This window comes from Biomphalaria glabrata, chromosome 14, assembly GCF_947242115.1.
Source record: "Biomphalaria glabrata chromosome 14, xgBioGlab47.1, whole genome shotgun sequence".
Classification (NCBI taxonomy): Eukaryota; Metazoa; Mollusca; class Gastropoda; family Planorbidae; genus Biomphalaria; species Biomphalaria glabrata.
In genome coordinates, this window is record NC_074724.1 from 10,781,548 (window position 1) to 10,919,537 (window position 137,990).

General features: G+C 35.8%; 5 protein-coding genes and 1 long non-coding RNA gene across 19 annotated transcripts; 3 read left to right on the forward strand and 3 right to left on the reverse strand.

The window, feature by feature from the left end:
* Positions 1 to 4,148: 4,148 nt before the first annotated feature.
* On the forward strand, positions 4,149 to 13,998 carry LOC106051334 (uncharacterized). Of its 5 annotated transcripts, XR_008774703.1 has the most exons (5): positions 4,149 to 4,209; positions 7,115 to 7,221; positions 7,378 to 7,444; positions 9,188 to 9,358; positions 9,872 to 13,998. XR_008774703.1 is itself a non-coding variant. In XM_013206508.2 (4 exons), the coding sequence occupies exons 1-4, from the start codon at positions 4,191 to 4,193 to the stop codon at positions 9,307 to 9,309; spliced, it is 315 nt and encodes a 104-aa protein (XP_013061962.2). In that variant the 5' UTR covers positions 4,155 to 4,190; the 3' UTR covers positions 9,310 to 9,654. The 5 variants fall into 5 exon arrangements, 1 of the variants encoding a protein (XP_013061962.2); XM_013206508.2 differs by lacking the exon at positions 9,872 to 13,998 and having other exon boundaries at positions 4,155 to 4,209; positions 9,188 to 9,654; XR_008774704.1 differs by lacking the exon at positions 9,872 to 13,998 and having other exon boundaries at positions 4,186 to 4,222; positions 9,188 to 9,654.
* Positions 13,999 to 14,240: 242 nt separating this feature from the next.
* Positions 14,241 to 19,136, reverse strand: LOC106051331 (uncharacterized). The gene is made up of 3 exons (XM_013206502.2): positions 18,998 to 19,136; positions 16,527 to 17,355; positions 14,241 to 16,016 (listed from the first exon to the last, which is right to left on the reverse strand). The coding sequence occupies exons 2-3, from the start codon at positions 17,310 to 17,312 to the stop codon at positions 15,852 to 15,854; spliced, it is 951 nt and encodes a 316-aa protein (XP_013061956.2). The 5' UTR covers positions 17,313 to 17,355; positions 18,998 to 19,136; the 3' UTR covers positions 14,241 to 15,851.
* A 1,606-nt stretch (positions 19,137 to 20,742) lies between these two features.
* Positions 20,743 to 44,946, forward strand: LOC106051332 (uncharacterized). 5 transcript variants are annotated; one of them, XM_056011294.1, is made up of 7 exons: positions 20,743 to 20,854; positions 26,268 to 26,397; positions 31,525 to 31,606; positions 34,550 to 34,687; positions 36,059 to 36,137; positions 40,376 to 40,481; positions 44,352 to 44,946. In XM_056011294.1, the coding sequence occupies exons 2-6, from the start codon at positions 26,290 to 26,292 to the stop codon at positions 40,476 to 40,478; spliced, it is 510 nt and encodes a 169-aa protein (XP_055867269.1). In that variant the 5' UTR covers positions 20,743 to 20,854; positions 26,268 to 26,289; the 3' UTR covers positions 40,479 to 40,481; positions 44,352 to 44,946. The 5 variants fall into 5 exon arrangements, 4 of the variants coding, with proteins under 4 accessions (XP_055867269.1, XP_055867268.1, XP_013061958.2 ...); XM_056011293.1 differs by lacking the exon at positions 20,743 to 20,854 and adding an exon at positions 23,744 to 23,858; XM_013206504.2 differs by lacking the exon at positions 20,743 to 20,854 and adding an exon at positions 23,753 to 23,966.
* A 936-nt stretch (positions 44,947 to 45,882) lies between these two features.
* Positions 45,883 to 63,688, reverse strand: LOC106051333 (uncharacterized). 3 transcript variants are annotated; one of them, XR_008774725.1, is made up of 6 exons: positions 63,007 to 63,688; positions 59,825 to 59,857; positions 59,531 to 59,631; positions 56,173 to 56,363; positions 54,009 to 54,185; positions 45,883 to 52,820 (listed from the first exon to the last, which is right to left on the reverse strand). It is a non-coding gene; the product is annotated as an uncharacterized LOC106051333 (long non-coding RNA). The 3 variants fall into 3 exon arrangements; XR_008774723.1 differs by having other exon boundaries at positions 45,883 to 54,185; positions 63,007 to 63,685; XR_008774724.1 differs by lacking the exon at positions 63,007 to 63,688 and adding an exon at positions 60,182 to 61,089 and having other exon boundaries at positions 45,883 to 54,185.
* Positions 63,689 to 78,959: 15,271 nt separating this feature from the next.
* Positions 78,960 to 99,540, reverse strand: LOC106051329 (uncharacterized). Of its 4 annotated transcripts, none has more exons than XM_056011437.1 (8): positions 99,370 to 99,540; positions 98,022 to 98,102; positions 91,855 to 92,007; positions 90,691 to 90,769; positions 87,880 to 88,017; positions 85,470 to 85,548; positions 81,883 to 81,988; positions 78,960 to 79,282 (listed from the first exon to the last, which is right to left on the reverse strand). In XM_056011437.1, exons 2-7 carry the CDS (start codon positions 98,037 to 98,039, stop codon positions 81,886 to 81,888), a joined length of 570 nt encoding a protein of 189 aa, XP_055867412.1. In that variant the 5' UTR covers positions 98,040 to 98,102; positions 99,370 to 99,540; the 3' UTR covers positions 78,960 to 79,282; positions 81,883 to 81,885. The 4 variants fall into 4 exon arrangements, with proteins under 4 accessions (XP_055867412.1, XP_055867411.1, XP_055867413.1 ...); XM_056011436.1 differs by having other exon boundaries at positions 81,879 to 81,988; XM_056011438.1 differs by lacking the exon at positions 78,960 to 79,282 and adding an exon at positions 95,292 to 95,381 and having other exon boundaries at positions 79,420 to 81,988.
* Positions 99,541 to 111,757: 12,217 nt separating this feature from the next.
* On the forward strand, positions 111,758 to 120,959 carry LOC106051328 (toll-like receptor 4). Its single transcript, XM_056009347.1, has 2 exons — positions 111,758 to 112,234; positions 114,687 to 120,959. Exons 1-2 carry the CDS (start codon positions 112,087 to 112,089, stop codon positions 117,266 to 117,268), a joined length of 2,730 nt encoding a protein of 909 aa, XP_055865322.1. The 5' UTR covers positions 111,758 to 112,086; the 3' UTR covers positions 117,269 to 120,959.
* Positions 120,960 to 137,990: the final 17,031 nt, after the last annotated feature.

Below are 137,990 nucleotides of genomic sequence, written 5' to 3' on the forward strand. Positions count from 1 at the left end.
TTGAGGAATTACAAGAGTTAGCCATTTCCGAAACCAATTTTACGATTGAAAAAATGTTCCGGAACTGTGTAACTAGCTTACTATAGTTCTTCTTGTGGCTGCTGTCAAATTACAGTAAGTCACTATTGACCTGTGATTACACTTGTTTAGTTTACACACACACACACACAAAATGCTTGTTCACAGATGTACATGTATGTGTATCCAAATTATGTGAAAGTTTAGCAGCAATTTTTTTTTATAAGTGTGTAAATACATCTTCTGGCACCCATATAAAACTCCAGCGTAAGTACTGATCGAACTTCTCTATCAGGTCATAATTTGCTTGGAGTTACGTCCTTTAGAGCTGAATCAGCTTATGCTCTAAATGGTGAGTTGATAGTATTGAAAACTGCTTCTTGACATCTTTAAATTTGTTTTTATAAATTCCACAATTAATAATAATAATAATAAGGCTAGTCTTCGAGTCTGAAGATTAGTGAGGAATGCACTATTTCCCGTGGCTGCGCAGTCCCAGATGTGACCTACATATTTTGCCATACCTAGGGCAAGCATAACCATATTGTCCGCAGGTGGTCGCTTTAGATTTTCTTTTCGTCACTTGCGTTTTTCCTAGGCAGCCTTCGTGAGTGAACTCCAGCTGTCTCGTTCTGAGGCCGCATGAAACCAGGTGCTGTCTTCTATGTCAGTCAAGAAAAGTTAACGCCTAAGCTGGTCTTTGAAGCGTTTTCGTGGGGCACCTCTGTTACGTCGACCACCTTTTAGCTCACCAAAAAAAGACTTCCTTTGGCATACGTTCGTCTCCCATACGAGATACGTGCCCTACCCAGCGCAACTGTCGGACCAAAAGAAGTCCCTCTATACTGCCAATATCGGCGTTCGCAAGAACATCGCTGTTTGTAGTGCGGTCTTGACACCGTATGATGGAGCGCAAGCATCTTTGGTGGAAGCGCTCAAGAAGTCTTAAATTAGATGTTTCCTATATAGTGTCCATGTCTCGGAGCCATACAGAAGGGTTGAGAGAACCACCGCCTGTTAGACACTGATTTTTGTAGGCAGGCGGAGCGATCTGTTCCACCAAACTCTCGCCTGAAGGCGTCTAAATGTGCTACTGGCCCTGGCCAGACGGTTATTAACTTCCTTTGAAAGTGAGGCGTCATTTGACACTATACTACCTAGATATGTAAAGTGGTTTACCACATTAAGGGGCTATCTGTTTACGGTGATCCTTGGGGCTGAGTATGTTTTATTAGGCGACTTCTGGAACATGACTTCTGTTTTCCCAAGGTTTATAGATAGACCGAAAGAGGCGGCAGCGTGTGCAAATTCGTTTACCGCGTTCTGGAGGTCATGTTCATTGTGAGTTAGCAGGGCGCAATCATCGGCATAGAGAAGCTCCGTTATGATCATCTCCTTTGTTTTTGTATGGGATAGTAGACGTCGAAGATTGAACACATTGTCGTCAGAACGAAACCGGATATAGATAGCTTCGTACAATCGCTGCCTCATTTGACCCAGCATTACGCCAAAGAAGATAGGGAATAGAGCAGGAGCAAGTACACAGCCCTGCTTCATGCCATTTTCTATTGGGAAGTGATCAGAAAGGGCACCATTGTGTCTGATCTGGTCTCTTTGCCCCACGCGAAACTGCTTGAGAATAGATAGGAACGTAGATGGGCATCCCAGCCTGGCCAAAATCCTCCACAAACCATCGCGACTGGCCGTGTCGAAAGCCTTGGTGAGGTCCACAAAGGCAGCGTATAGGTTTAAGTTCTGCTCTTTGCATTTTGACAAGTCTAACTGCTCCAACTATAGAGGCATTACACTTCTGTCAGTAGCAGGAAAGATCTTTGCTCGAGTGTTGCTTTACCGACTAACCCACTATTTAGTGAATGTGGTTTCAGAGCCGTTAAGGTACATCTGAAATTCCACATTTAAGGAATCTAAATAAGTCTTGTACTTTTAATCTATTTCTACAAATAGTTTTACCTTTTAGCAAAGGAAAGTTACAAAACATGTTACTCTTGCTGGCCTGGAGAAATTGGAAAGCCTTGTTTGAAAAGATTTAACATGCACTTACATTTCTTGTGCAAACAACCCATTGCAATAGTTGCCATGAAAAACATGAAATCTGTCTTCCACTCTTCATTAGAAATATTAACAAAGTCACAGTCCAATGTCTTTCTAGGAGCATTTAATAACCACTTCTTGCTTGAGATTTTACATTCTTCTCATTACCTTGCTCATGCTAAGCTAGCGATACATCGGAATATTTTGTTTCTAGATCTTCAAGTACTTTTCGGAACTTTCTGTGGTTAAGGCCACTAGATCAGATAACTTTTATTGCAATGAAATTTAGGTTGATAGGCCATAATAGATAGATATTTTAAGCAGCTTTGTTCCGTAATTTGCCCACCCCTGATCTAGAGTGTAGGCCATATATATGACTCCAGAACAATGATACACAAAATGGTAAGCATCAGCCTACATCAAAGCCAATGAGCCAGATCTGGTTTACGGTGCGTTGCTATATCCGGCACGTCGAGACGTCCACACAAAGCGTATAAAAAATCCCATCAAAGTGGAGAAAAATCTTACATTTCCTTTTGTTGAAACTCTCAATCTTTCTTAGATGATATTTCAATATTCTGATATTTATATTATTAAAAGAAATAGGCCTAACGTTTGTGTTTTAGGCAACATATATTGACAGTTATTTTTACATTTTGGAAATTTCTACTGCTGTCTTGAGCTGGCTTAATTTTGTCTTTGAAATCAATGTGTATGTGACACATGGCATCATTTCTGCATTTCTGGTCATGTTCTTTTGATATCAACGCGAATGATAATAACCATAACATTTGTACATTAAATGAAATTGAAGAGCCAAAGAAAATAAAAATAGAAGCTTACTTTGCGAATAGTCTAAAGATTTGAGGCTTGACGGGGATATTTACTAAGAAGAAAAAAGAAAATTAGTTAGCGGTAAAGGCAAACTACAGAGTTTTGCAAATTTTAAGCAAAGAAATGACAAAAATTTCCAACGACAAATGCATATATAGGGCCTAATCCTGTTTGATATTATAGCAAATCATGAAAAGATAAATGCAGTTGAAGCCATCATCCTTTCTTGCTTGTCAATTGCAAGACTTGCAAGAATGTGTAAAAAAAAAATCTCATCTAAAAATTAAGAGCAGACAATAAGCAGCAGATCTCAAAATATTTTCCAATTGCTGTTGACTAGTCTCCACTGACATACCTTTTACTCTTCAACTATAATAATGATGTTTAAAAAAACTAAAATGGGAATGGGCCAGCCAGGAAAACCATTGACGTGCAGTGCCTTAGCAGAGTTTAAGCCTTTGGTCAACATGCATGACGTAATCATCGTAAAAAAAAACAAACTTCTGTAGGCCTATTATATTATAGGCTATAAGATAAGATAGTTTTTTCTTTTTTTTGTTACTCTTAATAACTGGCATTTTTCTAGGTGGAAAGACATGCTTCAATTTGATTCCCCATTTCTGTAATTTATCTAATTCTCTTTATAGTAGGCTACTTTGTAGTGTAAATTTCTGTATCTTGTGTTGTTTTTATTGTTTTATATATTATGCAATCGTCTGCAAATAATCGGACTTTCGTTCCTGAACTAAAGCAATTTGGTAAATCATTTATGTAAATTAAAAATAGCAGTGGACCTATAATTAGACATTTCCTTGAGGTACACCTGATTCGAGTTTACTGTTACTGGTGTTGATTTAGAGCCATTTATCATTAAAGTTTGTTCCCTCCACATCAGAAAATCCTTAATCCACTGATGCAACGGACCATCAATGCAAAAATATTTTAATTTTTTAAGAAAACTATAGTGGTGAAGTTTGCAAAAGCCTTGGAAAAATCTAGGGTGCGGGAGAGCCGGAGAGGAGTCCATAAGTGCAAATCCATTGAAGGTGTCCCCAAATGAATGCCCGAAATTTGTTTTTACATTGAATATTACGACATTATCTCCCTCCCTTTGGCTACGCCCATGATTGCTGGAAGTCAAACTTGGCGGTAAAAGAATATCTCCGTTAATTTCATTATTTTTTTAATAGTGCGAAACGAAAATGCTGAATGTAAAATAAAATATCTATAGGTCTGTGTTTATTGTTTACACGTCTCCAGTGAGTTACGATCTAGATCACATAGAAATGTCTCGTCGAGTGGCAGGTTGTGTGTTTGTGTTAGTTTACACTTGTTTTGAAATTTGACAATTTCAGTTTTGTAAACTAAGACTCATTCTAGAATCTAGATCTTATAGGAGGATAGATCTAAAGTAGAATCTAGATGAGATTATCATGAGATCACTCATTCACTGAGTGACTATCACAATCTCTCAATCTGAGAATCTCAGATGAATCTGAATCTCACAATCACAATTGAATGTGAACACTAACAACAGTCACCGTCAGTGGAACAGTCAGTCAGTAGCTGGTTTTCAACAGGGGTGCTACTACTCTACTCTCTATTAATATTATCTAGCACCTCCGGGGTGCGATTTCTTTAAATGAAATTTTTCTTCAAATCGGGGGGAGCTGGGAGCCAAAAGGGTGTATCGCCATATCGGCGTATGGCCGTATGTGGGCTCTGGGCATAAAAGTTGGTTGTAGAGATAAAAGAAGAAACTAGAGTCTAGTAGAGTCTAGATTAGATCTAGATAATAGAGATGCACTGAAACAAAACAAATATTAACACATTTCTTCAAAATTAACCCTGGCAAATTGGTTATATTTATAGACAAGTCATAGTTAGTTTGCTTCTAATTTAAGAACAGAAACATTGTTAGAAATTCATTCAAATTGAGTTCAGGAATCCCTTTTTCTATGCATAAATTCTTACTCATTTGCTGTTATCGGAGGGCATATATTGTTAGTATCAATCTCTTCTAAAGTTTTATTGAATTACCATATCAGATAAAACTTTAAAAAGTATTCCAATAATATTCCAATAATCTACTTTGAATGAGAACATTTTCAAATGTGGTTATGAAACCAAGTCTGCTTCTCAAACACATATCCTTAAAGTATATTAATAATATTTATGAATAATTTAAAAACTTTCTACAATTCAAACAAGATTAAAAGCAAATTTTATGTCAACGCTGTTTTAGTGACCTCTTAGAAAATTGCATAGCTTTTTTTTTCTGTAAAAAAAACAAAACAAAAAACTTATGTCTTATATTATAATGTTTAAGAAGTGATTAAAACTAAAATTAAAAATTGTTTAAAACTTATCTGTGACACAAAAGACTTTGCTTAGTGATAAAATATTATTTCAAAATTGTGTAGTTTTGTAGCTTATTGCGACATATGGGATATCAGTGGTTGGAAGCTACAAAGGCTTCATAAGTAATATAGAATAAAGAAAATCCAGGTCTATCCACTGTTTACCTTGTGAATTGTGATACACAGGCAACATTTTGTTAAAATTTTTGCCTACAACTCCATTTGAATCTAGTTAAGTTAGCTTAACTTTCAACAGTTTTGTGAAACAAATGATGAGCAACAAGTTAAACTCTTATTAGATAATGTAAACTGAAGTTTGCTGTATTTTGAATAGTAATTGTATTGCTCATTTTGTTAATCTCTTAAATACAATTTTGGAATTTTTTTGAGAAACAAAGATTCATTGGTTGGCATATGAATGAAACCAATCTCCGACTGCAAGGAAAAAAATTGACTTTAATTGAATAAAACATTTTCTCTTTTATCGAGATATTAAATCTATCTTAAAGAGTTTTACAATCTTTTTTGTTGACAAATGAGTTACTGCCTAAGGACATCAATGTCTGTGCAGTACAATTAACAATGCTCTATGAAGAAATGATGATTAGCTTCTACGATGTAATAAATAAAAAAAATTAAATATAAATGACATCTGTTACTGATGTTCAAATAGAGTTGTAGGAAAAAATAGATTTTTACAAAATTATGTCTTCAGTAAAAAGAATATTAACATAGTAAGCACAAAAGATATGTGGCTGCACTTCAATGTTTCTGTAAGATTCCAAAACTGTGGTTGAAAATGGAACATTTTTAGCTTTTTCCATCAACATACATGGTTAAACTAGAGTTAGATTTAGTGCGTAACAAACTTAATGAATAAGCAAAGAAATAGACTGGATGTAGCCACTAGAGGAGACCTTCCCCTTGCATTGGCTAATTTAAAGCTTCACATTTATTATATTGTCAGACTGCAAGAGGCAAAAGGTTCCTATCAGCTTAATTTCATTTTTTAGTGAACTCAGCAATAATAATATTTATATTAAAAATAAAAATAAATTTACAATTAAACTTAAAAATAGTAGGCCTAATATTTACAATAACTTAAATTAAAAAGGGACTATTTGAAAGAAAGCATGACAATGAGATTAATTTGTATGTGTAATCACTGCAAATTATTTGACATAATTTTTTTTATAATAGAAGTTATAAAATTAATGATTAAAAATTAACAAACTAAATAACATTTTATTCAAATTTGCCTTCACACAATTCTTAGAGGCTGGTACATTTTTTAAAAGAAAAATATGAAAAAGGAGCAGTAGAAGACCACTGGCTATATGAAAAGTTCAAAGTGGATCTGCTATACCTGAGTCACTTAATTATTTACCTGTGATAGTTAATACACAGCAGCAAAAAAAATAAAATAATTAAAAATGAAGGAGTTAAGGACAGAGAGCCATCTCCATAATCTCTACTAAAAGTTCTTCTGGTGACCATTTGCATGATATTCAAAGTAATTTCTAATAATTGCAAAGAATATTCATAATTTAAAAAGTATGGCTCTATAACATTTTCACTACCATTTTGTTTTGTTAAAGGAATTAATTAAAATAGTGAAAATAGAAATTCTATCAAAGAAATGGGAAAATCATAACAAAGAATTACCAAAAAATAAGCAACAATAATAATAAACCTTTTTCTGAACTACCTTTGATCATTGTACAATTGTATTTTTCTGTACATGACATTTATGCACAATTTTTCATTTTCTATCACAATTTTGATGATAACCAATTAATAACATTTTAACTCAGTGATATACTATTTTTTTATTTTTTTTTGCTTCACAGAAACTGATCGCAATGGAATACATATTTTATTGAGATATAATGGAGAGGATTATGAATATCTTCTTCAAGAGTCACACTTCAGTTCTTCTACTTTTAAAGTTAAAGATGTAAGTTGTTGGACATAACATGTTACCTATGTTTTAAACTTGAAATAACTTTCTATTTAATATTAATTATCACTCCACAATGTATTTAGAATGTATTTATTTATATATATTTATATAAATCTATTTATATATCTCTACTTTAATTTTTTTTTATAGCTCATATCAAAGATTCTTAATGAATTAGAGGAATCACAGTTGAACCATATTTTGGTTATTAAAAAAGGTATATTATTCTGTGCATGTCTTACAGTACAATAACAATATAGATGCAAATAAGAACAACATTCACACACGAAAACACATACACACTCATAACCAGCGCTTTACAAATTAAAGTTACATGTTAATGAAAGAATATTGTACAAAAAAATGTGTTAAACTGTGTATAGTTTGGAGACTGGAGACACGAGAGGGTATGTGTCAATGTCTGATGAGAGAAAGATGTTTGTTCTGTTCATACGATACAGGTGGGTGACTGTTAGTCCCGAGGGAATACAATTGTCTACTTGGTGCTTTTGTACAGGTACATCTATGAAAAGTAAGGGTGGAGAGAAAAAGGTATATAAGGCCTGATTTTTGTAATGTTAATTAGATAGAACTTGAGCTAGTAAATTAAGAACTTATGCTAGTTAAGTCAGAACTTGGAGTTATTGAGAGAAATTTTAGTTAAAACTTGTAGTGAAAAGTGAGAGCTTGTAGTACAGATAGTAGTTGTATAAAGTTTTGTATAATAAATATATTGAAACTGACACACATTTACTTGTCCTTGCATGGAAATAATCAACAGTAAGTAAAGATACCAAATTTATCAGATATTATTTTGAGCTCAAAGTTTTCTGTGACTAGCCAAATGACCAACTACCTTTATTTTTATGAAGATAGGTGAACTTACACATGCCCCTAAATACTAAATGAAAAATTCCTGCTGTCATGGAAAATATAAAATATTAGGCTCAAAAGTCACTCAGCCTAGATTATTTTAAATAGACTTTTTAAAAAAATTATCCTAATATTTCTTTAAGTTGCCTTGGAGCTTGGCAGAGATCCCAATGTTCTTTGCTTTCTAAAATAAATTACAGTTTCTCAAACTAGTCTGCACCGCCTCCTTCAGTAGTGATTCAACAATGGTTCATCTTATATTAATAAGATAAAAAGCATGGGCATTAGCTAAACTTGAAACAATGTTGCTGACACAACAGTTACCCCCTTATTATGGAGCATGTGTGTGTTTTATGGTGACGTTGAGAAGACATTAGCAATTGGTTGTAAATGATGCAACATAGATGGCATTGTCATCATTTGGTCTCAGTTAGGAGAGATGACTCCATAATGTGAGAAAGGTTGAGTTGTTGTACTGAGATTTTGTTAAAAAAAATATTACTTAAGTCTAGTAGGTACATTTATTTTATCTCATATTAACTTGATTTTGTCTATATTATATTAAAATTTATATTTAGTATTATTCATTGAAGGGAAGTGATAATATGCCTGCAAAGTGTTCATTGTTTTCTTCAACTGTTTCCTCTTTTCTGGTGGCTGCTTCTTGTCTTGGATATCTTTATTCTTTTTCACAAAGAAGTTAATTCATTTCAAGTTTATTAGTTAAGATATAGTATGTCTACCATGGTTTAGCTGTCTACCAGCAGTTTGGTTATAAGTCAATGACCGTCAACACCACCTCTTTCCATGCAGCTTAAGTGTATTCCTTTTTTTTTTCATTGCTCTATGTTTAACAAAATTATCTATGTTAAACCAAGTTACCTTATTATTTAAAAAATCATTATAATATGATAACCTGTATTGAAAATATAATAACCTAATTAATGCTGAAATGCATGAAATGTAATCTCAAGTAACAGCCTAGTTACTTAGTTAATGTGATTAAATAAATATCATTTTATTTAACATCTTAACCCAAAACATGATTCTGTATTAACTTTCTCTTTTTTTTTTTTTTAAACTCTAGAGGATAACACTGAGCTAGTAATGAATGGTGAAAGCCTCTTGTCACTTTATCATGAAACTTTACAAGAGTCTGTTTATGTGGAGATCAGATCGCAAACTATTAACAGTGGTACATCTAGTTGATTATCTCAAGGTTTCATGAGAGGACAGATGTTGTTGTTTTTATTACCAGGTGTGTGTATACTTAAGATGTATTCTTTTTTCCTTGATATATCTTTTTTTCAAGATTTTAAATACAACCTAAATACAACTCTCTTACTATAAGAATGATCATTTTTTATTATTATAAATGATTAAGTTAATCCAATTTTATTATTGCTTTAGAAAAAACAACTCTTTTCATAAATTGATTTTCATTTATAATTAATGCACACAGATGGAAGATTAAAAGCTGTAAAGGGCATCCAGGCAAAACTTTATAAAATAAATTAATTTGTAGGTAATTGTTGGTATTCTAGTTTTGCCCCCCCCCCCCCCCCCCCCCAAAAAAAAAAAAAAAAAAACAGCAAGTTTTTTTTATGTGTCTGTGTGGTTAAAGCTAACATAATTATGTTCTCATTTCATTAAAAAGAATTTTAAAAATATATATATAAAAATAAGGACTTTGTTATTAAACAATGCATAGTTTTCCAACAAAACAGTAAAAAGATGCTTTTATTGGTTCTTATTGTTGATCATTATCTAGCATCTAGCTTCCCATTGGTTCTCAACCTTTTAAGAATAAGCAAATGATATTGGTCCTCTTACAGCCAAAAGGAACACTTACAGATAAAAGCATTCTGCATTCATTGGAGGGACATGTAGACTTTTCATATTGCCTTTTTTATTTACCCTGCTTGGCGATCTTTTACATTAATACTTTGTTTTTTTTGTCTGATAAATGGTATTATTGATTTCCTAACACAATGTTTATGTATATCATATAAAACAATGCTTATACTAAAGATCACTCTCTTACGTCTCAAGAAATGAGTTTAATCAAGCCTGTAGCTTTTAGGTTTGCTGCATGAAAGTAAGTTCTTTGACCATTTTCTAAGCAGCACTAAAGTCTGCGTTTTGAGAACCTAAGTTTATGCCAAAAAAGCTTCATTGGTGCTGATGCATCTTTCTGTCTGATTGATTCTCCTTTCATAATGGGTCCATTTAAGCTTTTAAACTTGGTTTAGTCACTTTCTCATATAGACATATTGAAATATATGATTGATTTATAAAATATTCTGCATTGGTGTTAGCACAAAACATTTTATTTAGAAGTGAGTTATATGGGACAATCCATCTGTTGTCTTCATTTCTTGCCAAGTATTTTTGTTGGATTGTGTAATATTTGCTGTGTATTCACTATCTCTCAATTTTCTCTCTTTTTTATTTTACAATAGAAATCCATGTTTACTTATTTGTGTTTTTTTATCTGTCTTTTGGATTTTTTGGGAACATCTTCCTTAAATCATATATGGTGAGTTATTGTTGAGATCTTCACATGGGCCATAGATTGAAACCAATCATTATAGATGGACTGAACACTGACCTGCCATGTAATAAAAAGTCCTTTTAAATCACTTTGTTGTTCATGAGTGCATGACAAATTTGAAGCATTCCTTATCCCATCAAGCCAACTTTGTTGAGTTCAGATGTTTTTATCTAGCCTTATACACTGCCTTATTTAAAGTCATCCATTTTGCAAGATGCATTTTGCTTTTCCGATTCTTGGAAGTGTTAATCAAACATTCTCTTTTAGCTTGAAGTCTAGAAGCTCTTTTCTTTCTTACTAACACAAGGTATTTTTGTCCATTTATCATCAGTAGTAGCATGCCACATTTACAGAGTAGTAAAATATGAGAATAATACAAATTATCAAAATAGTAAAAAATTTCCTGTATTTATATCAAAAATTGTGTTAAATGTACATCAGTGCTTTTAAGCAAAGCATTTTTAATCATTTTTCTTTTCTTAAGTGAAAGTAGCACTTTTATTTGTAGACATTAGAAACCTTTTCTAGAATTCCAATTCTTTTAAGACTGTTTTAGTATTTTTGTGTTAGTGTTCAAATGAAGCTGGCAGCAAAGAAATAAATGACTTTCAAATAGGGAAGCTAACTTAATTCATGTATATTTCAGATCTCTTTTATATGTTAATGATAATAATAATATGTAAACAATATGTTGTGATGATTACTGGTTTGTCTGGTATTCCTGATATTCAGATTAGCTGGTTTAAATCTGTATCATATCCTTTTGTTTTTTTAATTATAAATACACTTTCAAATTTATATGAATACTTTTTATTTCCATGTTTTTGTATGAAAAAATAAATTATATTGCAAATGAATGTTGTTTGCAATAGTATTATAATTTTTAAATTATACTTTTAATAGACATAGTTTTTGAAGTGTCTTTCAGGGAATTACACTTTTCAATTTATGCTCAATTTTACTTCATGTTGTTAATTTTATGTTAATTACTTTTGTATGGCGTATCTATCATGCTATGTCATGCTCAGTGCACTCTGGTCCAATCTCTTTTCTGGAGTTTAATTTGCTGCCTTAAGACGCTCAGCAAACACAACTCAGCCCAAGCCAGGATTTAAACTTAAGCCCCTTAGCTAGCTGTGTGTATGTTTATATGGTGATGGTAGGAAGATGTTAGCCATTGGAATAGTTGTCGTTTGGTCTTAGGACACACGACTCCAGAATGAAAGGTTGTGTTATTGTAGTGAGTTAGATTTTGTTAATATTATTCCCAAAGTCTACTACATGTATTTCATTTATCACAAGTTGATTTTGTCTATATTATAAATAATGTGTTATTTAGTTTGTTCACAAAAGAAGTTATTCAAGTTATTTGAAGTTTTATTTGTTAAGATACATTACGCCTACAACGGTTTAGTTGTCTACCAGCAGTTTGATGCTACAAGTCAACAACCAGTAAAAATACTAGCCAATCAGTTTATGCCTCCCAATATTAACTTGACTCAATGTTTAAGGAATCATTATATATCATCTGGGACTGCATAGCCACAGGAAATACTGCATTCCTCATTAATCTTTGGACTTGAAGACAAGCCTTATTATTATAATGTTCATTTTTCTAGAACTCTAAGAATTCAGAAATGTTGTTCTTATTGTATTTATTATCCATTGGATTTCTTTGAGTACATGTAAGTTGTATTTCTATCCCTATTTATCAAAATATTGTTAAAATTTCAAGACATATCAAACTCATGACATTTAGCAATATACTCCCCCTAATTTGACAACCATTTTTTCATCTCTTTTTGTATTATTTTTTTTATCAATATTTAAAGCTCAATACCAGTATTGTTGTGTTTAAAAAATGAGAATTATGAGTTTTTGTGTATGAATATATCTTGCACAATGATTGTTTTATGAAAACAATGTAGCCTACATATCATTTTAAGTTAACATGTAAAATAAAAAGCAATTTAGAAATCGGTTTGAATTATCTGTAAACCTTATCTAGACTCTTGTAATAAATTCAGTGGAATCCATAAAATTTGAAACTCTTCTTAATTCAAATTCATTTTTTTCAAACTCTTTGTTCTTTTTGAATAAAAAGTGGTTTAGCTGTGAAGTCAATTATGCCCATTTCTGATAAAACAAAACATTTAAATTGTGTGATTTGCTACCACCCATTACAAGACAGCATTCGATCTTTCAGTCTATTTCCTAGCATTCCATTAGTGTGTGTGCATGGTGTAAGGTACATCATGTTCAGGCCCAGTGTTGGGATCACTATTACATGCTGTATAGCTGTTTTCTAAGTTCTAAACAGAATGACATCATCAATGTAAGTCCAAATTCCTTAAAGAGAAAATACTTATCTTTGACTATTGAAACAAAAATAAAAGTCATTACTTAAGGATGTCAAAAAATCAAGTGTACAAATCGACTAAATAATTTCTTATTGCAAACCGCAAGTACCTGTACAAGTTGTAGTCATTTTCATTTTTAAAATATATTTTAAAAATAGTATTACATTATTTTTTTCTTATTATGTAATTGCTTTATGTTGATTTTGGGCTTGAAATGTAGCAGACTAAATTCTAGTAGAGAAATGTATTTGTAATAATTATTACTATGCTATGCATTTATGTTGCCCTACTCAAAATTAAATATCAATATCACACTACAGTAGATCCCTGGACACATTGGCATCATGGGAAATGAAAAGGCAGATAAGCTATCAAAGGCAAGTTCATCTATGGAACAACCAGACAGACCTGTAAGCCACTTCACCCTAAGGTCAATGTTAATCAACAATCACAAAGAGGAGTGGCTCAACCAATGGGCACCAGGAAACACAGGCAGAGCCAAAATAAACTCCACACAACTTCCCCCTTTGCAGACACTGCGCCCACCCTTATGAAACCTTAAACTATATCCTCTTTGAATGCCCCTCCCTAACCCACCTTAGGCAGACCCTACGTCCACTCCAGCCCAACATAACCAACACCCTGTACGGCAGTGCTGAACAACTGAAGAAAATGGCAAACTATTTTTCCTTGGCACAGTCTGCAAAAGAGCTGACAGCTCAGCAGCAATAAAGCTGGCTAGAAGAAGAAGAAGTGGCCGGTGCCCTACACTTGATTTTTTGACATCCATAAGTAATGACTTTTATTTTGTTTCAATAGTCAAAGATACTGTTTACATTTGGGGGGGTATTTTGTGACTTATGTATAAATCTTTTATTTGCATAATGTTATTTGCTAATATTTAATTTGTACCATTAGCTTCAATTTTATATTCTTCTGATTTTGCAAAGTTTATTTTATAAATTTATTATTATTATTACAATGCATGACTTTTGTTATTGTTGTTTTTTTTTATTTTATTAGTATGACTAGGCCCATTTATTTCTAAAACATATAAATAGATATATAGAATAATAAGAAAAAGAAATGTAATTTTAAACAAAATAATTATGCCTTAATTGCTTTCTTAAAAAATAAATAGATAAATATAATAAAGTTGCCATGAAGTAATTTTAGTTATTTATTAAAACAATGACACAAAACAGTAAAAAATTCAAACTTAAATATTATATTCAGAATACTTTTATTCATTTTTCCGTTTTTTTCTAAGATATATTTTTTAATACCATACAAAAATATTAACCATCAGAAGTTAACATTTCCTTAAATCAAAGCGTAAGAACACATCATGAATAATAATTTATAATAACAATAATAATAATAGTTGATTTAAACATAATTATTAGCACGTAGAACTTTGTGCTGCAAGCTGTCTTATGGTCACCAGCTCCTGATCTATCCTCAGGGTTGACTTTCAAAGCATTTCCTAAGTTTATGAACCAGTTACTTTCCTTTACACCTTTTCTTGTCACTGAGTGCTTGAGCCAGGATTGAACTGAATGACTCAAGATGTTATACCTTTGGGAACATGTTAAAGGTAGTAGAGAGCTAAATTCGTACTATTCCAATATATTAGTTACAGATGATGTAATCTAATTTTCAGGCAGGAGGAGCTAGTTGGCCTTGACACCCATCTAGGAGAAGAGAAACTCTGAATCCAAACCTCTGGCTATACCCAAAGATGGAAAAGGCTTCAGAAGTCAACCCCTGAGGAAAATTCAGGAGCTGGTGACCCTTAAGCAGCTTGCAGCACACACCCAGGGAGAGCCTGCAATGCTGCAGATCCCAAACTGTAATTGCTGTGAGGTCAAAAGTGTTCCAACCATAGCTAATACCTAGGCTTTCATTCTATTAGATGATCTGTAGTCACTTTGCAACAAAAAGAAACCATAGACTCATAAAATATTTAAACAAGACCAGTTATCATAATGTTATTTCAAGTTACCTAATAATGGTTAAGTTAGTTGGTTTAACATTTATTTATCTGCAAACTGTTTCAATGATAAATGCATACAGTATCACAGCTTTGAAATAGAAAACTTACATTGGGAAAAGAAACATTAAATACAATACACACTATTACATTCAATTAAAAAAAAAAACAGCAAAATTTAAAAGTATTCAGACCATATTTATTATTTTACTACATGGGTTTGAGGGCATTGGTGGCATACTTAGCTTCCAAACTGGGGGGAGTCTCAGGCTCAAATTTCTGTGAAAATTGGAATTTTGAATTTCAAACAGACTCGTATATAAAGTATATAATGAGGACTTTAATCTTGATACAACAAGTAATAATATGTCAAATAGATCTTTGTTTACATTACTCCATTTCTAAAATCCTCTCTCTCATTCTTTCAACACGCATTCGTACCATTCCACATTCACACTATGGTGCGAATGCTTGTTGAAAGAATGAGAGAGAGGATTTTAGAAATGGAGTAATGTAAACAAAGATCTATTTGACATATTATTACTTGTTGTATCAAGATTAAAGTCATTATATACTTTATATATGATTCTGTTTGGCACATAATTAACTTACATTTATGTATCTTTTAGCCTCATGTACAATACAAAAGTAAAGAGCAACATTACCTTTCCCCTATAGCCCAGTCACCTTCCTAAAGATGCAAAATTTATACTTTTTTTTTTAGTAATGTAGGAGAAATAAGTGTGATTGTCAATGTACATGGTTTAAAAGTAGGAAGACAAAATGCTATATCAAAGTATTTCTTATGGGTTTTAATTAGATAATAAAAGTAATCTAATTTCAATTATTTAATAATGATGTAATCACACTGGATAAGGTCTGACAGATAATGTCGAATCACCACATTATCCTCCATCATTTTTAATTGTCCAGCACCGTACTTTAGATACAGTTGCCAATTCTTAACACCTTCATGAAAGCCTCCTTCGTGAAGTAGCCATGCTTTAGTCTGGATAAAAATATAAAATGAATTGAAAAAGGTAGTGTAGGCTAATAATGCTTAGAAATAGAAGCTGTTTTTATTTTGTTATAATAGTTTCGAAATTCTATATATATATAGATCTGCTATATTAACGAGCAATATGTCATTAAAAGAAGATAACAATTACAAACTTAATAATTTCAGATATTTATGTCTGGTTTAGGATTTTTAATAGATAATCCATGAGAAAATTAGTTAAATTAACAAAGATATGTAAAAAGTGAGGCAATAGATAGATAATAGCTAGATAGAAAACCACACTCATTAAGAATGTCTGTGCTAAAACTAAGAATCTTTCCTGTAGCAATCATAGAAATTTATTTAATACAAATAAAAAGTTTTAAAATTTAGTGATGATTTCCTTATTAAATTAGGAACTATAATATAAACTTTTGAATGTAATAATTTATTTGGATGAGCAAACCCATATTATGTAAAAAAAAAATGTGATTAATATGACTTTGTTTCAAATCATACCTCTTTTACAACATCATCCAATTGCCAGATAAATTTTTTAGAGATTTCTCCATCAGGATACTGCACTTCCACCTCAACATTGATTAGCTGAGACTCTTTCTCAACATTTGTATGTTTCAACCATTGTTGACTCTCTAATTGCTTTGATGATACTCTTGATCCTAAACTGATTTGTTTCGGTCCCCCATGAGGGTGAGAAACAATAATTACTAAATCTTCTTTATTTTTAATTTCATTATATTGTTCAGTTAATTTTTCTTGTAATGTTTGAAGATTTGAAATAGCATTCTCAAAATGTTTAACAAGGTCTTCATCATGGGAACAAAACTCTAATAAACATGCATCTCTCTCAGGCCATCGATCCCTGACACTAAGTCCGTGTAAATGATAAACATTATCTTTTAAAAATATATCATCATAATTTACAACAGCCTGTGTCATCTTGATGTGCTTTTCATCACTAAACAAATGATCTGCTGTGCTGATGATAACTTTCCAATACACTTTCACAGGCGTTAAAGAATCTTTGCAAATCTGGCAAGGGCATGTTTTCAGAACAGGGTGGATATCTACAAACTTAATAAATCCACTTCCTACTACAGTTGTTTTTAATTGCTTGATAAATATCTTCACTGTCAATGATGCCAGTCCCATAGTTAAGTCATAAGTTGCTTGATTTCTAAATGGTGGAGGAAGATCTGTGATTTTAAATTTCGTGACTTGAAAATAGTCTCCATGGTCAGGATATTTTTTGCACTTTCCAAATCCATAATCTTCTTTCAGCATTATGATAGTTTTAGAAAAGTAGAACTAGACTAGATAATAGAACCTGTAGATTTGAAAAAAAAAATTAATAAAAATACTAAACAATCTAAATTCGAAAAGGTTAAATTAATAAAAATAAATAATCTTAAACTGAAAAGGTTAAATATTTTCTTTAAAAAAAAATAAAATAAAAAATAATCAAGCCTTGGGGATAGATCTAGATCTAGTTACTATACTATTACCATTATATTTTATATGCTGTGCTGGAAAGAGAATATCAATAAAACCAGTGAGAACTAATTATAAGTAAAGTAGAAATTAAATTAGATCTATAGGCTACATAAAATGTTGAACCATATTATAATCTTCAAATACAAAAAACAAAACCTATTCAAATACTCAGAAAGACACAAATATAGAGGCGTTCCTTGTTCCATATTATATGCTAGGCTAGGACTGATTTACATAAATCATCCTTTCTTCCCTATTGCTATAAGAGCATATATATGGAATGGGTTGTCTGATTGAGTCAGCCAGGAAAACCTAATGACTTGGAAAAATTTAAGTTATTGATTAACATGCAGCATGACTAGATTGAGCTACGAAAAAGCGTTGGACGTAATAAATATAATCTTTTTTTTTTTTTCGAAGTAACTATAAACGTCTGCATTTTATAAGATAAAATAATTATTTAATCTAGATCTATCTAGATCAGGGGTTCTCAACCTGTGGGTCGATTGACGATTTGCCAGGGGTCGCCTGAAACCATCGAAAATTGTCTACTCTTCTAATTCTATTGCTGTATGTGTGTGTGTGTGGGGGGGTCGCGGCAGAGTGGGGTATTGTAAAAAGGGGTCGCTGAGCATAAAAGATTGAGATTCGCTGTTCTAGATCATGTATGACTATAGTCTATATATATATATATAATATATTGATCTCTCTATATATAATATATGACTAATTTAGTAATTATAAATAATTTAAGAAATAGCTGCACTATACACCACTATATGTATCATCTAGACTTTTTTTTTCCGTTTATACTATACTCCAGATCTATGAATAAAGATTGTATTTAATTATCGGTATAATCATCAATCTATAATTATAATAATAGGTCAATACAATAGTCTCAATAGTGACAATAGATCTATCTAGTCACAATCTAGTGAAATCTAGTGGGCCTAAGCGCGCTATGGCCTATAGACTTGACTTATAGACATAGTTATGATAGTATAGATTATAGAGTGAGTATAGTATAATCATAGATATTCTTTAGTGGCTTTAGTTGAAGAAACTAGAAAGGATTAAAATATAGCATACAATTATTCTGTTATTATAAATTCATATAGACTATCATTTGTGGGCACAGAGTCAGAGGGTGGGAGTGCGAGTGCGCATTTAGGGGCCAGGCCAGATGATTAAATAAGACTATTAGTAAGTGTCACTCTGTGCAAATTAGTATATCTAGAAAACGCTACATTATTTATAGACAAAACATGAAAATAGATATCGGAATTTTCCGATTTTTGAACTATATATAGAGAGTCCAAAGTGATCTAAATATCGAAATATAGAGAATAAAATTTTTCAGTCGTAATTTCATCTTATAGATCTAGATATAGATTCTAAAATCTATAGATCTATCTAGGTCTATGTTACATTATTTTAAATAACTTCTGCACACAGAATGTAGAGCTACTTACACGCTTGAAAATAAATATTTGTTTTCTTTAAAAAAAACATTTATAAGGAGGACTTCAGATAGCGATTTTCAGCTGACATACTGGCTCTATACAGTATCAATTCTAGGAAATAGGACTAAATGAGTGGACTTTTCGCCACTTATAAATACCAACTAATCGTATTTCGAGTTTCGATTTTAACTATGCTGCTTGGTATTTTTCACTAGATCTAGGTCTAAATCTTTTTAGCGGCCCCCGAAAGGGGAAAAGACGCTATTAGTTTTGTGAGGAATATCTGTCCGTCCGTTCGTCCCGTTTAGATCTCGTAATCTAGAAAAGATAGTAAAAAATTGGACATCATGATATTTTAGATCATTCAAAGTTCTGATGCAACGGCTACTTTTTTTTCTTTTCTGAAAGCGAAAAATCTTTTTTTTTTCATACAAATACATCACTTTTACAACTATTCACTATAAATAGTAACAAACACGGGAGGCGCTTTATTAGGGGAGACGACTATCTACCAAATTTTTAACACATTTATGGAAACGGTTGTAGACTTTTTGTCAATTTTTTATATTTTGTTTTAACATTTGTATTGTTAAGTTATGCAAGATGTTACAATAAGTACTATAATTACAAAAAAAAATATGTTTACTAGTTTTTTTAAAGAAAAAATATTTTTAGTATGCATATAAGATGGGCATAATTTAAAACAGCAATTAATAAGTAATCTTCATATTATCGCGTGAACCTGCAGTCCACCACGTCCTCACCCAACAAACACGGAGGTCACGCCCGAACACAGTGTGTCGAACACCTAACCACAGGGGGAAAATTTTTTTTTTATTTTTTTTTACAAAAATGTTGTTTTTTTTTCTTGAGGAATAAGAGGTTGATCCTTTACAAAACAATTAGATCAATTCAATTATATATTCATTATAAGACATCAGTTAGGCCAGGTTCACATCTAACTTCACATTCTCTTTCACCTTTGGTCTAATTTGTAAACGTTTTTTCTCCTTTCTTCTCTGTCATTTGTCTTTGATATAATTTCATTCTGATAATATTGAAACCTGCCTTTTTACCTGCCTGGGTGGACCACTTAGGGGACCGATTTTCAGTTTGTGTGGAAACACAAACTGTCTTTGTAACCTTGTTTTTTTTTTTTTTTTTTTTTTTTACTCAACACTGAATTTGGGAACTTGTATTCTAATGCATATAATAAAAATGTATAACACATACTTACATGAAAATCTGCCCTTATCGGAAATAAAATTTAAAAAGGTAATTTTATAAGAATAAGTGCAAAAGTGTATTTTTTAACGTACCAATACAATTAGACCATAATAATATTCGTTCATCTTAATTTTGTTTAGCGATAAACCTATACACTTTAAAGTAAAACTTTTTTTTTTTAAAAGGGAGCAAGGGTTATAGGGTCTCCCCCATCCTTTTTTTTCTTGCAACATTACGCTAAAAGTTACCGCCCCCAATTCCCCTCCCCACTTTTCGATTTATTCACGTAGATTTGATTAATCAGTAATCTATACATTTTTGTTTAAATCTCCACTATAAGCTCATTTGTTCTTCATCGTCAAAAAAAAAAATGTATTAAAAATTAACTAATTTTGTGTGTGTGTCATGCACAAATCGTAAGACATTATTACAATTATTATGTTAGAAACGAATGAGTATTCATTCTATGACACTGCTAGGGTCGAGTTTTGTTTAAGGGAAACTAAATTAATTTAAGTCCTTTTAACAGTTTCAACTGAAGAATTTTCTGGTGATGTGGCAGGTCTGCAGCAGTACCGCCCTCTGACAGGCAACTAGAATGTTCCTATGAATGCCAACGGCCTTGAAGGTATCTGTGAGGTCAGTTTTTTTTTATCCCCTATGTTGATATTACAATAGGGTATATTGTTATTTTAGATAACTTCCAAAAACGCTTTATCTCCAAGCCTCTCGCATATTTTTGTCGTTTTTCCAACTCAGTTTTTCTTAAATTATGAGATAGTGGTACGGCGATGTAAATAATGTTAGCGGCTTTTTCTTTTTTATCAATGAGCAGCAGATTAGGGCGATTAAAATCTACCATTTTGTCGGTCAAAATAGGTCTATCCAGGTACAGCAGATGATCAGTAGACTCGAGAACCTCTTGTAGTGAGTGTTTGCAATAAGGAGGAGTATCCTTACCGATCAAATTACGTGTCAATGCTGGTGTATTATACTTTGCAACTTGGTTATGGCGACCTAGTTAGACAGATTCCGATAGGGCTGAACATCCTGCCATTATGCGTTCAATAGACTCACCCACATTTCCACATTTTCGGCATTTGTCAACACTATTGACTTTTAGGATATGCTTCTCGTAATTTTTTGTCCTAATTACTCTGTCCTGTATTGCTGTAACAAAGAATTCTGTTTTATGGTAGAGATGACCTGCTTTGAGCCATGTCAATGTTGTCATCATCTTTTAAAGCCGGTAATTTTCCTTGAAGTGTTTTTTCTTCCCATTTTTCATCCCCTGCGTAGTCCAAACCAACATTAACACCAGAATTGTTTAAGTTCTGAGAAGATGCTTTGGAGTCGTATTTGCTTAGGAAGGAAACTAGTTCATTGCTGGACGCGTGCAGTTTTGATCGTATTTTTTAAAACTTGCCTTTGTCTTTGTCTTTCAATATATCACCAATTTAAAGGTATTAAAAAGCTGATTTATCTTTTTAATAAAGTAATAAATGAACTTTAAGCAAAAATCTTAAAATCTATAATAGATTGTTCAGTTCATGCTGTTTATTTCAATTAAAACAATGCTAGAAGATTATCTAATATCGCTTTTCTGACACAGTACAATTAGTTTTCTTGCTAAAAGATCTAGAAGCAACGAAAAAATACTTTGAAATTTTATAACTTTAGACATTCAAATCAAAATCATGGCTTGAATACTCCATGCCCATTGGGAGACCCAGTTGGATACCACCTCTGAGTTTTGTGTTATAACACAAACTCTATTTGTATTCTTGTTTTTTTTTTTTTTTTGTTTTGTTTTTTTCGATTTTTCAGTTAGAGAGAAGATTATTACGTCCTAATCGAAACCTAATGCAGGATGGACGGGAATGGTAGCGGGCGGTGTTTGAAGTGGATAGACACAGGCCTACCACACGACCAATGTTAGGAAGCAATAACAATTTACGACAAATTGTATTCATACATTGTTTTCTTTTTGTTCTACGCTCCATTTCATAGTGTTTAACATTCTTATAGCATAGATAAATAAATTATTACCGACTTGGAATTTATAGTAAATATGCAAATTTATAAGGACATTCCCTCTCATGTATCTCTTAATCTGTTGGACTTTTGATGCACCACAGGTCATCTGTCAATCGATGTCTTTCTCCATTTCTTTATTTCTTTTGCGTTGGCTAGAGACTCTTTCCATGATAAGGTAAGCTCAACTATTATTGGATCTTGTCTTTCCATTGCTTTCCCTGTCTGCCTCTTCTTCTTTTTCTGGTACTATTTCCTGCAGGAAGATATTTGTAAGCTCCGAGGAGCCGTGATATGTCCAAACAGTATAAGTTTGCGGCAGCAGCCCTTCGTGGGGCTCAGATACCATTGTGAATCTGTTTCGATTCCATGACGAGGAACCTCCTTTCATTCTGGAGTTCTATGGACATAGTCTACTCAAGTGGATTCATTAAACTGTGTTAAAGGTTAGGTAATAAATCGATGGATATGTTGGGAGATGTGTATTACGGCCTCCTTCAGAGTCGAACTATGTCGCCCACACATCAGTTCCCCCCCTCTCCACGCAGCTTATGTATTCAAAGGAACGCAGTACCGATAGAGTTTGGGGTCAGCGGCGTCGCAGGTTCTGCCAGGGTGTAGCACTGGGTGCTGCAAACTGCCTTAAGGTCGCCGGCTCCTGATTTTTCCTCAGGCTTGACTCCCGAAGCCTTTCCCATGATTGGGTATAGCTGCAAGGCAACAGAGGTTTAAATTCAGAGTTTTCCTTCTCCTAAGTGGGTAGCCAGCCAAGGCCATGGCTAATGAGCCCTCCTGCCTGAAGTTTACTGGATAAGGCGCCTGTTGCTCGCCTTTGCCCCTTCTCCTGTTAGTGAGAACGGTTCCACTAGACTCAATATCTGAACCACATGTGAAGGCCAGGAGTTGGACTGGTTGTCAAAGGCTATTTGAGACGCTTGCTATTAGGAAGCATTTTATGGGTAGTGGAGTGCTTACGTCCATTACCACTTGCGACGACAATGTCAACCTTGTTGGGAGATGTGCATTCATATTTGTACAAATGTTGCTCGAGCATTGGTAGGAAAGTAGAAAGGCGTTTCTATTTATAAAGTAGCTTCAAGAGCTACCAGCAATCCTTGTATTCAGAAAGTAGCGATTTTTTTTATTCCGAAAGTAGCTTCAAGAGCTGCCAATGGACCTCATTCACCAATCGTAAACAAACAACATTTAGCCACGTGATAATATTGATAAAACAATGAAAAACACATATCATGTAACAGCGTATATGGATAATGTAATTTGTATAGAAGAGATAGAGAATAACATGGCTAAATATTGTTTGTTTACGATTGGTGAATAAGGTCCATTCACCTCTCTCTCTCTCTCTCTCTCTCTCTCTCTCTCTCTCACTCTTTCTCTCTATTCCTTCATAGGGTTAGGGTTTACAAAAGTACTGGATATCCTTGCGATTCCATGGTGTGCATTTTTTGACGCGTGCAAACTTCACGTCTCTTTTCGTGCGCTTTTTTCACCATCGAAACGGATGCTATAGAGAAAGAACCATAGTGAAATCTTATCGTCCTGTCTCTATCGTCACGCTGCATCTAGATCTATTGTCTTTCATCTTGCGGTAGCAGTAAACTATTTCCATGAAAATACATTCAAAAATATGGCTATCGGCATTGCATAGCTGTGACTAAGTTTTATCGCAACCTGTTCAAAAGTAACACTGGTACTGGTAGGGTTGTACACAATGCAGTCCTGAGTCTGTCTAGACCTACTATATCTAGCAGTATAAAATTAGTATGAACAATACAACTGAAAAAGAAAGAAAAATCTTACTAAATTTACTAAAAAAAAATAATAATTAATGACAAGCCAAATACAAACAACGCTTAGGCCCTATATTATATGTATTAATTAGTTTGGATCTTTCATGTAATTACATTTGTAATACATATAGATTAACAATAATCAATCTGTGCGATTAGAATTTTTTTTTTTTTTACCAATTGTTTTTGTTTAGCGCAATTTCATGCTTTTTGTGTTTTAGCGTTCTAAATACGCTAATGGCTCGTCTGGACGACTTGGAAAGAGATAGGCCTACAGGGAGAAAAAAAAAGGGGGGGGGGGATAACTGGCTGATCGCTTTTACAATGTATTTTTTTTTTCTTTTTGAGGAAATGACCTGAATTCGAACTTGTGGGCTAAAGCCTTCTCAGACTTCTCAAGCCAATGCGGTAACCACTCTGCTAGCAAAGAGTCTATGAACATGGAAGATTGTAGAGTTATCTAATTTCTATTGTTTATATTTCATGTTTTTGTTCACTAAGTTTCAGACGAATTCCTGATATAAAGTGGGCTTATTCAGCTTATACCGCCACTTTCAGTTAAAGACTATTTCTTTCCCTTGTTTGAGATACCAAACAAAATAATTTATTACCAATAGTTTATCAACTAATTAGTTATTTATTTATTTTTGTGTTGTCAGGTAAAAAAAATATATGTTTAAATTTCAGTTTGATCCGAAATAGGGTGTTGGCCATACATTGACTAATAGGTTTCGAAATAAGTTTTGTAAAAATATAGACATATATATAGGACAATATGTTATAACTTAACATTAGGCTATGTGTAGGGCCGGCTATACAGCTATATCTTATTTTATCTTATATATTACTGACGTTAGTTAAAAAAAGAAGATAATTACGCCCTACTCATTTCATGTGTCAATATAATCATGCATGTTAATCAATGACTTAAACTATGTTAAGTCGTTGGTTTTCCTGGCTGATTCAGGAAACCCATTCCATTCTCTAATGGCACTAGTGAAGAAGGAGCATTTGTAAGAATTTGTTATAGCATATGGAATAAGAAATGTGCCTCTATCTGTCTGCCTTTCTGAATATTTCATAAAGTTTTGTTTTTCTATTTGTAAATAATGGTTTAATGTTTTATGTATTATAGCTACTTTACTTTTTAATTCTTCTGTCTAGCTCAACATAATAAGCTATTTAGAAAATCGGATAAGATAGGCTCAAGGCAGAATAAGGATTACATCAGTGCGGAGCCACAAACTTAAACGGAGTTCCACCTTTCAATAATATTTAATTTTTGAGAAAATATGAAAAACTAAATTTAAGAAACAAGGGAAATGAGATTAAAATCATACGAAGCCAACTCTATTTATTTGGATATTGAATAGACTTGCATCAGTGCGATATCGTATGTCATCCAATGCTTTCTACGCGTAGGGCATCTTTCAGCATGGCGGGAGACATTAAGCTAAATAAGTTTGGATTCAGCACACAGCCATGCTGCCCTCCATTTGAGACAGTACATAAATTAGAGGGATTGGCGCACTATTCTCATGAATTCATCAGGGCAATCAAATTTGGACCTGATTTGACAAAGGCCCTCACGGCTGACGTATATATATATATATACATACAGACGTCACTTCAAAAAAGAAGATGATTACGTCATACGCGTTATGCATCTTAGTCATGCATGCTCAGGCGACCCATTCCATGCTCTAATAGCGCTAGGGAAGAAGGAGCATTTGTACAAATTTGTCCTAGCATATGGAACGAGGAATGTGACTTTACACTCGATTCCTTTTGATATATAACGATGCACAATCTACTGTAAAACATTTTAAGTCATACTTATGAAAGTATCTAAATAAGAAAGGTCTTTACCATTAGGAATGAATGATTTTTAAATTGCATTAAATGTTTGGGTTTATCTACCTATCTTTCTATGGGGGAAATTGATGTAAAGCTGCTCTGTGTCTTTTGATGACGGTGGACAGCACAACGATATATCGCCTTCCATAATGTATGTCAAGTATCCTTTAGAGTTTAGTGGACCTCTCTGGTTCAAAACCTAACTCGAACGTAAGATACCAGGGATGGAAAGCTTTACCACTTGGTCACAATGACCCCAGTTATACTTTTTATAAGCCTTTTTAAATACGTGTTTTAGGTTAAATGTAGAAAGTTATTGGTGTTTAGTTGTATTATTATTTCCTCTACAGACTTTAGCCCTGCGCCACAAAGATGAGTGAAAACTTGGTTATCAAAACCATTAACATCATCTTGGTTGTTTCCATGTTTCTTTTACATCTTATGGCCTCGTTTTCGGGAAATTGGACTGTGACTACTAAGGTCAGTCAACAGACATTCCTATAATAAGTTCAATATAAAATTAATACGCTACATTGTCCCCCCCCTCCCTCCAAAAAAAAAAAAGGGGGATTCGCCTAGCTTAAAATCACGTGATAAAACTGTTACATACGTGAAGATGTGCACAACTTACTAGATGGGAGAATAAAAACATAGACTAACACATATTTTGAAAAGACAATAACTCCATGATACAACTTATAGAGCTATTGTTTGGTTCGACATAACGGATGAATGTAAAAAAAAAAGGACAACTTGTATACCTCCCTATCTCCCCCCCCCCCACGGGAGCGAATATCCTGGTTTAGCGAATGTATAAATCTTATTATTTTTATTTTTTTCCTTTATACTCTGAAAAATTATAACGGTCAAAATAGAGTGTTTTTTTCCAGTGTGACCAGCGAGCTAGTAATTCTTTTCCCAACGAAATACATCAACTGGCAAATTTCTACGATACAGCCTTTTCGACTTCCATGTCTGCCCAGGTCTTTGAGCCAACCCACCCAGGTGTTTGAGCCAACTCACCCAGGTGTTTGAGCCAAACCACCCATGTCTTTGAGCCAAACCACCCATGTCTTTGAGCCAAACCACCTATGTCTTTGAGCCAAACCACACAGGTCTTTGAGCCAAACCACCCATGTCTTTGAGCCAAACCACCCATGTCTTTGAGCCAAACCACACAGGTCTTTGAGCCAAACCACCCATGTCTTTGAGCCAAACCACCCATGTCTTTGAGCCAAACCACCCATGTCTTTGAGCCAATCCACCCATGTCTTTGAGCCAAACCACACAGGTCTTTGAGCCAAACCACCCATGTCTTTGAGCCAAACCACCCATGTCTTTGAGCCAAACCACACAGGTCTTTGAGTCAAACCACACAGGTCTTTGAGCCAAACCACACAGGTCTATGAGCCAAACCACCCATGTCTTTGGGCCAAACCCCACATGTCTTTGAGCCAAACCGCACAGGTCTTTGAGCCAAACCACACAGGTCTTTGAGCCAAACCACACAGGTCTTTGAGCCAAACCACACAAGTCTTTGAGCCAAACCACACAGGTCTTTGAGCAAAAACCACACAGGTCTTTGAGCCAAACCACACAGGTCTTTGAGCCAAACCACCCATGTCTTTGGGCCAAACCACACAGGTCTTCGAGCCAAACCCCACATGTCTTTGAGCCAAACCACCCATGTCTTTGAGCCAAACCACACAGGTCTTTGAGCCAAACCACACAGGTCTTTAAGCCAAACCACACAAGTCTTTGAGCCAAACCACACAGGTCTTTGAGCAAAAACCACACAAGTCTTTGAGCCAAACCACACAGGTCTTTGAGCCAAACCACCCATGTCTTTGAGCCAAACCACACAGGTCTTTGAGCCAAACCACACAGGTCTTTGAGCCAAACCACCCATGTCTTTGAGACAAACCACCCATGTCTTTGAGCCAAACCACACAGGTCTTTGAGCCAAACCACCGATGTCTTTGAGCCAAACCACCTATGTCTTTGAGCCAAACCACCCATGTCTTTCAGCCAAACCACACAGGTCTTTGAGCCAAACCACACAGGTCTTTGAGCCAAACCACACAGTTCTTTGAGCCAAACCACACAGGTCTTTGAGCAAAAACCACACAGGTCTTTAAGCCAAACCACACAGGTCTTTGAGCCAAACCACCCATGTCTTTAAGCCAAACCACCCATGTCTTTGAGCCAAACCACACAGGTCTTTGTGCCAAACCACCCATGTCTTTGAGCCAAACCACCCATGTCTTTGAGCCAAACCACCCAGGTCTTTGAGCCAAACCACACAGGTCTTTGAGCCAACTCACCCAGGTGTTTGAGCCAAACCACCCATGTCTTTGAGCCAAACCACCCATGTCTTTGAGCCAAACCACCTATGTCTTTGAGCCAAACCACACAGGTCTTTGAGCCAAACCACCCATGTCTTTGAGCCAAACCACCCATGTCTTTGAGCCAAACCACCCATGTCTTTGAGCCAAACCACACAGGTCTTTGAGCCAAACCACCCATGTCTTTGAGCCAAACCACCCATGTCTTTGAGCCAAACCACCCATGTCTTTGAGCCAATCCACCCATGTCTTTGAGCCAAACCACACAGGTCTTTGAGCCAAACCACCCATGTCTTTGAGCCAAACCACCCATGTCTTTGAGCCAAACCACACAGGTCTTTGAGTCAAACCACACAGGTCTTTGAGCCAAACCACACAGGTCTATGAGCCAAACCACCCATGTCTTTGGGCCAAACCCCACATGTCTTTGAGCCAAACCGCACAGGTCTTTGAGCCAAACCACACAGGTCTTTGAGCCAAACCACACAGGTCTTTGAGCCAAACCACACAAGTCTTTGAGCCAAACCACACAGGTCTTTGAGCAAAAACCACACAGGTCTTTGAGCCAAACCACACAGGTCTTTGAGCCAAACCACCCATGTCTTTGGGCCAAACCACACAGGTCTTCGAGCCAAACCCCACATGTCTTTGAGCCAAACCACCCATGTCTTTGAGCCAAACCACACAGGTCTTTGAGCCAAACCACACAGGTCTTTAAGCCAAACCACACAAGTCTTTGAGCCAAACCACACAGGTCTTTGAGCAAAAACCACACAAGTCTTTGAGCCAAACCACACAGGTCTTTGAGCCAAACCACCCATGTCTTTGAGCCAAACCACACAGGTCTTTGAGCCAAACCACACAGGTCTTTGAGCCAAACCACCCATGTCTTTGAGACAAACCACCCATGTCTTTGAGCCAAACCACACAGGTCTTTGAGCCAAACCACCGATGTCTTTGAGCCAAACCACCTATGTCTTTGAGCCAAACCACCCATGTCTTTCAGCCAAACCACACAGGTCTTTGAGCCAAACCACACAGGTCTTTGAGCCAAACCACACAGTTCTTTGAGCCAAACCACACAGGTCTTTGAGCAAAAACCACACAGGTCTTTAAGCCAAACCACACAGGTCTTTGAGCCAAACCACCCATGTCTTTAAGCCAAACCACCCATGTCTTTGAGCCAAACCACACAGGTCTTTGTGCCAAACCACCCATGTCTTTGAGCCAAACCACCCATGTCTTTGAGCCAAACCACCCAGGTCTTTGAGCCAAACCACACAGGTCTTTGAGCCAAACCACACAGTTCTTTGAGCCAAACCACACAGGTCTTTGAGCAAAAACCACACAGGTCTTTGAGCCAAACCACACAGGTCTTTGAGCCGAACCACACAGGTCTTTGAGCCAAACCACCCATGTCTTTGAGCCAAACCACACAGGTCTTTGAGTCAAACCACACAGGTCTTTGAGCCAAACTACACAGGTCTTTGAGCCAAACCACACAGGTCTTTGAGCCAAACCACACAGGTCTTTGAGTCAAACCACACAGGTCTTTGAGCCAAACCACCCATGTCTTTGAGCCAAACCACACAGGTCTTTGAGCCAAACCACCCATGTCTTTGAGCCAAACCACACAGGTCTTTGAGCCAAACCACCCATGTCTTTGAGCCAAACCACACAGGTCTTTGAGCCAAACCACACAGGTCTTTGAGTCAAACCACCCAGGTCTTTGAGCCAAACCACACAGGTCTTTGAGCCAAACTACACAGGTCTTTGAGTCAAACCACCCATGTCTTTGAGCCAAACCACACAGGTCTTTGAGCCAAACCACCTAAGTGTTTGAGCCCAACCACCCATGTCTTTGAACGAGCCCACCCAGATCTTTGAGCCAAACCACTCAGGTGTCTGAGCCACCCACCCAGGTCTTCGAGTCACCCACCCATGTCTTTGAGCCAATCCAGCCAGAAGGTTTTTATTCCCACGTAGTACGAATTGAATAAAGGTATTGTACAAACAATACCTATATAAAAAAATATATATTGTTACGATTCTCTCCTACTCCAGCCTTCTGTAAACACTGCTAAACACAACACAACACATCAACATATCAAGAACTTGACAACAAGGCTCCAAATAATCTGGTACTTTAATAATGGTCAAGTAGATAACAGCCAATACTAGACAACTGGCAACAAACACATCAACAACTAAAATTTTTCATTGTACATCACCGTACAAAACTCTACTGTCTCTATCTCTTGCTGGACTCGTACGTTTCACTGGAGGACTGCACCAGGACCGACTTCATGGCTGACAACAGTCCCGGTCTAGATAAATGCAGGGCCTATGAATGTACTAGACTTTATAATATTCTAATAACAATTCAGATCTAGACTTTGATGGTGTGCCAAATGTTCCTGAACATTAATTTAATAAAGTCTTGAATGAATAGGGTGTGTCCTGCTAGTTTGTAATAGATATAGAGATTATAGACCAACAACAATAAATCTAAATGAAAAACTATAATGAAATCCCCATATCGATGAAACTATCAATAAATCAAACAAAGTATTAGGGTTTATTAAAAGAAATTTCTATAAATCAAATAATAACATAAAACTAAAATGTTTTTTAACCTTGGTTAGGCCAATAATAGAATATGCATCCCCTGTTTAGGACCCCTCAACTCAAGAAAATATTAAGAAACTGGAACAGACACAAAATATAGCAGTAAGATTCATAACAAACGAATATTCACATTTGACTAGAGTAACACCTTTAGTGAAATCACTAAATTTAGAAAGCCTTTAGGAGAGAAGACTTAAAAGTAAAGTAGCAATGATACATAAAACATTGAACCATAATCTTCAAATACAAAAACAAAATCTGATAAAATACTCAGAAAGACACAAAGATAAAGGAACATTCCTCGTTCCATATGCTAGGACAAATTGGTACAAATGCTCCTTCTTCCCTAGTGCTATAAGAACATGGAATGGGTTGCCTGAGCTAGCCAGGAAAACCAGTGACTTGGCGGACTTTAGGTCATTGGTTGATATGCATGTCTAAATGCATGACGCGTAGGACGTAATCATTTTTTTTTTGGTAACGTCTTATTATATAAGATAAGATAAGAAGATCTATACAATTAATAATATTTTTACCAATTGTTTTTGTTTAGCGCTATTTCATGCTTTTAGCTTTCTCAATATGTTTAATACTTATGCTCTCCCTTTTTAATGTAAGCCTTATCAACCTACAGGGCGGTGTCATCTATAAGTCCAGAGGTATCTATGTTGACTGTACCTTCAATAGATGCACTTACAATTCAAAAACAGTTTCAGGTCGGTCAATCTTTTTATTTTTACAATACCTCTATTCAAATCACTCCTTCGTGGAGGAACCTTCATAGCGAGACAGATGATCTCAAAAACGGCTCTAACGATTTTCATAGGCATTTAACAGTTGAAGTATATCACTGACAAAAGAATGACTAGCTCGTTGGCAACACCTCTAGTTTGACCGTTATAATTTTTCGAAGCAAAAATAATTAAATGTAAATTTGGCTAGAGATTAAATTTAAGTCTAGATTCTACATTGATTTTGAAAGGACTTTCGCGTTCGAGAATATCTGAATGTAAGGTTTATTGATTAAAGAATTTAATAAATTAATGTTCAGGAAAATTGTGCAGTTGGTCGTTGTGCTGGCCATATGACATCTTTGTTAACCGTGGGCCATAGAACCTTTACATCATCTGCCCTATAGAAGCAAAGTCTCAATGGGGAACTTTTGTTTACCATCGGAACGCGAATAATAGGTTCCCTTTTAAAAGAAATGTTAGTTTAATAAAATATCAGTGTCCTTGGAGAACGCTCTCGGTACTTAATGTAACGAACAGGGCGAGGATTGTATTAATAAGTTGATAAACTCATATGAAAGAAACATCTCTATATTTTCTCCAAAAACTTCTTTAATAATATTTCTTCAACTTTCTTATACAAATAACTTCTCAATTCAAATCTTAAAGAAACAAAAAAAACTTCACTTATAAAACTTCAACTCTTGTAACTTCAACAAATATCACTTCAACTAATAAAACTCTAATTAATGGACCTGCTAATATTACAAAACTTATAACTCTATCAAACCATTACTAAACGATGACTAAGTGAGGACCCCGTCTAAGTGACTTTCCCCTAATTTATACCTTTCTTAATCGTACATTCCAGAATCATGGAAACTTCTCCCCTAATTATTTTAGTAGCTTTGACCTTCTAGAAGCTGACGTACGCTATTTTTTTCCCTTAAACTCTTTCTTTGATTGGATACCTAAAATTAACTTGTTTACGCTGGACACTAGCACTGGTTTGACCTCGATTCTAGAACTTGGTCAAAATATGTCACAAACTCGACTCGTGACACTTAATTCAAGAATTGCACATTAATTTGCTCTGTGTTTGTTAGGCATACTATAGTAGATCGAATCAGCATCGTGAGCAAAACGTTACAGCTGACAAAAAAAATAATTATTTTATCAGCAATGAAAAGGTAAATTTAAGTAATGTTCCCATTTCAGACCTTGCAATCCATAGGGCATCTGTTTCTATGACCCATGGTTAACGAGGTTGTCATGTGGCCAGCACAACGACCAGCCGCTTTTACTTTTCCCAAACTAATGTCAGGTACCCTTTAGAGCTGGGTGGAATCAGAGGCGCCCAAAGATCTGGAAATTAAAAATTCAATTCTTCACCAGGACTCGAGCCCGGGGAACCAGTTCTGGCGCTAAGCACTTTAGCTCTTAACCCTCGCACCTCCAGCAATTAAAAAGATAAACATTATTTTATTAACCTAACATAAGATCGAAATTTCGATAATATTTTCGTTGGAGCAAGAGAACTTGTGCTAGGTATAGTAATGATGAATTGACACGTTCGAAAATATCTCAGTAGCGGATTCAGATGTTTTGAGAGGGTGGATATTTTCCCCAAACCCTAACGCCCAGTAAACCCTAACCTTACGTTTAAATACACATTCACTATATATATTTATATATATTTATATATATATATACCGAATCGGCCAACGACGACAAGCGTTTTCTAGCATTCTTACCTGCTGAAACGTATTCTCATGACGTCTACAGTTTATTAATCATCCTATTCAAAAAGGCAGGTAAATTATTTTAACGTGGGTGCATGGGCCAATACTGAATTGTGACTGACAATAAAGGCATATGTAGTTTATGTATGTCTTAATTGGGCGTATTTTTCATAATAGTATCTTCATTATTAGTGAGACCTCTTGCGGTCAGCATAAGACGTCAACAGAACGATGGTTGAACGCTCTTTGGATGTTTAACCATTTTTTTTTTTTTTATGAACCTTTTGAATAATGTTTTTACCTGAAAGAATGAAAAATATCAAAGAAAAATAATACTTGAAAAAGACTTTCATTAATAAGTGATTAGTTTATATTTAATACGTCTGTTTGTAGCTTCGTTTTGTTACAGAATTATAATGCAAACCTCTGAACAAAAGCATTTCAGTAGAGGGAGACGAAATTTAGTAGACAACTAGATTCTACTCTAAATTCTATGTATTTATGTATGTATGTATACATTTTGAGTTACAGTCCGAATAGAAAAATCTCAGATTAAGTAAAGGTTGGTAAAAGGCGACTAGAAAAAAAATAAATATTTGAATTCAAAACTCATCTCTACTGTCACTATATTACTTCAAAGTTTCTCATGGATTCTACATTATCCAAAAACAATCTTTCTTTAAATAGTTATAACCAATTCATGCCGGGGAATAAAGCGTTTCAGACATGCGCAATGGCAAAGACTTTGTCGCCATATTTGACTTTTCTATTCTAACAGTCATGTTTTCGTTGAAAAGGGGGGAGGGGGCGCTAGAGTGAAAACGATGAATCGTGTAAGATTAATCTCTCCATTTTATAATTATTGCTAATGATTGTATTTGAGCCTCCCACGGCCCCACTTGGTACCGACCACCCTCTTTCATTTTATATTTACAAATGATTTAATTTGAGACTAAAGTGTGTTACGACATAATATACAAATGAGTTCAAATATCAATAGGTAGCTTATATTAGAGAGATATTCATTTGTTTTTATTTCTGCTTAACAAATTGGGTCGCCTTAAACCTCATTCAAAGCGTTAGGGCGGGGAGGGCTGTCAATGTCATCACACCACCCCAGTCTACTTTGATTGTTCGCTGTCCTCTATGTTGAAACAATGTCTTGAAAACCTTTCTTTTAACCCAGCATGGCAGGACACAGCGCGTTTCTTATTTTATGTGATGTGGACCATTATATTGGTGACGGTAATTATCAACGGCCTATCTCTATGGATCCTGGCCGCTCGGTTACCTAGAATCTTCGCTTTACTCTATTTTTCGGCAGGTAACGGAAGCTTATATGAAATTATTCTTAATATTATTTGTTAACATAATAGTAGGTGGTCAATACGTTCAGACGTTATTTATGATGACCCAATGCTGCAGTGGAGGTGTTAGGGTGGAGAAAGGGTGGTCCAAATTCGATAACCCTTCCCGGGTTGTCGGAGCCCCCGGAATGAATGAGAGCACTTGTGCCATATCTCGACAAAAAAAAAAGGTATTTTTCAATAAAAGAGTCTTGGTGATAATTTTTGTTTACTTAGGTACTGTAACAATTGGAATTTAGACTTAAGTACATTTTCTCATGTCATGATGTCATATGTCGAAATTCAGGGCCCCCTAAAAAGGTTAAGCCCCTACCGCCGAGAACAAAATATTCCTAGCTACGCCACTGCAGTGCTGGACATCCTCCGCTTATGCGAAGAAATAACCGCATTCCTCTCCGTAGTTGTACAGTGTCGTATCATTTTAAGTAGAAATCATTAAAATAATGAACAAACACTTTATATTAATAGATAATACACAATAATAAATTCCCAAACGTAGACTTAAAGTGAAGATTGAAACTTAAAAACTTATTAAATAGATTTGTGGTCCTGAAATTACATTATCTCCACTGCATATTGATTTTCAAACCGAAAATTCAAGAATATTCTTCTACCGGAAATGTATTATCTCCCCATATTTAATTTACTCTTCTTCGTAAAAATTCGATGATAATATAGTGTAAGCAACTTCCTTTTTACACGTCTATTCCAAATTGACGCGTACCTCACGGGATATTATGTTCATGATTGTTTTAGTGTAGTACGCCATTCATGCTTCTATAGCATGCTTATTCCACTCTGGTCTAAGCTCTACTATAGTGCGCTGGAATTTCGACTAAAATGAAGAGGATTTACTCTCTCTCTCTCTCTCTCTCTCTTTCTTTCTCTCATCCTTTTGCGGTAGCAAGATTCTGTCAAGAGTCCGGGGACGATTTTGGGTGCAAAATACTTTTGTTTAAAGTTCTTTATTGACCTATGTTTTCTTAATCAGTGCCTTGACAGAAGTGCCAATTGAAAGCATGAGCAACCTTGCACTCTTACTGTAACATTTGGTTAGCATCTAGAGTTAGTTCTTGGCTTGTCAACCATGATCGTCACTCCTTCGGCCCTTACATGTAGAATGAAGTTTAAATTTAGTGACAATATTACTTGTCATATTTCTACGCTATGAATATTGGATATGCAGTATGTTAACCCTAAAGTGATTTTAAAAGAGCTGAAATTTCGAGCTATATCTATTTGAGTAAATGTTCTTATATTACGTTATGGCAATTATATAAAAATTAATACGAAAGATAAATATTTTCACAAATTTATTTTCAATTTAGCTGTGATTGGAATTCTTATAACCATTATATTTCCAATCACTGTGAGCCCAATCGGTAAAGACGGTCTTTCTGAAACCTGGTAAGTTTACCTGTATGCCTAATGCCCATTGTTAATGTTTCCTTTTGGGGCCAATAAGGCCATGAAAGCAGCTCAACGTAAGTTTTTTTTGCTAATCCATTTAGATTTTGAAGTTCCTAGGATGCGTAACATTTAAACTTCCTAAAAATTTCCTAGAATGTGAAACATCTAAACATCCTAAAATTTTCCTATGATGTATAACATCTAAACATTCTAAAAATTTCAAAGTTTGTGTAGCATGTAAACATCCTAAAATTTCATAGGGTGTGTAACATCTAAACATCCTAAAAATTTCATAGGGTGTGTAACATCTAAACATCCTAAAATCAGGGGCGTAACTAGGGATTTGGGGGCCCGGGGGGATTGACCTCTTTGGGGGCCCCTTGCAATTTGACATTCGACATATGACATGGGATAATGTACGCAAAAATATATAAGCCCCAAATCAAATTGATTCAGTATATCAGTAAACTTAACAAAAAGTAATCAAGATTCTTTTAATGAATAATACCTTTGTTTATTAGTTAAATAATGCACAAGTGACAAATCTAAATTGATATCGCTTCACGTCGTGCATTCTGTGCAGCAAAGACATCTATAACATCAACTACATCGATACTTTCTAGTATTTGTGACTTCACTGACATTAAAGCCATGATAAGACTTTCTTGTGTCGTTATGCTCCTGAGATAGCTTTTGATGAACTTGAGCTTTGAGAATGATCTCTCACATGACGTAATGGAACTGGCCTGAGTTAGCAATATTCGGAGCACACGTAATTCCCATACGAAGCCTGTTTCCTCAATATGTCTATTTGTGATTGTATTACTGGTTTGTTGATGAAAAGTGCTCGTGCATCAATGACATCATTGAAAAAGCGATTTTCCATTTATTTCATCATACAAACAGGAAAAGTAGCACAGTTTGTCACAAGCGTGTCTTCATCTAACAGGTGTCTTGGTTCAAGAAGAAACCCAAAGGTATCCATTTTCTTTCCAGCCTTTGGAATCTGCCCTTCATCTCCATATGAAATCTGTCCAGCACTTCTGTCGTAACACGTTTGAATTGCAGTTCTATTGACAGTTCTACATTAGAACTCAACTTCCCATTAAGTCTTTTCTTTCTTCTGGCTATTTTGATTACAGGGAATCCATAGTATTCACTACCTTCTTTTGCTTTTTCGATGGATTGGGTTTTTGTCAGTTTCTCATCATTTTGCAGAAAGCATGAAAGGGTACTAATTTCTTTAGCAGCTTCCCGTATATGCAGTCCAGACTTGTGTAGTTTCTTCTGAACTATATTAATTGTGCGCAAGAGCTTTGACCACAATTCAAGATAGGCAAAAAATTCTTAATTTTCCACTGCATTAAGAAGATTCTGTGCTAATATTATATGGTATTACGTCATAAGTCGTCATTGTTGGTTGTTTATGTTTTGTGCGCAAGCAAAAGGATTCAGAGCATACAAAAGTGGGAAAGATCCATATCTCGTTATGCTCGAGTATAGAAATACTCCGATAAGTGGACTGCCGTATTCACCATCACAACTGATGACGAGAAGAAGACTCAGTGAATCATTCCAACTGATCCCAAACTATTGAAACCATCGGTAGCTGAAAATGCAGAGACATTACTCAACGAACGACAGATGAAAAGCAAAGTGAAATACAATGCAAAAGCAAGACTACCTAAAGATTATTCTGTCGGAGAGTTCGTCTAGGTCAAACATGGCAGAAAGCAGTTGTCATAAAAAAAACATTCAGCACCCAGATCTTACATCATAAATACAAACGGAAAAACATACAGAAGAAATCAACGCTTTTTGAATAAGAGTTTCGATGAAGACATCTCTGGGTACTATGATACCTATGGAGACAATGAACTGCAAACTGTTGGAACAAACGAAACAGACAGTCATAGACCAACGTCTAGAGAACTTGTGCCAGTCAAGACAACCAGAAGTGGACGAATTCTTAAAGTTCCTAGTAGACAGGGCCGGCCTTAGGCAACTGCAGCCTATGCGGTCACAGTGGGCCCCGCGCTTTCATAGGACCCGCGCTAATTCTAAGTGTACATTATTAAATTAAACCATTATAACGTATATAAAATAACAGGGTTTTCGCGACCTCCTGATTTTCCAGGGCCTCCAGGAAATCTCATGAAAAGGCAAAATATACGATAAAGTCCTGATTTTTTTTTTAATTTATTCAATTCTCCTGAAGAATAGACGAAATTGACATTTTGGGGTGCCTATAAATAAAAAGTGGCATTGCGAGCTTTCATTTGATAAAAATTTATTGCAAAGACGAAAGTAGGCCTATTTTCTAATTCAAAAAAAAAAATAATTTTGACATTATGCTCATCCCTACCCAGACTAGGCCCCACGCGATCCGTTTCGCATAGGGCCCCGCAAATGCTAGGGCCGGCCCTGCTAGTAGATATCACTAACTTTAAAAGGAAGGGTGTGATAATAACTTCAAAAGGAAGGATGTGCTAATATTATATGATATTACGTCATTGTTTGTTGTTTATGTTTTGTGCGAAAGCAAAAGGATTAGATGGAAATAAAATTTCCATTAAATTGAGGAAAGATGAATAGAGGGGTAATAACTCGAGTGTGAAGTTTAATTCTGAAATTATAGACGCCAAACCCGAATAATGGACTATTTTAGCTTTATTAAGAATAACTTTTGAATCTGTTTTACTCGGTTCTGTAAATTTTGATTCAAGGTTAATTAGTGTAGCCATAAAATACTCGCCATTTAGATCTATTATTAGTAAAGGTAACAAGATACCTGGAATTCGCTGTATATCATGCAGTTTTATTCGTGGCAACAAAGTTTAAAATGTAAGACTGACTTTAAAAAAACTTTTAAAAAACTTTGATCTCTGTGGGAAAAAATATTTTTAAAATGTCAACAGTCAACGTACTGATAGACATAGATTTAGGTTTAGTCTTTGTGATAAATTTAATCCATAAATGTTGAAAAAAAAAGACACCCGTTGACACTATTTGTCAATCAAATATATTAATTTATGTATTTACAAATAAATTTCGGACACCCATTTGGGGGCCCCCCCTAGGTGGGGGCCCGGGGGGATTTCAAAATTCTCCCCCCCCCTCCCCCCCCCTTAGTTACGCCACTGCCTAAAATTTCATAGGGTGTGTAACATCTAAACATCCTAAAAATAAGAATACTAAGTTAAGCCTTCACCTAGGCCATATAGAATGAAAAAGTCCACTGACTCTGGTGGGCAAGATTTCAGAAGCCTTTGACAAAAATAGCATGCTCTGGCTACAATTAAAAAAACAGAAATGGAAAAGTGGTTTGAGTGCTGGGACAATTCCCAAAAAGCCCGTGGAGTCTGGGAGCGCATGAGGCGCCCTGACCGCACTTCCCCGTGGTGGAGGCTGTCCAGGCCTGAGCAAGCTATTAGAGCACAGTGCAGGACAGGCCATAGTCCTGTTGGCTCATATTTCTCACGGCTATGGCCAAATTTCGATTCACGGTGCCCCCGCTGCGGGGAGGAAGAGGAAACCGTGCCTCATATCCTGTTTGACTGCCCCAGACTTGCTGACCTCCGTCTCGACAGGTCTGGGAAACCCAAAATTATCGACCTGTATGGGGACATTTATGCACTACACAAAACAGCAGGGTTTCTGTCCAGGGCTTTTGCAAGAGAGGATTTGAGCCTTTCAAGGCCTCACTCAAATGGAGTTTGATGATGATGATGACAAACATATTTTCATGTCACTTTCGCCCTATAATTTTAAAGAAATTAAAACTATGGAAGAAATCAGACATTTTTTTTTACATCAAAAGAGTGGTGTTTAGAGAACATAACAATTTCGACTAGTACAGACAACAGATATTATCGACCCACCGAGAGTTTTGTGTGGTCTGTCCGTCCGTCCATCCGACCCGTCTAGATAGTTAAGACTTGAACAGAAATGTTAGTCTTGTAGAAGGATGCGAGATAAGCGGCGCTGTCGTAAGCTGTGCTATGCTAGGATGCCAGAGAGTAAAGACGTATTTTTATAGTAAGTTAGATTTGTTTGAATATCAGTTTATATAATTTCATCTCAAATTACAACTAAACAGCTGTAGGGGTATTAGTCAACGACCTTCAACAAAACTGAGTCACTTACCATCACTCAGGCTCATCTGTTAGTATTGACTATTAATGCAATAAGCTTGTTTTTAGCTCATTCACTAATTCACATTATACATCACTCAGGTTCAGCTCAGGTTTTTACATATTTGTGGCTGGAGTTTTCATGAACTTTACGTTGTCATTACAGTGTTACCAGCTAACTCCAGAATATTACCCTGGAGCTTGAAAGGTCAGTCATACATTAAGCTCTTTGATCTTTAGGAGATCGGGAAGGTAAGCTTCCTTACCATTTGCTAAACCCTGAATGGTAAGGCGCTTGGCTTCCAAACCAGGGGGTCCCGGGTTCGAATCTCTTGTGAAGACTGGGATTTTTAATTTCGGGTTAATATTTAGGTTGCCTCGAAGCCCATCAAGCTCTAATGGGTACCTGACATTAATTGGGATTAAGTAAAAGTGGGTAGTCGTTATGCTGGCCACATGATGCCCTCGTTAACCGTGAGCCACAGAAACAGATGAACTTTACATCAACTGCCCTATAGATTGTCCTTAAGCGGAACTCAACTATTATTTTTTTTTTTACTGCTTAACCCTGGATGATTATGATGTAACTCCTTCATTTCTTGCCACACACAGTTATAGTATAGGGCCTACGCATGGATGTCTCAGCTTCTGAACTACAATTTTAGTGCCGCGTTCTTAAAGATGAATTTTCGTTTATATTTCTAGTATTCCTATTATTTTCTGCTAAAACGAATATCAAAAATTTTGTGTAGATCTGCATAGACTAAAATATACACAAATGCTGGAAAGTTAATGTACAATTTGCAGACAGTCCTACAGTAGGCCTAATGTTCTATCCCATTCCTCCTGCAGTGCGGCACGGGATGGCAGCGTGCTGGTTTTGAGCTGGGTGCCAGAGAACTGGAAGTCCTTCTCCTAGGCGAAGTAAATTGGGTGGACCAGATGAAATAGAAAGACCAAGAAGACAATACCTCAATTCATGGAGCGACTGTTTTTCTCTTTAAAATTAATAAGATTTTTTTTTACCCCGCCCCCTTTCACCTCTCCGAGAAAAAATATCCTGGTTAAGTGAATGTACACCTTTCAATATTCCAATGATAAGCATTTAGGTCTATAGATCTAGACTCAGAAGACAATGCGCAAAATTAATTTATTAAACTCTTGAATCAATAAAGTTTTACATTCGGGAATTCCATTCTAGAATCCTAGATATAGAGCTATAGTCAAATTTAAATTAATTATTTTTTTCCTTGAAAAATGATAACGACCAAACTAGAGTTTTCCCAGTGTGGCCAACACCAACTGTTTTTTTTTTTAGGAAAATCATTAGAGTCGTTTTTGAGATCACATGTCTAGGTTCGCTATTTCTTTTCTTAACAAAAAGTGCGATGCCCCCACCAAGGCGACTGCGTAGTATGCCTATTCGTGACGACAATAAAAAGAGACTATAGAGGCAATGAGATAGATAAGGAAAGCTAGATCTAATGCAAACCCAGGCTACTTCAGACAACACCTACTTATACCCATACGAATGTAACCGACTTACCAATGAGAAAGGGAAAAGTCCTTTTTTGTGTGTGTGAACATAGTCAATGGAAAAATGTTTTAGGAATGGTGCAATGTGTTAGACACCTTATTTATATAGGTTAGTTATTTTAGTTATTTAGCGACGCACCATAGTAGACGCATATTGAACGGGACTAGTGACGTTTGGGATATGTTGGGTTAGAGACCGGAAAATCAGTTAGCGATAGAACATTCCAGGGTAACGACGTGTTTAGTGACAGAGACTTCTACTGTGGCCTTTTATCATAATAAATATATATTAACTTGTTCATCATCGTTGACTACATCTCTTCACCTGTTACAATCGATGTGCCAGTTCTTGTTTGTGTTGTTGGTCAACTACACGTAATACACCCGAACAATTACACCCAAACGATTGCAGAGTAATTGGTTGACTTCAAGACAGCCTGAACTAGCAACATCACAGTGGCGACCCCGAACCTCGAAGCCGGACCCCTGTTGAAGCCGAACATCGAACCGGACCTCGAAGCAGAACGTTTACTCAGGTGAGGGTCGTGCACTCGAAGATATAAGATTTCATCGGAGTACGGCTGAACACAGCAGTATCACAGAGTGACTTTGTTCTAGATCTACAAGCAGTCGTCGCCTGTTTGATCGCACGTTCAACGAGCCGTTAACTCAGGGTGACCTTCGTCAGGACCGTAATCATCGCAACGCCTGATCTTCATATGCTGAACCGACCTACAACCAGAGAAACCGTTCATTCATAACGGGTGAGAGATCGTTAGTGAACCTGTTGGACATATTTTTTTCTTCGTCATAGGAGCCACATTGAGTATCAAGTTTTACCTCGTCAGTTTCGAGAAGGACAGTTTGCCCGCTGTCAGAAGTATTGTGAGTACTACAAGTTTGGTAGCTAACTAAATCGAAATCGCTCTGTCGTCTTACCCTTGGAGAGATTCTTGTGGAGCAGTTTGCTCATTGAACCGGTTGCTTGCCACGTTTATAACGGTCACTGTGTTTAACCTTTGGAAGGTTAGTGAAGTAATCTTTATCAGTACTGAACATTGATCTATCTAGTATTCGTCGGTCTAGACCATACCTAGACTTGTTAGCAGTGAAGTTGTGGAAACAGCTACATCCACTTAATTTCGTTGAAAACCGTTAGTCGTATAACGGAACGTCGTCGGAGGTGACCTTGGTCTCACCTAGTCTACATTGGACAGTTTGGTCTAGTGAAGCAGAGTACAACAGCAAACTTCGTCGTACTACCAGAGTAGCAGCAGAAGCAGTGAACTATTTTAGAGAACCGTTATTCGTCAGCCCAGATCAAGTCATCGTCGAGAAAGTCGTTATTCGTCAGCCCAGATCAAGTCATCGTCAATGACAAAGTCAACGAGAAAGGGATCTATGAATAATGCATTATCTGACAATGGACTTTAAAGAAACAAGCCCAATTATAAATTGCATACATCTAAATCATGATTGTAATCGACTTTTCAAGGAGGAAGTGAAACCCTTGAGTGTCTGGACACAGACATAGTGTAGATCTATGAATGCGATAAGGAAACTAGTGCCAAGTAAACTAAATCAGCCAAAAGATGCATTCGTCAGAGAAGAAAGTGGGAAGTTGAGATATATGTAATGGGAACAATTAAGGGGGGTAATTAAACGATGTGTATTGCACTTTTTATAAGATAGATAAAGAGTAGAAAAAAAAAGGTCAATACAGATTTGCCTGCAAGGTTTGCAACAGGTTTTAGGCTATGTGTTGAAACGTAATCTTCAAGCGAGTTTTAATTATGGAGCATTGTTTCATTGTAGCAAAGAGAAACGGTTGGGTAAAAGGTTCCCATTTTAGAAATTGTATCAATGAGGATAGATGCTGTAAGGTTCACGAGGATGTCATGTGGCCAGTACAAGGACCTGTCGCCTGTGCTTTCCCCAACTATTGTCACGTCAGGCACCCATTACATGTGGGCACCCTAAAAATCCCTGTCATATGAAAGAGTTGACTCCATACAGTGAAAGAGAGGTGAAACATTGGTGGTGTACTTTCTTGATGTCTATTCCCGCTTAAAGAGGTCGTGTATATATATATATTTTACCACACGCTTATGCTATTTTGCGAAATGCCTGGCCAATTCGTGATCTGGCCACACTTCCGGTTTTTTGTAATAACATATAGGCCCTATTACACAATTACAACCACGCGGTGGCTGAGTGGTAAAGCGCTTGGCTTCCTAACCCAGGGATCATTGGTTTAAATCCTGGTGCAGACTGGGATTTTTTTATTTTGGGATCTTTAGTGTGCCTCTGTGCCCACGCAGCTCTAATGGGTACTTGACATTAATTGGTAAAAAGTAAAGGCAGATGGTCGTTGTACTGGCCACATGACACCCTCGTTAACCGTGGACCTCAGATACAGATGACCTTTACATTACCTGCATAATCTTCCCTATTGATCGCAAGGTATGAAAGGGGTACTAATTACAACTACAGAGACAAGCACCTATTTTAAATATTTGTTTCTTTTTCTCTATATCTCCAGGTTTGAAAGTAAATTTGTCTTTCTTGTACGCTAACTCAAGTCTGAAACTAAAGCCTACAGTTCATCGAAAGTGACGCAGATATGAAGCTCTTCTGTGCTAGAAAGTTAAGACAGTGATGTGAAGAAAGACACTTTAAATGTTGATGATTGCTTATATTTTTAAGTCTAATGACTATGTTCACAAGATTGGTGTAAATACGAGCATGCTCAATTTCGTTTGTTTGTGATGAAGATAAACGAAGCTTAAGGTAGCGAGAATTAGCATATAAGAAAGAAATTATTTTTCGTCCTTAAAGAAAATCGAATTTGTAAATATAGATTACTAAATATAATAATCAGTTGTCTCTTTTGCTTACATAATTTGCCTCATATTAGTTAACAAACAAATTTCAATATTCTTGCTACAACGCACAATTTATGTAAATGCTATTATGTAAATTTTTGTCACCACATTAGTTTCCAGCTTCTTGAATTGTGTGCGTGTAAATGAAAATCCAAAATGTTTGTGATATTTAAAAGCATATAAAATAATCTCATAAAGAATGAATAAATATACGTCTGTATTCTACAGAACATTAAAATGTTGCAACCCTAATGACGTTTGTTCTTAAAATATTTGCCGTTCTAATTTAAACAAATGAAACAATTACAAGAAAGAAACCACTCTGTCCACTACTTGTAATGTATTGAGAAATGATTTTAAAGTTAGACAATGGTTCAAGTTTTCAATATTCCATGCTATTGAATATTATTAAGGAGCATAGACGCATAGATCTAGTAATACATATATCAACACATTTGTCTTCAAAACAACTACTTGCACAATTAAAAAAACAAATCCAATAATTTCGAAAGATGTAGTTTTTTTTTTAATTGCATATTTTTTTAAAAAATATGATCATAATTAAAGCAAACACAAAAACATAATGAGACAACAACAAGTCTGCAAATAATATAATAAAATTTTGAAAAAGTTACATTCAAGATGAAACAAACAGATGTACATAAAATATATCTAGTTGTTTTCTGCAGACTAGAGATTCGATGGTCCAGCCATAGTATAAATTGAATTTTGAAAAAAAAACAACAAATTCAACAGATATTATAGATCAATGATCACCAGGATATTTAAAAAAGTGAACAGTACATTTTGTTTAAATAATAATAAAAAAAAAATGATGAGAAAGGATTAAAGATAGAGATTGTATTTTTTTTAACAAGGTTCTAGCACACTTCTCTCTAAACTTAAGTACTGATAAGTCAGAAGAACTATTCAAATGTCAATGCTGGTTGAATTATATATTTTTGAAAAGGGAGGATAAAAACTGTTAAAAGATCTGAGGGACAAGTCCTTATTATGCATATATCATTCTAAAATTAATAATCTTTCTTTTTTGATAAACCTCAAAAACCTGACTAATGGTCTCTAATTATAATTCTAAGAATCAATGCTAGGAAATGTTTCAGCACAACCAATGTAAACAATATTGGCATCCATTTTCTTTTCGAAAAAGAAATCCTTATATATATATTCAAAATTACATTTAAATAGCTATACCAGTTTTACAAGACATACCGGTAATACAATAATGGGATGGTTTTTAAAAAGTATTATAGTTGACAGAATCAATCTAAACATCTCCCAGAAAATGCTGATCAAAACTGATTTACAAAGTGTTACATTTTGTAACACTAATTTAGGTTGTTATGCTTTTAGGTTTTCTGAGTTACAACAAAAAGAAAAAAAATGGTGCATGACTCCTGAAAAAATTGTAAGTATCAGAATGACAAAGTACATACCAAAATAACCTTAGGTAAATAATTACTTAGGACTGGGATTTAAAAAATTGGAATCTTTATGGCGCCTCTGAGTCTTAGCAGCTCTATTAGTTTGGGAAAAGTAAATGGAGTTGGTCATTGTGCTGGCCACATGACACCCTTGTTAACCATGGGCCACAGAAACAGATGACTTTTACATCATCTTCCCTATAGATCTCAAGGTCTGAAAGGGGAACTTTACTTTTTAAAATGATTGCTTATAATAAATTAACCAGTACAATACATCAAAGGTGTCCTCAATATGGGCTTTTGATGGCAAGACTATCTTACCAGCAACCATTTTCTGCTGGTTATTTGTGCAAGCACTTCTTATTATTTGATAGATATGCTGTGGGGATGATGAAATGCTAAAAGTAATCTTTTTTTTTGGCGAGATTGAAGAGCTATACATTCAACTCAGGTGTCAGTTTACTCTCACTGACAACATGGAAAACAACTGACAAATCATGGCATCTGAAAGAAACACAGAGGTCTCACAAAAGTGATGGGAGTGATGGGGCACACATTCAAGACCCAAAGATAGCCCTAAATGAAGACACACAGACGTCAATATCAGAATTTTAATACATATTCAGTAAACACTGTGTTGTTGTTATTTTCATTGTAAGTGTTACTCAATATGCAGGTCTGCCTAGTTAGGAGCAATACTGCACTGTTAACTTTCGACCGGAAGACAATGACTTCTAAGGAATGGCATAGTGTATGTATTTGAAATTTATTTCGTGCAATAGAATTAAGCTATTTATAATATTAATTGATACAATAAAGATAATGACTTTCTGAATAAATCATCATGTATAACATTCTCACTAACATTTACAATACAAGCTTACATACAGGCATTATGAAGATTGAGATTTTTAATTGCAGGATCTTCAAGTCCACCCAGCTCAAATGGGTACCTGACATTAGTTGAGGATAGGTAAAGGCGGTTAGTCATTGTGCTGGCCATATGACACCTTTGTTAACCATAGGCCACAGAAACAGATGGCCTTTACATCATCTGCCCTATAGACTACAAGGTCTGAAAGTGAGACATTTTTTTAGAGGTATTTTGCTAACAACTGTTCCACAAATTTCGCTAAATCTTTCCAGAGTGAGTACCTTTAAATAAATTGTATGTCAAACAGCTACTGCTCTCTTCTCTTGTTGTTACAAGATTTTCCATTCCATGCTTAACATTTACTTTACATCAGAGTTTGAAATTCAAGTAGAATTAATGTTGAGAGGATCTCAGAACAATTACTTGTACACAATTAAAGGATGACTGCCTGGAGTGTGGTCACAATGCTACCAAGGTCAAAACTGGACCACTTTCTTCACCTGTAGTCCTGCAACATGTCTGGGCTAGGTGTAATAATCTGAAGGAATGTCCAAAACGTTTATTGCAATTTCATTTAGTTTTTATTTTGCATGTTTTGAATGTTCCTTCAGATTCTGATTATTATCTTCATCCTAGCCCTAACCGCCTACAGGATAAGGGGGATGGCCAGCAGGCAGGATATGAACCGGGAAATATCCAAATGACTAAATGATAGTCCAGCCCGCATACTGCTTGACAAAGCAGCCATCTAAGTGATACGGTTCAGTGAAAGATCTAAATAAATGTTTCCATGACACTGCTACATTTTGTGTATATTCTCCCAACGATACTATGTCTATCACAAGCCTCACAGAGCAGTCAAAGGAAGCATGCAGAAGGATGCCAGTTGAGAGAATATTGGTAGTTAGCAGAGAAGACCGGAGATTATCTGTTCGGGTTATGAACGTTGACACTCAAGTTTGCAACCTACAAAAGAATAATGTTATCGCCACCTGTTGCCCAGTGGAGCTTATTGCAACCTGTGGTGCGGTGGCCCCTGTAGCTAGTGCATCGTTATGTGACTCTCGAGTTGATCTAATGCTTGGAGATGTGGGCGAGAATCTGTCAGAGGAAGAGTACAATAAAGCTAAACAACTGTTGCTAGAGTTTAAAGACATCATGCACGACAGTGAAAATGAAGGTGGCCGGACTATTATGGTAATCCATAGGATAGATACAGGTAACACTAGACCAATCCGGCAAACACCACGGCGATTACCATTAGCAAAGCAACAAGAGGCCGCTCACATGTTGGAACAAATGAAGGAACAAGGAATTATAGAGCCGTCTAACAGCCAATGGTGCTCGCCTGTTGTTCTGGTTCAGAAAAAAGATGGCTCTCTGCGTTTTTGCGTTGACTACAGGGCTTTAAATAACGTCACACAAAAAGACAGCTATCCACTTCCACGTATCGAAGACACACTAGACACTCTTTCTGGGACTCAACCCTAGACCTCAAAAGCGGCTACTGGCAAGTAGGTTTACACATTGATGACAAACAGAAAATAGCTTTCTGCACTGGAAACGGACTATGGCAATTTACGGTTATGCCTTTCGGGCTCTGCAATGCACCGGCAACTTTTGAGAGACTGATGGAACAAGTTTTGTGGGGCTTAAATTGGAATGCTTGCCTGGTTTACCTAGATGACATTATAGTCTTCGGAAAGACATTTGATGAACACATACATAACTTGAAGGAAGTGATGCAGCGTATTCAAAGTGCGGGAATGAAACTAAATCCGAAGAAGTGCTCATACTTTAAGAGGGAAGTTAAATATTTGGGACATATTGTATCCAAAGACGGGGTAAGCACGGATCCAGAAAAAAGGGGAGTCGTCAAGTACTGGCCTATAATTACTAATCTTCATGAGCTCAGAAGCTTCTTGGGTCTTTGCAGCTACTACAGACGCTTTGTACCCAGTTTGTCCACTATCGCTAGAGCCCTTCACCGATTGACTAAGAGGAAGACGCAATTTCAATGGACGCCAGGTTGCCAAGAAGCTTTTGAAAGATTGAAAGAGGCTCTCATCTCATCGCCCATGTTGTCTTATCCTCTACCAGGTAATGTGTTTCAACTTGACACGGATGCTAGCAATACAGGGATCGGTGCTGTTTTATCACAGGAAGTGGACGGTAGTGAGAGAGTGGTAGCCTACTTTAGCCGAAGTTTGTCTAAAGCTGAACGAAATTATTGTGAGACTAGAGGTGAGCTGCTAGCTGTGATGGACTCCATTAAACATTTTCACAAGTATCTCGATGGACAAAGATTTAATTTGAGAACAGACCATGCGGCCCTCCAATGGCTACTTTCCTTCAGGAATCCGGAAGGACAAGTAGCTAGATGGTTAGAAAGATTACAGACTTATGATTTTGAAACACAACACAGGAAGGGACAAGCCCACGACGACCTTGTAAGCAGAAGTGAAAGCATTGCACAAAAGTAGAAGGGAAAACAAGAGCCCTGGATTGTAGGCGGGTGGAGCTAAGTGCACCAGCATCTTGGTCTGAAGAGACGATAAGAGGAGAACAAAAGGATGACAAAGATATAGCCCCAATTTTGCAATGGAAGGAAGTTGGACAACGCCCTGATAGGCATCAAATTTCTAGTACGGGAGAGATTACCAAGGCTTACTGGGCACAATGGGACTCTCTGGTGATTGACAACGGCGTCCTAAAACGGATTTGGGAGTCCACCGATGGGACCTCGACACGAGTACAACTAGTTTTACCAAAGATTAGAATCCCAGGAGTGCTACATGAAATGCACAACGGCTCCACAGGTGGTCACTTAGGTGACAAAGGTTTTATTGGTGTCGGTACAAGGAAGACGTAGAAGATTGGTGCCGAAATGTGACCGGTGTGCGGCAACTAAAGGCCCGCAACGTCGAACTAGACGACCCTTACAACAGTACAACGTAGGTGTACCATCGCACTGGACGTAGCTGGACCTTTCCCTGAAACTAACAAAGAGAACGAATACATTTTAGTGATAATGGACTATTTTAGTAAATGGTCTGAAGCTTTTGCGATGCCCACCCAACTAGGAAACCACAATAATAGTCGATATTTCGGTAGGACATTGGATTAGTCGGTTTGGTGTCCCAATGGATCAAGGAAGCAACTTTGAATCTAATGTGTTTCAGGAGATTGGTTAAAATGTCAGCAGAACAGACAAATGATTGGGATGACTGCATTTCCCTATTCCTCCTGTCTTATAGAGGAGCAGTTCATGCAACTACAGGTTACACACCAGCCAAATTATTGTTTGGTCGAGAACTTAGGATGCCAGCGGACCTCTTATTTGGACAGCCAGGAGACCAACCAACAACGGCAAGCGAATATGTAACAGGATTTCGAAGGAGACTAGAAGAGGTTCATGCAGATGCAAGGAGTAGGATAAAAGACAGTAGCGACCTTATGAAGACCAGATACGATAGAAGGGCCACTTCTACGGGGTTTGAAGAACATGATCTTGTCTGGCTATACAACCCGAAGAGAAAGAAGGGAAGATCGCCGAAATTACAGAAAGATTGGGAAGGCCCATATCGGATTGTGAAAAAGATCAATGACGTTGTGTACGGAACCAGAAGGTCCCTCGAACCAAATGCAAAGTAGTGCACCTAGATCGGTTGCACCGTTATTGTGGAGATGATGGAGAGTCTAATCGGGACGCACAGACCTAGGGAGGGGGCAGTGTTGTAAACTTGTTCCCCCCGACTGACCATTTTTTCCACGTAAGAACTTTGTTTGGAGAAACTGACCTGAGCGAGTGTGTTGATGTGTGAAGTAACTGGAGGATTGTTTTTCTTCAATCGGTTTTTGTGAATAGGGGTATGTACATTTTATTAGGGAACTGTGAAATTATTTCTATTACTTGGAGTATTGACTGTTCTTAGTGGATTGTGCTTCTGCAATCGGAAGGATATCGGCGACCTGACAATCGGTGAGTTAACTTTCTTTACTCCAAAATCGTAACAATATTGTAGCCAACAAATAGTGTTATGCCAGGCATCACATTTTATTCTATAGCCAAAGCAGAATAAGCCCACGCTTATAAGAAACATAGAAACAGATGACCTCTACATCATCTGCCCTATAGACCACAAGGTCTGAAAGGGGAACTATAGGGATGCTAGTTGAATGGTGATAGGCTAAAGGAAATTAAGAGGCTTGGTACATGGGGCTGGTAGTGCCAAAAGATATATAGTCTATAATGAAAACTTAAATTACTTATTATTTCTATCAGATCATTTACTTCAGTGTTTGTGATCAACTATCTTCTAGTAATGAGGTAAAATGCCAAATGTAAATAAGCCATTATCTTTTTTTTGTGAAAAAAAAATCTACTTAACAATGACATTACATTCATATTAAATGTAAATGAGGTAAACAAAAATATTTACAGATCTACTTATTACAGCAATTCAAGAAAATGAAATTTGAATAAACTATAAGTAAAATATTAATCAAAGCAAAATATCTTAAAATATATAGCACATGAAAATAAAGTAAAAACCTATTCTTATTAAATAAAGTAACAACCATCAAAAACAAGAATAACACAAACCTACATGTGTGTTCATGATTTGACTCTCTCTTTTACTTCATGGTCCAACTATCACATAACAGCATTTCAAAAACATTTCAGATCTCTATATACATGATATGAACAAGCAATATATTTACCCAATAAATCAGTAAAAATCATAGTACTTGCTGCCAATACTGAAACCATTCAAGGAAGTCACTAGGTGATTACTGTAACATATTGGTGTTATAGCAGGGTCAGTGCAACATTGTGTTTACGTAATAAATGCAGCTCCTAATATATGTCTTCAACACTTGTTTGTTATTTTGTATAACACAAATATTCTACACTTACTAAGTGGTGATAATAATAATAATACTTTCATTTATAAAGCACTGTTAACAAACAAAATGTAGGCTCAAGGCGCTGTGATAACAAAACAAACATAAACATGAGAGCTAAATGACTAACTAATCTAAAAAAGTATATATTATATTTTTAATTTATAGAAATCTGTATATCTGAATTTGAAATAGTGTGGTTAAACAAATGTAAAATGTCACATAAGTGTATATTCAAAATGTTATGTTATTGAGTAATGCTGTTATGTAGGAGGCATGTTAAAGCAATTTCCTTCATGATAAAATAAACTTATTATGATTTGACCAGAAAGGGGGAATTATCAAGGCACAGTTCAACAAAACAAGAGCCACTCTTATAAAGTTGATCAAGAAATGAACGCATTTTTCTCTAAACCAAGACTTGTATTGTTTATTGTATATTTTCACAGTGGTAATCCAAGACCAAAAGGAGCTCTATAGAAAATGCAGGAGTACATTATTAGGTGCTTCAGAAGAATGACACACTCCTTGTTCCATTTGCTCAGACAAATTTGTACAAATACTTCTTCTTCCCTAGTGCGATTAGAGCATAGAATGGGTTGCATGAATCAACCAGGAAAACCAATGACATGGCAAATTTAAGTCATTGGTTAACATGCATGACTAGATTAACCTAGGGACATACGTAGGACGTAATCATCTTCTTTTTTTAAGTAATATTTTATAAGAAAAGATAAGAACAAAATACTTGCTAACTTTATTTCATTTTTGAAAGCTTGACTAGATGGTAGAAATGCATAAGGAACACTAAAAAGTGTCACCAGCTAGCTCAGTGATGCCCATCCTAATTCAAACTGCGGCCATTTTAATTTCCGACACTCATGTTGTGGGCCACATGACTGAAAATGTACAAGAATGAAATGAAATTGACCTGAAACAATTTTATCATAAACTTGTGGATCTAGTACTTATAATGGGATACTGGAAGTTCATCTTTTTTTTACGTATCAGAAACTGGCTTCATTTCTCTTTTAAAATGTGAGCAACAACTCATTTGTTTTGGTCTCTTTTTGGTAAATATCGATCCTCCAAACTCTAGGTGCAGTTAAACAATACTTCTCATGTTCCACAAAAAAAGTAAAGATCCTTTCAGTTTTCATGGTAGATTGCTCGGCTCTCCCATTTCATAAACTTACAAATTTTAAATGGCATGGTACCTATTCATCAGAGAAAAAGTCAGGACCCTAACGCAGGTAAAGTTTTACATTTTCCAACCATTTTTTTTTGGGGGGGGTGGGGGGGGTGGAGAAGGGGGGAATTTCTACACTTTGTGCCAACATTTCTGCATGACGGATAAAATCATGTTGCAGGCCAGATCTAGCCCACAGGCCATATTTTGGGCATCACTGAGCTAGGTAGTGAGGCTGAATTGGCATCTAAGATATAAATGGAGAGAAGACTGTAAGAAATACCTGCTGACGATCAGACAAAGAAAAAAAGAACCTGGTGTAAAAATATAGAAGAGTCCATCTGTAGATTTGGTGGTTTGGTAGCCTACAAGCCATTTAGAAATGTTGGGTATTTAGTAAGAATGTTATAAAGCAGGAATAGACATAACAGTAACCTCTCATTAGCATCACAGCTCAACGTAAATAGACCACATCACTTAGCAGTCAGTTGACTTGATATCTTACATTGTATGGAAGAACTTTAATTACAAATACAGTTGTTATTTTTCTACAACTAAAACACTTATTATCTTTATATGTGCATGTCTAGTTTTCATTTATCTGAAAAAAAAAAGCTCCTTAGTTTACCTAATTATTTAGATGTTTTTTTTTTTTTTTCCTTATTATTTATGTATCTTAAATAATAACAATTAATATAATAACAAGAATAAAATAATTACAGAGCTAACAATATAGAGTGTTGCATAATAATAGTTGTTTTTTTCTTGTTTAACTTAAAGGTAGAGCTAACATTCTCTAATAACCTAAACTACTTTAAAAATTATTTTCATAAAAACTTATTTTTTATCAATCAACTTCAGTACATAATATACTATTTTATAAGTAACAATTGCTTACACAAATAGTATCATACAGAGCAGTATCTAAGATCTTTTTGTACAATCCCAAAAGAAATGCAGACAGGCCATGATGATGATAGCTAAAGCCAGAAACAAAAAACCCAGTATCCACTTGCAAGGCACAACATCTTGAACAGTACACATACAGAATCTGGTCACAGTTTTCAATGATTTTCTATTGAATAGAGAAAGAATAAAGAATTTAAAAACAGCTGAAGATAAACATAGATAGATTTAAGCCTGTGTTCCAGGGTTTTAATTTGCTAATTCAAAGCGTTCTCCTGGACTACACAGGTGCTTGTATGAATTAAGACAAGAAAAGAAAAAAAAAATACATTTTTAAAAACAAAGCTTATACTATGCATAGTTGTATCAATAAGTTTGAATCAGTCATGTAATTAAATTTGTAATAGATCTAGACTAACAATAAAAAATCATTTATAAAAATTTAAAAAAAGGGGGAATGACATGAATTTGAACTCTCAAGCCTTCTCAAGCCAACATGGTAACCACTCTACTATTGGAGAGCCTATGAACATGGAAGTTTGCATAGTTATCTATTGTTTCTATAGTCTTGTCCTATTTTTCATGCTGTGTTCACTAAGACAATGATCTATAAAGAGACTAATTCAGCTTATACCACCAAACAAAATAATTAATTACCTATAGTTAATAAACTTATTGGTTACTTGATTCTGTGTTGTTGGGTAACAGAAATAATTGTGCATAATCTCAGCTTGATCCGAGATCGGGTGAGGGAAAAATAATGTGTACAAATGTTTTAACAGACAGACAGAGTGAGTTGATAAGAGCTTTGTAAAAAAAAGATTGCTGGTTTTGGATCCAAAAACTAGTAAATTCTTTTTAACAATATTTATCAACCATTAAGTCTTAAATGTAGCTTCCTTCTGCAGCATTTCTGTAGCATCTCAATTCCATTGCTAGGATGTTACAGAAGGATCCTAGGTATCACATGTAAAGACCACTTCACAAACCAAGAGATTAGAGACAGGGTTACTACAGCGATTGGATCCCACGAGGACCTTCTAACTATTGTAAAAGAAATGCAAGCTAAAAATCTATGGCCATATTTCAAGGTCTTTGGGGCTCGCAAAGACCTTCCTTCAGAGAACAGTACCAGGAAAAAGAAGAAGAGGCAGTCAGAGAAAGCAATGGGAAGACAACATGAAAGAATGGATGGGCCTGCCATTAAAACAGGTTCTGTCTAAGGTAAGAAACAGAGAGGAACGGAGTTAGACAATCAACAGATTTTGCCCCAACGGTCCAACAGAATAAGAGATAGGTGAAAGTACAAGTCTTACATAGTGCAGACAAAAGATAATGAAACTAAATCCTACTTAAGTTTCTGTTTTTACTTTCAAAACTATGGGATTATAAGGTTGAATGAGTGCTTATAGTCTCTAGTTGTGAACCCAATCAATCAAAGTTCAAATTCAGCAGCAATTGAAGCAACAAAAATATTCCTCAAAAAAAAGGAGTAAGAAATTGTACTCAATTTGTCAAAATTAATGAGCCCATGATGATAATGATATACTGATTCAAAAATTATCTAATATTTTATTTTTAACCATTCAAAAAAAATTAACTTTTATTATGATTTTTTACAAATGCAACTAAGGCAAGATTACAAGGAATGGTATAAAACTCTTAATTATTACACCAGCACATCTTTTGTGTTTGCTTATTGACAAACTCTTATCTAGGTTTAATAAAATTACCAGGAATAATGAAGTAAAAAATGTCAAGATATTATTGTATTGTATTTAACATTTTACCATCACAAAGAAGATCTAAGACACCAAATCACAAAAACAAATAGACACACATACTCTTTTGTTCTTTTGGCAATTAAATCATTGAACTTACTGTTGTTAATTTAGTATGTAATGTTAAAGAGAAACTGGGGTATAAACATATATCTTGTGTGCCATTGTACAAGTATTTGCTCTAATCATGTATTGCTTTTTTGTAATTCACAATTGTAAAATAAATTTCCTAAAGGATAATAAAGATTATTATTATTATTATTGACATTTTCAGTTGAAACTTAAGTGAATCAAGTTAAGAAAAATATTATACCAGTACTTACTTGTTTACAAATTTTTTTGCTATGAAATGGACTAAAAGTATAGGAATCTTACCTTCTCTTAACCACTTTAATTAAGTGACATTGACTAAGCTGATCAAAATAATTTTTAAGCCTGTCATTGTCTTGAAGCACTATCTCATGGTCAGCCTGATTCTCAAGGCCAATCACTAAGACAACATCTAGAAAAGCTGGATGAATCTGTGTTGTATCAATTTGTAAAGAGCTCAACAAAAATGGTTTCATCTGAAAGGATCAACATTACATTATAACTTTGTGACCAGTATAATAAATCATATATCTACTATGCAGTAGCATAGCAAGGTACTTGTGATTCAAGAATACAAAGGTGTGCTACCCTCCCATGGGATGAGGTGTACAAAAAAAAAAACCAACAGATCAAAGTCAATTTACAAAAAGGCATTTCAGTGCAAGTGCTACCTTGTGCAAGTAGTAGTGTCATTACACTCACTACCCAAATGACTGTCAACTATTTTTTTTCTATGAAGGGCTTCTGTAGGTCCCAAATGGTCATAGTCAATGAAGGACTTCTGTAGGTCCCAAATGGTCATTCTATGAAGGGCTTCTGTCGGTCCCAAATGGTCATAGTCAATGAAGGGCTTCTGTAGGTCCCAAATGGTCATAGTCTATGAAGGGCTTCTGTCGGTCCCAAATGGTCATAATCTATAAAGGGCTTCTGTAGGTCCCAAATGGTCATAGTCTCGGCTGCACTGAACTACTTCGCACCATTATTGCTACGCCAATAATACCATTTAGTTATATTGAATGTCAAGGAGCTAGTGACTTATGAGTTAAGTATATGTCTGCTATCTGTATAAGTAGTAGGGGCTTATTAAAAGCAAATTATTTAGACTTTACTGATTGCTGCATAATTGGATTTAGAAATGGATAAATTTTATTAAAATAAAAGAAAGCCAGAAAAGCTATTGAGATAGGAAATATTTTTACATTGCAGCTATTGCATACACGTTTTACTATAGTGACAACTTTAGTAAGACTCTCCAGAATGAATGATTAACGAAATTAAAGTATCAATGGTATATAAAACATAAGACATTAAAACCATATCTTATAAAAAAAAATAAAAAATTATATGCTTAGAAAAACACAAAGTGAAGGGGCTTCTTATTTCTTATAAAGTAAAATACCCTTCTTAGACATTGAAAGATTGTTCTAGATTTTCATACAAACAGGAAATGTATTTAGTCCTTGATACTTTCTGTTTTATTATCCATTTGGTTATGTTTTGATACCAGTAACTGGGTGCATAACATCTTCACGCAGCCGTTTTAAACCAAAAAATTCTCTGATGATAATTAATAAAACACAATTTTTTTTGTAATAAACATTTTGTTTTCAATAGGCTATATTCTATAGTATGTAGTATACATTCTCCCAATCTCGCCCCCAAAAAAAAGTTTTTTACGGATGCATTTTGCAAATTATGGATAGAATTACCAGATGTCTGTCGAAAAGAGGCCACATCCTCCTTTTTGGGGTCATGTATTCCGGTTGACATAAGCCTAAAGTGTCAAAATGTCCATTTTTTCACTGCTATTTAATGACGTACAATCTATTAATTGAATTTAATACTTAGTATTTTCTGGTTTAAATATTTAAAAACTTCTCTAACATACAAACATTTTAAGTTTCTCCGCAAGAAGCATGTTAACTGTGTTGATTTGTGTGTAGAACTTCTGTATAATGAGTGGAATAATAAATGAATTTGGTAATGATCAATGATACACAAGTATTACAAATTTAGGTACTTGCTGTTGTCGTGTATGTGTTTAACAAATCTTAATTTAAAAAAAATTTTTTTGACTAAAGTTAGTAATTAAGAGGGGATGTCAATTTTTAGATCAAATGAAGACAAGTATTTGTGTTTTGGTGATGGGTGTACAGAAAATGAAACTATGAGTGTCATTTGTGATTCATAAGTATTGGTTCCAAAAAGGCAGCTCTTATTTAGAACATTATGTTGTCAGTAACAAACATTGAAACATGATAAGAAGATGCAATTCTTCTGCAAAAGTCACCACTTTTTTCAAATGAAACTCACTTTGAAATCCATGAAGGCATTAGCTTATCATACTGTTACACATCATCAGTCTTATAAGTCAATGAACTGTACTGCTAGTGTTATACCAAAGATGTTTCAAGATTTAGAAACTGATTAACACATTCAATGTGCCAGAACAAAAACAGAGGTATAGTACTACAGGAGTTAACTGACATCAAATGTTTTAAAGTCAATACAGATGCAAGTAACTACAAGATGCAGAGAAACTTTTCCCAGCAGTAGTTCAGCACTCTGATGGTAAAGATGGTGGAACACAAACAGGATTACACAGAAAATGAAACTTTTTGAAACACTATCAACATACTTTAAAAAAACTATTTAGAAATACAGTTTGTTATCCAAATGTGTTGTGCTCACAGGAAAGTGAGTAAACAATGTCAAAGTGAACTTTGGAGGCATTAACAGTACACAAGTAAAAGAATGTGTTTTCACTGTTGAAAACTGAGCTTAAGAAGCCCGCTTGTTGACGTCCTGCTCACATTCTTCAAAACTGTATATAACATGGAGCAGATTTGCTGCTAGTAGATGCTTAAACTATGGCGCTAAAGTATTAAACTATTTTTCTATTTACACTGTAGGTACAGAGTCTCTGAAAGGCTTTTTTCAATTTGCTGATATTAAAAAAAATGTCCTGCATAGAGTTCCACATGAATGTTGGCGTAAATAACTAACTACTGCTAAAAGTACTTTCTTCTGATAAATATGATGTTATAAGTTGCATTACAGCCCACTTATAAGTTTAATCAAATAATTATGTCCAGTTTAGTTTATCTTTGTTTTGTCCTCCTCTGTTAGATTTTTTCCTCCTTTTTGTCTTCCTTCGGGCATGTAGGTGTCTGGTAACCCTAATTGATGGCTGTCTAGTCGTCTACTAAGTTCTCAAGACTATCGTCTACATGGTGACAAAACAATAAATGCACAACAAACTTAAACCCTAGATTCAATAAATGAAAATAACTATTGTTCCTCACATTAAAAATATGTTAGACCATAAACACACACACACAAACATAGATGTGTATCCTTCTTTTTTAAATAATCAATAAAATGAACAAATAAAATGTGACAAAAACATTTTGTGCCAAAACAACCCCCATGCCAAAATAGATGCTTATATGTAAGCTTTAGTTTAGCATTTTATGTGTCTTTTGTCTTAGAGTGTTTCTAAGTAACACTATTAAGGTTATTATTTTTAAAAAATTGTGACTATTAAATTAGTTTATACTAGAATATATATATATATTTTTAATTGGATCCTAAAGCCTTTCATTTACCACAAGAAAAACAAGGAGTGAAATACAAAAATTACTTGATATATTTTCATTTCCAGTATATGGCGGTCAAATAATACTTTCTTTGGATCATTGTCTAGGAACTGGACATCAGATTGAAAGTTAGCAAAACTAGCTTCTGAAAAGTTAATAGTTTACATAAAATAATTTATTAGAAACTTTTTAAAAGAAATTAAAACAAAAGCTTATTAAGTTAAAGGAAAAAAAAATTATGATCATTGTAAAAGAAACAGATTTGATGTAGGCCTAATTCAAATGCATTTTAGACCTCCAAATACTTTTTTAGTTATGCTAATTTACAGCCAAAGTACCTTTTTTCATCATGTATTAAAATTGAAGACAATCTGAAAATAAATATAAAAAGATTTTTTAATGAGTGAAAGGAAGCATTTAGTTTATATTTTATACTAAAAAATAGTAAAATTTACTAACTTACATAAGTTTTACTAACTTGTGATTAAGTCTAAGACTCGATCTAGATAAAAAATCTATCTATAATGATATGATTATTTACACGTTTTAAAAGTATAAGATTAAGAGATATAGACTAGATCTATAATTAATAGCCTATATCAAATATATACTATTATATAGACTTGGCCCTAGAGATATACTATAGAATATAGATCTAGATCTATATGTATATATAATATTATATTAATATGTACCTGTATAGTCACTAGATCTTATCCTATCTTATATGATACAGATGTTACTTCAAAAAAGAAGATGATTACGTCCTACACATCATGCCTTTAGTCATGCATATTAACCAACGACCTAAATTCTGCCAAGTCACTGGTTTTCCTGGCTAGCTCAGGCAACCCATTCCATGAGTTGAGGGGTCCCAAACAGAGGATGCATATATTCTATTATTGGCCTAACCAAGGTTAAATAACATTTCAGTTTTATGTTCTTATTTGATTTATTGAAATTTCTTTTAATAAACCCTAATGCTTTGTCAAGTTTGATTTTTTGATAGTTTCATCAATATTGGCATTCCATGACAGTTTTTCATTTATTATAACACCTCTCTAGGTATTTTGTGTTTTTAGTCTGTGTTACTGGTTTATCATGAATAAAATAAGTGGAATTAATTTGTTTTAGTTTTTTTGTTACTCTTAATAACTGACATTTTTCTGGGTGGAAAGACATCGCATGCTCCAATTTGATTCCCATTTCTGTAAAATTCAACTAATTCTCTTTGTAAAATTTCTGAATCTTATGTGTTTTTTATTGTTCTATAGACCTCGATCTATATTATGCAATCGTCTGCAAATAATCTGACTTTTGTTCCTGACCTAATGCAATTTGGTAAATCATTAAAAATACTAGATTAGAATCTAGATATAGATCTAGATCTATATTATACTTACTTATACAGTCAGTAAATAGTAAACTCTATAGTCTATACCTACTCTATAGTGAGAGACTATTATGACTAATACTATAGGCAGTATAGGTAGTACAAAGTATTTATTAATTTATACTAACTGACTATAGAATATAGTTATAATTATATGTATAGTCTTATTGTATAGACTAAATAGACTATAGACTAGTATATCTAGATCTATAGAGTGTTGAGTGTAAGTGTAGTGTATAGTGAATAGTGTGGTTATATTCCTTATATATATTATATAAATAAAGTCAGAGACTAACTAACTAATCTATAACAATAATTGAATAATTATAATACTAGACTTTCTAGGTATAATAATTAATATATTATTAGAATCTAGATCTAGAATCTAGACAGTAGATTATTAGACTAGAGTGACTAGATCTAGATCTATTGTTTTAATTGTATCTACTAATCTAATATTTAATATTATGATTATATTATGATTATCATAATGAGTAGATCTAAATCTAGATCTAGTACTAGTAGTCTACTCTTAGCTCTAGACTCTAGAGTGAGTACTCTGCTAGTCTAGGCCGACTAGGCTAGACCTAGCCTAGGCTTAGAGTGGCTTAGACCTAGGACCTAGAATCTAGATCTATGGTAGATTCTTATAACTGAACACCGACTTTCGGGAACTAGGTCAATTTTTTATTTTATTTTTTTATTTGGTGACGGTTTAACTTACAAAAAAACTGAAAGCAGATTCTTATTCTGCAACTAAAGGACTATAAAAATAGCTGTGTTCCTTTGTATTACCACCCATAGTCAAGATTTTATTTTAAAATAAATTAGGTCACTTCATGCTCCTATTTTGAACGCAGTTTTTGGGTTTTCTCCTTTAGTTGAACAGTGAGCACCGGTGTTGAACACCACTATGTAATTGCTAATAAATTATATCGGTGTTACTTAAAAATTATTTAGATTGTAGTAAAAGAAGTAGATTCAATTTTGCAATATGTATTTATAGTCTATTTCCTCATATACTCTCTCTATTTCTCTTTATATATATATATATATATATATATATATATATATATATATATCGTGTATAGTTTATTTATTTAAATACCTATATAATCTATGTGTAGAAACAGACAGAAATAAATTTATATAGATTATAGAGCTATAAATTAATTATTTTAATTTAATAAACATGATATTTTCTACTAGGCTACTTGTATTTTCTCTCTGTCTTTCTTTTAACTCCCATCCAAGGACCCTCTTCTTGTTTTCATAATTTGGATTTGGATGTTCGTTTTGTGACACCTTAACATCCCCTCCCTCCCATAGATGCTTATAATTCTTTTCATGACTCTCTCCCCCTTCCCTCCACTGCCTGTTGGATAGTTTGTGACACTACTCGCTGAGTGTATACCTCTCCTTACCGCCAGCTTATCTTGCGTGATCACATGCAGTGGGCATGGTCTCTGGCTTCAAATTAGCAGCCCACACTTTTTCTTTCATTCATAAGTTATATATTCTAGATATCTCTATCTAGGTCATGTTTATTCATTGAAAAAATCATAGATTTATTAATCCCAATAATATTTCTTAATACGATTTTGCTGTGTTCAAAAAGGAGAATGAGCTGAATTCATTATTATTTGTTTGGACACCCCCTTTTTTAATTTTATTTAACAGCTAACGGTATAAATGTGATTGGAATGTCTTTCTAAAGATGTTTGTAAGCTTATTTTGATATGCCCATCAGCCTACGATCAAACAGGCTCATGATATAGCCTTCATCCCTTATATGGGTATGAATTGCCGGGGGAGGTTAAAACAACAGCTTAACATACATGGTTACAGAGAATCTAAATAACTGCCATCTGCTTTGGAAAAACGGAACAAAATTACCAGAACTTATCTAAAATTGGACATGCTCAGTCCCAAATCGTCGATTTTAGCTCCAAACATAAAAACAAATGAATTACAAACAAAAAAAAGCGACCCGTTTAGAAAGGAGAATCCGATGGGGTGTTCAAACTATAAGTAGTAGTAGACTAGTAGTAGTGTAGAATTTAGTACTAGATTAGATCTAGATCTAATAGTAGAATAGTAGATATACTCATATCATATAGAACTTACGTCTGTGTAATGATCACTGTAATTAGTGTAATATAAATATATAAGATCTAGATTCTGTAAGATAAGATGATAAGATCAAAGATGACGTCAAAACCCTCAGGTTAGTTTTAGTTCCTTTAGTTTAAATTTAAACAATTAGTGTTTTAGCTAAGGGAAATTCACAGAGAATTAGTCTAGGTAGGAAATTTCCGATTTTATTTTTAAGTTTACAAGCACTGACATATAGATCTAGATGACATAGCCTTTATGTCACTGGAAATATGTCCGTTTTCAAATTAGACCATATAGATATGATGTTTTAATAAATTCGGCCATTGGGCAGACTGGGCTCTATATCATTGGTCGGCAGCCAGTCTAGGAGACGGAAACTCCGATATAACACCTACGGCTATCTGTTGTTCACAGCCGTCTCTAATTTCTGTGCTACTGTGAACAGCAATATGTGTTATTGGTCTGCACGAGCCAATTATCACTTTAAAAATACTCAGTAATTAGCCCACTAATGACTATTCACAAACGAGTCGATAAAAGGATACGTCTCAAAGTCGCCTGCTGCGTAGACTTTCTGTTTCACGCGTTATTCAAACGAAGTTTCATGAGCCTTTGGCTAGCGAGTTAATAGGGATAGAAAGAGCTGGATAAACAAATCTACACTCATCTTCTGACTCTTTTAAATAACAGTGACGGTTAATTTGGGTGGGCGCTAAAAATTTACGAGGAAAATTTCCCCATTCTCCGGATGGTGACTTGAACCCAAAATCGTTAGTGGAGTGATCGTTAAATGAACTTGTGTGTTACCCGTGCTTGTAATCGTGCTAGTATTTGTAATCGTGTTCGCATTATCGTAGTCTGTGAATCGTGACCAGTCTGTACTGTGTTATTGTGTGTATCAGTCGTGTTTTATTGAAATAAAGCCTTGTTTCTAAGGTTATGAATTGACTTAGTATATTACAATTTATTTCAATAAAACCATTCTTAAATGGACAAGTTTTTGCGTCCCAATAGACTGGATGCTGATCCTAGTTCAACTAATGCTTCAGTTACATGGAAACATTGGATTTCTTGTTTTGACAGATTCGCAACGAAGGTAGGGGCTAGTGAAAGCGAACAGTTTGACCTGCTATGCAACTTTGTGTCTCCATCCTTATATCAGTATATTTCTACCTGTTCTAAATACTCAGAAGCAAAATCTATTCTTGAGAATTTATTTGTGAAGGCCCCTAATGAAACATTGGCCAGACATTTGCTTGCAACTTGCAAACAAGAAGTCGATCAAAGTCTTGATCAATTTGTACACAAGCTGAGAGTGATGGCCAGAGATTGTCAGTTCCGAGCTGTCAGTGCTGACAAAAATGAAGAGGACGCCATTCGTGATGCCTTTGTTAGCGGCATGCGTTCGAGTGTAATTAGACAGAGGCTACTTGAGAAAAGATCCCTTGACTTGAAAATGGCTTTAGATATTGCCAAGACTCTCGACATGGCCCAAAAAGAATCCAGTTCGTTTAGAACTCCGTCTCAATTGGTAGAGTCATCTCTTTCGTCATCGGCAATCTCAACCGAAGAAATGGTGGACTCATAAACAATCGCAACAGTGAATACTAAATGTTTCTTTTGCGGAGGTAGTCGGCATCTCAGAGCGAAATGCCCTGCCAAAGACTGCATGTGTCATTCGTGCGGGAAAAATGGACATTTTTCGAAGGTTTGCAGGTCTCGCAACACTCCTATAACCAAAACAAAAGTCAAAACATCTCCTAGCCACGAGATTAAAAGACAATCTTGTAAAGATTGTAGCTGCATTAAGGACTCTACACATCTAACATCACTAATTGCTACTTCGTCTGTACCTGGTTTAACTAAATCAACAGTACACATCTCTGTAAATGGCGTGAATCTAAAAGCCCTAATTGATACAGGTAGCGGGGAAAGCTACATTTCTTCAAACATACCAAGAGAGTACGATTGGTCAGTGACACGTTCAAAGCACACAATTTCTATGGCGTCATCTCAACTGTCAAGCGTCACAAGAGGCCACACGTTTGCATCGCTAAAATACAAAGGGGAAGTTTACAATCAATTCAAACTTTCGTTACTAGATGAACTTTGCACTGATGTAGTGCTTGGGTTAGATTTCCTCGCATTACACAAAGAACTGATAATTCCATTCAACGGTGGTCGACCTGCATTTCATGTCTGCTCGCTCAATGCTGTTAAGGTAGAGGCACCACAATTGTTTGCAAATTTATCCCCTGATTGCAGACCTATTGCTACTAAATCTCGTCGTTACTCCTTCCAAGACACACAATTTATTAAAGCTGAAGTTGAGAAATTGATACGAAACGGTATCATTGAACCTTCCAAATCACCTTGGAGAGCTCAAGTCCTTGTCACGACCAATGAGCGGCACAAAAAGCGAATGGTCGTTGATTATAGCCAAACTATAAATAGATTTACTTACCTGGACGCTTACCCCATGCCTAGAGTGGATGAAATGGTGGAGAAAATTTCCAGGTATGAAATCTTTAGCACATTGGATCTGGAGAGTGCTTATCACCAAATACCTATCCAACAGAGCGAAAAGAAATACACAGCCTTCGAAGCTTGTGGTAAACTCTACCAGTTTTGCAGAATACCCTTTGGGGTCACTAACGGTGTAGCTTGCTTCCAGAAAACCATAGACACTATTATAGAAAAAGAAAAGTTGTCTGACACGTTTGCCTATGTCGACAATGTAACAATATGTGGTACAGATGTAGACTCCCATAACAAAAATCTGTTGCATTTTCAGAAGGTAGCTCAGGAATACGGAATAACTTTCAACGAAAGTAAAAGTGTATTTGCTACTAAGAAGGTAAAGCTGCTTGGATATGAAATATCCAAAGGGCATTTGAAGCCGGACCCTGATAGATTTCAAGCTCTGCGAGATTTGCCACCTCCAAAAGATCTGAAGTCTCAGAAAAGGATTGTAGGACTTTTGGCATATTATGCTCACTGGATACCAAATTTCTCCGACAAAATGTATCCTATAATGAAAAATCAAATTTTTCCTGTACCTACAGAAGTAAAAACAGCGTTGGAAGACTTGAAAGAAGAATTGCAGAAAGCAGCAATTTTCACCATAAAGTATGACCATCCTCTAATTGTGGAAACTGACGCTTCTGACATCGCAGTAGCTGCCACTTTAAATCAGGAGGGAAGACCTATTGCATTCTTCTCTAGAACTCTTTCACCTACTGAAAGGCATCAATCTGCCATAGAGAAAGAAGCCACTGCAATAATTGAAGCCATACGCAAATGGAAGCATTATTTGTGTGGCAATCACTTTACCCTTATTACGGACCAGCGGTCTATTTCATACATATTTAAAGACACTCATGACAAGAAAATTAAAAACGATAAGATACAAAGGTGGAAATTGGAACTAGCAAGCTTCAAGTTTGATATACAGTATAGACCTGGGAACGCCAACACAGCAGCAGACACCTTGTCTAGAGGGCACGGTGCAACCATGACGAAACAAAGTAGCCTGAAGACGTACCATGACTACCTGTGTCATCCAGGTGTCACTAGACTTCTACATTATGTCAGGTCAAAGAACTTACCCTTCTCGGTTGAAGAGGTCAGACAGACCATTCAACAATGCAGAACCTGCAATAGAATTAAACCGCAATTCTATAAGGAATTTGCAGGTACGCTCATCAAGGCCACACAGCCGTTTGAAAGAATAAGTGTTGACTTTAAAGGTCCTTTGCCATCAGCTACTCGCAACAAGTATTTGTTAACAATGATTGACGAATATTCGCGGTTTCCATTCGCTTTTCCCTGTCCTGATATGACATCTAAGACAGTAATAAAGTGCTTCGACCAGTTATTTTTCCTCTTTGGAACACCCAGTTACATCCACTCTGATCGTGGCACATCATTTATGTCCACAGAAACTACAGAATATCTACATTCTAAGGGCATAGCCACTAGCAGGACAACGCCCTATAATGCCAAAGGAAATGGGCAAATAGAAAAGCTGAATAAAACATTGTGGCAGGCTATTTTATTAGCATTGGACTCAGGGAAGTTGGAACTATCACAGTGGGAATCTGTGTTGCCCCAGGCACTTCACTCAATTCGATCATTACTGTGTACTTCTACTAATGAAACTCCACACGAACGGATCTTCAAATTCAACAGAAGATCGCCAACGGGAACATCCTTGCCTACTTGGCTACAGAACCCAGGCAAAGTATTACTAAAATCCCCTGTAAGATCTTCAAAATTTGACCCATTGGTACAAGAGGTTGAACTTATTAGCTGCAACCCACAGTACGCCCATATACGATTTCCAAACGGCCGGGAGGAGACAGTGTCGCTTAGGCACCTGGCACCAAAGGAAAGTTCCACGAACGACTATTTCGAACCAGAGAACGGTATTCTGCCTCAAGAGGTCGGTGACTCTTTGGATCTCTCACCAGGGAGTCGCTACGGGCCTGAAACTATCAGTAATTCACAGAGTCCCACCCCAATGATGTACAACCAGCCAGAAGTCATCAGTGACTCACAGGGGAGCCACCCAATGCCAGAGGTCAATATTGACTCGAGTCCCGTACAGGACAGTTACGACTTGCAAGGAGAAAAGTCTACGCCAGAGATACCTCCGGATCCTTCCCTTCATACGCATGGTTATAACCTAAGACCCAGAAAGAAATAAAGGAGGGGTGAATGGAGTGATCGTTAAATGAACTTGTGTGTTACCCGTGCTTGTAATCGTGCTAGTATTTGTAATCGTGTTCGCATTATCGTAGTCTGTGAATCGTGACCAGTCTGTACTGTGTTATTGTGTGTATCAGTCGTGTTTTATTGAAATAAAGCCTTGTTTCTAAGGTTATGAATTGACTTAGTATATTACAGTTAGGATATGATATACGTCAATATAAGGGCTTTCGTTTATAAATTAACTTCCTTGCAGCGGAAGCCCCTATGTCCACTTATCTCTTTTCATCTCTATACCTGGATACAAGAGCGGCCTTAGCAGTTCGCGTGGCCCTAGGCGGGTGTCAAATAAAGGGCCCTGAGTCTATATATACCGCCCCACATCATACTAACAGGCTCATCCACCTCTAACGTTTTAGGCTTTTATTGCTACTAAACATGCCTTACGTAGGTACCATACTATTGGCCTTTCCCTAATTACATACTGTATTGTAATTATTCCGCATGAAATATTTCGCCTTTTAAGATTAACGTAACTGTCACAGCATTGTTTGAGAATCACCGTGACATGAGGTGAATGGTAGTCACGCAGAATAAGCGTGCCATCCGCACGGGGAAGGGGTTCGCATCTGAGACTGACCACGCAGTCATAGAGTTGGTTCAGAGAGGAAGGACATATGGTATTGTATTCGGATTTTTACTTGCGGTTATACTTATACTTATGAGTTATGGATTTTAACTTATTCTTGGAATACTGTTTATTCATTCGTTGCTCTTCTATGGCTGGATTGACTATATGTATTATTATATATTAATAAATATAATGTCTGCTGACAAGAGTGTTGATTGTTGAATACTAATGTTTGTCGTCCTAAGTGAGACACAAGTCACGCGCATAAAGAATCTAAAGTAACATCTAATAATCTAATAAGGTTGTTACAGTAACTAGTAATTGAGAAACATTTTGGATGAAAAATCAACACACTGGATAATAATAATTTCTGCTAGGCACGCTGGGGCGGAAAGTGTTAATTACAGACAGGGGCGGACTGAGTGTCAAAATCGGCCCGGGCATTTCCATACAATCGGGGCCATAAATTACCTATCATGTGATGGGCATCCAAATATAGGCCTAACTGTCCTCAAAATCATTATGTTAAGTTTGAGTGTCGATAATTGTGAGCTCCGTATTTGAAAAAGGGCCTTATGTTGCTTTTTAATAGCCCAGGGTGAAGCCCACTACTAGTACCGCTGTCTACGATGTAGGCTAATACGTTATCTCGAAAAGTTTACAAGAACAAATTAGTATTACACTGTTGAGTGATTTGATTTAAATACGATACTCAGATGTCCGCTTTTTTTAAATAGAATATTATAAAACCTTTATCAATTTAATACTTAGTGGCATCCATGCGGACCTTTCGGTGGCCCAACCGGCCCATTTGGATACCGGCCCAGCGGGCATTTGCCCAAATGCCCATATAGCCAGTCCGCCCCTGCTTGTTAGAGTACATAGTGATAGAAGACCATTGTTTCTTGCTTTTGATGAAATGTTTTAAACTTTATTTCTACTCTGGTGATCATTGATCGTCCATGAAGAATATTCGTGCTATCAACGCTATATGAATTAAGCTTATTTTTTTTTATTTAGATATAGATACATGACGGTGTTTATTTCATTGCGTATTTTTCGGTCTTATTTTGTTTTCAATTTTTTATTGATTTAGGTGTCAACCAACCTTTTGTCCTACACGCTAAGGTCCTGAACGTTATCACCGACAGCACACCGGGAGGTGGGATGGGGCTTTGGGGGGAGGGGGGCGCGTGTAGATTTGTCATGAGGCCATAGTGTGAAAATCTGCAAAATCACTAACTCAGGTTGACAATATGTTTCATAATAGGAAAGAAATGAAATAGATTCTAGAAACAACAGTTTAACACAGTCAGACCTAGGTATTATAAAAGACTAACGACTGAATCATTTTTTTTCAAAATAAAATGCTGCACATATTTAAATGACTTGTTGTTGAGCGACTCGCTAATGACACACAAGACCTAGGTTCGATCCTTATACTAAACAATTTTTGTCAAGACCAAATAAAATATATATTGTTATGACCCTACATTGCGCACTGTCATTAGGTGCGAGACTGTGCACCATGAGACACAGGACAGAGACACGCTAGAGGAAGTCCAAGATGGCCAATAATTAAATCTAGGATGTAAATAAAAAATAAGTGCTGCTATTATTGGTTCCTCTAGTGGTATATTTGTTATCGCATTACTATTGTTCTATTATTAAACTGTAGTTTTGATATATCCCTTTCGTTTAGGTTCGTCGGGCTCGCTGCTGGCTGAGTTACAGCAATATGTTAAATGTTTTCTTGGAGGTTCAGAGTGTGCCGATATAAATTATTCCGATAGCGGATTCCAGCGGTGGTTGATTTTGAAAAAAATACGATGCCAATCCCAATCGTATGACCTAAAAACCATCCATTCGAAGTTTGTTTGTTTGTTTGTTTTCTTGCGGTGGTTGATTTTGAAACCAATACGATGCCAATCCGACGAATTCTCATCGTATGACCTCAAAACCATCCATTCGAAGTTTGTTTATTTGTTTGTTTGTTAGTTATTTTTTTCTAGCGGTGGTTGATTTTGAAACCAATACGATGCCAATCCCACGAATTCTCATCGTATAACCTCAAAACCATCCATTCGATGTTTGTTTATTTGTTTGTTAGTTATTTTTTTCTAGCGGTGGTTGAGTTTGAAACCAATACGATGCCAATCCCACGAATTCTCATCGTATGACCTCAAAACCATCCATTCGAAGTTTGTTTATTTGTTTGTTTGTTAGTTATTTTTTTCTAGCGGTGGTTGAGTTTGAAACCAATACGATGCCAATCCCACGAATTCTCATCGTATGACCTCAAAACCATCCTTTCGAAGTTTGTTTATTTGTTTATTTGTTAGTTATTTTTTTCTAGCGGTGGTTGATTTTGAAACCAATACGATGCCAATCCCACGAATTCTCATCGTATGACATTAAAACCATCCATTCGAAGTTTGTTTGTTTGTTTTTTGTTATCGGTTTAAAAGTCTAACCTACAAGAGTACAAACGAAACGAGAGTTTGTGTTTTCCGTCAAGAACTTGATAGCAGCTCTTGATTGCTAGAGTGGTTCTCACTACTTGGACTAATATAATGTATAAAGGTAATATCAGAGATGACGATAAAGTCAAGAAACACAATAGTTAATAATTATTTAAATTCTTATCTCACACTCATGACACAAATTTGTATTTGACATTGATATATTTATATAGAACTAGGCGTTAACCAACAACATTGAAAATAATTAAATAGATGTAAGTTGATGTTTATTAATATATCAAGTTAGCCTAAGTTTCATACGACAGTAGGGGCAGTGGCGTACCGTAGCATCCATGGCGCGAAAGAGTTCAACGAAGCCGGGCCCAAGACCAATAGGGGCCCACAGCTGTCGCCTAGCAACCATGGCGTGAAAGAGCTCATTACGCTTGAGCCAATGACTCATGGCCAGTTGGGACCCACATTTGATATAAGGTAGAACATTTGTTTGTTTATTGGAAAACTTTTAAGTCGTTTAACTCTGTTAAGAAGTTGTAAAAATATTGACTTTTAAGACACTATTACTTATATCCTAACTGAATCAAACGTTATGACCAAGGGCGGACTGAGTGTCAAAATCGGCCCGGGCATTTCCATACAATCGGGCCCATAAATTACCTATCATGTGATGGGCATCCAAATATAGGCCTACCAGTCCTCAAAATCATTATGTTAAGTTTGAGTGTCGATAATTGTGAGCTCCGTATTTGAAAAAGGGCCTTATGTTGCTTTTTAATAGCCCAGGTTGAAGCCCACTACTAGTACCGCTGTCTACGGATGTAGGCTATTACGTTATCTCGAAAAGTTTACAAGAACAAATTAGTATTACACTGTAGAGTGATTTAATTTAAATACGATACTCAGATGTCCGCTTATTTTAAATAGAATATTATAAAACCTTTATCAATTTAATACTTAGTGGCATCCATGCGGACCTTTCGGTGGCCCAACCGGCCCATTTGGGTACCGACCCACCGGGCATTTGCCCAAATGCCCATTGTCACAGATTACATTATAGAATTGTTTGTACATTTCACTTTTTGAAAGTAATATAAGCCCTCGACATGAGTCTCGGGATTTAATCCTCAAATTTAGACACTTGACTTTCAAGTCAGGATTTACCCAAGGGACGTAATTAGTATGTTTGAAATCTATTGGTTGATTTGAATTTAAACAAAGACATTTTTGAAAAGAGTTAGCGCCAGAGAATTGGCGGTAGTAAGAAGGTAAAGTCAGTCGATAAAATAATGTTCTTGTAGCTAGTCACGTTTCTAGGAGCTCTGTTTGAAAAGCCTTTGTAATGTGTTCCATATTCATTGATTTGTAATTTGTACATAAACTGTACTTACGTTGTATTTAATAAAGTTCCAGAGTTTTATTTTATCAAAGAATCGTCAATTGTCATTCTAGATCGTCATTTTTGTTAACTATTGAATTCAAGTAAAATCCCCGGCATAACAACACATCGTAACATCGTGCATGTTGTTACATCTGGCACAAGTGTTGTTACATTGGCACTCTCCGACAAATAAAAGTTCACGGACAACTTTTAACGAAATTTATTCAAGATCTAGGACCAATTTCTAAACTCTTCAAAGGAACTTCATTCTTATTTAACGGAGGACAGAATTTCTGTGTTTAACAGGTCAGTTGGTTATCGATAATTCTTTTATAAAGATTTTCGTTAGAGTAACGTCTAACTCACGAAATCTATTATTATATATGTAATTGGCAAAAGGAATAAGACCAATATACATAATAACTGGCAGTATAAAAAAGACCAGTAAATCAAATAACTGGCATTATAAAAAAGACCAGTAAAGCAAATAACTGGCAATATAAAAGACCAGTAAATCAAATAACTGGCATTATAAAAAAGACCAGTAAATCAAATAACTGGCATTATAAAGAAGACCAGTAAATAATCATTTGTGCAGCACAAAGTAAACAGAAGACCAGATTTAACCAACTGTTAAACCAGTAAAAAGTACATCGGCTCAATAGATCTATATATTCAATCATACGACTCCAGTAACTACAAGTCTACTGTCAAGAATTTATTAGCAAATTGAGGCTTCAAGAACTTTGTCACTAGATCTAGACCTATATTATTATTATATCTGAGATAAAGCCAAAATCCAGATATCGAACATTCTGCTCCAATACAAGAAACTAACGAGAAAATTAAATATGGCTTCCAGTGCTAGAACACAACGATTCTTCGAATTAATAGAATTTGCCAAAGAAAAGCAAATTTCAAAGCCAGACCAGTGGGCAGAGAAACAAGAAGAAAAAGAATATCAAGAGCAAGAAGCTGAAAAACAAAGGCAAGAAGCTGAAAAACAAAGGCAAGAATCTGAAAAACAAAGGCAAGAAGCTGAAAAACAAAGGCAAGATTCTGAAAAACGCATGCAATTAGAAGAAAAAAAATTGCAAGACGCTGAAAAACGCAGGCAATTAGAAGAAAAAAAATTGCAAGACGCCGAAAAGCAAAGACAACATGAAAAAGAAAAAATGGAATTCGAAAGGCAAAATAAAGAAAGCATTCCAATTCTAGGTCACTCAAGTATGTTTGACAAATACAGATTAATGAACAAAATATCGGCTTTCAACGAAAACATTGACAATATGGACTCGTATCTCATAAGATTTGAAGAAATAGCTACAACATCCGGTCTACCTGAAGCACATTGGTCGAGCTCACTCCTTACCCTCTTGACTGGCAAAGCTGTCAACATTTGCTCACAACTGTCAATCAATGAACGCAGCACTTACTCTGATATCAAGGAAGCTCTACTGCGCCAATACGGAGCAACTTCAGCCAACTATAGAAAGAAATTTTATAATGAAAGGCCACAGCAAAATGATGATCCTCAAATTTTTGTAGCTAATATGTCAATGTGGTTTGATAGATGGGTATCCATGGCAAAAATAGAAGAAAGTTACCAAGCTCTTCGTCAACATATTATTATCGACAACATCACCCATGCTCACTCAGAAGATATTCAATCCTATATTATAGAGAGAAATCCTACTGATATACAGACATTAACCAAGATCATCAGACAATATAGAGCAGCCTATCCAAACAAGTCAGTCAAACCATCTGTTGAAGAAAATTTTGTCTGCTTTGCTCAAGACAAAAATGCAAGATATAAGTCAGATGACAAAGTCAAATGCAACAAATGTCATAAACTAGGGCATTTCACATCTCAATGCCGCAGCAGAACCACAGAATGTTCGTATTGCCATAAAAAGGGTCACCAAACTCATGAATGTTGGAAAAAACTGGCAGTCTCCAAAAATCAAAATTTTGATAGACCCACATCACCAACTCAAAGATACAGCAATAGAGAGCAATACAATCTCAACAAAACACCTGGAAATAATAAACCAGATAACAACAAACCTCGCTACAGAAGTCATTCACAGGACTCCAGACCACAATATATGCCAAACAGAAGCTCATATAACAGAAGCTATTACAATGAGCACTCAACTATGACAGTCATTGCAAAGTCCAATGGTCTCAAATTTTATCCAGGCTTTGTAGGAGACAAGAAGGTGGAAGTTCTTCGTGACACCGGAAGCACGTCCACATTAGTACATGAACGCTTCGTACACGCAAACCGTTTCACAGGCAACCACGTCCAAGTCACTGCATTCAACGGAACTGTCAGCAAGTTACCTGAAGCCATCATTTATGTTACTACACCATTCTTCAGTGGTCAAACAAAAGCATTAGTAACACCCAATCTACCAGTGGACCTAATCATTGGAAACATAGAAGGAGTTAAAGAATGCACTCCTCAAGAACTTGCTGAATGTACAAATGCCATAGAGCAAGGTCAAAAATGTTTGGCAGTAATGACAAGATCCATGTCCAGACAACAAGAACATTTGGCACCTGAACAAGTTAGCCAAAATAATCACATGGCTACCTCAGTTACGCAAGTTATGCAGAATGCAACAGAACCAGTTACTAGTCCAGTTGCCAGCAACAATCAAGAACACTCAACATGGACACCCCCAGTTACTACATGTCCATCCCTACCTGCTACTAGTTCTACATGTCCATCCCTACCTGACAATACAAGCCCACCTCTACCAAGTACTTTCCCATCCCTAACCACTGATGATGACTTCATACATCAAGACTTGAATAAGACTGCATCTGCATCAAATACTATGATATGCATTGAACATTTCTACTACAATCAAGACAAGTCTCATGAACCAGAAGCAGATACTTATATTCAATCAACTTTGGCTATACCAGACAAAAGAAAAACTATGCAACTTGACTCTAACACTCATACAAGTATTCCTCATTTGAAAGAATGTGAGTCAACTCAAGAAGCCATTACATCCAAGAACATTGAAAGTCAAAGAATATTACATGAACACATGAAATCAAGATATTTTGCTCAAGGAGATCAAATCAATTTACTGTTACCAGATTTCAGTAACAAACTGTTTTACAAATGGCAAGGTCCATTTACCATCACCAGAAAGATTTCCAACCTGCTTTATGAAATCAATGTCAACAAGGTTACCAAAGTATTTCATGTTCATATGTTTGAACATTACCATGAAACAGATAATGAAGACATCAAAGCAGAAGTTGATAATTTTACAAGCTTAGCAACTATTCCTGAGGAAGAAGAAACATCATCAACACCCATTCCTGAGATAGATGTTTCATTACCAGCATCAAATCAATTTGACATTCCCAAGGTCATCACTCTGGATGACATAGCACTACAGAAAGTGAAGGACACTAAAGTGTTTCCAGACCATGCAGATTTCTTTACCAGTGTTTCTGAAACATTCCCATTACTGCAATTTGAAAACAACTCAGAAAGCAATAACATTGACAACACCAAGTTTCATCCTCCTTCTACTCAAGGGGCAACTTTTCTTCAGAAAGGAACAAATGAACTTCTTCAACATTGCTGTATTGACCGATTGAACTCAGACATGTTCAGTCATTGCTCTATTGAACATTCTAATGCAAAGCATTCTGCTACCATTGTTCTACAGCGTCAAAGTTCATCAACCAGAAAATTGAGTTTTGGTTTCGGACAGTTCTTATTTTCACCAAACTCAAACGCGGTTCAATCAGACATTATCTGTGAGATCATTATGACATGGAGACAACAGCTTCATAAACTGAAAGACCTTTTCTTCAAGTTTAGAAAACGCACATGCACATCCATGTCGGCAATTCAGAAGGGTTCCGAACTTTACATTTCTACTCTACATATGTACTATAGCATATTTAGTGCCACTTGATCCATTATCATTCATACTCGTCAAGGAAGAACAGTATTCAGTTGTACTTAATCAATTAATTTGTCTACTCATTTTTCCACAGGAGTTCTATATCAGATGTTATATTTATTTTAGCAACAAGCAACCCACTGAGGAAGGTCATTCATTCAAGATACTTCGTTTATTATGTTTCAGCATCTTTGCATATGACATGCATCAGACATTTTAATTTTTAAATCATGAGCATTTTATTTCAGGTATATTATTATTGCATATATCCTATTATGATAGTACAGATACATGACAGACAATTGGAATTTTTCATGTTGAGATTTATATCACATTGAGTATTATTATTCAGAAGATTGATCACATTGAGTATTATTTTCTCAGAAGATTGTCATGTACTATCACAATTATTTTTTCTATGTCAATTTTTCATATGCAATATAATTTTCCATGTACACATTTTCAGTAGTACTATTAACCAAATGAGTTGTAGTATCATAACAATTTTTTGTGTATTATACGCATTTCTATTACCATACAAATGCTAAATGGAGAGGGGGGTAATATGTCACAGATTACATTATAGAATTGTTTGTACATTTCACTTTTTGAAAGTAATATAAGCCCTCGACATGAGTCTCGGGATTTAATCCTCAAATTTAGACACTTGACTTTCAAGTCAGGATTTACCCAAGGGACGTAATTAGTATGTTTGAAATCTATTGGTTGATTTGAATTTAAACAAAGACATTTTTGAAAAGAGTTAGCGCCAGAGAATTGGCGGTAGTAAGAAGGTAAAGTCAGTCGATAAAATAATGTTCTTGTAGCTAGTCACGTTTCTAGGAGCTCTGTTTGAAAAGCCTTTGTAATGTGTTCCATATTCATTGATTTGTAATTTGTACATAAACTGTACTTACGTTGTATTTAATAAAGTTCCAGAGTTTTATTTTATCAAAGAATCGTCAATTGTCATTCTAGATCGTCATTTTTGTTAACTATTGAATTCAAGTAAAATCCCCGGCATAACAACACATCGTAACATCGTGCATGTTGTTACATCTGGCACAAGTGTTGTTACACCCATATAGCCAGTCCGCCCCTGATTACAGAGGATAACCAGAACACTTGCAATAACCAAATAGTTGCTTAGACTGTCACAGACGGATTCAGTCACGGAACTTTCCTGGTTTGTCGCTTTGCATGATGATAGTATTATGTATCTACTCTCACTGTCTTGTAAGTCTGTATTTATAGGCCTATCAATCATTAGAACGTAATAAACTCTGAGAAGAACATTTGCTACTTGGGATTTTTTCACCATTTTTTTGTTTAAATCTATCTTTTATTAGTTTATTCTGAGTAAAATAATCGGTCTTACGAAACAGCCATCAGCTTCACAAAAGAAGAATGATTTTTTTTTCTTTAAAGTATGTATATTTATATTTTACATGTTTTTATTACCACCTAATGACGAATATATATATATATATGCACAATAAAAAAAAAATTATGAAAAAAAAAGTTTTAAACTGAACATTTGTGTAAGCAGCAAAACTGAGATGTCATTGAAAAGAATTATATGCACAGTTAAATCCAACAGAATTGCTATGCTAGAAGTCATGTTTTGTTCCAATAACTAGTGGTCAATTTGTTGTGTTTATATTTGTGGTCTTGTGGTATGAATTCCTGACTGTTGCCTCCAATTGTCCTGTGTTCAAACCTAACCCCATCATTGCTGTCTTTCAGAAGGAGGTTTTACAAGTCTAGTCAAAGTACTAACATTGCTGCTCATGTGAATATATGTGTTAAATACTGCACTTATCCTTAATCTTCGGACTCGAAGACATTGCCATTAATTAATTATATGTGAACAATATTTTTACGGATTGTCAAGCGGGACTAAGTTGGCAAGACTTGTGAAGGTTGCTCTGGCCAGTAACACCTGTGATGAAGATGAAGCAAACAACCAATGAAACACTTTCCACTGATATTCTTCTTCTTCTTTAAGCCAGCTTTTTGTTGCTGAGCTGTGAGCTCTTTTGCAGACCGTGACATGGAAAAATAGTGTGCTGTTCTCTTGAGTTGTTCAGCACTGGCGTACAGAGTATTGGTTTTGTTGGGCTGTAGTTACTCTGATACAATTCTAACAATTAGATTATGCAGTATTTCAGACACAGCTGAGAGGATATGAGTGGTCAGTCAGATACATCTTGAAAATATTTTAATTTTACTGTTTTGTAAATAGTTTTACATGTTTCGGATGTTCCTTCAGTTTCTGAAGATAATTACATCCTAGCCCAAAACCTCCCGCAGAATGACGGGGGAAGTCAGCCGTCAGCGTTCCAACCCGAAACCGTCAAGACCAGCGAACGATTGCCCAGACAGAGAATAGGGCCTACCACACAACCAGTAGCCATAATGTTGGTCAAGTTACAAACATTTGTTTTTCATCTACACCGTCAAAAATCAAGAAATTAAATAAAGGCTCTTGTGTTGTAAAAAATACACTTACATACAAAGAGTCTCATACGGAATTCACTTGATTCCTTAGAGGTCATAATAAACATTAACCCTAATTCTAAGATAAACATTTGATTAAAATGGAAAGGAAACATTTTTGGGTCATGAATATAACTGAGAAATAACTACACCATCAGTTATGATTTGGATAGGTGCATACTCACCTACACTTAAGTACACGCTGGCATTTTCCAATTGTCAACTCTTCTAATTATATAAACAGCATTTCCCTTGTCAGCTTATAAATAATGTGAATCTTTGTCAAATAACTTTCAATGATAAAACTAAAGAGAATGTGTTTTTATCTAAATTTTAATAAATCATTTTTATTAATTGGAATCAACATAATCTCATTCTTCAGAGAATTTCTTTGCATTCTCGTAATTTTAGCATTATATTTCTTACATCTATGACTTTAATTTTAAAGATTGTAGCCATAACCAAGAAGTATCGAAAAACAGACGATACAATATAGTTTTCAGACGTAAAATAAAAACGTTATATAAGTGTATACAATCATTAGTTTCTTGTACGATTCTCTTTCAAATTCGCGCCATGTAGTTTTCTTTCGGTTGACAAACATATCACAACACAAGCTATAACAAATAAAGTATACTAGTTTCTGTTGAAGAAAAAAAAAGGTTAATTCTTGTTCATCGAAGATTTTGAAGTTAAAGATGTTTTGAAATGGATAGGGCCAATATCTTACAACGTTGGACTGCTTTAACGAGAGACGATTATAGCTACATTTCAAGATAGTTAACTCTATCTCTCCGTAATTATTTTTCCACGTTTCGACGGAATTCTTCATTTTGTTAATTACTATTTCACTACCCTGTTATGATTAAGATTCAATATCAGAAAATGTTTTATTTGTATAGAATAAAAGGGGAACGCTTGCTCTTTTTATAAAACACAAAATAAAGTTTATAAAATTAAACATTAATTTAATTTAATGAGGTCCAATCAAGGATGGTGTCGTCAATCATCAGAGAAAGAGTTAATACTCTTATATTCTTTAATGTTTACATTTTATCTCATAATCTACTCTACCTTCACAATTGGATTTTTAAAGCAGCTTGCCTTTCAGTGATCGCGTTAGAGCGTTACCATTCGTTAAAGAACGCCTCAACTCAAACGTCTCAGCCTGTAGGCAGTCGAGACCAATAGCTCGCTGCCACGTCGTACAGACCTGTGACGTGGCAGCAAGCTATTGGTTTGAGCAGCCCACAGGTTGCGACGTTGCAGGTCAGTGTTCAGGCCTACTGTCTCAGTTGAAGTCACTTCAAACATTAACACGTGACACTCAACTCGTCTCAACCCGAAACTAAACCAAGTTTTCCCATTGCTGCAGCTTGTGGATATGATAATTTAAATTTGATATCTCAAACATACATTCAATGGATAGAGGCGATGAATGACATTGACATTTGGTTCTTTAAGCTAACATATAGTAGGCCAGGGATGTAAAAGTACACACACTCATATTATATAAATGGGTGCATTGTAACACCTTTGGGGTCATGACGGAGATAGGAAGAGAGAGAGAGAGAGAGAGTTTGAGTTTTGAGTTTTTTGGCACATCGGCACACTTTAGGCCATGTCTTGCCCTTTAGTACCTAAAAGGTCACTCTCCCTTCATACCGCAAGTGCTAAATTTTATTTAGTTAAGTTATTAAAAAACAAGGTCTATTCACAGTTAAAATAGTAAAGGAAGTGTGAGAGAGAGAGAGAGAGAGAGAATGATAGAGAGAATGAGAAAATAAGACAGTGAGAGAGAGAGAGATAGAAAAAAAGAAAAGGATTGAGTGTGTGAGAGATAGTGAAAAAGAGAGTGTGTGAGAAATAGTGAAAAAGAGTGTGTGTGAGAGAGAGAGAGAGAGAGATAGAGAGTGTGTGAAGTGAAAGTGATAGAGGGTGAGTATGAGGTACAAAAAAGAAGGAAGGGTAGAAATTATTCAATTAGCTCTAACCCTTTCTAAGGATCACAAATCTAAGTAAAGTACATGTGATTATCGTTTCGTAATTTAGTAGTGTAAAGACAGAAATAAGTAAGCTAAAAGTAATTAAGACATGCCAACACTGGCATGCGATTTGCCGAAACGTGAGATTGTCAAAAGAAAAGAAGGCTCTTGGAACTCTAGGCTTGAAAGCCTGATTGAACAAACAAACTGTTTTGCCTAGAAGAAGTCCAAGTCAAGGACTATATAACACACTGCTATTTCCAATGTGTCTGGCACTCCTGGCGCTGCTTGGCGCATGTACTAGAATACATGTCTAAAGGCCGCGCACACCTGGAATCCCCGCCATTTTCCTATGTTTTACCAAGCAAACCGTGTAGGACTCGCCTTACTGTGACTGTCTCTTGAGGAAAGGCGCTGGATTATCGACACGGTCGTGGAAGCTCCTTTATAACTCTGCACTATGCAATGAGAAAGCCCAAGTACTCCCTTAAACACTTTAACAGGAGTCTTGTGTTGCCACTCATTTCACCTAATTACTTCCTCTAGTGATAGTTTCAACCCGAGTACCACGAAATAGCTGAGTAGTCCTTGGCCTAGCATAAACGTTTTGCTGGACTTTCCTGGAATCTCGTACTCAAGAAATCGTATGATTAATAAATAACATGACCCACTGCCAATTAAGTTTTGTTTCAAGAAATTAATTAATATAAAAATGCACTTTTCACAAGAAAAAAAACAACACATTTTCAGATAACTGTTGGTGGCTGATACAACAGAAAACACATACAAAGTAGTATGTGTATTTTATAATACTATTTTAATTAATAAAATGTGAATGTTAAAAAAATTATTATATTCTATTTTTATAGCAATGCACCATGCATCCTCCATTGCCTAATACATTTACTTTATAAGCATTGTTTTAAATATGGCTTGCATAATATTTAAAAAAAAAGGTTTAATTCTAGATGACTAAATTTGGCAAAGTACAAGCCTGGGGAAATAGAATTTGAAAACGTTTTCTTCATTTAAAAAATGTAAACATGACAGACTGACAACACAACATTTATATTAAAGCTTTGCCCCGTTTTGGATGCTGCTTTGATTGGTTTCTAGCCTGAACGAACACCGAACATGGATACAAGTTTTTCCCTCGAAATAAAAAAAAAAACAACCCACAAACAAACTCATTTCAGGGATGGACATGAGATGGAATTACACAGGTTCGAATCTCGTTATGCTCTTTCGTCTGACCTACTGTTTACAATCCAGGGTACGTGTCTGGGATCATCTCAAAACACATCAGCGACAGGATGATCATGACAACGATGCTTGCCAGAAAGGTGTAGTAACCGTAGCCAAACCTGTGCGGGGCAAGTCAGGGGAAGTTAGTAGAATCATTACATTGAGAGACCCTTCAGGATAGAAGACCTAAAACTAAAGTAGCAATCAGACATAAAACACTGAACAATAATCTTCAAATACAAATCAAAACCTAATGTCAGAAAGACACAAGGAAAGATATCTGATAAGAGATGATAAGACGATAGCCTATTGAGTACCATATGAGAATGTAAATTCACGGACATTAACTTACATTCTTGATCTTAAATGACATTTTATGTTTGTTAAAAACTGTAATTATTTACTGTAATATATTCAATATTTATTATATTTATAAAAACAACACAAATGAGTTACTTTACTAAATCTAATTTAGTTATAAGTGAAATAAAGAAAAGGTCACACTTTCAGACATTGTGATTTATGGTGTAGCCACCGTGCCTCCGTAGTTTTCCATTACGGTGTCTAAAATATTTAAAAACTTGCATACATATTTTTCAGAATTTATACCCATGTTTAGTTTTTCCCATTTTGACTACAGAAGACAATATCCTTCTATTTACAATTATTATCATTATGTGTAATTACTTTTTTAAACGAAGACTATAAGAAAGTGAAACAAATAAATGAAATAGCTCTAGCCAGTGATTCCCAAAGTGGTCTATATAGACCCCCAAGGGGTCTACGAAGACTTTCAAGGGGACTACGAAAGTGAAAAAACAAATTGGGGGTCCATGAGATGTCCAAGGGGGTCTATGATAATAGATTTCATATAAGCAGGTCGTAACTTTAATTTTTACATCCCATTAATGTAATTCTTCACACTATATATAATTTGTAACTTAGTTAATCACTTAAATATTTATCCTGCTATTCAAACGAAAATTTGTTGTATTTAATTTCAATACTTATTAAAATAACTTAATTTTGTCTTCATGTAAATAATGTTTAACAAAAAGAAATGTAGACAGTCTAGCGTTGATTATATAAAATTGTTCATTCTTTCCTTGTCAACCAAGCGGTTACCGATTGCCTTTTTTATGACGATATAAAACTAATTACGCTTGAGGATCATCTGCGACAATATCACCTAGATAAAAAGATATAGATTTGAAAAACTTTTGAACATTCAAAGATAAAGTTCCGAATAGACCCACAAAATCTCTATTCAACATCATGTAGAGAAGATGGTGGTTTATGAGTCTTACAATATCTGTTCACTTAAAGCAAAATAAGGGTGTGGTGGTAGTGGTTAAGCGCTTGGCTTCCGTAATTGGGGTCCTGGGTTCGAATCTCTGTGAATTTTGAATTTCAGGATTTTCGGGGCTCCCCTGAGTCCACCCATCTCTAATGGGTACCTGAATTATGTTAGTAAAAGTAAAGGCAGTTGGTCGTTGTTCTGCCCACATGACACCCTGCTCGTTAACCGTTGGCCAAAGAAACAGATTACCATAACATCATCACAATGTCTGAAAGGGGAAATTTACTTATTTATGGCAAAATGCGGAAAACACCATAGGTAAAACATTGATTTTTATCGGCCGTTGTAGTTTTAAAACCTGTTTTACACAAACCCACATCTGATATTATTAAAAGAATTTCTTTAAGCAACAATACAGTCCAAGGTTGCTTCGGTGGCATGAGTTATAAAATTAAAAGCTTCATATGTAATTCTTTGCAAACTACATATATACGTTTGGGCTCAGCAGCGTTACAGGTTCTGACAGGTTTTTCGCGGGCACGCTGCCCTGCCTCATCGTGGCGCCCGCGTGGAAACGGCCATTTGAGGAAGTGGCTAGGCGAAATGGGTAGCAACACAGGACTCCCGTGGGGATGCCCACGGGTAGACGAGAGTCCACCCCTTGCACGGGCGGGGTTGTAACAAAGTCCCCACAAACACGTCACCAATCCATGCGCTGTTCCTCAAAGGGACCGTTACATAAATGGCGGATCCCGCACAGTTAGCTTGGTACATTGAAGGAAAATGGCAGAAGTCCCCGGTGCATTCCCGGCCTTCGGCCGTGTCTCTAGTCCACGTGTCGGGGGCCGAACGCATCGGTAAACAGCAATGCCTTACATAGGCATTGTCTAGGGTCTCTCCCAAACAGAACTGTGTGTTCACACAGGTTTGTTTTTTTTTACTGTTTGGCGTCCAAGCAGGTTTTTTTTCAAACTTAGAGCTCGAAGAGCCTTCGGCTCAGCTCTTAGACATCAACAAGGTTCTGACAGGATGTAGTGGTGTGTGCTGCTAACTGCATTATGGTCGCCGGCTCCTTATTTTTCCTCAGGTTAACCCACAAAACCTTTCCCATGTTTGAGTTGCAAGACAGGAGAGTTTTGAATTCAGTTTTACTTCTGCTAGGTGGGTAGCCAGCCAAGACTAATGAGCCCTTCATGCTCGAAGCTTACTGGTTTAGACGACAGTCACTCGCCTTCGCTCTTTCTCCCGATAGTGATAACATCTTCGCGCGGACACAATATTTGAGCAACTCGTGAAACGTCAACAAATACACGAGAAACTGCTCTTTGAGAAAACTCTTACAATGATACTTAAGGCCATTGTGTTTGGAGATTCCAGCAATACATATTGCTATTTTCATTGGTTTTGAATTTTATCAATAAAAAAGAGAGATCTCTAAAATCTCTAATATGTAGCTTTAAATTACTTTTTCACTTTTCAACTCTCTACAGATAGAAATTAGGAGGCGTTTTGGCTGAGCGGTAAAGTGCTTGGTTTCTGAACCGAGGGTCCCGAGTTTGAATCCTGTTGAAGACTTGGATTTTTAATTTCGGGATCTTTTTGGGCGCCTCTGAGGCCACCCAGCTCTAATGGGTACCTGACATTAGTTGGGGAAAGTAAAGGCTGTTGGTCGTTGTGCTGCCCTGCTGGCCACATGACACCCTCGATTATCGTAGGCCATAGAAACAGATGACCTTTACATCATCTGCTCTATAGACCACAAGGTCTGAGGGGAACTTTACTTTTTCTACAGATAGAAATTAGTTTTTAAAAAAATGTTGAATTTGCAAAAATTTGAAAGTTAAGCAGGGGGTCTACCGATAACCAGAAAACATGGCAAGGGGTCTACGAGACAAAAAAGTTTGGGAACCACTGCTCTAGACGAAAGAAGACTATAAGAAAGTGAAACAAATCAATGAAATAGCTCTAGACGAAAGAAGACGATAAGAATGAAGAGAAAATAAACTGGTTAAGGTACAATCAGAGGCGTAGTGGGGAGGGGGGAGCTAGTAAGCACGATGCCCCGGGCTCCAGCCTCATGGGGGGGGGGGGGCGCCACACGCAGCCTATATTTCTGTGTTCATGGAAAATGAATGGAAAGGAAGGGGGGAGGAATACTGTACCTTGCATCGGGCGCACGTTTAGCCCACTATGCTTCTGGGTACATTAGATTAGTTTTAGTGTAAAATATCAATACGTTTAGATAAAATAAAATGGTGTTAAATCTATAAATATTAATTCTACTAAAAAAAAAAACTTACCAAGTTTCATTTAGATTATCTTTACCGATAGGACTCACTCCGACAGGGTATATAATGAGGACCAAAAAGCCAAAAAAGGCTGCAGCATTTATGAAATAACAGTTTGAGAAAATATTAACAAAATTTTTTTTTTTTTGCTTTGTTTATTATTTGTTTTTTTTTTCAAGTAAACAAGAAATATACTTAATGTGATGAAGTAGACATATATTATTAGTAGAACATGTACAGCAAAAAAAGTTTTTATTTTTCAAAACTGTAGGCAATACTTTTTTTCCTGTTGAAAAAAAAAAGGAAAAGAACCCTTTTCAGATTTTGTGTCTATGTCCCATTGTTGACGAGGGTGTCATTTGGCCATCACATCGACCAACCTTCTTTATTTATTCACCAACTAATGCCAGGTATCCATCAGAGATGGGTGGACTCATAGGTGCCTTAAATATCCCGTATTTAAATTTACAAAATTGCATTAGTTCAGGAACAAAAGTCAGATTATTTGCAGACGATTGCATAATATATAGAACAATAAAACAACACAAGACACAGATATATTACAAAGAGAATTAGATGAATTACAGAAATGGGAATCAAATTGGAGCATGTCTTTCCACCCAGAAAAATGTCAGTTGTTAAGAGTAACAAAAAAAACTAAAACAAATTAATTCCACTTATCTTATTCATGGTAGACCAGTAACACAGATTAAAAACGCAAAATACCTAGGTGTTATAATAAATGAAAAACTGTCATGGAATCCCCATATTGATAAAACTATCAAAGGACCAAACAAAGCATTAGGGTTTATTAAAAGAAAATTCTATAAATCTAATAAGAACATAAAACTAAAATGTTATTTAACCTTGGTTAGGCCAATAGGCCAATAATAGAATATGCATCCTCTGTTTGGGACCCCTCAACTCAAGAAAACATTAAGAAACTGGAACAGACACAAAATAGAGCAGTGAGATTCATAACAAACGAATATTCACATTTGACTAGAGTAACACCTTTAGTAAAATCACTAAATCTAGAAAGTCTTCAGGACAGAAGACTCAAAAGTAAAGTAGCAATTATACATAAAACACTGAACCATAATCTTCAAATACAAAAACAAAATCTAATAAAATACTCAGAAAGACATAAAGATAAAGGTACACTCCTTGTCCCATATGCTAGGACAAATGTGTACAAATTCTCCTTTTTCCCTAGTGCTATTAGAGCATGGAATGGGTTGCCTGAGCTAGCCAGGAAAACCAGTGACTTGGCAGAATTTAGGTCATTGCTTAATATGCATGACTGAATGCATGACGCTTAGTCCTAGCATATGGAACGAGGAATGTGCCTTTATTTTTGTGTCTTTCTGGGTATTTTATTAAATTTTGTTTTTGCATTTACTAAAGGTGTTACTCTAGTTAAATGTGAATATTTGTTTGCTATGAATCTCACTGCTCTATTTTGTGTCTGTTCCAGTTTCTTAATTTTTTCTTGAGTTGAGGGGTCCAAACAGAGAATTTATATTCTATTATTGGCCTAACCAAGGTTAAATAACATTATAGTTTTATGTTCTTATTTGATTTATATAAATTTCTTTTAATAAACCCTAATGCTTTGTTTGATTTTTTCATAGTTTCATCAATATGGGATTTCCATGACTTAGTTTCTTTTAATTTTCTATATAGGTTTTCCTTCTGTTTACAAAGTTACATATGAACATTATTAAACCAGCATTTATTTATTTCGTTTCTAGTGTATGTAGTTGGTATATGATTTTCTATGATGTTTTTAAGATAGTTTTTTATGTAATTTCAGAGGTCACCTGCTTGTTGGTTAAAGTCTTTTTCTGATAAGAATGTTTGTTGAAAGTTTAATGAAGCTTGTTGTTGTTGTGTTAGGTTGCATTTATTCCAGAGTAAGATTTTTCTTTTGGGTTTTGATTTAGTCTTTTGGACTAATTCAGCGTATACCACCACTTGAGTTAAGAACAATTTATTTCCTTTTTTTAGACACCAAATAAAAATTTATTAACAATAGTTAATTAACTAATTGGTTAATTTCTTAAATTGATTGTTACGTTCTGAGGGAAATGAAATAATTGTGCGGAATTTCAGCTTGATCAGAGATTGGGATAAAAAAACAGTACAAACTTTTTACCAGACGGACAGAGTGAGTTGATATAAGCTTTGTAAAATATAAAAAATTGAAGCACAATAACTCTTTTTGTTATTTTGTTAATTATTATTGTCAACTAATTATTTTCTTTGATATAGAAAAAGGGAAATAACTTCTACAATATTGAGAGATATAGTACGTGCGGAATTCTTTCCCTTTTATAACCTTTTAATTTGATTTGATTTTTTTTTTTAAAGGGATTTTTTATATTTTGCTTGTTAATAGTTGCTTTTTTTTTCTTGTTACCTGTAATCATGTAGAGAAATGCGAATATCGTGGTCACTCGAAAGATGATGATAAATAAAGAACAGATGCTTAGAGTCAGTGTCCCCAACAAAAGCATCCACATCAGGTAGACTAAATAACGGACAGTTTCATGCCAGCCTTTGAAACAAGCAAAAGAAAAAAGATTTCTTTTTTTTTTTTAACAAAGAGTATCTAAGGGAAATAAGAGCTAATTGGTGCAATTTGTCTGAAAATGGCTTGCATTAGCACCCTTTCAACCATATAAAACTAAACTAAGTCTCCAGCTAAATTTACACTTATTTATTTTTTTACTTTGAAAAATTATAACGTTCAAGCTAGAGTTTTCCCCGTGTGGCCAACAAGCTAGTAATTTTCTCAGCACACACATCAACTGTTTAATTTCTAGGAAAATCGTTAGAGGCGTTTTTGAGATCAGCGGAGAGATTCCAGTTTCCCTGAAGGAGTGACTTGAATAGAGATATTATTTAAAAAAAAAACAGCATTATTTTTAGATTACTTATTTCTTATAGTTCAACGGAATGGTCATTGAATTACTAGCACCGTTCTTGCAACATACTTTATAAGTGATGAACGATTGAATATCAATTAATATAGTATAGATTATTGAATGCTTTTGGTTGTAATTCTCTGCTCATTCTTTTCTTCTTCGACGTTCTTATTATAAAGATGGGAGGATTGAGACCAGAAGCCAGTGGAGTAGCTAGAATGGGGGCAGTTGGGTCCAAAATAGAAAATCCCCCCCAGGCCCCCACTTGAGAGGTCTCCCAAATGAGTTTCCGAAATTTCTTTTAACATTCAACGTTTCGCCATTATCTCATGTGATGGGGTCGTAGGTCAAAATGCAGCCCCCCCCCCCCCTATAACATGTCAAGCTCCCCGGGACCCCATATCCCCAACTACGCCACTGCCAGAAGCTCTATCTCTGAAATGAACTGGGCAGCGATTTCCTGATCAGACAACTCACTTTACAATTCACTGGCGAGGGGGAGCAGTATTTTGTTCGTGCTTTAAATAAAATTTGAAGCTTTGAAGAATAAGGTCAACATTCTCCGTAGGTACTCAACAGAAACGACCGCTTGAGTGAAACAATTAGTATGCGTGAAGAGTTGGCTCGGTATGGACGCAGGGCTGCTCTACAGAGAACTGCCGCCCTCCTTGTCGTGTTGTCAGAGAATAGTGTTCTCAACACGGCGCCTCGGTGCAATGAGACTTATACGGTACACACCGTCAATGTTTCGCTAGTTTCAATTATCAGTTCCCGGAACATATGTTTTCTAAGTATTTTGTTTCCAGTAAAAGGCAAAATTATTTTTTGTTGGCCGTGATAAAGAGCTTTTAATATGCTTTTTTTCTTCTGAATTTTAGTGAAAAACTGGGAAATATTTAGATTTATACTGCAAGGGCTGGATTTAGGCTGATTTGACCGATTGCTCCAATGGAGCCCCGCGCCTGACAGGGACCCTACAAGTTAACCTATGCTTATCACTGTCAGTCATGGCGCTTGTCAAAGGCTTTAAGGTGTAGGACTTAAAGGGTCAACATGTTTAGTGTACTCCTATCGTACGATGGACATAAAATTATTTAATTCACAGGCATCTATTGCGTTTGAGCTGCTTCCTATGCTTGTTGTATAAAAAATGTTGGTATAATAATCTAATCAATACTAATAGTTGTTATTGTAAAATAATATATATAAGAAATTAGAAGAGTGGGCCTCACAAGCATACATTAAATTGGGCAACGCGATACGTAAGGCCGGCCCTGTATCTATTATTTTCTTCACCATTTAGGGATAGAACACTTGCTCGTGGCTGCCTCATGTTTTCATATTTGGTCAGTAGGTTTGTCACAGTCTTAGTTGACATTGCATGATTTAATGTTCACGTCATGTTAAGAGTTTAAAAGACACGTGCAATTCTAGATGTAGAAAACAGGAAGTAGAATGAATAAAGTTTACTTGGAGTTCAGTCAAGTCTGTCAAGTCAAGAAGTGTTATCCTCTGTACGAGGCAGTCTAGTATATTTTTGGTCCGGAACGGACAGTAGCGACTTAGAAAAATTGAGTAGTAATTTCAGTTAGATAGTAACTTGTGGGCAGTTGTTGCCAGTGGTCTTTTGAGACATGTAATTGTATTCCTAGTATTATTCTGGATTATTCTGTACAGTGTTACCCGCTGAGATGCGGACGTGATTTGTAATATACTCTGGAGAGTTTAACGTATTGGATACTTCTGATACCTCTGTTATGCAGATAGGATTGTTTATTATTTCTTGACTTGTAGCACTAACAAGGAGTGCAGTATTATTATTATTATCGTTTCAAATAAATTCTATATTTGTCTGCTGAAACGGACTTAAGTCAATTTGTGGTATATATGTTTGTCACGTGTCAAGAGTACTCCAGGAAGCACAAACCCAGCATTACACGACATTCGCATTCTTCAATGTTACACCATTTAACCGTTTACAAATATTACATTTTTAAATTACCTCTGTTCGGGGAACAATTTTCTTGCTTTTTTTTTGTTTTATCGAGGTTCTCAAGCGATTGCTTGAGTTATTTAATATAGTTATTAGTGATTATAATTGTGGAGTCGTATAGAAATTGTGTGGCTTAAACAACAATATAAGACGTTTTGTTGCAAGTGGTCTTTTAGAACGACATGGCTTTTAGCACTTGCAAGAAACGGTGTGCTAAGGTTGTATGGTTTAGATTAATAGATATATACATATGTGTCATACATACATAATTACATATATATATAGTGTAATTAAACTTAGGGAGCAATACCAGACGGCCGACTTTGATAAGCGCACGATTTTAAGGTACAACTCCAATACATGCCTTCTGTTTTGTAGACGGTTCCGCCCTGTAGATTGGAAAGCAGAAACATAATTACATTTTCTATATATCTTTAAACATTTTTTGTTCATAACAAAATCACTCGAACACATTTTTTTTCCCGTAAGAAAGTTTGGGCATTTTTCTGTAACCAAATTCATTACTGCTGATTATATTTAATATCTATGGAGCCTTTGTTTAAACATTTCTGCAACTCCTGTAAAATTAACTTTAGGATAAAAAAAAGTAAAGTTACCCTTTCAGACTTTTGTGCAGATGATGTAAAGGTAATATATTTTTGTGAGGGTGTCATGTGGCCAGCACAACTACGAATCGCCTTAAATTTTCCCCAACTAATGTCAGGTACACATTAGAGCTGAGTGGATTCAGAGGCGCACAAAGATCCCAGTCTTCACCAAGATTCGAAACCTGGCTCCCAGTGCGGAAGCCAAGCGCGTTACAGCTCAGCCACCGCGACTCCTTATCTTTAGGATACTGGATATAAATTGCTTAAGGGTGTTCCCTGGTTATGACATTCTTGCTGCCTGCAGAGCGAAACCGAAGGCTACTAGCAAAGGATGTGACATGCAACACAAAGATAATAGGTATCAAACGCAAAGACAGCACTACAAACGAAGAAAATAGAGACAGAATTGAATAGAGACAGAATTGAATAGAGACAGAATTGAATAGAGACAGAATTGAATAGAGACAGAATTGAATAGAGACAGAATTGTTACAACGATTGGCGATGACCTGATAACTATTAAAAAACAAAACCTCAAACTAAAACTATGGGCATATCATAGGGTCCGCGGGGCTAGCATAGACCTTCCTTTAAGGAGCAATAACAGAAGGAAAAAAAAGAAGGCAAGGCAGACATAGAAAGCGATGGGAAAACAACAAAAAAAAGATTGGATGAGCCAGTCATTGAAAGAGATTTCAAGGCGAAGGACAGAAATGGGACAAGACAGTCAAGAGATCTTGTGTGGTGCCCCAACGGTCCAACAGACTAAGCTATAGGTAGAAGTAAAGGTGAAAGTGTGTGTGAACATATCATCAAAGCTTATTACAGGAAATGAATTGGAATGAAATAAAGCAATGTACACTCACCGCTGAGGTGATAGTCCAGGAAGCCGAGAAGGAGGACACAGCTAGTAAGGTCAACATTAGGAACAGCAGGAACAAGGTGATATATTTCAACACCTTGTTCTCCCTTTCCAATCTGTTAAGTTGTGCGTTGTATAGACTAAGAGATTGCAGAGACTGTAGGGACGAATACAAGAAGAACATAAATATGATCACATCAAATATAAAAAGTAAAGTTTCCCTTTCAGATCTTGCGACCTTTGGGGCTGATGATGTGATGTAAAGGTCATCATCTTTCTGTTGCCTAAGGCTAACAAGGTGGGTCAGGCAAGCAAAACGACCAACTGCCTAAATGTTTCCTCATTAAATGCCCGGTACCCATTAGAGATGGAGATTTAAAATGATATTTTTCAACAATTGTAACTTCAACATTAGTCTATAAGACAAGAGAGGGCAGGGTATAGGACAAGGCAGGCGGAGCTACTGTCCCGGAATCTCCACATACGACATTTAGAAAGTCTAAAAGTTTTGACGGTTAAGTAACTTTTTTTTCGAATATTTCTAAAGCCGACAAGAATTTTAATTTTACGATTCGTAACCTTTGCTGCTGAAGATTGTTCAATTCTTTTTAGTCGTCTCAATGTCTAGATTGCTGGCCAGAGTTGATCCCAGGTAGATAAATTCCCGCATCAGATTTCAGATTTCCAGGGATTTAGAAGCGCTGGCAAGTTGGCAAGTAGGCTAATATCCGAAAAAAAAAATGCTGATGCCGCATAATGTGTATCTCCTGGAGGGATCGTGTTGCCAGTCAGGAAGTTTTGAAACTGGCCAATACGTACAGAATCTATGTCCTTTTCACACAGAAATGACTACGTTGGTTCGGACATGTCATACGCATGCCAGAGAGAATAATTCCTAAGGAATATGCTGAGCTTATGGAGTCAGACCCAAGGGACGCACAAGACTAACCTACAGATATGTCTGCAAGAAAGATCTGAGGACTAAAGGCATCAATGAAAGTATGCTGGAGGAAACCGCGAAAGATCGGACGGATTGGAGACTGTGAGTACTGGAGCGAGAGCAAAAGGAATGAAGCGGTCATAGACAAGAGGTTGAGAAAGAAAGCCGCAATATCAGATGCTACATCCACAATGCTGAGCTTGTCGAGGGAGTCAGACCTAAGATATTCTCAAGGCTAACCTACAGAAACGGAAAAAGATGACCTTGACATCATCTGCCCCATAGAGCGCAAAACTCCGACCATCGAGTCACCAAGTAACGTTGTTAGTACCGTTACTGATAGTACTGATAGTGCCAATCCTAACTGCCGATACAACCTAAGAAAGAGAAAATCAAAACCCAACTACAGGGTTTAACAGACTAATGTGTTTGATAAACAGTTGCTGTAAAATAGACTAATGTGTTAGATAAACAGTTTGCTATTAACCAGTATTACAGATGTGTTGAGATGTTTATGTTTTATTGATCTTTGTATTTGCTTTGACTACCTGATGTTGTGTTATATGTATACAATTTAAAAGTGGGGTGAATGTCGTAAATTTGCTTACATGGATTGTCACCTCTTAGTGTTTGTTTACATTTGTTCGCCTGTGAACTGACCGTATTTCATATTTAGTATTGTGATTTCTACTATGTATGTAGTTGTTTAGCATTCAGTGAAATAAAGCTTTGACTGTAACATTGGATTGTTATTATTAAGTACAACAGGGAAACTTTGTTTTTCTTTACTTAACTTCTTTACTTACTATGTCTGCTAGCGAGGTCTGAGAACTACCAGGCACCAAAAGAAAGCAGGTTGTAGGAAATCATGTAACTTCGGACAACATGGACACTGATTCTGCCTGCCAGTACGAACCTCGCCGGAAGCAAAATGAATGACCCAGTCATACAAAGAGAATGAGGAAGAAAGCTATTAAATAGCTTCAAGCAGGATCATCCACAAACTTAGGCAAACATTGCCGTTTAGTCACATTAGATTCTTCGTTGACTCAAGAAACAACTCAAACTAGGGATTTTTTACTCAGTTACTGTCGTGAATTCATTGTCCTTCGAGACAAGGAACTATATTAAGTTTAGCATCTCTGTTGTGGTTAAGCTGTGTTTGCATGTATTGCACTCATATTATATAAATAAAGCCATATTAAGGTTAGCATCTCTGTTGTGGTTAAGCTGTATTTGCTTGTATTGTGCTCATATTATATAAATAAAGCCATATTAAGGTTAGCATCTCTGTTATGGTTAAGCTGTGTTTGCTTGTATTGTGCTCATATTATATAAATAAAGCCATATTAAGGTTAGCATCTCTGTTATGGTTAAGCTGTGTTTGCTTGTATTGTGCTCTTATATAAATAAAGCCATATTAAGGTTAGCATCTCTGTTATGGTTAAGCTGTGTTTGCTTGTATTGTGCTCATATTATATAAATAAAGCCATATTAAGGTTAGCATCTCTGTTATGGTTAAGCTGTGTTTGCTTGTATTGTGCTCATATTATATAAATAAAGCCATATTAAGGTTAGCATCTCTGTTATGGTTAAGCTGTGTTTGCTTGTATTGTGCTCATATTATATAAATAAAACCATATTAAGGTTAGCATCTCTGTTGTGGTTAAGCTGTGTTTGCTTGTATTGTGCTAATATTATATAAATAGGTTCCAGATTAATGGAAGTAGGTTAACCCAGGGCCTTACCCTCCACAAAGTCAAAAATAAACTTTTTATTTTACTAGAATGTGCCTATTGAATAATATTTTTTTTAAAGAAGGAGCATTACACTAGATCAGTGATTCCCAAAGTGGTCTATATGGACCCCCAGGGGTCTACGACGACCTCCAGGGGGTCCACGGAAGTTAAAAAAGAAATTGGGGGTCTATGAGATGCTTTTGGGGGTCTACACTAATGGATCCCATTTAAAACCATTACACAATTATAGTCACCGGGCTATGCCTGCAATCGCCTATTTTTAATTGTTTCGTTGACGAATGCACTGCTAATTTTTTTAATTTTTTTAACATTTACTAACTCTGACCTAAGAGAACAACAGAGTGGATATAATTAGATTTGAATAGATAAAATGTCAATAAAACTTTATAATATTGTTTTTATTGTAGAATAAGGATTGTGGTAAGTGATTACCAGCTGTTTGAGTCTGATGGTAGAGATAGTGATTATTTAGTTCAACTGGAGAGTGGAATGCAACTAAATGTGGCATTTGAAGGTTATTGAGCTCTGTAGAGTAAACCTATTCAAGACTTCAAGATTCTATTTTAAAAAAATGTTAATAGTAATAATATAGTATAATAATCTGTATTATCCGTGAGGAAATTTGTTTTACAATTGTGCCTTACACATTACAATACATTATAAGAGCAAACAATTTGTAGGATATTGCACAAACTATGAAACAGAAGTGGTTGTTTTTTGCTTAAAATATGTATAGCTTACCTATCAATGTTTTTCTTTTCCTTGACTAATTGTCCAAGTGTGCGCTTTGTTTGTTGGCGATGATCTTGGTACAGCATTGAACGTTACTATCTTATAAAGTATATTTTATTTTTTTATGTTCAGATTGCAATACATGGCAGTGATGTTGAAACTTAAAATAATGCAGACGTTAGCATGGTAAAACATTGATGCTTATCCTATTAGGACTATTTTTCACTATAATAAAAGAAATATTTTTTATGATGTTATTAGTTTTATTTTATGTGCATTGATTTCTTAGAATGAATAATACGATGCTATACATCTGCTCTCATGGATGGGGTAGTTATTTACTGACAACTGCAGAACCTCACTTTTATTTTCTTTTATTTCCAACACACATGATACTTTATTGGTACGCCTACCTTGATACTTTATTTGTACGCCTACCTTGATACTTTATTGTTACGCCTACCTTGATACTTTATTGGTACGCCTACCTTGATACTTTATTGGTACGCCTACCTTGATACTTTATTGGTACGCCTACCTTAGCTAATTCTTTAACTTTCAATCCTGGTGAAATCCTCTTATGCGAATCGAAAGTTTTTATTTTAATAACTTTTTAAAACATCCTAATTATGTCTACAGGTAACTGATATTTAACATGGTCGAATCTAGAAAGAAATGAAGACAGTATAGTATTGAGTATTTGAAATTTGGCTTCATTCCTTCCTCATCCAGCAAGCTATTACCTATGTGCCTTTTATGTAACAAAATTTTGTGTAATGACGCCATGAAACCATCTAAACTGGAGAATCATCTGAAATGATGCCACCCAGATAAAATCGATAAAGACTTGAAGTATTTTCAAACACTTAAAGATATATCTCAGAATAGACCTACAGTGGACAAAATGTTCACTTCGACATCACAAAGAGAAGATGATGGTTTACGAGCATCTTACAATATTTCTTTACTGATAGCAAAATCCGGAAAACCTCACACTGTAGGTGAAAAATTGATTTTGCCTGCCGTTGCAGAAGTCTTACAAACTGTTTTACACAAGCCTGCTTCTGATATCATTAAAATAATTCCTTTAAGTAACAACACAGTTCAAAGACGAATAGATGAAATGAGTTATGACACTGAAAACTTCTTGAGTAAATATTTGCAAACTACATTTTTCTCTATACAGCTTATACAGCTGGACGAGTCAACCTTGCCTAGTAATGAAGCATTATTATTGGCATATTTTCGTTTAATTATGGATCAAGAAATCCACGAAGAACTTCTATTTGCAAAAACTTTGGCCATTGAGACAAAAGGCGAATCAATACTGAAAGTTTTGAAGGACTACTTTAAAGAAAAAGAGATCCCTTTAGGAGATAGAATATCAGTAGCAACAGATGGAGCACCTGCAATGGTTGGACGCTACCGAGGATTTGTGATTTATTTCAGAAATTTAATGAAGTTAACTTGCAGCTACAAGGGGATAACCTGAATTTGATCAAAACAAAGTCCATAATCTTGCAAGAATAAAATTAATGAAGCAAAACATTGGTCGTGGCGAATTTTCCCAATTTCCAAATTTAGAACACACAAAATGTCAGGAGGAGGACGTTTCCATTTATGTGCATTAGAATTCCCTTTATTCTGATTTTAAAATTAGATTTGAGGATATTCTGAATATGGTAATACCTCAGTGGATTATCGATCCATATGTTGATATTATAGAAGAGGATGATGTAGCATTGCAAGAAGAACTTCTAGGAATAAGTACTAATGAAGAACTGAAAGTACAATTAAAAAAGGATATCATCTCTTTTGGCTTCCAAAAGAAATACCCGATACGTATCTCATATTATGGAATATCGTCAGAAAGTTTCTAATTGCTTGTCCATCTTCCTGTCTTGTAGAAAGAGGGTTCAGCACTGTTACCAATCTTCTAATCAATACAAGAAACAAACTGGACATCACTAACTGAGGAGATTGAAGATTAAGCCTAACGAAATGGAAGCCCAACATTGATATGTTAGTATCAAAGCATCAGGCCCATCCTTCCCACTGATGTGCTTTGTACTCTTCTTTTTTTGCTTCATACTTTCATGTAAAACTTATTAAATTTTATTTTGCTTCGTTTTAATTTGTATATATATACCAATTAACGTGTGCTTCATGATAATTTGTTTTACTTTTATTCACATAAATACAGTTTAAAAACAGTTTTAAAAAATTGAGTTGTTACATTTACAAATTTAAAATAATAGTTAAGCAGGGGGTCTACCGAAAACCGGAAAACATGGCAAGGGGTCTACGAGACAAAAAAGTTTGGGAACCACTGCACTAGATTAACAAGTGCTTTCAATCTTTTAAAATATGACAGGCTTTTACATTTTATGATTGTTATTGATACGTGGAATTTTATTACATTTTTCATTTTCCATGGGGCCTTCACTCACTTAAATCTGGCCAAGATGGCGGACTGATCGTTTGGTATGCTTTTCGAACTGTCGTTACAATGGTCACATGTTCAAACGCTGTCCTCTTCCATTCTTTGCCGTCCTGCTTGAATTTTAGGCAATGCCTAAGTCTTTAGGAAGTCTTTTGAAAGAGAGTCGTTACAAAACAAGCAAAAGACATAGCAAGATCTAACACATTGAGCATAAGTCATAAGTCAACAGCGAACATAATCTTAAGAACGAGTTCACATATAATTGTTAATTATAAAGAAAAATATTTAATTATTACCTTACTTGATCCTAGCATAGTTTACTTGTGGCAATAAGAGTTTGCTTTAAATTTCACTTACGGTCATCTAAAAGGCGGTCACTGTTGAGAATCGTTTATATATAATTGCAAAGTAAAATGTAAAACAATGCTTTTATAAGAAAATTTTCAGGCTTTACTATTGCACTCTATTCTCTGTTTAGCAATAAAATCAACTAATTTAAAGAGATACTTTTAACGTATTTAATGCATATATCGATATTCGGAAACACAATGTAGACTTAAAGCTCTTTAAATGAGACTAAATTTAAAAACAAATCTGATAAGTATTGTACAGGTAGGTCTTAATATTCTTCTTGAAAGTACTGAAGCCTGTAGTCCGTCTAAGTACAATCATGCGCATGTTTAAAACTTTGGATCTAAATAGAGTTGTCCTGGATAATAGTAGCATTATTCTGTAAAAATGTTTGGTTTTGTGAAATGTTTTACATAATTCGAATGTTCCTTCAGAGTTGAAGATAGTTTACTTCCTAGTCCAAACCTCCCGCAGGACGACGGGGGATGGGAGCGGGCAGGGTTTCAACCCTCGACCGTCGATAAATCCGAACGACAGTCAAGCGCGCAAACCGCACGACCAGGCAGCCACCCTAAGCCATTCTGTAGGTCTATACGACATATTTCTTATTTCATAGTCTAATTCATAAAACTGATGTTTCTTTACTATTGAAATGATTTGCTCAAATCAAGCTGGGAAATTAATGAATCGAGAGAGAGCTTTAAGTTTCTGATTATCAAAGCAAACACTTTTGTATGCGCGTCGAAAGTAATAGATTCTTATTTTATCGGGAAGTGACATTTGTAAACTTTAAATTAAATTAGATCTAGAACACTAGACAATGAATCTAGATCTAGATTTGCATTACTAAAATATCTAAATCTTTTTTTTAGAGGCCGATAAAAGGAAAAAGAAAATAGATACGTCCTAGTGTAACCTGACGCCGCACTTTCAAGGAGGACCTTAGTGCAGTGGATACCAGTTGCGAAGAGGCTACAGCAGAGGCGTCCAGAACAAAACGTGCTCCGAAGACAATGAACTTTATTGGCGACACCCCCCCCCCCTCTTTCATCATACATAGATATATGCTGCGTGTGGCGCCCCCCGAGAGAAGCGCCTGGGGCATCGTGCCCCGTTGCCCAACCCTCACTACGCCTCTGAGCTGCAGACATTGCTGGTGACCGATTTCTATGGTATCCCGTAGAGCGCTGGAGGATCTAGGTAGTTTCTAAAGTCTAATAAGTTCAAAGTAAAGTAAGTGGTCACCTCGCGTCTGGATCCACTTCTATAGATCTAGATCTATCTCAGACCTACCTATGACATGACACTGTATGGCTAAAGACGTTTACAGTTAACGTTATCCATTTCAATGAAGAATTTCAACAGTACTTTATTCACACATGAAACTGTACTATTGATATGTTTACCCAGTCTTTGATTTGATCCAGACTTGTGCAATGCAATGGCATTCATTTTAAACTTCACAAAGTTCTTGATTTTTCCAGAGATGCGCACCAGTATAATGAACACGTTAATGTGCAATAAATATAAAATTAGGGCCGAATTTACAAGTATTTTAGATAGCTTACTGTGTCCTCTACATGTCCATATAGTACAGCGGTTCTCAGCCTTTTAAGCTCGGGGACTCTTTTTATTATCCCCCACTCTGCCGCGACCCCCCCCCCCCCCCATAACATAGAAGGCAATAGAAGAATACACTAAATACAATCCATATTTTCGAAAGTCTTAGGCGACCCCTGACAAATCGTCAATCGACCCCTCAAGGGGTCGCGACCCACAGGTTGAGAACCCCTGATATAGTATATGTGAGTACTAAATATGATATACTGAATTAACTGAAATTTAAAATTTTAAGTATAGGCTATATAATAAGGCTTGTCTTCGAGTGCGAAGATTAATGATGAATGCAGTATTTCCTACTAATTTGGCCACATCTAGCGCAGGCATAACCATTGTCCACCGGTGGTCGATTTAGATTTTCTTTTCGTCGTCTCCGTAAGTGACCCCGAGCTGTCTCACTCTAAAGATGCCTGCAATACATATATATGTTTATATGTGGCCCACAATTAAGAAGAATGTCATGTGGCCAGCACATCGACCAGCCGCCTTTCCTTTTGCCCAACTAATGTCAGGTACCCATTAAAGCTGGGTGGACTCAGAGAAACCACCGGTGCAGAAACCATGCACTTTACCACTCAGCCACCGCTCCTCCATATATATATATATATATATATATATATCATGGGCGTAGCCAGGATTTTTTTCTGGGGGGGGGGCTTTTTTCTCTCCCCCAACCCCCCCCCCACTGGCTACGCCCATGTTATATATATATAATTTCTCTAGCATAATTGTTATTCTTCAATTTCATTTCTTGCATACCCTTGTATTTTTTTACATTTTTTTTTAAAGGAATCGACATGCAGTAAAATCTATTTGGCACAATCTTAGCTATGATTTTCATGGTGTAGCTCTTAGAAATGTAAAAAAACGTTGAATATGAAGCCCAATGAACATACCTTACAATAGCAGTGTCATACATGCTAACTGGGAGGCGCGGTGGCTGAGCGGTAAAGCTTTTGGCTTCCGAACCGGGAACCGGGGTTCTATTCCTGGTGAATACTGGGAATTTAAATTTCGGGATCTTCGGGCGCCTCTGAGTTAACCCAGCTCCAATGGGTACCTGACATTAGTTAGGGAAAAGTAAAGGCGGTTGGCCGTTGTGCTGGCCACATGACACCCTTCTTAACCGTAGTCCACAGAAACACATGACCTTTACATCATCTGCCCTATAGACCACAAGGTCTGAAATGGGAACTTAACTTTACTTTTTTTTACATACTGACTGGCTTATACATTCTAACTGTACCTATAGCTTGACCTTAGCTACTGGTTTAATGTTTTTTATAAATTTGGCTTGTAAACAGGGTACGATTTCAGTCTAGTAAATCCTATCAATGATTTCCTGCGAGAATGAATCATCAAGTCTCTGTTTCAACCCATTGAAGCCCTGTATGGTTATGCTTTCAATTTAATATGTTTTATGCTTGTTTAAATAATGTGAGTTCCCAAATATCAATTATATCCAACAAATATCATTTCTTTATGTTTACAGTCTGTATCTTCGGTGATTCTATCACACTTATTAGATTAGTTGTCCTAGGGTTTCGACGAGGAAAAAATCCCAGGAGAACTAATCTAAGAAATTTTATGGTTTTGTTCTCGCAATATAAATCTGCCAAATCTTAAATTTATTACACGCCTCAATTTAACCCTGCATAGCATCAATTGAAACGCTGGTTAGTTCCATAAGTGATTTGAACACTAGACTCAATCTGTAACGTTGGATAGCTCCATATGTGATTTGAATAATAGACTCAATCTGTAACGTTGGATAGCTCCATATGTGATTTGAATAATAGACTCAATCTGTAACGTTGGATAGCTTCATATGTGATTTGAATAATAGACTCAATCAGTAACGTTGGATAGCTCCATATGTGATTTGAACACTAGACTCAATTTGTAACGTTGGATAGCTCCATATGTGATTTGAACACTAGACTCAATTTGTAACGTTGGATAGCTCCATATGTGATTTGAACACTAGACTCAATCTGTAACGTTGGATAGCTCCATATGTGATTTGAACACTAGACTCAATCTGTAACGTTGGATAGCTCCATATGTGATTTGAACACTAGACTCAATCTGTAACGTTGGATAGCTCCATATGTGATTTGAATAATAGACTCAATTTGTAACGTTGGATAGCTCCATATGTGATTTGAGCACTAAACTCAATCTGTAACGTTGGATAGCTCCATATGTGATTTGAGCACTAGACTCAATCTGTAACGTTGGATAGCTCCATATGTGATTTGAACACTAGACTCAATTTGTAACGTTGGATAGCTCCATATGTGATTTGAACACTAGACTCAATTTGTAACGTTGGATAGCTCCATATGTGATTTGAACACTAGACTCAATCTGTAACATTGGATAGCTCCATATGTGATTTGAATAATAGACTCAATTTGTAACGTTGGATAGCTCCATATGTGATTTGAGCACTAGACTCAATCTGTAACGTTGGATAGCTCCATATGTGATTTGAACACTAGACTCAATCTGTAACGTTGGATAGCTCCATATGTGATTTGAACACTAGACTCAATCTGTAACGTTGGATAGCTCCATAGGTGATTAGAATATCAGCCCCTCAATCACACAGTCGGATAACAAAAGGTGACATTCATGAACAGGGCCGGTCTTAAGCCACTGCAATCTATGCGGCCGCAGTGGGCCCCTCACTTTTATAGGCTCTACGCTAATTCTAAGTGTAAATTATTAAATTAAACCATTTTAACTTATTATTAAAGGGTTACCGCGGCCTCCTGATTTTCCAGGAGCTCATTAAATCTCCAGAAATTGCAAGATATAGACTCAGAAAAAGTCATGAAAATCTCCTAAAATTGTATGAATCTTCAGGAAAAAACTCATACAAATTATCTAGAAAATAGACAAAATAGTCATTCAATATAGAAAACGCCAATCCTTCTGGCGATTAAAAAAACGGCATTGTCAGCTTTCATTTAAAAATGTAATAATAAGGCCAATTTTAACCAAAACAAGAAGTTCAAATACTTAATTTATTTTAATAGTCACTGGCATACAAATATAGATCTAAACAGTGGCGTAACTAAGGGGGGGATGGGGGGGGGAGAATTTTTAAATCCCAAATGGGTGTCCGAAATTTATTTGTAAATACATAAATTAATATATTTGATTGACAAATAGTGTGAACGGGTTTCTTTTTTTTTCTCAACATTTATGGATAAATTTTACACCAAGACTAAACCTAGATCTAGGTCTATCAGTACGTTGACTTTGTTGACATTTTAAAAATATTTTTGCCGCAGAGATCAATTTTTTTTTTAAAATTAGTCTTACATTTTAAACTTTGTTGCCACGAATAAAACTGCATGATATACAGCGAATTCCAGGTATCTTGTTACCTTTACTAATAATAGATCAAAATGGCGAGTATTATATGGCTACACTAATTAACCTTGAAGCAAAATTTACAGAATCGAGTATAACAGATCTAAAAGTTATTCTTAACAATGCTAAAATTGTCCATTATTCGGGTTTGGCGTCTATAATTTCAGAATTAAACTTCACACCCGAGTTATTACCCCTTTATTCATCTTTCCTCAATCCAATGGAAACTCTCTTTCTCTTTTTATTTACATCTAATGATCTAATCCTTTTGCTTTCGCACAAAACATAAACAAAAAACAATGACGTAGTATCATATAATATTAAAACATCCTTCCTATTGAAGTTATTATCACACCCTTCCTTTTAAAGTTCTTAATAGTGATATCTACTAGCAGGGCCGGCCCTAGCATTTGCGGGGCCCTATGCGAAACGGATCGCGCGGGGCCTAGTCTGGGTAGGGATAAGCATAATGTCAAAATTATTTTTTTTGAATTAGAAAATAGGCCTACTTTCGTCTTTGCAATAAATTTTTATCAAATGAAAGCTCGCAATGCCACTTTTTATTTATTGGCACCCCAAAATGTCAATTTCGTCTATTCTTCAGGAGATTTGAATAAATTCAAAAAAAGTTCAGGACTTTATCGTATATTTTGCCTTTTCATGAGATTTCCTGGAGGCCCTGAAAAATCAGGAGGTCGCGAAAACCCTGTTATTTTATATACGTTATTTATAATTGTTTAATTTAATAATGTACACTTGGAATTAGCGCGGGGCCTATGAAAGCGACCGGCACTGTCTACTAGGAACTTTAACAATTCGTCCACTTCTGGTTTTCTTGACTGGCACAACAAGTTCTCTAGACGTTAGTCTATAACTGTCTGTTTCGTTTGTTCCAACAGTTTGCAGTTCATTGTCTTCATCGGTATCATAGTACCAAGAGATGTCTTCATCGAAATTCTTATTTAAAAAGCGTTGATTTCTTCTGTATGTTTTTCCATTGTTTGTCTTTATGATGTAAGATCTGGGTGCTGAATTTTTTTTTATGACAACTGCTTTCTGCCATGTTTGACCTAGTAGACGAACTCTCCAACAGAATAATCTTTAGGTAGTCTTGCTTTTGCATCGTATTTCAGTTAGCTTTTCATCTGTCGTTCTTTGAGTATTGTCTCTGCATTTTCAGCTACCGATGGTTTCAATAGTTTGTGATCAGTTGGAATGATTCCCTGAGTCTTCTACTCGTCAGCAGTTGTGATGGTGAATACGGCAGTCCACTTATCGGAGTATTTCTATACTCGAGCATAACGAGATATGGATCTTTCCCACTTTTATATACTCTGAATCCTTTTGCTTTCGCACAAAACATAAACAACCAACAATGACGTAATACCATATAATATTAGCACAGAATCTTCTTCATGCAGTGGAAAATTAAGAATTTTTTGCCTATCTGGAATTCTGGTCAAAGTTCCTGTGCCCTATTAATATAGTTCGGAAAAAACTACAAAAGTCTGGACTGCATATACGGGAATCTGCTAAAGAAATTAGTACCCTTTCATGCTTTCTGCAAAATGATGAGAAACTGACAAAAACCAAATCCATCGAAAAAGCAAAAGAAGGTACTATGGATTCCATGTAATCAAAACAACCATATGAAAGAAAAGACTTGATGGGAAGTTGAGTTCTAATGTAGGACTGTCAATACAACTTCAATTCAAACGTGTTGCGACAGAAGTGCTGGACAGATTTCATATGGAGATGAAGGGCAGATTCCAAAGGCTGGAAAGAAAATGGATACCTTTGGGTTTCTTCTTGAACCAAGACACCTGTTAGAAGACACGCTTGTGATAAACTGTGCTACTTTTCCTGTTTGTATGATGAAATAAATGGAAAATCGCCTTTTCAATGATGTCATTGATGCACGAGCACTTTTCATCAACAAACAGTAATACAATCACCAATAGACATATTGAGGAAACAGGCTTCATATGGGAATTACGTGTGCTCAGACTTTGCAACCTCCTCCGAATACCGCTAACTCAGGCCACTTCCATTACGTCATGTGAGAGATCATTCTCAAAGCTCAAACTCATCAAAAAGTATCTCAGGAGCACAATGACGCAAGAAAGGCTTATCATGGTTTTAATGTCAGTGAAGTCACAAATACTAGAAAGTATCGATGTAGTTGATGTTATAGATGTCTTTGCTGCACAGAATGCACGACGTGAAGCGATATCAATTTAGATTTGTCACTTGTGCATTATTTAACTAATAAACAACGGTATTATTCATTAAAAGAGTCTTGATGATTACTTTTTGTTAAGTTTACTGATATACTGAACCAATTTGATTTGGGGTATATATATTTTTGCGTACATTATCTCATGTCATATGTCGAATGTCAAAATGCAAGGGGCCCCCAAATCCCTAGTTACGCCCCTGGATCTAAATGTATCTCGACCTCTTAAAAAATCAAAAGCAATATTTTGGTAGTCTATAGTAAATATAAAAGCTAGATCTGAATGTCTATCGTCTTATTGTTGGAAAACTACTATCTACTCTAGATGGTTCGTAAAGTTAATTTGAACGATATTTTGTACATAATGAAATATGAATAAAATGCAAAGACGAATTTATTTTCTAAAACAAAATCTTAATTTTCACTTATTATACTTATCCTTACCCATGCTAGGCCCCGCGCAATCCGTTATGCATAAGGCCCTGCAATTTGAAGGACCGGCCCTGTTCATGAATACATTTTCTTAGTTAATATACATTGCGGAAGTTTAAATGACATTCAATACATGAACTTCTGAACAAATACTTGTGTAAAAATCTGCATCTTAAAAAGATGCCAACGTCGGTGTGAAGGTTGGGCTTATTTCTGTTTCACTTAACTCTTTCTCTCCTAATTGACGATACCATCGTTGGTTTGACCTCATTAAATTAATGTTTAATTTCATAAACTTTATTTTATGTTACATAAAAAAGGCAGAAATTAATTCTATACCAAATAATACACTTTCCGATAACAATCCACAAAGTTATTGAAGCTTAATTTTAGGGACAGTGTTCACAACGAATGCAATTTTTTTTCATTAAGTTTTTAAATGAATTAGGCCTGTGTTGCAGGAGAAATAGAAATAAAAGTGTGCATATTTCTGATATTCAAGAATGAAACTTTTTTAGTTGTATTGCTTACAAATGATTGGCAATTTCAAACTTCTTTGGATTATAAGACTAAGAACTGTTGATTTCCTTGCATTGAATGACGCGAGCATCTAGAAAGAAACGTATAATTGACAACATGGGCGTAGCCAGGATTTTTTTTCGGGGGGGGGGGGGGTTGGGGGGGATTTTTTTTTATCCCCCCCACGCCCTCCCCGAAAAAAATATTTGTGTATGTATGTATGAATGTGTATGTGTACATAATCTTTATTACATTCTGACCCTTCATTCTTTCGGAAGACGTTTATTATCTCCTAGAATAGGTTCTTCCTGAAGTTAGTGGAAGGGGGGGGACTTCATTTCGGGGGGGGGGGGGGGTTAAACCTTAACACCCCCCCCCCCGGCTACGCTCATACTTGACAGAGATCTCTTGGTTACTATAGAACGGCTACAATTATTAAATAATATACGTAGAAAGTAATGGTTAATATCGTCACATATCATAAGTTGTTAAATTTGTCATCAATAAACGTACTCTGGCTGTTTTAAGTGGGAAATAAACTACATTATAGGTGAATACTGAAGAAGAAGTTTGGAGTCATTTAAATGTGTGAATACGAATGAGCTGCAGTTAAAAGAAGAAATAACTATAAAAATTTAAATTTATGAATGTGTGTGTTTAAATAGACATAGAGCTACATGACAGTCTAAGGTCCATAGCGTATTGAGATAACCAGAACATTTCACTTCAAGTCATTTTAGAGAGGTAAAAAATGTAAAATATGAATATTGGGTTTTTTAAATAAAAATAATACAATTCATAATATTCTTAGTTGTTTTTTTTAACAATTTTTTTGCTACCGAAAATTATTCTATCTATAAAATGAAAACACCAATGTATACGTCTGTATGACACTGATTACAATGTGCAGGTTCTATGTATCATTTTGTTAAAATGCCAAAACTAAGATCAGATCACTCTGTCTGGTAAAGAGTTTGTAAACGTTGTTTCCTCCACACACACACACACACAATTTCCTGTCATGCTGAAATTTTGCACAATTATTTCTTTACCTGGCAACACAAGTATCAATATTTTTAAAAAATCCACCGATTAGTTAAGTAACTATTGGTAATTAATTATTTTGTTTGGTATCTCGAACTGACTTCAACAAGGGAAAGAAAACGTAATTGACAGATGTGGTGGTACATTACACTGTCCAGACAAGTGATAGGATCATAGCGCGTTGAGAAAGCTAAAAGTTAAGCAAAAACAATTATAAAAAATATTTCTAATCGCATATATTTATTATGTCTAGATCAATAATTCAATGACATGACTGGTCGAAACTAATTGAAACAATTACACTTAATAAAAGCTTTGTTGTTTTGTTTAGAATTAATTTTTAATCATGTTTGTCTTGATCTTCTTTTCTTTGTAACTTGAAACCTATTGATTGAAGTGTTTCCTTTTCACATTCAAAACAGAGAGAGAGAGAGAGAGACACACACACACACACACAGACACACACACACACACACACAAACACACACACACACATGTCAACAAACATTCGTGCAGTGAGTGCAAAGTTCATCTTGTACTAGACACTAGAGCAATTCTTTTGCAGTTAAAACGATCGTTTCTTAAGTACATCCTATGAGATTAGTCTTTTACAAGTGTGATCAGCTTCTACTGCTAGTGTGTATACAGAGGCGTAGTGGGGAGGGGGCAAAGGGGGGCACGATGCCCGAAAGGGGGGGGGGCGCCACACGCAGCCTTTATTTCATTGAAAAGATGTGTGGACGCAAAAAAAGTACATTGCCTCGGGCTCACTACGCCTCTGTGGGTATGGCTTGTGTTGTGTTTAGCAAACGGTTGTATTTGTTTGCAATGTGCTAAGCAACAACAGATATACAAGAAACAGGCACGCCACAGAAGAACAATGAAGTCAAGATACAATAACGTGAAAATTTAAACAAACAGTTATTTTATTCAATTAAATTAAAGTTATTAGAGTCTAATTAGGGCTGGGAAACGATAATTTCAATTTCCTTTTCGGTATAGATTATTCATGTTAAAATTGTTAGAGTTTACAACCAACTTACAAGAACGGATTGTGGTCGCAGACTAACTTTATTGTAAATACATTTTTATTAATTTATTTAAATAAAAGGGGGATTCTGTATCTAAGTTGAGTTTTTGAAATGTTGTTGGCCTCCTTCAGTCGTAGAACGACTATGGCTCATCTCGAACTATAGCGAGATGAAAGCCTGGGCATTGTTTATGGTCGGAACAATGTCGCCCACACAGCATTCCCCCTCCCTCTCCGTGCAGCTGATGTGACCAAAGGAACGGAATATCCGATACAGTTTGGGATCAGTAGCGCTGCAGGCTCTTGTAAAAGACTAAGTTATATCTATTTTTAGTTTATTTTTAAAATTATTCATTGCACAAAGAGAGAGAGAGAGAGAAAGTAAGTGTCCATGAGTTACGCAACTTAGCTCTTGGTCCTAGCCTAGTTGACAATGAGGCTTAGGTCAACATTGGGCTGAAGGTAGTCGTGGTCAACGTTGAAGTATTGGCAGCCAGTTCAAGTAGGAGTAGCGCCAAGAGTAGGTAGAATACTGTTGGTAGCAGGCGAAGTATTAACTACTAGCATACGCCGCTATTTTGCAGGGCCGGCCTTAGGCCACTGCAACCTATGCGACTGCATTGGGCCCGGCACTTTCATAGGACCCGCACTTTCATAGGACCCGCGCTAATTCTCAGTGTATAAATTATTTAATTAAACCATATTATAACTTAGAACAGATTTCCCGCGCCCTCCTGTCGATTTACCAGGAGCTCCTGGAAATCTTCCGTACATAATATACGAAAAAGTCCTTAAAATATACGGAAAGATACAGATAAAAGTTGTCATTTTGGGGTGTCATTCAATATGGGAAACGCCAATCCTACGCGCGATAAATAAAAACGGCATTATGCATTAGCCGTAATTGTGTAATCTGGTGAAAGAAGCTTCTTGCGCCTCAAACTAATGAAGAATTACTTGAGGTCAACAATTCTCAAAGATAGATTGAAACATTTGGTAATTCTTGCTACTGAGTATGATCTATGTAGGAAACAGAATTATTATGATATACTGTAAGGCTCATAAAGTAATTCTGTACGTAGTAAAGAATGAATAAAATGCTTAGAAGAATTTATTTTCTAATACAAACTCTTAAATTTCACTTATTATCCGCTTCCCTACCCAAACTTGGCCCCGCGAAATACGTTTTGCAAATTGCCCCACAATTGTTAAGTCCGGCCCTGCTATTTAGTGACCTGTAAATATACATAGTAGATTACTTCTTCTCTTTTCATGACTTCTTTGTCACAATGGTTAAGTCCGGCGCTGCTTTTTAGGGTTTGTAAAATGTTTGCTTGTAAAATGTTTTACATGTTTCGGATGTTCCTTCAGAGTTGACGATAGTTTACTTCCTAGTCCAAACCTCCCAAAGGACGAAGGGGGGTAATTCTATCCGCAGAAATATAAGAGTGATCTTTCCTTTACTTCTTCTTCTTCTTCTCGTCCAAACTCTTGAGTCACGAGAGAATTATATATATATATATATAGATAGTACACCTTCGTATAGTAACTTGTAATGGTAGAACTAGTATGCGAAGTACTATCACTAATAGTATAAGTTCGACGTAGTGGGCAGACAAACTAAGGGATGCTGAGTAGAAAAGATTGATAAGTTAGGACATACTCTAGTGCAGTGTTTCCCAAACTGTGATCAGCGGAACCCTTGTGTTCCGTAAGGCCTGAATAGTTGTTCCACGAACTACTGGAATAATTAACTAGTGGGCCACCACGTGAATTAGTCTCTAAAAAAAATGTTCCGTTAAGGAAAAAGTATGGAAACATTGGTCTAAATTAAACATTTCATTTTATCCAGAAGAAATGAAGAAACTAATAGTAACTAAAATAAATAAGAAATGGACTAGCTTTCATCCAAATCACAGGAAAGACGACGCTGATTATAAGCTATCCCGACCAGGTCCACTTCTGATTCTGATCTTACGCCTCAGAATCGGACATAACAGAATAAGACAACATATGTTACGGAAGCAAAAAATTTGGAACTCAGGAAATCTGCCCATGTGAGGTGTCACAAGGGAATGCTGACTCAATCCTTCAAAACTACACTCTTTACCAAGAGGCCCGTACAAAACACTGGTCCCAAAACACCCCAATAGAAAGGAAACTCTATGGTGAGCTCCCTGATTTAGAAACCACTGCGCAGTTCATCTCATATATTGGTCTAGTCATCTAAACGCTCCAACAGAATAATGACAACGAGGAAAAAGAAGAAGACTGGTCTAATACATATTTAACATGTTTACGGTGCATGTCAGATTGTTTGTGATTTAAAAAAAGGGGAGATGATGATAACAACGGCTTATAAAGACTGTTTACTTGCTGATAACTATGAGAAACTGACTTCCTGTTTGTCTAAGTATTTGAAAACGCCTATTCTTGTACATTTCGGAAACGAGGCTAATATCCTGAGTCCTTGCAGATCTTAATGAGTCGATGTAAATTTTCCTTCTTAAAAAAAATTGTCTTGTTTTGTTCACACACTTTTTACTTCCTCCTATGCTGTTCCATTAAATGAAACAATGAGTGCTTAGTTGTTATGCATTTAGTTCAACCCAAAGCGCTAGAGATGAAAAGGATGAAAGTGTCTCCGAATGTGGTGTAATTATAAAAGTAAAGTACAGTATCTCTTTCAGACCATACGATCCATAGGTCAACGGTTAACGAGGGTGTCACGTACCCATCACAACGACCAACCGCCTTTACTTTTCCCCAACTAAGGTACCCGTTAGAGCTGGGTGCACTCAGGGGCATCCTAAATATCCCAAAATCAAAATCCCAGCCTACATCGAGATTCGAACCAGGGACTATTTGGTACAGAATCTAAGCGTTTTACTGCTCAGCCATTACGCCCCAAACACATTAGGTGTTACTATGAGTTTGCTTTGAAATTCACGGAGCCCTAGACTTAGAGGATAAAACTGTAATAAAAAAATTCACCTAGAAAAGTGCATTGACATTCATAAAGCACACGTGACTTCTGGCTAATAGTCACGTGGTGTCTGGCAGCGTATGATCACCCGATCGCGACGATTTGTGGTGGCGGTTGAGAGGGTCAGTGCAAGCAAATATTGCACAGTGTAGGACGGAACACTGTCCTGTTGGGGTATACTTTGCCCAGTTCCGTCCGAACTTTGACTCCCGATGCCGTCACTGTGGAGAGAGCGTCAAAACAGTGTCGCATATCTTCTACGAGTGTCCTCAGCTCCGAGAGCTAATGGGGAAGGTGTCTGAGCAGTCACTCGACTTGTATGGTAGCTACGAGGCATTACGCCGAACGGGCCAGTTTCTTGCCAAGCACTACGGGAGGATTGATTCCTTCCTTCTCTTCTTTTCCTTTTTCAATAGGAGTTCATCTCAGGCTACTAGTCCGATTCAAATAGATACGAATAGAATTCTAAGCATTAAATGCTAAACCAAACTCGAGACAGGGTCATCAGAGAATTGTGAGCATTAGAATATATATTATTAACATTATTCTAAGAACTTTGAATATAGATACATGCACATGTATTTGACCAGGAAGTAAAAGAGATAGTATTTAAAAGTATTCGCCCTGTACAGAAATGATGTATTTATAATAAGATAACTAAACACAGAAAACAAATTTCGAGATTAAAACTCTCTTATGATTTTTTTAATGATCAGACTGTACACTTTGTGCTTCTGAAGTGACAATAGATCTTGTATAATGGCAGTTGTTTTTCCATTCGTTCCTTTCATTGTGTGGACTATTCTATGCAACAGTTATTACATTGTAAGTTATTCAAAAAAAGATCAATACGATGCGAAACATCATACAGATGGAAGAACTCAATCAATGCTGCTTACAAAAACAGGTTCGATTTTTATTTATATAAATATGTATTCTATTTCGGGTTCAAATAGTTTTAAACCATTTTTATTTTAATTTCATTTTTATAAATTTAAAATTCGGAAACAAAGTAAATAAACATTCACAAAGATACTTTTAAAAAAGCTTATACGAATAGTTATTGTATCAATTTGTTTGGACCAGTTCTGTAATAAAGTCAAGAATAGATCTAGACCAGCGGTTCTCAACCTTATTAGCTCGACGACCCTTTTTACAGTTCATCATTTATTCGCGACCCCCATCAGTAAATTATTTTTGTTTAAAAGTATGATGTTAGAAAATTATAATTGGAGGCCTAATTATCCAATTACAAATAAATGAAATCATTTCTTTAGGATGTGTATTTATGTACAATTGTATTTGCTAGTCACATTCCATACACGTGACAATTTTCTGTATTTAAACTTGAGAACAAACAGGCTGTTTCCAGAAATAAATATATTATTGCAATAGGAAGTAGAAGGTGTAACACAGACAAATGAGAACATGACTGCAAACGCTTGATCCAGATTTGTGTGATTAAAAAGAAATGTTTCACTGTTAAACTATTTCAATCTCCTAAAAATCTTTAACTTTGACTTTCAATGGATTTCTGGCAAGTGCAATGAGATGTTGAGTAAATTTGGAAAGTAGGAGGAAATGTTGTCTACAGACACGCGCAAATGTTCTTTCACAGAAATTATCATTTTATCTGTTTGCCAGTCATTTCGCTCATAGAGTGCAGATACAGTTGGAAGCATTGTCAATATTATTTTCGTTACAAATGACATACTGTTTGTTTTTCTGCTTAAACTTATGGGGCAGGCAGAGGAAACAGTGGTACATATCTTACAAGAGTGTCCAAGAGCTGCGGGGAGACAACTGAAGGGTCAGTGAACTCCATGGGAGCTTCGAGGCACTACGTTCAACTAAAGTTTCTTACCAGAGCAATACTGGAAGTCCATGCTTTCCTCCCCTGCTACCATTTGGAGTTCATCCAAGGTTCATGTTGTCCAATGCGTTATGGATTTCTAAACAGAGTTTACGTTTTCAAATTTATGGATGCTTTATTCAACCTTTTCTAAAACGTACATCGTTTAGTTAATATATTACTAATATACGACATTCTTGTTAGCGATAGTGAGGAAATTAAATATGTAATTAAAGGCCTTTATGTTTCATTAACATCTTAACGTGAGAATGACTCCGAATCGTCCAGAAGTAGCGATACGTTATTCATTCATCTGCATTAATTTAAACGTATTCTAATATAGCTGCTGGATAATTAAAAATGTTCGAAATCAATTTTGATTCAGTTGTCTTCATCATCTATCCTTGACCAACAATATAATTAGTAAGTTCCACTGATACAACTTAGTATGTGACAAGTTTAACATGTTAGAATAGACCAAAAAAAAATTCCATAGTTTCGATGGACATATTGTCAATCGACCCCCAAGGGGGTCGCGACCCACAGGCTGAGAACCCCTGATCTAGATCAATAACAATAGATCTGTGCGATTAGAAATAGTTTTATCAAGTTTTTTTTTAGAGTTATATCGTGCTTTTAGCTTTCTCACTACGGTAGGATCCTATCACTTGTCTGGACCAGTTGGGAACATGGGGAAAGGAGGAAGAAAGAAAGGAATATCTGGGTGAAATTTTATTGTACTTTCTTTTTAAAAGAAAGATTAAGAAACCTGAATTTGAACTCTTGGCCAGGGAGATGCTTATAAAAATAGAAGATTGTAAAGTTATCTATTGTTTGCTTCAAACTTACTTTAAAGCGGCGACCTATAAAGGGGAATAATTCAGCTTATATCACCACTTCAGTAGTACAATTTCTTTCCCTTGTTCGAAATAACAAACAAAATAATGAATTACTAATAGTTAAAAAAATAATTAACTAATTTTAAAAAAAAATTGATTCGTGTGTTGTCAAGTAAAAGAAATAAGTGTGCTAAATTTCAGCATGATCCGATATTGAATGTCGAAGACATATCGTGAACAAACTTTTTACCAGACAGACATACAGACAGAGTAATTTGATATAAGTTTAGTAAAAATCCATTTTAATATGTCTTTGATTTTCGTTGACATTAAGTGCTTTCTGTGTTTCCGATATAGATCTTATAGAAGGTATGTGCAGCATCTTCCTTTCAACCTTAATGGGGGGGGGGGGGCTGGAGTGCGAGCTAGATCGGTATACTGCTAAATATCGGATATGCGTGCTGGACTCTCATTGGGATTTATCGATGGCTCCGGTTTCAAACCCTGTCCGTTCCCATCCCCCGTTGTCTTGCGGGGGAGGTTTGGACTAGAAAGAAGAAACATCCGAAACAAGTAAAACTTTTTACAACATTTTACAGGACATAAAACTTACTAAATGTACTGATAAATAACGTACAATTCTTATACAACGTCTATTTTTTGTACAGGTGGAAGGTCTCAGTCAAATGGACAAGACAACAATGAGAAATCACCGAAAAATATTTTTGATGAAAATTCTTATTCAAAGTGTATAGACTACCAGCTGACCGTTAACTGTGCAAATCTACAGATAAAGAAAATAAATTCTTCATGGTTTCCTACAAGCACAGAGGTTATTTTTTTGAATGACAACATTATTAGTCAATTGCTCAATTCAACATTTAAACATTTAATACATTTAATTCATTTGGATATTTCAAACAACAAGATATCCCAGATTGAGCTTCATGCCTTTGAAGGTTTGATATCGTTGAAATATTTAAGTCTATGCGATAATGAAATCTCCTTCGACACAGCTGTAGTGGATATTTTCAAACCGTTAACAAATTTGGAGACGTTGAATCTGGTACAAAAACCCGGTACGCAAAAATATGATGTTCCAGCTTCGATGTTGCAATCAATGACACGGCTACGGAATCTTTCCATCACTACAGTGAATTACACTCTCTATTTTGTACCAGAGTTTCGAAACTTAACAAACCTGGAAGTGTTAGAGATTACTGGGTCAGCGCAAAATATAACTAACATATCGTTTGAGAATGTCAAGGGTTTGAAGGAACTCATATTCAGAGACATGAATTTTATAAGCTCTATGGACGATAAGGCATTTGTACATTTAAACCAACTCACAAGTCTGAAAATGACATTTGTTGTAATTAGTTTACAAAAGGTTTTACCTTTGCTGTGGCCATTTAAGGGCAGAAATATGTCTGAGATTTATTTTAAAGGTGTCACCACAACAATAAGAATGCCTAACCCAATGGTTGATGGTTTTCTCACTAAAAAAGACTTCAAGTATCTGACAGAGATATGTTTGAGCTCGTTTTCGATCATAAAATGTGACATTTTTTACATAACCACGGACGCATTTATTAACAGGACTACAATGAATCGTTGTCTGCGTCACGTTGAGGTCTCTGAGAACCCTTTAATCGGAAGTCCATTAGCTCTACTCCCACTTGGTTTGATTGAGAACCTTGCAACAATTTTTGTTGGCAACGCACTGCGAGTATGTCAACTATTTCCCCCTTTTCCTCGTTTTACTTTCAATCAAAATTATTTCTCTGAGCATCTTTTCACTGACCATCTGTCTATTTATGATGAAAGAGCAAGCGAACCAGATAGAACATTTACCAAAAGTAATGATCGAATACAACAAACACAAGCAGACATGAGCAAATTATTTTATATGTTTAATCATACATTTTATATCCACTTACCCAAAGATTTACAAAGCTGGAAATTACTACGATTGATACCCCATTATATATTAGATAATGATGTCATCTTTCGTGGAGCTGATAACTTACAATACGTGGATATAACGGATAGCGGATTCAACACATTTATTGGCCATTTACAAGGTTTACCGTCACTGAAGACTTTAATAATGTCAGGAAACAACGTCTCTCTTCTTGCTGAATATTTCTTTGATCAGCTCTTTGCATTAGAGAGTTTGTCTCTCTCGGATTGTCTACTAAATAGAGATTTTTTCGCTATAAAAAGTGATCGAGTCTTTGAGAATACCACAAAACTAAAAGAACTTGACTTATCTAGTAATTCGCTAAATTCACTTAGCGATAAAACTTTTTTTCGAAATCCAGAATTAAAATATCTAGGCTTGTCTGACAATCAGTTCAAAAACATTCCGTTTAATTTAAAGTTTACAACAAATCTTACACTGTTAGATTTAAGTCAAAATATTATCACTACTCTCACAATGGAAACTACTACGGCTGTGGATTTATTAAATTCAAGGAACGGAGGATTTCAGCTCATGTTAAATGGAAACATACTTTCTTGCGGTTGCCATGATTTATCATTTCTTCAATGGTTGAATTCAACTTTAGTTCGTTTAGACAACAATAGAAACTACACCTGCATGAACAAAGATGGTGAAAGGACAAACACATTGGCGTTCTCTGATCTAGAATCTCTTTGGAGACAATGTTGGGGTGAATTCTTCTTCTACATTGCATTAATAACATTATGTCTTTATGTTACTGGCGCAGTCTTAATATTTCTGATGTTAAAGAATAAAAACTTTCTTGTTTCATATTTCTTACAAATTTTCGGCAATTTCAAACTTCACACCAGATTCGATTATAAGACAGATGTTTATATTGGCTATTCAGATGAAGACTATCGATTTCCTTGCATTGAACTACGCGAACATCTAGAAAGAAATTTGAAATTGAGCACTTTTATAATTGACAGAGATCTTTTGGCTTCTTTGGATAAAGCCAGTGGTATTGTGGATGCAATCAACTCTTGTTGGAGAGTTTTACTTGTCTGTAGTAAAAGTTTTTTAAATGACGAGGACTGGTCAATGTTTACTATGAGGTCAGCCATGTACGCACAAAGTCCGGCTAATCCGGCACGAATTGTTATAATGGTACATACGAGTTGTCTCTCTTTGCTCCCCACAGAACTGTTAAGTGTCGTCAATGATGAAAATATTTTAGTTGTTTCTGAGTGGAAAATAAACTACATTCTAAGTGAAAAGTTGAGAACACGTCTGACGGCTTAAAGTCACTTTTACATGTCTCAATAAGTCAATAAATGACAGCTAACATAAATATTATTTATGCATTAAAAGTAACATTTGAAAATATAATAGCTGACTACTTTGCTCTTCAAGCTTGTGAACTAGTCATTTCATTTACTATCGATAGATTAGGCGTTCAAATTACCTCATTCTTTGATTTTCAAAAGCGACACTACCATCACCGCTTTTTTTGCCGATTAGAAATGAAGGCTATATCACCTTTGTTCTCATGACACGATGTAGACAAATGTAACGCTTCTCGTTGTTATTTTCATTGTTTTAACAAGCAAATATATCACTCCCACAAATGTTATTTATACAGAAAAAAAATAACTTGATTAATACGACGTATATTTATCAGTGTTTGTGAAACATTTTTGATACAGTACTAGAAGTTTATATGCTACATAACTAAATCTTATATTCTACCCAACCAGTGGCGTCACTAGGGGGATGCGAGGAGTGCAGTCCGGACAGGGTGACACCCATTATGGGGTGACACCCGGATGGGAAAAAAATGAAAATTTGCAAAATCTAGAAAAGAAAAATCCGATTGGAAATCTTATTATCGGCAAAAACTAGCAAATTCAAAAGAAAATCTCTAGATATATACCCAAATATGGCTAGGCGTATCTACTGTACTAATCTAGATCTATATATTTTATTTTAGCCCCTGTTGTATGCATTTTCTTTTCTTTGGTAAAAATGTCCAAAAAGCTACCCTACGTGATAACAAAGAGGTTACAAAGGCAGTCTTTTTTGTTTTTAAACAAAAATAGGTTGCATTTGCATAGTTATTTTATCTTTTAGTATTAATTAGTTGAAAGCGAATTTATTTTTAAATTGTAAGAAAAATTAAAGTATTAATTATGTGACGTTATTTTATAGTCCAAGTAGACCTTTTCAAAGTTAGCAACAAGATCGGTTCAGTTAAAGAAAACATCTTAATGCCTCTTCAAGTGATTCTAGAGTCTATACCGTTTTTAAAGTAGTAGAAACCCATTTCTCCCGAATAACGTACCATCGTACTATTGATGTTTTTTGTGTGAACAGAACTGGCCCGCTACGAGACACCTTTCTAAACCTGAGGAGTACCTTAGGACAACAAGCCCATTAGAAACTCATATAAAGTACTGAAGCTTACCTGAAGCTGTGCCTCTGTGGTAAGGTGCACCCCTTGGGGGGTGGGGGGGATGGAAGTTCACTCATGAAAGCGCGACGTCCTGACCAATAAGGATGGGGTGACTCAATTCAAACTATTTTACAAGGGTAAAATTAAAAAGTTGTTTGTTCATTAAAGTTATCAATCAAATTGTTTTATATCAATCCAGTGAAATCACAATATCAATGTATAAAAAGTTAAAATATCGTTAGATAAAGACTTCGTATTAATGATCTTATTAAATGTATACCCTTTTTTGTGAGGCGTCTGCAAAAATATCGATTACAAGCTTTTGAAGAAGACATTTCAAAATGTCTCTGCTGATTGATTCTTTTAAATGTTCAGAATGATCTCTCAAGTGTTTAACACCGTTACGTTGACGACTATTTGTGACAAAAATGAAAATGAAAAGTTGGCGGCAAGGCTTCTTACAGAGCACGAAGATGTTGTTAAGACATACGTGCGCTATATGTAGCTCGAACGGCCCTCGTATAATAGTATTGGCCAATGCTGCCTCCTTCTTTAGAAGACTTGATTTGAGCAACATTTTTATTATTTGTATAAATAGTGCGCTCAGATTCGAAGAGAATACTTCTTTATCGGAAGGTCCCACTTCGTTATAATTTTACATTTATTTGGGCTCTTCTTACTACGGGAAGAAAGACAACACAAGCTGAGAACGAAGGAAAACGCTTGGAGGACCTAACGGGGCTTCAACAGACCACATTGCTGATGCCTCTCTAATACTAACTCCTAAAAGAACATTTGGGTTATAAAAAACATTTTAAAATTATATACATAACACTATTTTTGAAAAAAAAAAGACTTAACGTTTAGTGGGCGGTGGCGCCAATGTAAAAGTTTGAGAAACACTGCACATTTTCCTCGAATGTCTCTCATACTTCAAATACCGCCCGTCTATTCTTTATTGAATTTTATTTGACCTGCAATCTTCTTACGAGTAGAAGATTGTACAAGATAGAATTAAGGAGAGTGAGTTTGCCGAAAAATGCTTTGCGCCCGGGTATTCGTCCCGGATCTCACTAGGGGATCTTTAAGCACTCCCTGAGACCAATAGCAAAGGCAAGGGTACATTTTCTACTTTCACTGGTAGTCAAAGTTTGAATAACACAGCATAATTTAATGCCGTTTCCCGTCTATAAGTCTAACAAAGGAAACATGTTTAGGTGATGTTAATAAATTGTAAAATATCCAAAACTATTGAAAAAATGTCATAAACAATGGGATTTTAAAATAAAACTGCCATTCATTTTACATTTCTGCAAAATCGACGAAAGTAGGTAATCAGCTGACTGTATGAATTCAATAAAAATAATTAACGATAGTTTCTATTGAGAAAGGTTTCAATAAAGTTGATGACCGGGGGAGGGGGTGACACCTTGATCTAACCGCACCGGGTGGCATCGACCCAAGTGACGCCACTGTACCTAACTAGAGCTCTGACTACAATCTTATAGGCTACACTACTTTTTTTGCTTCTATAATATGATTCCAGATGGTAACAAACTAGAATCTTATATGCTACCTTTCTATAAATTTATATGTTCCACTTAATAGAGCTTTTTATGTTGCCTAGCTAGAATCCTAAATGCTACATTACTAGAACTTTAAATGCTACCTTAATAGACTTTTCTATGCTACCTAACTAGAAATTTATATGCAGCCTTAAAAAAAACTTTATAAACTACGTAATTGGAACTTTATATGCTACATTATTAGAACCTTATAAGACATTATGTGCTACTTAATAAAACTTTATAATTATATGCAACTTTTTAAATACAACCTTGACAGGGGTTCATAAGCTAACTAAATATAACTTTTTATACTACCTTACTAAATTGTATATGCTAATTTTAATGGATTTTATATGCAACCAAATTTGAATCTTATAAGTATTCCTTGCTAAAATATATTCTACCTAGCTAGGACCTCAAAAGACCTTTACATGTTATCTAAATATATTTTTATATGCCTATTTCATAGGCCTTTGTTTTCTCCTAATTAGAACTTTATATGTTACCTTACTAGAACAGTATATACCTTCCTAGTATATATCTTTCTCTACCTTACTAAATATTTATAAGCTACATTACCACAACTTTATATGCTACTTTTATAGAACTTTATATGCTACCTAATTTAACCTAAATGCAACTTTATATACTTCTTATTATATCATTATATGCTACCAATATAGAGCTTCATATCTTATAACCTTCTGTTATACAGTTAAACTCATTAAATTCGCTGATGATACTGCCATAGTCGGTCTTATTTCAGGAGACGAAACTCAGTATCGAAGCTCGATAGAAGAGTTTACAAACTGGTGCACCGACAACTTTCTAGAACTGAATGTAACAAAAACTAAAGAACTTATAATAGATTTTAGAAAGAAAAAACAAACTATACGTGAACTGCAAATAAACACTACATCTATAGAACAAGTAAAGGCATATAAATATCTAGGCATTATCATCAACAACAAGCTTTCATGGGAAGACCACCTTGGAACTCTGACAAAGAAAACAGCCCAGCGACTCTTTTTTCTATACAAACTCAACAGTTTTAAATTAAATAAGAAGATCCTTGAGACATTTTACGGCGCGACTGTACAAAATCTGCTAACATACGGAATAAGTTGTTGGCAAGGCAACGCCTCATCTAAACTGTTGCAACGTCTAGAAAACATCATTAAAAAAGCATCAAAAATTACACTCACAACATTACCACATTTAAAGGAACTTTTTGAACAAACGTGCCTAAGAAAAATCGAAAAAATCTTGGAAGACAACGGCCACCCGCTCCATCAGAACTACGCCAGGTCGTCGCGAAGTGGGCGACTGCTGTCAATCAAAACAAAAACTGAGCGGTACAAAAACTCGTTCGTACCTCACTCGGTCAGACTCTATCACCGCCACTCATTGATCAGGGAACATGAAATGCACCAAGATACCTGTGTGTAGTCGCTGAATGAACTCTTTATGTTGTCTGTTGTATTTATGTGTATTTTTCTGTTGTGTTGTCTTTATATGAGAAACGAGTCCTTGTAATCACAACAAATTTCCGTAAGGATCAATAAAGCAGTCTTAGTCTTAGTCTTAGTCTTAGTCTTATAAACTTTTTCGCTGTGTCTCTAGTAAGCTATGTTCAAACTGTAGTAATGACTAAACTTTCAAGTAAAAGTTGAAGACGCAAAAGTCAACAATAACAAGCAAAATTAAAAAAAAAATCGTTTTAAAAAACAAAGCCTTCATTAAATGTAGTTGTATCAATAGTTTGGATCAGTCATGTAATTAAATTTGTAATAGATATAGACCATAGACATAAATAAATATAGACTGGCCGAAGGAAGTAACTTCATGTAACTTGAAAACATGTATATCTATTGTATTCGGATGTCCGAATTATGACAAATTACATGATCTTCATTCTTAGAGATTAAACAAAACTACACTGCTGTTTGTTTTGTTTTACATGTTTCGGATGTTCCTTCAGAGTTGAAGATAGTTTACTTCCAAGTCCAAACCTCCCGCAGGACGACGGGGGATGGGAGCGGGCAGGGTTTGAACCCTCGACCGTCGATAAATCCGAACGACAGTCCAGCGCGCAAACCGCACGACCAGACTGCCTCCTTATTTACAATATATATAGGTTTGTGGCTGAAATAAACATGAATACTTAAGTTTTATACTGCTCATTAATGTTGTATAATAAAGTACACAAAATTGCAAGTCACAAATTTTCGTTTCATAAAACTCTTAAATCGGCCAGTCTATATTTATTTATGTCTATGATATAGACAAACAATAATAAATCTGTGCGATTAGAAATAGTTTTACCAATTGTTTTTGTTTAGCGCAATTACACGATTTTAGCTTTCTCACTACGCTATGATCCTATCACTTGTCTGGACCAGTTGGAAAGGGGCGGGGGAGGAAAGGGGCGGGGGAGGAAAGGGGCGGGGGAGGAAAGGGGCGGGGGGTACCTGAATTCGAACTCATGGGCTAAAGCCTCCTCCGGCTTCTCAAGCCAACACGGTAACCATTCTGCTAGTGAAGAGCTTATGAACATGGAAGATTATCTATCGTTATCTATCTAGTTATCTTATGTTTCTATAATCTCGTCCTTTTTTATGTTTAGGTTCACTAAGTCTCAAACCACGAACTATAAAGTTAGTACTATTTCTTTCCCTTGTTTGAGATACCAAACACAATAATTAATTTACAATAATTAATTAACTAAATGTTGTTGTTTTTTTAATCGCTTCTTGTGTTATTAAAAAAAAGTTCCCCTTTCAGACATTGTGGTCTATAGGGCAGATGATGTAAAGGTCATCTGTTTCTGTGGCCTACGGTTAACAAGGGTGTCATGTGGCCAGCACAACGACCAACCGCCTTTACTTTTCCCTAACTAATGTCAGGTACCCATTAGACCTGGGTGCCCGAAGATTCCGAAATTAAAAATTCCAGTCTTCACCAAGATTTGAACCCCAGTCCCCGGTTTGGAAGCCAAGCGCTTCACCAATTAGCCACCGCGCCTCCTTGTGTTATTAGGTAAAAGAAATAATTGTGCACAATTTCAGCTTGATCCGAGATTTGGAGTCGGGGGAAATAACGTGTACGCACTTTTAACAAGAAAGACAGAATGAGTTGATGTAAGCTTTGTAAAACAATAAAAGACACTGAATTTAAAAAAAGAGAATGAGATAATTTAAAGTCATTAGAAAATAATGCAAGCATGTGTTTCAGAAGTCTCTTGATGAAAGTTAAATTACGCGAATGGCCACCCCATTAATGTCGTAGACCACTTTACGTACATGGGCAGCACTGTATCCAACAATGTTTAATTAACTGTCTAGAGAAATAGACAACAGTGTGGGATATAATGTCTCTAAATGAAAATAAGGTCTCTCCGCCTATAAACACAATTTAATGCCTATAAATAAGACAATAAGACAATAAGACAATAAGACTGCTTTATTGATCTTTACGGAAATTTGTTGTGATTACAAAGACTCTTTTCTCATATAAAGCCAACACAACAGAAAAATACACATAAATACAACGACAACATAAAGAGTTCATTCAGCGACTACACACAGGTATCTTGGTGCATTTCATGTTCCCTGATCAATGAGTGGCGATGATAGAGTCTGACTGAGTGAGGTACGAACGAGTTTTTGTACCGCTCCGTTCTTGTTTTGATTGACAGCAGTCGCCCACTTCGCGACGACCTGACGTAGTTCTGATGTAGCGGGTGGCCGTTGTCTTCCATGATTTTTTCGATTTTTCTTAGGCACTTTTGTTCAAAAAGTTCCTTTAAATGTGGTAATGTTGTGGGTGTAATTTTTGATGCTTTTTTAATGATGTTTTCTAGACGTCGCAACAGTTTAGATGAGGCAGATAAAGCAGTGGTTCTCATCATAAATTGTTATATCTCTGAAATCTTGGTTTTCTTTAGTAATCATCTGAAGCTGCATAATGATGTACTATGGCAAGACTAAAGACCGTCTTACATGTTCTATAGGAAGAAGTGTGGGCAGTGGAGATTAACACTTTACTCTCCGACAGGTACGATGGGTCGGACACCTGTCCTGTATGATCGCATGTCACAGACTACCTTTTAAGTCGAGCTTAAAGGAGGACAGCATAACAGGTCGCCCCCTCCCACAATAACAACAAACTCACTTGCACAGAAGAAAGCAGCTAGCAGCAAATGGCCTCTAAAAGAAAGCTTTTACAAAGGTCACTGGATAATCATTTGAGACCCAATGAAAAGATTTCTTCTTTTTCACTTTTAAGAGATTTTGTTATTAGTATTTGTTCTTTCTTATCACGAGATTATCAAAGAAGAGCATTAGAAATATAATAAAAGACCCGGAACTTAAGACTTTGTGTATTATTGGACACGGAAGTAAAAGACAATTGCGTAATTTTACGTTCTCTAGGAGAATATAAAGCAAGACACATCATTATATAATAATAGTCTCAAGATAGAAACTATTGCATTATTATGAAGACCTTGTGTCAACTTTATGCGCAATGCTATTCTTCTAAACTGTAAAATGGCCATTTTTTTCATTGTAAAAGTACTTGTTCTTTTTGAGTGTACTATACTTGGTCGTCAATTTGTGTACATAGCAAGTGATTCCACGAACGATAATCTCGGTTTTATTGGCAAAGTAGGAGCTCCTGGTAGCAGAGAAACTATCAGGTATAGAAGAAAAGGTTTGTATTGCTATTGAAAGTTACAAAAAAAATAATTTTAATATTGTTTAAATGCATTCTGTATTTAATAAACATACAGAAAATAGACACCAAATTAGAAAAACTACCTTTAACTTAAAATCAGTTTTTACCAAGCATGTTCAACCTGACATCGATGGCAACTTTTAACTTCAATGAACGTACGTTAGATATGAAATGGAACTTACGATTGTATTGAATAAACCAGTCCATTCAATGATCTCAATGAGTATTTTTAATATTAAGATAAACTTTAATTTTTTCGCCTTTGTACTCTAATGCAAGCTTAGAAATTTTTGTTGATGATGTAAAGCTCATCTAGTTCTGTTACCTACTGTTAACGAGGGTGTCATGTAGCCAGCACAACGACCAACTACCTTTACTTTGCCCAACTAATGTCAGGTATCCATTAAAGCTGGGTGGACTCAGACACGCCCAAGGATCCCGAAATTAAAAATCCCAGTCTTCACCAAGATTCGAACCCGGTGACCCTTGGTTCGGAAGCCAAGCGCTTTACAGATCAGCCACGGCTCCTCCCACTTTATTCCTTAAATTGATCAAATATGTTTTTAAATTTAAGAACGTTAGAACAGTTTGTCAATTAAAAGAACTTTTATTATATAAATTTAATACATTTATAATGTCGGTAACATGTGTGTGTTTTCTGACGTACAAACTATCAATGATTTAATAATTTACGAATTACATTTATCTTCTCTTTAGATTAGTTAAACACTTTAAACAAAAGGATTTAAACGACTTCATTTAATGTTCTGTATTAATGGTACAACTAATTAGACACTTGATAAAAGAACTTCGCCCGTATTCAAACTATTTATTTCCTCCTGTGGGTTTTTCTTTCAACGAGGCTGTTACGATAAGAGAGGTATATGTTAACATTCACTCAACATTTTCGCCAATTCGTTTGTCTTTGTCAACTTCTAAAAAACAAACAAGCAATGTTCACCCAGGCTGCAGTCAGAAAAGGGGGCAAGCCAAACCTTGTGCATTGGTTAAGATTAATCGCAGGCATATTTTTTTTTGTAAAGAGGAAGTACGATTGTACCTAATGATGGCTTCTGAATTTTGTGCTGAAAATCTCGAAAACAGTTATTTTTTTCTGCTTTTTTATCAGTTAGTGTTTTAAATATTGTATTGAGTTCAAGTGACTTTTTATATTTTTTTAAGCCCTACCATCTAAACGATCTATTCAAAATTTTCGCATGATTGTCACATGCGTTATTACAGATTTTCATGATTTTCTTATAATTGTGAACTCTTTCTCCCCTAATTGACGATGCCAAAGCTCATTAGGCTACCATTTTAAAAAATTATAAAATGCAGAATATAAGGAAAAAATGTATAAAATCCTTTTAGTTCCTTCAAGCCACCTTTATACTTTAAGATGCAAGTATTTTTAGCTTTGAAATTGATCAATTTTGAAAAATTTTAGAATTTTCTTATATGAACTAATTTTTGTTTATATTCAAGATGACCGCCATTACCATGGCAACCCGAAAGCATTAGACAACATTAAATATATTTTTTTTTAAATTGAATTGTCATATCTAATATATAAAGTAGAATGTGAGGCGTATGTATGTATGTCCCCGTATAGAAATCAAAACCATTTGACCAATCTTGATAAAACTTGGCAAAAATGTTCCTTGAGTACTAACTTAGACCGTAGTGTATGTATTGTGGCCCTATAACAAACTTAAGACCCTAAAAAAAAAAAAAAAAAACTCTATTACAGCTATTTTACAGCTATAGTATTTTATGGTTCTAGGCCATGTTTACAATGTTGATATGAGAAAAGAACGAAAGGATTTAGATCTAGATCTAATTTTAAGAACTAAACTTTGCACTTGAAGTTGTTGTTGTTTTTTTGACACATGAAAATACAAAATGTAGTCTATTGATTTCATTATTTAATACGGTTAATGTGAGATATAATTTTTTCTAATTATTTATCCAATTGATACATTGATAGCTATTTATAGATGTTTATTTATGCTTACATTAAGTGTGTGTGTTTTTTTTTCAAAGCAGATCAATTACTTTATTTTAATATGATCTGACAAAAAACAGTAATGTTAGATGAGATTATTGGACAGTGTAACTTTAAAAAAATGTAGGCCTATATATTCTAACTAAATCTTATAATATTTATTATTAAACAGGTACATGGGAGCACAACAAACAGCTTTACAAAGACAAATCATCAAAAAATACGAAGACTTTAATTTTAAAAGACATCAACATCTCTGTCAACGTAGGCTCTGAGTGTCATGTATATAATCTCACTGTTGACTGTTCAAAGCTACATCTAAAGGAAATAAATTCTTCCTGGTTTTCAAATAACACGGAGATGATTTTACTGAACGACAATCTTCTGACTCGACTCGTCAATTCCACATTTGTACACTTCAGTCATTTAACTCATTTAGATCTCTCAAACAATGAGATTTCACTCATTGATCTTCTCGCATTTGACGGTTTGACCAGTTTGAAATATTTAAGCCTACGTTACAATACCATCTCTTTCGATGCGGTTTCCACTAACATTTTAAAACCTTTAAATAATTTGCAGCTATTGGATCTAATACAGCAGCCTAGTGCAGGAATAACCGATGTTCCAGTTTCTTTGTTGCAATCATTGACAAAGTTACGCACTCTGGCGATTAATACATTTAATTCTACTCTCTACTTTGGGCCTGAGTTTCTTAACTTAACGCATCTGGAAGTATTAGAGATTACTGGATCAACACGGTACGTAACTGAGTCATCCTTTAAAAATGTCAATGGCTTAAAAGAGCTGATTGCACGAGACATGCAGTTATTGACACAAATGGATGACAAAGTATTTGTACATTTAGACCAATTAATATCTCTCACAATGGCATATGTTTCAATAGATTTGCAAAAGGTTTTATCTTTGTTGTGGCCGTTTAAGGGAAGATCAATGTCCGAGATTTATTTTGAAGGCGTTACCACGACATTTTATATGCCTGATCCAATGAAAAACGGCTATATCACTAAAAAAGACTTAATTTATATAACAGACATCTGTTTAGACACGGTTACAGTGATAGAATGTAACATTTATTATATAACAGCGGATGCCTTTTCAAACAGAACAACATGGGATCGTTGTCTGCGTAATGTCTATATATCAAGAAACCCATTAATCGGAAGTTCAATTGCTTTTTTTCCTTTAGTTCTACTACAGAACTTGACTAAACTTACTGTTAGTGACGCTATAAGAACATGTCAGACGTTTTCTCCGTTCCCACGTTTAAGTTTTGTGGAACATTTCTTTCAAGACATTTCACTCCACTATTTGTCTCTTGATGGTCAAACGAAATTTATAAACAATTTAGCAAATCAAGAACTTAGCATTCTGAATGGCACAATGTATTTATATGTCTCTAAGAATTTATTGAGTTGGAATTCAAAACGATTGGTGCCTGATTTATCATTAAGACTGGACATTACTTTTGGAGGAGCTGATAATCTTCAGAGCATTGATTTATCGGACAGCGGATTTCACACATTTATTGGACATATTCGCGGTTTATCGTCACTCAAAACTGCAATAGTCTCAGGGAATGATATCTCACATCTCTCTGATTATTTTTTAGATGAATTATATGGCTTAGAGAACTTGGCTCTTTCTAAATGTCAGTTTGACAGAAATTTTATCGCACTGAAAAGTGCTCGTATCTTACAGAATACAACAAAACTAAAAGTACTTGATATTTCCAACAACTCGCTAAATTGTTTAAGCAAAGGAACTTTCTCTCGAAATTCAGAGCTACTATATTTAAGTTTATCTGGCAATCAGTTCAAAGACATTCCGTTTGATTTAAAATTTACTCCGAATCTTAAAATTTTAGATTTAAGTAGTAATATCATCACTACTCTCACAACGGACACTACTGAAGCTTTGGATTTATTAAATTCAAAGAACGGAGGGTTTCAGCTCATGTTAAATGGAAACATACTTTCTTGTGGTTGTCATGATTTATCATTTCTTCAATGGTTGAATTCAACTTTAGTTCGTTTAGACAACAATAGAAACTACACCTGCATGAACAAAGATGGTGAAAGGACAAACACATTGACATTCTCTGATCTAGAATCTCTCTGGAGACAATGTTGGGGCGAATTCTTCTTTTACGTTGCATTAATAACATTATGTCTTTATGTTACTGGCGCAGTCTTAATATTTCTGATGTTAAAGAATAAAAACTTTCTTGTTTCATATTTCTTCCAAATTTTCGGCAATTTCAAACTTCACACCAGATTCGATTATAAGACTGATGTTTATATTGGCTATTCAGATGAAGATTATCGATTTCCTTGTATTGAACTACGCGAGCATCTAGAACAAAAATTAAAATTAAACACATTTATAATAGACAGAGATCTTTTGGCTTCTTTGGACAAAGCCAGTGGTATTGTGGATGCAATCAACTCTTGCTGGCGAGTTTTACTTGTCTGTAGTAAGAGTTTTTTAAAGGATGAAGACTGGTCAATGTTTACTATGAGGTCAGCTATGTACGCACAAAGTCCAGCTAATCCTGCAAGAATTATTATAATGGTTCAAAAGAGTTGTTTCTCCTTGTTGCCAATGGAACTTCTAAGTGCTGTCAATGATGGAAATATCATTATTGTACCTGAGTGGAAAATAAACTATACTATAAGTGAAAAGTTGAGAACACGCTTGATGGCTTAAAGTCACTTTTACATGTCTCAATAAGTCATTCAGTGGCAGGTTTATATGAAATGAAAAAAAAAAGAAATTCTCTGCTTTGGAAATTAATAATAAATGATCACTATTCAAGTTAATGTTATAGTGTCATAAAATATCATTCCCACACACTCTCATAATGTTCGCAAATAATTCCCAGAGATTATTCAAATAAAAAAAAAAAAAAAAACTTTATAAAATTGTAAATGCCGCTAGTAAGATCATAGGCAACAAACAAACCAGACCTGGACCTGGACATCTTTTTGAGAAAAACATTGTTAAGAAAGCTATTAAGATTTTAAGCATACACAAATTTCTCTCTTCTTCATGATTTAAACATTTGACCATCACAAAGAAGATATAAGACACCAACCACAAAAACAAATAGACAGAAAAACTGTTTTGTTCCTTTGGCAATTAAATCATGGAACAATATGGAACTTACTGTTGTAAATTTCGCATGTAATGTTAAAGAGAAACTGGACTATGAACATATATCTGACAAATGTTTGCTATAATCGGGTATTTTTTTTGTAATGCACAATAGTTAAACAAATTTCCTCACGGATAATAAAGATTATTATTATTATTATTATGTCAGAAACGAACGAGTAGTCATTCTCTGGCGCTGCCAGGATCGAGTTTCGTTCAAGAGAAACAAAATTCATCGTAGTCCCTTTAACAGTTTCCACTGAGGAAGTTTCTGGTGATGTGGCAGGGCTGCAGCAGTACCGCCCTCTGACAGGCAACGAGGATGTTCCTAGGAATGTTAGGGGCCTTGAAAGTATCTGTGTGTTATTATTAACATTATTGTTGTTATTGTTATTATTATTATCATCATCATTATTGGCTATCAAATCGTTAAATAGAAACAATCTGATATAAACTTTTCACATGTAAATTATGAGTGAGTCTGGTGTGAATGTACATTTTGTTTTTTTTTATACTTATAATGTTTTCTTTGGTGTAATGCACAAATTTTAAGACAAATTTCCTTACGGACAATAAAGATTTGTATTATTATTATTATTAAATTTTGATTTTTTCGTAGTGCACAAACTGTAAGGCATTTCTTGATCACTAAAAATAGTCATTCCTAACCATATCTAATCCATGGTGCTAACGGACCGTTCGCAACCTCTGCCTTAAGAGCAGTTAATCAACATATTAAAGAAAAAAAAGTAATGGAAATAGTATTAAACGCCTTGACGCGTATTTCGGGATTTTATTATGGTCAAAAAAGGTTGAGGATCAGCGAGCATCAATGACTTCAAATAAGTGGAAACTATGAAAGTAATCTTTAAAAGTATGTTACGAAGTAGTCAGCTTCAGAAATTAAAATTTGTAACCACATGCAAAACAGTAGCTAGTTTCTAAACCTGATTGGTTTAATTCAAAGGATAGACACTTCACTTATTAAACATTCAGAAACTGACTTAGTGGTTTTTCTGTATATTTCAAAACGTCTCTACAGATGCATTTCAGAAACGAGGCTATCTAGGTCACTTCCTTTTGTGATATCTCATTACTGATCTTAATGAATCGATGTAAACATTACAGTTAGAATGTTTTATCTTGTCCACTTCAAGTTTCACTTCCTCAAATGTTATTCCCACAGACGAAACATTTCGTTTGTACTTTTTAGGTAATGGCTTTGTGTAGGCCGCCTTCATGAGTAAATCTACCAAGGCTTATAAAGAACTTTTTTTGCTTTAGCTGTTGAACCGTATTCTGTAGGAACACCATTCTTCAAATTTATTTAAGGCTTTTCAGTTTTTCTTTCAATGTTTAAAACATATCTTAAATGTAATCTATAATGTTCTATAATAGCCTTATATGATGCATTAAAATATTCTCATAAGATACCTTATGAAATCCTTGTATGATAACTTAAAATATCATTGTATGAGTACTTACAATATCCTTGTATGATAATTACATGCGCCTAACAACGATACCTAACAAGATCTTTGTATACTTTACAATATCCCCGTGTGATTCCTTAAAATATCCTTATATGTTTAAGCATATTATACTCTTATATGATACCTCATTTTATCCGTTTTTGTTAGTTCCTATATCATTAAGTTAAATATTACCCAGTATTATTTATATTTTACATTATAATCCAATTGGACTAGAAAATTGGACAGAAAAACTAAATAGCTAAATCTAGTTTAATTTATACACAATTAACATTTGAGACATTATTAAAATCAACATTAAAAAGATGATTTGTAGTAGCGGTGTAACTCTGCCCTGCACAGGTGTCTTTGGTTCGCAACAGCATAGTATCTATCACTGGATATGAACGAACTGTTAAGACGGTAAAGAAGGGACAGTTGATTTTCGCTCAAGTGAAAGGAAGAACGTCTTTTAACATACTAAATGGTAACATGTATATTTATGTCTCTAAGCGTTCGGTTGGTATCACAACGACTGATGCCTGATTTATCATCACCAAAGAATATTACCTATCGTCTTAGCGGGGATAGAGACGGACTTTGATAATAGAGAGATCGTCATGACCTATGACATCTTGTTAGCAGGGATAGAAAGATGGTCAAGAACTATGACCTTATGTAAGTAATGTTAGATAGATTGAAGCGGATTTTGACCTTGAGTTATAAAAATAGAGAGATCGACACTGATATGACCTTATGTTATCGGGGATATAGAAATTGAAGCGGACCATGACCTTGTCTGAGCGGCGACAGAAAGAGTGGCGAAAACCAATCAGAAAGACACAACGATAAAGGCACATTCCTCATCCCATATGCTAGGAAAAATTAGTACAAATAATCCTTCTTCCCTAGCGCTATTAGAGCATGGAATGGGTTGCCTGAGCTAGCCAGAAAAACCAGTGACTTGGCAAAATTTAAGTCATTGATTAATATGCATGACTGAATGCTTGATGTGTAGGACGTAATCATCTTTTTTTTTTTGAAGTAACGTCTGTATTATATAAGATAAGATAACCGGAAGCAACATAGGCGGCGACACTGAATCTTGTAAGAAAGTGAAGTTTTTCTCCCAAAACTGCTCTCTGTGTCTTCATATATGTAAATAAACAGCCATCACGAAAGAAGAGCTAGCTGAGTTGATGATTCGTATAGACCTTCTGCAGCATTAATCAATCTCGGAACTGTCGTCTTTTTGAAGGGACCAAGCCTGAACTACTGACCACATTAGCACTTGCAAAACTTAAAACCATCTGGAAAGACAAACGCATAGCACTCGACATTAAAATCAGACGTATACGCTTCGTGGTCATGGTCACATTCTGTTACGTTTGTCATCATCATCTTGTCCCAGCACTCAAACCACTTTCCATTTCTATTTTTAGATTTTTGCCAGAGTAAGATGAAAACTCACAGCCTGCTCGGTAGGCGGTATTAACCCTCCTTTGTGGGCCAAGGAGTCAGCAATGGTGTTTGGGAATTTCGGACGATGACTGCAGAACTAGAGAGGAGGCTCCTTGCAAAGGAATCAAGATACTACAAAAAATTCTAGTTATCACATCACAAACCAGGGCCGGTTATACAGATTGTGGGGCCCTATGAGAAACGGATTGCGCGGCGCCCATTTTTTCTAATAATTGAAAATTAAGATTTTGTATTAGAAAATAAATTTGTCTTTGCAATTTATACATACTTTACTAAGTATAAAATCACTGTCAAATTAACTTTACGAGCCATCTACAGTAGATAGTAGTTTTCCAACAAAAAGCTAATAAACATTCAGATCTGCTTTTTAGATTCTATCTGCCTTTCGTTCAACAGGTATTTATCTATTTGATCGAAATGCCATTCCAGAGGACAGGTAACTTACGTCCTTCGCCACAGATAGATCTTTTCCTGACAACTGTGCCAACAAACCGGGCGATGACTCTGTCAACCACCAAAGCATATCAGTTGAGCAGTCCAATTGCTCAGACCCACCCATCCAAGCCAGTAAACAAAGTGTCTCCTCCTTTGCCATCAGACCATTTGGTAAGGCAGCACCATGGACAACAGCAAAAAGAAGAAATCGTGGTCAAGAATTTACACTGTATCTCCGTTAAAAAAATATGGAACTGACTTCCAAAAGAAGAAACATAATGTCTGCAGATAGTGATTTAGACGAAACGGAAACTCAGTTTTCTGTTGACGATGAAACTGATTTCAATCCACCTGAGACGAAGAGGAAGAAACATTGAGAATACAACTTGGGCAGGTTTCTAATATTTGGTTCAATGAATATTTGCTAGTGGCTTTTAACAAAAAAAAGTGTAAAATATCTCGTAGGATTAGGGACTAATGAAGAGGATGAAGATGGAGATATTGAAGTCTCATTTCTAAGAAGATGTATCAAAGTTGAAAGAAAAAAAATGTATAACACATGTGGTACCTGACATTGGAACTGTTCCAAAACAGGCGATTCATGCCATTCTTTCACCACCAACAGACAAAGGAACCACTGCTAGAACAATGTCCGGCCTAATTTTTAATATTGATTTTGGTCACATTAAGCTTTAGTGATTTTTATTTGTACCTTGTTAAATTTATTTGTTTGTGACATCTAACCCACTGGCGGATCCAGAACTTTTGAGTGGGGGGGGGCGATTTTTTTCCAAACCCTAACCCTAATGCCCAGTAAACCCTAACCCTATGCATAAACGTGCGTATATATATATATATATATGAGAATTTTTAAAAAGCAGCATTTCTCAACCTTTGGTGAAAAACAAAACAACTGGGGCATCGCTATAAGGTTTTCAAGTGGGGTTCGGGGCGAAGCCCCGCCGCCAAAAGCGTTTTCTTGCATTCTTCACTGTAGAAACGCATTCTTCTGACATCTACAACTCATTATTTATCAATGGAGTTCGGGGCGAAGCCCCGACGCCAAAAGCGTTTTCTTGCTTTTTTCACAGCAGAAAAGTATTCTCCTGATATTTACAGCTCATTATTCATCAGTGGAGTTCGGGGCGAAGCCCCGACGCCAAAAGCGTTTTCTTGCATTCTTCAATGTAGAAAAGCATTCTCCTGACAACTGCAACTCATTATTTATCAATGGAGTTCGGGGCGAAGCCCCGCCGCCAAAAGCGTTTTGTTGCATTCTTCATTGCAGTAACGCATTCTCCTGACATCTACAGCTCATTATTCATCAATGGAGTTCGGGGCAAAGCCCCGCCGCCAAAAGAGTTTTCTAGCATACTTCACAGAAGAAACGTATTCTCCTGACCTAAAACTTATTATTCATACTATTAAAAAAGGACCTTTTGAATAATGTTGTACTTGAAAAATATTCTAATATGAATTTATAGGCCCTTAATACATTGCAAAAAATCCGATTTGTTCCTTGAACAGATAAGATACCCCACATATTTAGATTTTGGCTTTGAGGATCTCCGCCGAAAAAAAATTATTCGATAAATAATATTCAATAAAATCAAAGTATAAATTGTGAGTTATAGTCCCAAATTTATTTAACTAGAAAAATATCAGATTGAGTAAAGGCTAGAAAAAGGCGACTATTAAAAAAAATGATTTGGGTTTAGAACTCATCTCAATCGTGACTCTTATACTGAAAAATTTCGTTTGAATTCTAATTTTTTGAATGCAAAGTCTTTCTTAAAATAGTTATGATAAATTCATGTGAAATTACATAAACTCTGTCTGGAAATGGGAGGGGGGGTAGAGTGAAAACGATTGATCCTCGCTCCTTTAATAATTTCTGCTAAAGATTGCATTTGGCATTAAAGAATAGGGGTGTGGCGACTCGATATAAGAATTTATTTATAGTATATATAAATTATATTAGTGACAGATGTTTTTGTTTTGTAATTTCCTAACTGTAATACAAAAAGAAAAAGTATTGGTTTGTCCGATGGGGGAAAGGCGATTGCATGAATCGCCCCTCCCACCTGGTACAACCCTTTTTCATTTAATTTTACTAATGATAAAATTTGAGATTAGAGTGTGGTACGACATAATATACAATGAGTTCACATATCAATATGTAGTTTATATTATATAGATATTCAACTAATTTTGTTCACAAACTATGATTCTCCATAAAAATAGGACCGCCCCCCCTTTCAGAGGGCTAGAGTGGGAAGGGCAGTACACGCAATTTCCCCCTCCCCCAACCTCACCGAAACGGCCAAGATACAAGAAGGCGAGCGATATAATATAAATCTATATGTTAATTCAACTAATTTTGTTCACAAACTATGATTTCTCCATTAAAGTAGGACAGCCCCCCACCCTCAAAAGGTTTAGGTGGGAAGGGCAGTAGAGATAAATTGGCAAACAGGGAACGCCATAATACAAAGATCGGTTAAAATATCAATAACAAGTTTTAATCACATAGATATTTAATTGATTCTGTTAGCAAGCTGTGATTTCTACAAAGAAATTGGACCGCCCCCCCACTCGAAAGTTTAGGGGGGGGGCGGGATCGATACCATCGCCCCCTCCCGACCCCACCAAATCGGCCAACATACTAGAGGGGGGGCGAAATAATCTAATAATAGGTTGAAATATAAATAATTAGTATATATTATTAACATAAGTAATGAATTCGCATACAAATTGTGTGAATTCTATACTAAAATTCGTCCGTCCCCCCCCCCTTAGGGGGGGGGGGGTCGGCCGAGTGGGGGGGGCGATCGCCCCTACCGCCCCCCCCCCTGGATCCGCCAGTGACTTGGAGCTATTTTGCCTTGGGAGGCCCCCGGAGGGGTTTCCCTTTATTCCAGTGACCTTGGTATTTTTATTCTTGGGTTTGGATGGAGAGGAGGACAACCCTCTTTTGGGGGAAGTCTTTCTCTCTGGAGAGGGGAGATCCCTCTGGTTAGAGCAGAGGTCATTTCCTCCTCTCTCGCCTCGGGCATCCTCTCCGCTTTGATTTCTCCCCTTAGGGAGTTGGTCAACCTCTAATTCGGTAGAGGTTGGGGTGTCTGGCTGGGTTCTCTGAGGAGAACCTGTGTCAGACATGATGTCTCCGGGTTCTCCCGGAGTATTGGTTTTGACATGCTGCTCAGTCTCCATGCTCTCATCAGCGAGCACAGAGAACCTGTTCTTTAGCATGACAACAAGGCTTTCTTGTTTCTTCAGAGGTGTGTTCTTTGGCGGTGTTTTCTTCTGAGTTGGAGGAGGAGGGGGGGGTGGTGGGGTCAATGTGTCCGTCTGTGTGGCTATGGACCTTCCTATCTTATCAACAGCCTGGGCGTAGGTCTTTGTCAAGCCGAATTGGCCCTTAGGTAGGGCCAGTACAGCCGATTTTGCCTGGCTGAAGGTACATCCATTTCTTGCCTTGTACTCCTGCACGGCAACCTCCTGTTTCCACACAGAGCAGTCCTTGGAGTAGGCTGAGTGGCCAGCTTGACAGTTTGGGCACTTGAACTGGGCTGTGCAGCCCTTGTCCTCATGACCCTCTCCAGCACCTCTGGCACACACAGTGTTCCTCTTGCAGACTGCCGCGCCGTGTCCATAACCCTGGCACTTGAAGCACCTCATGGGGTTAGGTATGTAGGGCCTCACTGGAACTCGTAGGAATCCTGCCTTCACATACTCTGGCGGTGTCCTAGTTCCGAATGTGAGGATAATAGTGGCGGTTTTGACCTCCTCACCATCCCTGCGCCTAACTGTTAAGTGTCGTCAACGATGAAAATATTTTAGTTGTTTCTGAGTGGAAAATAAACTACATTCTAGGTGAAAAGTTGAGAACACGTTTGATGGCTTAAAGTCACTTTTACATGTGTCAATGAATAAATTAATAAAGTCAACCAGTAACAGTTTTAAAAAAACCCCACTGAGATCGACATTTTTAAAAGTTACATTAAATGTAAAACATAAAAAAAAACTATGCTGCGAAAGTTAATAATTATAATATTTCACTTTAAAGTGTGAATAAATTAAAATGTCAAACATGTCATTCGCATGTTAAGATGTGCTATATCTATTGTAAATAATTTGATTTTGTGTACTTGCTTTTGTAAATACCATTAAGAGTTCATCATTTTTATCATAATACTTTATCTGTTTATTAAATTGCTAAACTTCAGCTTGGGTTGTTAACTAATGTAAGTTTACTTATTGTTAACATAATTAGTGTTCTTGTTGAACAATTACCGTTTATTTACTGTTTAGTTGAATAACATTTATTCGGTGATCGTAGTTCTTTATCTTATTACCTTTTGGCTTTGGTTCCCGCTTTATACTGTTCAGGGTGGGGATAATTGATGTCATACCCTATCTAACCAAATAACCCACCTGACAATATATATATATATATATATATATATATACCCTAACCCCCCCCATCCCGAAAAAGAATCCTGGCTACGCCCATGGTCTGTAATATATAAGATACGATGTGTAACTGCCTCGAGAAATAGACAACAGCCTTGGCTATGTCAACGGCGCTTTTGATTGCTTGTAAATAAAAATAAGACCAATAGGTCTCTCAACCTCTAAAACAGTGGTTATCATCATAAATTGTTAAATCTATAAGACCCTGGTGCACTATAGG

Excerpts from the sequence above, each read along its gene's own strand:
- LOC106051334 (XM_013206508.2), top strand. Across the intron at positions 7,222-7,377 it reads CTACTTTTAAAGTTAAAGAT|CTCATATCAAAGATTCTTAA; the intron begins GTAAGTTGTTGG and ends TTTTTTTTATAG. Across the intron at positions 7,445-9,187 it reads TATTTTGGTTATTAAAAAAG|AGGATAACACTGAGCTAGTA; the intron begins GTATATTATTCT and ends TTTAAACTCTAG.
- LOC106051331 (XM_013206502.2), bottom strand. The coding sequence starts at position 17,312 with ATGCTGAAAGAAGATTATGGATTTGGAAAGTGCAAAAAATATCCTGAC. Across the intron at positions 16,017-16,526 it reads TGGATGATGTTGTAAAAGAG|ACTAAAGCATGGCTACTTCA; the intron begins GTATGATTTGAA and ends ATTTTTATCCAG.
- LOC106051332 (XM_056011294.1), top strand. The coding sequence starts at position 26,290 with ATGAGTGAAAACTTGGTTATCAAAACCATTAACATCATCTTGGTTGTT. Across the intron at positions 26,398-31,524 it reads ATTGGACTGTGACTACTAAG|GGCGGTGTCATCTATAAGTC; the intron begins GTCAGTCAACAG and ends ATCAACCTACAG. Across the intron at positions 31,607-34,549 it reads CAATTCAAAAACAGTTTCAG|CATGGCAGGACACAGCGCGT; the intron begins GTCGGTCAATCT and ends CTTTTAACCCAG.
- LOC106051329 (XM_056011437.1), bottom strand. Across the intron at positions 88,018-90,690 it reads TTATCAAAGTCGGCCGTCTG|GCTGGCATGAAACTGTCCGT; the intron begins GTATTGCTCCCT and ends CTTGTTTCAAAG. Across the intron at positions 81,989-85,469 it reads GATAATCTAAATGAAACTTG|GTTTGGCTACGGTTACTACA; the intron begins GTAAGTTTTTTT and ends TGCCCCGCACAG.
- LOC106051328 (XM_056009347.1), top strand. The coding sequence starts at position 112,087 with ATGGCAGTTGTTTTTCCATTCGTTCCTTTCATTGTGTGGACTATTCTA. Across the intron at positions 112,235-114,686 it reads AATGCTGCTTACAAAAACAG|GTGGAAGGTCTCAGTCAAAT; the intron begins GTTCGATTTTTA and ends TTTTTTGTACAG.